The 140,612-nt window shown below is 45.1% G+C and overlaps 14 protein-coding genes and 1 long non-coding RNA gene across 33 annotated transcripts in view; 7 read left to right on the forward strand and 8 right to left on the reverse strand.

Moving 5' to 3' along the window:
• The first annotated feature begins 11,793 nt into the window (after positions 1–11,793).
• Positions 11,794–25,842, forward strand: LOC6523949 (double-stranded RNA-specific editase Adar). 5 transcript variants are annotated; one of them, XM_015189905.3, is made up of 12 exons: positions 11,794–11,932; positions 13,450–13,489; positions 16,450–16,537; positions 16,645–16,790; positions 16,855–17,128; positions 17,902–18,084; positions 18,154–18,434; positions 18,498–18,648; positions 19,545–19,710; positions 20,713–20,812; positions 20,888–21,367; positions 21,435–25,842. In XM_015189905.3, the coding sequence occupies exons 2-12, from the start codon at positions 13,454–13,456 to the stop codon at positions 21,531–21,533; spliced, it is 2,004 nt and encodes a 667-aa protein (XP_015045391.1). In that variant the 5' UTR covers positions 11,794–11,932; positions 13,450–13,453; the 3' UTR covers positions 21,534–25,842. The 5 variants fall into 5 exon arrangements, with proteins under 5 accessions (XP_015045391.1, XP_002099821.1, XP_015045393.1 ...); XM_002099785.4 differs by having other exon boundaries at positions 16,855–17,023; XM_015189907.3 differs by lacking the exons at positions 11,794–11,932; positions 13,450–13,489 and adding an exon at positions 13,562–15,900 and having other exon boundaries at positions 16,855–17,023.
• Positions 11,794–91,656, forward strand: LOC6523955. 8 transcript variants are annotated; one of them, XM_039377635.1, is made up of 4 exons: positions 11,794–11,932; positions 26,356–26,457; positions 81,746–82,141; positions 88,573–91,656. In XM_039377635.1, exons 3-4 carry the CDS (start codon positions 81,754–81,756, stop codon positions 90,420–90,422), a joined length of 2,238 nt encoding a protein of 745 aa, XP_039233569.1. In that variant the 5' UTR covers positions 11,794–11,932; positions 26,356–26,457; positions 81,746–81,753; the 3' UTR covers positions 90,423–91,656. The 8 variants fall into 8 exon arrangements, with proteins under 8 accessions (XP_039233569.1, XP_015045399.1, XP_039233568.1 ...); XM_015189913.2 differs by lacking the exon at positions 11,794–11,932 and adding an exon at positions 13,404–13,489; XM_015189909.2 differs by lacking the exons at positions 11,794–11,932; positions 26,356–26,457 and adding exons at positions 80,660–80,887; positions 81,575–81,630.
• LOC6523950 lies at positions 27,259–28,225 on the forward strand. Its single transcript, XM_015189915.3, has 2 exons — positions 27,259–27,390; positions 27,448–28,225. Exons 1-2 carry the CDS (start codon positions 27,377–27,379, stop codon positions 28,172–28,174), a joined length of 741 nt encoding a protein of 246 aa, XP_015045401.1. The 5' UTR covers positions 27,259–27,376; the 3' UTR covers positions 28,175–28,225.
• On the reverse strand, positions 59,185–60,309 carry LOC6523952. Its single transcript, XM_002099788.4, has 2 exons — positions 60,053–60,309; positions 59,185–59,980 (listed from the first exon to the last, which is right to left on the reverse strand). The coding sequence occupies exons 1-2, from the start codon at positions 60,092–60,094 to the stop codon at positions 59,297–59,299; spliced, it is 726 nt and encodes a 241-aa protein (XP_002099824.1). The 5' UTR covers positions 60,095–60,309; the 3' UTR covers positions 59,185–59,296.
• A 2,821-nt stretch (positions 91,657–94,477) lies between the features above and the next one.
• Positions 94,478–96,078, forward strand: LOC120320461. Its single transcript, XR_005559967.2, has 2 exons — positions 94,478–95,667; positions 95,728–96,078. It is a non-coding gene; the product is annotated as an uncharacterized LOC120320461 (long non-coding RNA).
• On the reverse strand, positions 96,047–97,189 carry LOC6523956. The gene is made up of 4 exons (XM_002099792.4): positions 97,033–97,189; positions 96,902–96,963; positions 96,722–96,839; positions 96,047–96,499 (listed from the first exon to the last, which is right to left on the reverse strand). The coding sequence occupies exons 1-4, from the start codon at positions 97,065–97,067 to the stop codon at positions 96,412–96,414; spliced, it is 303 nt and encodes a 100-aa protein (XP_002099828.1). The 5' UTR covers positions 97,068–97,189; the 3' UTR covers positions 96,047–96,411.
• Positions 97,190–97,318: 129 nt separating this feature from the next.
• Positions 97,319–99,955, reverse strand: LOC6523957 (coatomer subunit delta). Of its 2 annotated transcripts, none has more exons than XM_002099793.4 (8): positions 99,784–99,955; positions 99,608–99,647; positions 99,322–99,545; positions 98,852–99,264; positions 98,593–98,790; positions 98,223–98,536; positions 98,043–98,154; positions 97,319–97,985 (listed from the first exon to the last, which is right to left on the reverse strand). In XM_002099793.4, the coding sequence occupies exons 1-8, from the start codon at positions 99,784–99,786 to the stop codon at positions 97,691–97,693; spliced, it is 1,599 nt and encodes a 532-aa protein (XP_002099829.1). In that variant the 5' UTR covers positions 99,787–99,955; the 3' UTR covers positions 97,319–97,690. The 2 variants fall into 2 exon arrangements, with proteins under 2 accessions (XP_002099829.1, XP_015045402.1); XM_015189916.3 differs by having other exon boundaries at positions 98,593–98,787; positions 99,784–99,954.
• Positions 99,956–100,405: 450 nt separating this feature from the next.
• LOC6523958 lies at positions 100,406–103,961 on the reverse strand. The gene is made up of 5 exons (XM_002099794.4): positions 102,376–103,961; positions 101,979–102,317; positions 101,243–101,912; positions 100,919–101,176; positions 100,406–100,859 (listed from the first exon to the last, which is right to left on the reverse strand). Exons 1-5 carry the CDS (start codon positions 103,931–103,933, stop codon positions 100,544–100,546), a joined length of 3,141 nt encoding a protein of 1,046 aa, XP_002099830.2. The 5' UTR covers positions 103,934–103,961; the 3' UTR covers positions 100,406–100,543.
• Positions 103,962–104,083: 122 nt separating this feature from the next.
• On the forward strand, positions 104,084–105,042 carry LOC6523959 (mediator of RNA polymerase II transcription subunit 18). Its single transcript, XM_002099795.3, has 3 exons — positions 104,084–104,359; positions 104,424–104,710; positions 104,773–105,042. The coding sequence occupies exons 1-3, from the start codon at positions 104,235–104,237 to the stop codon at positions 105,012–105,014; spliced, it is 654 nt and encodes a 217-aa protein (XP_002099831.1). The 5' UTR covers positions 104,084–104,234; the 3' UTR covers positions 105,015–105,042.
• Positions 105,033–107,084, reverse strand: LOC6523960 (peroxisomal targeting signal 1 receptor). The gene is given in 3 exon segments (XM_002099796.4): positions 105,033–106,872; positions 106,945–107,013; positions 107,016–107,084. Coding segments are annotated over 3 exon segments (1,839 nt in total). The 3' UTR covers positions 105,033–105,171.
• On the forward strand, positions 107,083–110,710 carry LOC6523961 (protein MMS22-like). Its single transcript, XM_002099797.4, has 2 exons — positions 107,083–107,411; positions 107,467–110,710. The coding sequence occupies exons 1-2, from the start codon at positions 107,083–107,085 to the stop codon at positions 110,453–110,455; spliced, it is 3,318 nt and encodes a 1,105-aa protein (XP_002099833.1). The 3' UTR covers positions 110,456–110,710.
• On the reverse strand, positions 110,503–111,711 carry LOC6523962 (serine/threonine-protein phosphatase Pgam5, mitochondrial). 2 transcript variants are annotated; one of them, XM_015189917.3, is made up of 2 exons: positions 111,084–111,711; positions 110,503–111,014 (listed from the first exon to the last, which is right to left on the reverse strand). In XM_015189917.3, exons 1-2 carry the CDS (start codon positions 111,639–111,641, stop codon positions 110,706–110,708), a joined length of 867 nt encoding a protein of 288 aa, XP_015045403.1. In that variant the 5' UTR covers positions 111,642–111,711; the 3' UTR covers positions 110,503–110,705. The 2 variants fall into 2 exon arrangements, with proteins under 2 accessions (XP_015045403.1, XP_002099834.1); XM_002099798.4 differs by having other exon boundaries at positions 110,503–111,017; positions 111,084–111,709.
• A 280-nt stretch (positions 111,712–111,991) lies between these two features.
• Positions 111,992–114,603, forward strand: LOC6523963 (vacuolar protein sorting-associated protein 26). The gene is made up of 2 exons (XM_002099799.3): positions 111,992–112,396; positions 112,477–114,603. Exons 1-2 carry the CDS (start codon positions 112,253–112,255, stop codon positions 113,767–113,769), a joined length of 1,437 nt encoding a protein of 478 aa, XP_002099835.1. The 5' UTR covers positions 111,992–112,252; the 3' UTR covers positions 113,770–114,603.
• A 150-nt stretch (positions 114,604–114,753) lies between these two features.
• LOC6523964 (ribosomal protein 63, mitochondrial) lies at positions 114,754–115,316 on the reverse strand. Its single transcript, XM_002099800.4, has 2 exons — positions 115,032–115,316; positions 114,754–114,968 (listed from the first exon to the last, which is right to left on the reverse strand). The coding sequence occupies exons 1-2, from the start codon at positions 115,200–115,202 to the stop codon at positions 114,819–114,821; spliced, it is 321 nt and encodes a 106-aa protein (XP_002099836.1). The 5' UTR covers positions 115,203–115,316; the 3' UTR covers positions 114,754–114,818.
• Positions 115,317–132,048: 16,732 nt separating this feature from the next.
• LOC6523966 (teneurin-a) overlaps positions 132,049–140,612 on the reverse strand; it is a 139,370-nt gene continuing 130,806 nt past the window's right edge. For all 6 annotated transcript variants that reach the window (XM_015189921.3, XM_015189919.3, XM_039376911.2 and 3 more), the window contains one exon: positions 132,049–140,038. In XM_015189921.3, the coding sequence (XP_015045407.1) occupies positions 136,146–140,038 (3,893 nt within the window). In that variant the 3' untranslated portion in view covers positions 132,049–136,145. The remainder of the gene's footprint in view (positions 140,039–140,612) is intronic.

Consider the following 140,612-nt stretch of genomic DNA (forward strand, 5'->3'; position numbering starts at 1 on the left):
TATTTATATCTTGGTAATCTTTGTAAACAACTTAGATATTAAGTAAAAATCGTTTAAAGTATTTCAGATTAGATTACGTTGTCCCATAATAGTACGCTAATCCAAATAAACAATTTCGTCCGTTGGAAAAAAAAAAATTTAATGATTAAAATAAAAATAAAGCGAAAATCGATTTTCTGTTTTTTTTGCGTAAGTAAATATCAGTTTTTTCATCACAGCATTCGAAATAGTGGTCCAAATATGGAATGTCATATCTCGTTGAGTTTGTAATTAAATCTCCAATCAAACTGTGCTTTCAAAAAAAAATTCTATCATTTTCACATTTTTTGAAATTTTTGATGATGTTACCCCTTACAAAAAATTCGAAAATTTGGCGAAAAATTATTTTAACGAAGTCGGTCCAAAAGTGATTTGGTTGGTTAGTATTGGTAATTAGAAGTACAAAAATGTAATTCTTTTAACTTTCTGACCATTTTTAGCCAAGTTATGCCGAAAATACCTATCGTAAATATTGAAATTTTGCCAAAAATCGTTTTTCTGTTTTTTTTGCGAATATTAATATCAATTTTTTGTTCACAGCATTCAAAATATTGATCTGAATATGGAATGTCATATATCGTTGAACTCGTATTAAAATTTCGCATCGGATGGCGTTCACAGATTGAAATGTTAAATTTTGGCCATTTTTCAAAAAAAAAAAAAGGAGATGGTACCCCTTACAAAAAAAGCGAATTTTTAAATTCTTAAGAATATTTCTCCACCCTGTGATGATAAGATAAAATATTATTATGTATTATGTATTATTCTTCACTTAATAAATATTAATAAAGTAACATTTTCCCAATACTTGTCACATTATTCCAAAGGACACTGGTCCTTGAAATGAGCATGGCGATATCTGTGGTATATAGAAATTAAATTAGATCCCCCCTCACTCCTCCCTCGCCATGCCGACGGCAACGAAAAGCCGTGTGGCGACACTGCTAATTGCGCGATTTAAAGAAGACTCCTGCTCCTGGTGGAGGCGCTGATTCCAGTGGAGCCACTGGCGCTGCTGGCTGTGAGTTGTTGGTGTTTGTGTGGCAAACAGCGGAGCGTTGAAATAGAACTTCCGGCGGCAACGGAAAAAACTCTAACGAAAATCCCATCGTAATGCAATATTCATTTTTCTGGTCACGTACGTAAAGTAAATCAATTAAGTTGTCATAAATTGTAGCACTGCAGCCGACGACCCCCCGACTCTGGCCTCTACCCAGTTCCCAGTAACCAGTGCTCAGTCCTCCATCTCCATCCTCCGACTCCTGTCTCCTCCGTCCAACGTCTCGACGTCGGGCACTCGATGTACGTATAGGGAGCCATACCCTTTGCGCCGGAGTCGCCTGCGTGGCTGCTTTTTGTTGACAGGCTCTTATTTGATTTGCGTTCTATTTGTGCAGCAAATTGAGCGGCATTTCCTTTTTTGCGTCTCCCCCCGCCCCTTCGCCCCTCCACGACGCAAAGTGTCTCATTTAATCCTCGAAAATGCTCACAGAGCGTGCATATATACATTTTACAATGCGCGACGAGCCAGAAACCGCCGGATTGCAAGCGAATTTTCCCAGCTATTAAGCCATTTTGAACAACTCGGGTAACTAGGATGGATGCAGGAAGCAGGAAGCAGGAGGGGCTGTCTAGGATTCCTGGCCGCTGACACAGTGTTACTTCGGCGGGCAGTTACGCGCCAGCTCCTTGACCACAGCAACTAAATGGTTTAGATGGGCCACTTAACGCTAACGAAAAGCTTCTGGGCAGGGCAAATGTTTATTCTATCAAAATGGCGCACTTCGAGGCACTTTGTTCTTGAATATACAAATATTTCGAATTTTTTTCGGAACAGGATTCATTTTAATCCGAGGTTACGTAGCAGGAGAAGGAGCCAGGAAGCAGAAGCAAAAGCAAAAGGAGCAGGACATTCCACGCTAGACAAGAAATATTTTCAGCTGCTCAATATACAATAGCCAGTTTAATATGAAGGTATAAATTTGAAAGACCCCATTCCCAGACAAACAATTTACGATGACACATTGTCGTCGTATTTTTCCCAGGCAGGACCACTTCTTCTCCGAAGCCAAAGCCCAAGCTGGAGATGGAGCTGGAACAGAGCTGATGCTGGGGCCATATCCAAAGCATTCCGAGTAACCAATTCGCCGTTGTCTGAACCGCACGCAACCCCACGGAGCCATCCATGTGCCACCCATCTAGTGGCACCCATAACCACCCAGAGTCTTGGCCGCAGACTTGCCGCACTTTAGTTAAGCTCAAAATGATTGCGTATAATTTGGCAGCATTTAGTGGCTGGCGGGTGGCGGGGGGGCGGATGACAGCGACCGAGTCCCGAAACGGGATTCCTCTTTTATTTCAACAAGGATTATTTACTTCGCCAAAGATTCAATAACCATTTTGAAATGAGCGCAATTTCGAGGGGCTTTCGTTGCGTCGTCGCGGCATAAGCTCTGAAATAATGTGGCATAAGTACCCATTCCACTTCACTCCACTTTACTTCACTCCACTTCTTCTCCACTCCACTTCACCCAGATTCGGGGGAGTCCAGGAAAATGGGCCAACTAAATTAGACGTTTTAGCAACACTCGCACCATGCCCCATGCTCAATACCCCGCTGGAGCGGAAGTCCCTCGGCGACAGGAGCCCAGTTACAGGCAGCTGGTGACTCATCCCGCGACTCATCCCAGTCCAGGCAACCACACAGCACCACACACCACCACACCATCGCACCACACACTTATCAATTAAAAGCTTTGCACAGAAGCCGCCGATAAAACCGCTGTCAGTTGAGCTCGGCAGCGAGTTAATGGCGTTTTATCAAGTCGTTTTCGGGTTTTGTGTGCAATTTTAATTAAAGTTGATTAAATGCCCGTGCGGGGCCACATGCATTATGACCAGCTGTCAGGCAATGTCGCCGTGCTTTCCAGTTCCCAGTTCCCAGCTCCCAGTTCGCTGTCACAAGCAGGATGCTTGATTCCAATCCCAATCGCTATAGCAATAGCAACTCCTAGTAGGCACCCAATAGATGCAGTCAATCACTGTCTCGTTTTGGGCTTAGCCGAATCGAGGAAATTAGACTTCATCATTTTAAATGTCCATCAGGACACAGGGCTGCATACATAGCTGGCTGATGAAGCGTCACAGATTGGAGCCCCCAACCCACCAGCACCACCGATGGAATCTGACCTGGTCAGAAATCGTGTAATTGTTGAGACTATTAAGGAAATTAGATTTCCCCCAGCGGCACTGCCTTTCCATTCTATTCTATTCTATTCCGTTCTCTTCTGTTCTGTGGAGTTCTGTTGAGTTCCCCCCAGGATAGCACACACTTTTTTCCAGCTCCAGCAGGGCAACGTGGCCATCACGTTCTGCACTCCGGCACTCCAACACTCCAGCTCCAAATCGCAGCCCCCTTTGTTGCCGCCTCCACGTTTGCGAAATTCGAGTGCAGTATGCATGTGCAAATCTAATAATTCTTTGCCAACTGTCACTCCATTAGCGGCAAATCCAGCGGAATGAAGCACTCACGGTCGGCGTGCGGGTGGACAATGGCCAGGCGCAGCCACTTCCTGCTCCTCCGACGCCTTTTTTTTTTATATATGCAGGAGCGCCCAAGTTCCAAGTTCCGAAGTCGGAAATCGGAAGTCGGAAGTCTAAAGTGTGAAGACTGAAGAGCGAAGAGCGAAGACCGAGGAGGTCAGATTTGGGGCATTATGTGTAACCATGCGTCTGCTGCTCCAAGTGCTCCAAGTATGCCAATTGGCCCTTGAGCGCTGTTTGTGCGCGTGCATCGATCTTTCGGTGTCCCTGCTCCTCCGACTCCGTCTCCATCTTCGTCTCCGTCCGCAGGATGATGATGGGCAGTGGTGTAAGGACATTAGTTTACTCCTCTCCTCCTTTCCCTGTCTCTCTTTCTCTCTCTCTCTCTCTCTCTGTGTGTTTGGATACTATTTCGAGGTTTGGCGATTTATTTTGCACAAGTTTTAATTTCCGGCAAATTTCCTAGTACAATTTCCCCTCTCAGAGCTGCCGTTGCGCTTTTCCCCACTGCACTCAAAAGTGGCGCACTTTGTCCTGCCCCCGACAGACACCACCCACAACCCATCGCCCACTTCCCGCTTGTATAAATTACCCTAAGATGGCGACATGGCTCTATTTGGCCCATTGCGTACTGTGTGTGTATGTCTGTTTGTGTGGGTTCAGAAGTTCGGGTCAAAGTACTCATACATTGTAGATTTGTGCAATTTTATGTAAATTAGGCAAGCGCGATTCCTGCCACACTCCTTGCCAGCGCCAGTAAGCGGTATCCATTCGAGGCATTCGTTGCAAGTGGCACTGCCACTGCTGCTCGTCATTCGGCTGCTTGGCAAGGTCTTATTTTTGGCCACGTGCCACTTGCCACTGCGCGCAGATAATCGCTTGATGGCAGATTGATGGGCTGCGCTCGCTGACGCACTGCATCTGGCCGCTGGACGTGATGTGAACTCAGCCAAAAGCAGATACAAAGCAAAAAAACCGAATGCCAATCATAGACAATAAAGATTGCGAATTTTGAAGGGGGGCCAGAACACGACTTTCTACTTTCTCCACCGGTTTTATTGCACCATGCCCCATGCCACGTGCTTCATATGCCATGCCCCTTGCCCCGTGCTCCATGCCCCATATACCTTCCACTCCACCACTCCACGAGTGGACCATTCGGTTCGGCGGTTTCCCGGCCTCCTGGCAGCAGACATGCTGTCCCAGGACGCCCGCCGTTAAATGAAAATGCCGATGCCCATGCTGATGCTGATGCGGATGTGGATGTTGATGCTGATGCTGATGCTGATGCCGGTTCAGGAGCAGAAGCAGATGCCGCCAAGCCGATGCCAAAACGGCAACTTGATCTGGCCAAAAAGCGTTTGATTTGGCTCGCACAGCAGGCCACACAGTGGCACACAGAGGGCTAAACAAAACGTGGTGGAAAAATCTATCAAAAGAAAAAGCAGCGAAAGAAAAACAATTGGCATTCAATTGACGGCAATCATCGGCTGTCTGAACCGTGATTTCAATTCGACTCTAACTGCAGTTACACACAGCGTCCATGTGTCCTGCAAACAGGAGCCACCCTTCCACCACGCCATTCATTCAGCAAGGATCGCCGAAATGAAATCCTATTAGGGGTCACTTTTTATCTCTTTGACTAATCGCCGGGAAGCCAGTGGCCCGGCCTCCTGGGGCCTCCATCAACTGGCCACGGGACTTGAATTTAATTCCACATGTTGATGCTGCCAACATCCTGAGGACAACTCAATGCCGACGACAGCATACCCTTGCTGCAAACTCTAGGGCACGGCTGCTAGTCGAGCATATCGACTGTAGCAAACTGGAATATGCAAATTATTCGCTCCTCCTTATCATCCAAAGGAACCCGGAGCAGTGGAGGCGAAACGCGGTACCGCGCCCAGAAGTCAACCAAGCCAAAAGGCAAAGTTTCATTTCCGTTTCGTACAATTAAACTTGTTAAGTTGCCCTTTATTTGCAGCCTTTGGCCTTCGGCCTTTCGCTGCCAGCACACGCTGCTGGCCAGGCAACTTTTTATTTACTAGACTTCCGATGAAGCCCGACCAGCAGTTGTAGTTGGAGTTGTAGGTGGAGATGGATTTGGAGTTGGAGTTGGAGCTGGAGTGCAAGTGGCAGAGGCAGTGGAACTAGAGGAACTGGAGGAACTGGAGGCGGAGCGTTTGAAGCGGTTTGGGCTGCGACGGCGAGTAAGTATATCTTATTATCAGTAGTTGCCACGCGGAGCAGAAAAACATTGCCGAGCAAGAAGCGCCTACCACCAAAGACCACCAAAGAGAGGGAGACCCCCGGCCAGCAGCCAATAACTTTGGCCATAATTCATCAGTTCTGCGCGCTGCAAAGTCCTTTCAACTGCTGCTCAGTTGCCAAATATGCTTTTTCTGCTTGCCTCTGCAACTATATATTTTTCGTGGGGCTGTAGCTCCACCAGCTCCAGTTCGGGCCTGGTCTTTATAAGTTTATATATCTGTCTTTCGGCGTGTCTAAATGTGATACATGCCCACGCCACAAGTTGCCAGTTTTGCAGTACAATAGAGGCAATGCACCGATCCAATCCTCTCCCCAAATGCTGCACATCCCCATGCCGCCCAAGGATGACAGCACCGCCCTTCGTACCGCCCCCCGGTTTTCCGATTTTCCCGTTCCAGCTGACTGCCGCTGTTCAGCTTGTTTCAATTTTTCTGGCCAAGTTGATGCCGGGAAACAGATTGTTTGCTGCAAACACAACAGGGCCGACAACAAGGGCAAAGTCGGGCAAAGTCGGCAAAGGCAAAAAGTGTCGGCGCTGCAAATTTTCCTTAGCAGTTTGAAGTTCTTGCCACCCCGGCGGTGCATCCACATCCACATCCGCCAGGCCGAACTGAGCCGCACTGGGCCCCGCCTGGTGGCCATGCACTCTTATCTGCTGATGGTGTAAATTTCTTAAAGTTACCAACTTGTCCGTTGTTCCTGGAGCTGCTGCTCCTGCTGCTTCTGCTGCTCCTGCCAAGCTCGCTCCTCCTTCCGATTTCGTGGGGGGCGTCTTTTGGCAAGTGGCAAATGGTAGTGGCAGGTGGAGTGTGGAGTGTGGCAAGAGTGGAGAGTGGATACTGGATAGTGGTCGGTGGCTTTTGTGTCTGGGCTTTGCCTATTATTTTGCTGCTTTTCCGCCTGCGTGGGCGCTAAAAATAATACAGCAGCTAATTTAGTTAATAAATCATGGAAAAACGCTTCGAAGGCGTCGACTGCGGCTCCGCTTGCCAGCCACATCCGCTCAGCCGACGGACGGTACCTCACATTATCGGTGGACAGGACAGGCTGCTTGGTTGCACCATTGGCTGCCCATACATCACCATCACCATCACCATCACCATCGCCATCACCATCGCCTCACAAGGTCGCGTAATTATCAGCTCGATTGAACATTCAGCGCGACTGCCTGCGACTGCGATTGAAACATTGTGGAACAGGTGCGCCATAGCAGCCACTGCAGTCATAGCATCCATGTGGTCGCAGCTCCCAGTGGCACCATCCTCCTGCTCCGCCTCCTGCTCCTCCCGCGATCTCCTGGACCAAAAAAGCACTTTGTAAATGGAACCGACTGGCGATTGGTGGTGCGTGCATATTTGCCGATTTACATTGCGAATTTTTGTTTAAACACGCGCATGCAGATCAATCAGAGAGTCAGTCTTGGCCGGCCAAAGCCTTTTGGCCCATCGTTCCGCCCACTTTCCCCCACCGCATTGCTGGCAGTGTGTTAACACACACGCAATCGGCTGTTTGCGCACATTGGCACGCTTTTGGGGGTTTTGCTGCTCTCGTTCCTTTGCTGCCGCTGCTGTTGCTATTATAGTATTTAAATTTAAATTTAAATCTGCATTTACACTTTTTCGAGCGCATTTGTGCAAAAAAATATTCCGCATTCAAACGAGTCGAACGCACAAACACAAACATTTGCTTACTTTCCCTTTGCAGTATTTAATTGCAGCGCAACTTAAATTTGTTGCCACCGCGTTTATCGCACTCCGTTTATACAAATCACATGTTATATACAATCTAGTTACATATACGAGTAAAAGGGAAGTTATGGGGCAAGTGCTTTCCTTGCAGATTAAAACTAAGCGAAATAATCAAATGATGTGCGGCTTGCCACGCTCAAAGCAAACTCAAGCAAACATTAAACAAACCCCGCAAAACGCAGAAGATTCAATTCGAACGCCTAAAAGGGCGGCTCACTTTGTGTGGGGATGGATGCGAAGGAATTTTTAATATTTTCGGATGAAGCGGTTGCCCGGGTGGGCGGATAAGGCGGAGATTGAAGGACAATCCCACCCTCAGCCATCCTCAGTCTCGTAAGTGGCCAGGAGCAGAAGCAGTGGGTAGGAGCATTAGGAGCACTCAGTGGAGCCTGGAAAGAACGTACACACACACACGCACACACACATACACACACAGGGCCACATTATTTTGCAATAAATTTTGTGACATATTTCCATGAATGTGAGAAACGCTTTGGGGCAGCCGAGGCGTTTTTTGGGGCAGACAGGTAACATCTGGGGGGTGGTCGTCGGCGGTTCGAGGCACGGAGCTCCGCCAGACACACATTACATTAAATGCACATCAGGCCGCCCAATCGCAGCTTAAATTGTCTAAGAAAGTGTCACCGCTAGCGACTCCTGACTCCTAAATTCTGACTTCTGACACCTCCTCCTTGTCATCCTTCTCCTGGGCGAAACAAGCGCGGTGGAATCCGCGCCGCTGGAACGGAAAGCGCGAACCAGAACTATGCAGGACTCCCCAGGACCTTCCCAATCCATGTCGCACTTCCAAGAATCCAGGGGAGCAGCGCGGCGATTTCGCAATCTGTGACTGTGACTTTATGACAGTTTGATTTATACATTATTGAAAAAGTTTTGTCGCAGGCGCAAAAATCAGTCGCCAGCGCCGACAATCACGTAGCCAATGCGACATTAGCACTGACAGCGATACCTCAGCTCAGTCCGCCTGCACTGAGAGAAATGTGGCGACTGGCCAGCAGAAGCTAAGATCTCAGCTAGTTGCTCCTGGCTCTTGGATACTTGGATACTTGGATACTTGGCGAATTTTCTTGTCGTGCACAACTGCTTTCGGTGCATGGAGTGGGCGCCAAGTCACGTTACGCACAGTAAGCTCATAAATAATTTTGACGCCAAAAATGTTGTCTTTCCGCCAGCAGCGCAGCAGCCACGCCCACTGCCAAGCGGCGCCAATGATGGGAAATCCATTTTTAATGCGCTCTGGCTGGTATCAATAGCGCGCTATCAACTCCGGGATGTATAGAACCTATGGGTCTCGCCAATCCCAGCACATCCTGGCATATCCTGGCACATCCTAGCCCATCGATGGCATGCGTAAGTTTGGCTCAATGCGCCGCGCATCGCATCGATGTCTTGGCTGCCAGTTACTTTTTGGCATGGAAATTAATTAAAAAAGTTTCCAATCAGCCCTCCATGTGTCAGTGTCGTGGGCCAAAGGGCAATGGGTACTGGGTACTTCTTCTGTGCGCTGAGCCCCCAAAGTCGGGTAATCAGAAGGTTCTGCCTGCGGAATGCGGACGTTCTCCGCGGAGGAGCTGCCTCCTCCTTGCACAAACAGTGCAGGCGAAAACAAAGAAATTCGCGTATGGGTCACACACTCCTAGCCGTCGTCTATCCACCTCCTCCTAGGCAGCGGAGGATATCCACCTGGCGATGGCTTTTCATAAAAATACGGCGGATGGAGCACGAGGATGGGAGACACGGAGATGCGGAGCTGGGGGCGCCTCGTACGTACATTAAAAAAAGTTTTAATTTATGTCAAAAGCTTTCAGCAAGAATTTTAATATGCGCACAATTTTTGAGAACTTGTCCCCGCCGCCTACGCCGTGTGCCTGCTTCTTAGGAGTTAGGAGGAGTGGAGCACCCACTCCACCCACTTCGCCCACTTCTGCAGCGCCCTTATTTCCCAACTTATCGAATCCTGGCGAGCTGCGACCAGGACAACATTCTGCGCAGAATGCCAAAATAGAAACTATTTTTGAATAGAGCTCCATCCTGGAAAGGCACCTTGTGCGCCCGGCGGGATGTGCAGATTGGGACCACAATGCTTTGTTCTGCAACTCCACATATATAATTCTCAGTGTCTCGGATGTTGGATGTCGGGTGGCAAGTGTTGGGTGGCGGATGTCGGGTGTCGGGATGCAATTGCCATCGACATCAGCTCAGCCTTGTTTGCCATGCTCTCCTGCCGCAAGAGCAACACACTTGGTCGGCCACAGGCGCAGGGACCACCCAATCCTTGCCAGCTTCATTGCAACTCGTGCTGGAGTCCAATGTCTGGCGTTTCCTTTGAGGCGCTGACACTTTGCACTGGCAATTTCCCTGATTCGGTTTGCATCTTGATGTTGTACCCACTCTACCAAAGTAACGACTCCAGCAAAGTAACTCGGCCAACTTGGCCCACTCAACTCTATGGAACATCTCTGTTGGGCGGAATCTTCGCTTTCTCCGTTCCCGGAAATCTAATCTAAATATCTAAAGCTATCCACCCGTAGAACTTCGAGCATCATCAGTATCTGAGTGGCTGTGTTATAAAGGTTTTTATATATATTGTATAATCCAGAACCTCGCACCCTGCAACTCCCACAGAATTCGATAAAAATTAAATTACATTGGATGATTAACTGCTTAAAAATGTGGCGATTTTTTAATGTTTAGTCATAGCTACGAATCCGCAGGACATGCCAATAATTCATAACTCATCAAAATCAAAATCATAAAATCCCTTTACTGTGAAATACTAGATGGCGCTAAGCTACAGAAAATGTAATGAAAGCCACTGCTGCGAAGTGCGCCGCACAGTCAACAGATAGCGCTGCATATGTATCACTACGAAACTTTTACGGTGCGTGTACTTGCTAAGTTGGGTAGATGCCCTCGCTAAGGGCCACTTACTATTCGGTGTGACCAGAGCCGCCACACTAAAATATACCAAAGGGTGCGACTGAGCCAACAAACACGCAAAAACGCATAAATATCGCAATGGCAATATCGCTGTTAGAATATATTTAATCTATTAGCAATTTAACTAACAAGTTTAGCTGGTTGTGCTAACTAAATGCTAAAAAGTAAGAGAAAAAAGTTACCTGATTTAAATCAATCATTCATATGACAAAAAATTTGTATATTGTTACATGAATTTTAGTCTTCAAAGCCTTCTAGTTTCCTTACAAAATTGCCCTGGGTCAACTTACCAAAAACTTGTAACCAAAAAAAAAAGCATTTGATTAAATAAAACCAATTTAAAATGGAAACTTTAAAGCACTATAGTCTTTTAAATGCTTTTTAATCATTTTTTCTATTCATTTTGATATATGGAAAATATTAAGTTTAGTACCCAAACTATATTTTGCAGCATAATCGTTAAAAATGAAATCATTGCCGCAAATTTGGTTATAGGTTTAAGTGCATTAAGATCATTTAGTTTATTTTTAATAAAATTGTGACTTGTTTGAGAAGTAACTGCCAAAACAGTCAGATGTTTACTAGAGTTCTTCTGATGTTTTCCAAGCTGTCACCATGCAGCGGCAAAAAAAAATTGTTGTAGTAAAGGGTAACGAAAGTTAATATTTATATGAAAGAAGGCAAATTTGATGGAAACCAGCTTATTAGATAAAGGTGCTTAACAAAGTGTACAATATATACTACTTTTTATACGGCGCAAAATTCCATCAATTTTGTTAACAGCAACTGTTAGCAGATATCCAAAATATCGATATGCAGACATTCCGCAAGCAGTAACATTACGATGTAAGTATCGATATTGGATATTGTGATAAATTGCGCGCATCCCTAGATTCCGAGCAACAAAAAAGCGACGAAGGGTCATTGTTATTTTTCTAATGCAATGTAATGAAGTGAATTTGCACGTTTGAACAAGTGAATCGCGATTGTTGTTTTATCCGCAACGGGGAACCAAATCGAATCGAATCGAATTCGCGGCCAGAGAAAAGAGGCAGCACCGCACCGAGGATAAAACAAACAAGAATTGATTTGTTTGTCCGGCCATGTCAGTGTATGTGTGACAAGGGCTCGCCAGTGTGTGCGTGTGCGTGTCCCCGTGCGTGTGTGTGCGTGCTTTTTTTTCTCCCGAGTGCCGCCAAGTGAAATATGTAATTGCACGCCACTGCAGTCGCAGCCACACAAATCCAATCCTGATCTACGAAACAGCGAAGTGAGGCTACAAACGGCTGCCGAACGAAGAAAGCAGAACCGTTAAACAAATGACACTCTGCCGATACAGCGAAGTAAAAATCAATAATTAGAGCAAAAAGGTATGCAGTAGCCAGAAAAGAACGGAACCCAACGGTACATATACGCGCTCATGCACACATCTGCAGCCGTGTGTGTGTGTGTGTATGTGTTGTATATCGCGTATCGCATTCATGCAAATAAAAAGGCAAACGACGAAAGTCAATAGATTTTATAGGTATTGTGTCCCGAAATAGGAGCAATTCCCCCGATAAGTGCCGCAAAACGGCATAATAGGTGGAGCAAAGTGGATAGTGGGTAGTGGATAAGGGGTGTTACGTAGCTACATGGCAAAAACAAAAAAAAACCAAAACACAAACACAGGGACACACATGCAAAAGCACATGCGACGTAACATTCCGATTCCGACCAACATCAAAGCGGAAGAGAACGAAGGAGGAACGAGAACAGCGGAGCGGAGCGGCGAAAAGAGGGCTTGCGACTGGGAAGGAGAGGCGAGAAACGTAAAGAAAAGAAGAAGGGAAAGGCTTCACTGCTGCATTGCAGTGAATTGCGTTCATCTGCCCCTTCGCCCCTCGCGCCACTACCCCGTTCAATTTGCATTTCCCTTTCTTGGGCGAAACAAACAAGCCAACAAGCTAATAGGCCAATAAGTTCGCATCCATTCTTGCGGCGAGTCGCAAAAGTGGCTCACTGATTCAGATTAGGATTTAGGTTCAGATTCAAATTCACAATCATATTCATTCAGACTGCGTGACTTGTAGAGGAGGAACGAGAGATACGATGCGTTGCGATGCCTTCATCTGACCATGTGCAATTACCTAATGTGGCACAGAGTTTAGTGCATAGAGCAGATAGTAAGGTGCCTGCATAAGCTGTACACTGTGTGTAGTGCACTTTTGGCCAGCCAGCCGATGCGAGCGATGGCTTTGGGCCCGATTGGTCAATTCACGAGAGCGTGGGTGTACGAAAATCAATAGAATCGTGTAACTTAGGCATACAAGTACGTATGTTAAATGTTGCATGCATGTGGAATGTACGTACGCATGCCAATAATCATGCATATAAGCAGTTTTCTAGTTTCAAGAGTCGAGATTGTATGCGATGTCTTTATTTCTTGCAGTCCCGACCACCACCAACTATTTGCCTTGAGTTCTGAGTTTCGAGTACATGATCTAATTTGATTTTTGCATACCGTAAACTGATAGATACTTAGTATATACTACATTGTATGCCTAAGCCCTAGGAACTGTATTTTTCAGGGACACGAAAAATGAAAAAAAAAAATCCAATTGGAAAGATGAGAGAAATTCTGGTAAACTTACATATTCTCAAGTGGGACTAGATTCGTAGCCTTGATTTGATTAATAGATTAATTATTAGCATTGATATGATTTTATGTTGTTAACCAAGAGCTTCTGCTTCAGTTCATATCGGTTTGATGTTACTTTTCTGAATATTGGTAGTTCATCATCATACTCCTATAAATCATAAACATAAAACATAAACCATAAATCACCATTACAATAGCACAACAGATTTCACCAAGATATATAAAGTACGTGAAATTCGATTCCAGAGTCATGTTAAACAGCGCAAATAACAATTCTCCCCAGCACGTAAGTAGACGAAAATCTTCATTAAAAATTAGATTTCTTTATAACTTGCTTATGTGATATTTATGTGTATGTATTCTTGTTACTTGTACGAATTCTCCAACACATCTTGCATGTTAAGTTTACGCAAACTTGCATATTGTACATTTAGTTTGACTCGGTTGATTTTATGACTTTATTCTTAAGAACTCTACTATAGTCAGACATTTTAAGGCAGTGTAACAAAGTAAGGAAATTGCCTACAATATACTCATGGATATGCCTACTATTTAAAATTGATAAAACCGAGATCGTGGGCAACTGGGTTATTCTGTTCCATGGTAATACGACTGCATATTGGTCAAAAAGTGATAATGTTCATTTTGATCTTGCTGAAGATCCCATGCTTAGATGTAAATGTATTATTGCACAATATAGCATGAAATTAGACGTAGTTATGTGCGAATATTATACTATATAAGGCATGAGTCGCAGTTTTGGGACAAGTACATTATATTCTGCTGCATTTCCTGGTTCTGTTTTCCAGTTTTGTAACACCTTTTTAAATAGCAAGTATATTATGATTCAATGGTAGGTAATTTTATACCTCTTTTTCCTATAGATCCTTCTAAGTTTCTACACTTTTTTTTTGTTATGAATCACAACACCACATGGATAACTATATCCAAATTCTTAAAGGAATTTGTTATTATTCCTTTTTAGCGTGATTGTTTAAAGTAAAAGAACTGATCATAATTTAACATCGAAATTATGCTTGATGTTGTACTTGATGTTCATTAGTACTTGAAGCTGGCCGATCCTATTATACTAGACATTTACAATTTTCGCCATCACTTGTCCGACAAATGACACTCAACACACAGGTGCGGTGTTATATAAATATGTTGCAATGAATTCGAAATGGTCAGAACAACGAGAACATAAGAGGATATTTCTCGAGCCTTACCACTTTCCCATTGTTTCACTTGTTTATTTCGGGCTTTGTTCGCAACAAACTTTGGGCATTTCGCATTTGGCGTTTATTGTTTCCTACTTTGGGCGGACTACGAGTATACGAGTATATCTGCTATTTTACACATTTAGTTTTCAGTTCTGGTTAGGAAAAACTTTGTTGATTAGACGCCTGCGCCGTGGTTAATTTCAGTTAGTGAAATTCTATTTTTTAAACCTTTTTTCTGAGAGAGGTATTTTCTGTATTTGTCAAATGTAGGAACTGTCCTTTTAGCCACCTTTGCGCACATAAATAACCTACGAGACTGCGGGTGCCAATTGCTCCAAACTTTGACCATAAATATAATTTCTTCGAACTGAGTGATTCTGCAAATGTGTATCGTATGTCCCGGAGTCTTAGTATATGTACACGCACACATTTTCGCAATATATTTATTTTAAAATGTTGCTGTTGATTACTGCAGATTTTGATACGCCAATGCAACTCATGCATCTCTGAGTTTGTGCTGCAGCTGCTGCAGCAATAACCGCTCCACCGGCATCCAAATTTTAATGTAATTTCGTTCATGCCGTGGGGTTGGTAATGCCTTTCTGACATTTTGACTTCATTAATTCGACAAAATCTGCTTTCTGTCCGTCTGCGAAAGTTTTATCAGCACCAAAGCATCTCAATTTTCGTCATGCACCGTGCTTTTTGTTGAATTTCAAAACAAGTGACACATGCCACCAAAGCAAGGTTGATGTCCTTCGATTAGAACAGGAGGCCCCCTTTCAAAATTAATTCAATTCTCGACTTATAAATTTGCCTACCACTACATATTAGGTATTTTTTTCAAGGCAGTTCGGGTAAAGGTAAACGAGCAAATCAAACGAATTCCCCAGTATCTGGAGCCCTTTCCAACCCAGCTCTTTGAAGTGTCCCCGAATGCGGATGCCTTGCAGTGAAACGGACTGCCACATGTGCCTTCCCTTTAAAAGGGTATATAAATATCGAGCTCCTCAAAATCGCTGCTAGTCGCGCAAATTATCTGCACACTTACAAACATGTGTTTTTACACATGTATGTACATTTTTTAAATTTTTTTTTCATAATTGCAGTTCCTTCTACAAAATTAGCTGCAGTTGGCTTTTGTCGTTGTCAGATAAATGTCAGTGCTTAGCCGGGAAACTCGAAATTTATCAGTCGCTGGGTTGTAGACGGTCTTGAATGTCATATCGTTGCTCGTTGCTGGCTGCTCCGTTTTATTGCATTGAAAATAGCAGTGAAAGGTGGACCAATAATGTATCCAGTGTCCTATAAACCAGGGCGTGCGTGCTACAAATCATGCCACCATGCAATGCGAGTGGCTAGATCCTCATTTTGTTACCAACGTCAACAGTTTAATGCCGCTTCTAGTTATGCTGGCAAAAGGTCTCGATTATTTGTTAGGCGGCGCTTTACGTTCCCATCATTGCCTTACAATGTAAGTTGATTTAGTCCAACCAACAGAACTGGCCTACTCGCACTGTAGTAAAGATACAATGTGTAGTGTATTTGTATGCCTTTTAGCCGTAAGCCCACAAAAATACACCAACATACGTATTAACCGAGCAAAATGTGTGAGAATATTGTTCTAACTAAACATATTGTTGTGCTATTGTATTACAAACGTCTTGCTATAACTGTCTATATGGTATCGATGTTGTTGTGCGTAATATTAAACAACCAATGCGTTGTGTGTATGTATGTACCATGATTGGTCTTTAAGTCATGTTGGTGCTTTCTAGAAGTGAATAATTCGGCAATATGTAATATGTAAACCAGAAGAAAAAAAACGAACCCTGTGCCTGTGAATGGTACTTGCATTAATGTCATAAAAAGCAAGTCCTCTAGAAAACGCGAATTACTACATGCCTACACACAAAACGGGTCCTTGAAATGAAGTTTGAATGCTTTTCGTTGTACTGTACAGTGTTAAAAAGTAAATGCCTAAATACTCTTGATTTCACTATTAATGCATACGTATCCATAGCCGGTGAGTGCACCATCTGATATCAACATGAATGGCTATAACCGAAAGTCGCCACAAAAAAGGCGCTATGAGATGCCAAAATACGCTGGTAAGTCCCTCTCGTAGCACTAGGATGTGCCCATTGGGCCGGGCACATTCCATTGCTAGTTCGAATGCGAATGAAGTCCACTGATCCACGCAATTTCGTTACAGCAGCTCCAAAAAAGAAAATCTGCAAGGAGCGCATTCCGCAGCCGAAGAACACGGTGGCAATGCTGAATGAGCTTAGACATGGACTGATTTACAAATTGGAGTCACAGACTGGTCCGGTACACGCACCTCTATTTACGATATCCGTGGAGGTAAGATATTTATATTATTGTCGAAGAAGAAAGGCGATCCTGAATTCTCGAATTTAATTTACAGGTCGATGGACAGAAATACTTGGGCCAGGGCCGCAGTAAAAAAGTTGCACGCATCGAAGCAGCAGCAACTGCACTGCGCAGCTTTATACAGTTCAAGGATGGAGCAGTTTTGTCGCCTCTGAAGCCGGCGGGCAACTTGGACTTTACCAGCGATGAACATCTTGAAAATGGTATTGAAAATTTGTCCAATCAAAAATTGGTCGAGATCATTACCTCCAACCTTACCTCGCTTGAACAACCCACGTTGCGTCTTCAAATGTTTTGCATGAGTCAGAGCAAGTATTAGTGTTTTTTTTCCTCTTTTGTTGAATATTTTAATTTATTATTTAATATAATTTATTCTGGAACCTTATGTGTTTTGTGGCCCTATGCACTTTAACTTAAAGTAAATAATGTGTACTATGTGTATTATGAGCGTATTTTCACACAAATTCATGCCTACAGTCAAAGATGTCCCCATTCATCTAATAGCAAAGTTTTGCCGAATATCCAATTATAAAGAAGGCCATGTCTACAAGGAGTGCGCAGTCCTTAGAGCAGAGCACAAAGTCAATTGTTATCAATGATATGGCAATTATGTATGTTTATAGTGCCATAAGGTTCGCAATGTTGATTTCGGTATCGTTTGTATTATTTGTATTAAAACGCACCCTGCTCATTTGAACTAAAGTTTTTATCGGCCAAAGCAAATGCTTTATGCTGAACCTAATTTCAGTAAATAGCCAAACATTCGGCTACTTAAAGGCCTCAGTGTAATTGAGCTGTAAGCGACCTTTATTAATGCCTTTATTAATGTGCCTTGTTTAGCATTACTTCCTCAACTCCTAAAATGCGCACAATGTTTAATAGAGCAAACAATTTTGTGTTCTAGTGTTTGATCTCTACTTTTTCATAAGTTATTTGTGTTTCTTGTTTATGCTTTCCCTTGTTTTTGCCCGATATGGCTGGAGAACACTATTGCGTCTGAAATAAGTTTAGAAAACTAAGACATAGCTTCAGGATGACAAGCAGTCAACTATCCCCTGCTAATTTTGTTTTATATTGCTAGATGTCAGCAAAAGTGCTATTACTGTTGACGGTCAAAAGAAGGTTCCAGATAAGGGTCCTGTCATGCTCCTCTACGAATTATTCAATGACGTTAATTTTGAATGCATTAATATTGACGGCGCTCAGAACAATTGTCGCTTCAAAATGACTGTCACAATCAACGAAAAGAAGTTCGACGGAACAGGTATGTAGTTGATTTACCTCGTAAGCACTAAAGCCGCATATACTAATGTGTAACTCCATTTTTCCCAAGGTCCTTCCAAAAAGACGGCGAAGAATGCGGCAGCTAAAGCGGCACTGGCTTCTTTATGCAATATTTCCTACAGTCCGATGGTGGTGCCACAAAAGAACGTGCCCCTTCCAATCGACGACAAGTCGTCATCGATGGAGTTGCCTCAGATACACGCGGATACCATTGGTCGGCTGGTTTTGGAAAAGTTCATGGAAGTGATTAAGGGTCAGGAGGCATATTCGCGTCGAAAGGTATTAGCGGGCATTGTAATGACTGAAAACATGAATTTTTGTGAAGCCAAAGTAAGTCCGTAGTTAGCCAAGCATTGCGAACCCAATTATAATGCCAAACCTATCCTTCATCAGGTTATTTCAGTTTCGACGGGCACAAAGTGTGTCAGCGGTGAGCATATGAGTGTGAACGGAGCTGTCCTAAACGATTCCCATGCTGAAATAGTCTCCAGGCGTTGTCTTCTCAAATACTTATATGCACAGCTGGACCTTCAGTGCAATCAGGGTATAGTTGTTTGATGCATATGCTAAGTTCAGTTTACGTATACTAATATTACAATAGAAGTTACATCTAAGCGTAATGCATAATTTAGTTGTTAAATGTTAATATTTAAAATGTACGGTTTGTCAGGAAGAATTAGCTGTACGTAAGAGCTAAAGTTCCTTTTTTGTGCTCATTTACCATATACGCACAAAGATTTTTATTCTTTTTTTTTTTACACATTAAGCTAACTTATGTTTTCCCTGTCAGATCGTCGTAGAAGGTGTTTATACAAAATTACATTTTAAGGGCAAACCATCATCAAAATAAATAATTTGTAAACATTATTTATAAAATCTAAGCACAATCATTAAGAGTATCGCATTTATTTTATTTTAAACGGCATTTTCCTTGTTTATTTAGTTACTAACATTTGAGTTGAACTATTTTATTACATTCTGTATCCAAAATGCAATCCAATTATTTAGTACCGAAGGGAAAGCTCCTAAAGTAAGAAAGTTTCTTTTCATTTCAATACCTGTGGGATGATTTGGGCCCAGTGAACTTCCCAGACTCATTTATAAAGAACCAAAAGTTGTGATAACGTGCTTTAGTTTTCTTAAGTCAAAACTCACCTATCGGAAACACATGTAATGATAGTTCTTTTGACTTGGAAATAAGAGTGGGCATTATAAGAAATCAAAACAAAAAAGGGTATTAGTTGCGTAGTATTTTGCGATTGGCTTTTTGCTTTCCCAGCTTCACTTGCATACTAAAACATGTTTCGCATTGTTTTGTTGGACTTCTTTTCATGTATACCTCTGCGTATTGGTGAAAAGAATGAGATTTAAACATAAAACTACTTCGTTTTACTTTAATTTATATTTGATTACTCTTATTCAATTTTCTCCTAAATTTAGCCACAGCATATCAGTCGATTTTCGTGAGGAATACTGATGGGCAATACCCTTATAAACTAAAATCCGGGGTACATTTCCATTTGTATATAAATACAGCACCTTGTGGGGATGCACGGATATTTAGTCCTCACGAAAACGACACTGGTGTTGATAAACATCCAAATAGGTTGGTACAAAATACATTCTATTAATACTCGATAATTTTATATAAATAATACTTTCTCTACTTATTTACACATTTAAATTGTATTATTCAAGTAGAATTATAATGAATTATATATGTACGCAATAAGAAACAACATTTCTATGCGGGAAACACATTGTGATCGCAAAAAATATGTATTTGCATAAAAAGAAATATATCTTAATATGTACAATTGCGCCACAAGTGCCACAAGTTACATTTATTGAAATAGCGATGTTTTTGTCACATTTTGAAATTTAAGCATAATCCAAAAGAAGTAAAAACTTGTTGAGGCGCTTTTTTTATGTACATTTGTGGCATATATTAAACGAAATTGTGTATATTAGATATCAGAACTATTAATTTGAACATATGCATGAATGCATACAAAAAATCAGGTATTTTAAAGCTTTTACTCTTTGTGTTGAGTATGGTTAAAAAATGTATTCGCCATATGTTGTCTGTACGTCTGTAATGACTCAGTCAAGTGTCAGGTCTTTAAGATCCGCTTAAAAAAGGGCAAGGACATACAAAACTTGTGCTTTCTCCAAATTTTGCTGAATATGTATTTGTATGCCCTTGCAAAAGTTTTAAAACGCCGAAAAGAAGACATCTCCTCCGCTATCTATATGGATATGTCTGTCTGCAAACTTCGGCGCTCCGAAGATTCCCTTCTTGTTTTCCAAAATCGTTTTGAATGGCAGGTCGAAATAGGTTAAGCATACAAATCCTGGACCATTTGAATTAGATTCTATAGGTGCAGGTCTGAGGAATTACCTTTGAAGTATATTTGATGGAAATGTATCATAATGATAAGACTTGCCACTCCCTACCACATAATAAAGTAATTCATACCATGTTTTGTTTCCAGTATTACTTGGCATGTTTTGAAGTAGATTTTGAACAAGCTAATAATTATATTTTCATATTCATATTTTATAATGCCGACAACGAATCATACATGAAATAATCATCAATCAACAGAAAAGCTCGTGGCCAGCTGCGCACCAAAATCGAGTCCGGTGAGGGGACAATTCCAGTGAAAAGCAGTGATGGAATACAAACGTGGGATGGCGTATTGCAGGTAACTAAATTGGGTGGATTCTATTAAATTGTTGCACAACCATCATATACAACATTTCTGGCTTTTGTGTTGTAGGGCCAACGCCTGCTGACAATGTCGTGCTCGGATAAAATTGCACGTTGGAACATCGTGGGTATACAAGGCTCCTTATTGTCTTCCATAATTGAACCAGTGTACCTGCATTCGATTGTGCTGGGCAGCCTGCTGCACCCGGAGCACATGTACCGCGCAGTGTGCGGCCGAATCGAGAAGTCCATTCAAGGCCTGCCCCCGCCGTACCATCTGAACAAGCCGCGCCTAGCACTAGTCACCTCGGCAGAGCCGCGAAATCAGGCCAAGGCTCCCAACTTCGGGATCAATTGGACCATTGGGGACACCGAGTTGGAGGTGGTGAACTCGCTAACTGGCCGAACCATTGGCGGCCAGGTTTCTCGCATCACCAAGCAGGCGTTTTTTGTTAAGTATGGATTTTTAATGGCTAACTTACCCGGTATTTTAGTCCGCAAAGTAACTACAGACTATGGGCAAACCAAAGCTAACGTTAAGGACTATCAGGTGAGTGTTGTGCTCAATATTTTTTTAATGGGAAATGCATCAAATTGTTTGCCATCGTTTCTTGTAGATCGCAAAGCTAGAATTGTTTTCTGCATTCAAGCGAGAAGACCTTGGCAGCTGGCTGAAGAAACCCATTGAACAAGATGAGTTCGGTCTTGCCGAATGACTGCACTCAGCACTATTATATAATTTAAAAAAAGACAACAGTAACGGCAAGCAATTAATAGAGTTAGACGACATAGATTTTATGACAAATTCTTACATAGAATGCAAATTCAATTGGGTGCAAAAACATCGCTATGATATACTACTTCATATGATTGAGAACCTGCCAACCTTGCGTACCCATTGCAACAGCAAGCACAAAGATGCTTATGCTCGAAATATAAAGAACAGCTCTAGAATATTTATAGAATAGAATGTAGTTTTTATGCTGGAACTGAGTAAAGGAGTATTATGGCGTTTTTTTTTGAATCAATTCTTTTTCAAATTGGCTAAAGCAATTTCTTTCTCATCTATTTTTGTGACTTGTTTTGTTATTTAACTGAATGTATTGCGACGTCGTCGCAACTACACTGTCGAAACTTTCAAGTGAGTTGTGTCTTTCGTTTTCCGTATTTTAGAAAAATATGGTAATAAATAATGTTACGAAACAGTTGAAAGATATATATATATATAAAACCAACAAGTAAACTCAATAAATAACAATAATCCAAACAGAAATCTAGAATTCGTTCTCTTATCGATTAAGCAATGTATTTTGTTAAGTAATGTTATTTGCAACGACATAATAATTATAATAAAGTCACGCTTAATATAAGCATAAGAACATTTTAGGTGAATCTGCGTTAATTTCACGTACTTTTCTTCAGATCAGATATAAACCTAAGCTTTAATTGATTTTCAATAAATAAAACTGTGTTCTTGGTTGAAAAACTTTATATATAACAACATTTTATCAAATAAATTATGTAGATTTCTTTGAATATTAGTTGATACAAATGACATGCAAGCGAATGCAGATAAGAATATATTAGTTACCAACTTTGTAGCATGATAAAGGCATTTAAACTTCCTAAGTCCTATCATGAAGCTTGTATCGCCAATTTATATAATGTAGAAAGACATACTATTAGTTGTGGTTACTTGTACATCATAATATTTTCTATTAAACTAACTTCCGCCTGAGTTCTTCCGGTTGGCTATCTTCTGGTTGTTCGTTCAATTTGAAATGGCAATTGTAAATGGTCAAATCAATAATAACTCTTCCAACATTTGACGTATTCCAATTCAAAACAAGGCGATTTGGTTTCTCCTTTAATGTGTACTTGATAATGCTATGATGAATAATCTAGTCAAATGTGGTATTCCAAAAAAAGTCATAGTCTCTAACCATTCAGATATGTGAAGTAAATATTACGTCGAAGTTGCATAGAACACGAAAATGAAAAAGACTGCAAGACATTAGAGCAGCACAGCTTATTTCGTTGCAGTTGCAGTTTGTCCGAATCGTCTTAACTACGAAAATACTTACGACCTCGAAAGTGTGTACCGATTTGTTTAGATATAATTTTTCATTTAAAGCCATAAATTTTTATTAAGGTCTAAAAAAAACAACCGCTTATTTCGTCCGTTACCGTTTATTATTTACGAATCTGCTTCGGAGTTTTGATTAATTTTTTTTCTACAATCCAACTTGTATTCTTCACTATCGAGTACCTTAATTGTGCCGATTATGTTTTAAATATAACGAAGAATTTATTTTTACCTTTTTTATATCGGCACGTAGTAGGCATTTTAATTTTACCAGCTTACCTTATGAGAAATTTGCTGATACTCTGAATACAAATAAAATACAAAAACCATCAGGGCTTTTTAAATGTGAAATTAAATCTAAGTGGAGAGGACATTATTTTTAATTTTTAATAGTGGTATAAACCAAAATTAAATTATAGATTTCCTTTGAGTTCAAAGTGATACAAGTACACTATTTTTTTTTCTTGCGCATGCTAAAAATATATTGGCATAAAAAACTTGCGGTTTTTTTTCATTACTTCATTAAATAATAATATGACGATATAATTGACTTAAGTAATATTTGCAAAGATACCGCGTATGATGGATAAACCAAAGTTGATCTTATATAAAATACTGTGATACTAAATTTTACTAGTACTTCCAGCATAGCTGCATTTTATCCATTCTTAAATATTCTATGATAAGCAGCAGCAGATAATAATCAATGACTATATAGGAAAACAAAAATTTTTAAATGGCATGCACCATGCTTGTCTACATTAGATTTTCAAATAAGAAATTTTACAAAGTAGATTAATACGTATGGAAAGGTGGGTTAACATTGGGACTCCTCGAATATCATTTATAATTGCTAAACAAAACAATAGGCTCTCGATGCAGCATACATATTTAAACTTGAGTCAACTAATTTCTATTGCAAAAAAGCGTAAAAGATAAAAGATACATTTAACTCTATAACACGTAGGCTAGTCGTCGGTATATTCAAGAACCAGCTAATAAACGTTCAACACGTATTAAAATACCTATCTAAGAACACACAAATATAACTATGAGAATTTTTTTAATTATACTAAATTATACTTAGTTGGGATAAAAATCAGATATATACAATAGTGTGCTAGTCGAGTGCTCTACTCTTGTTATGGAACGGCTTTAACTATTCACCTACTAAGTTGGTTTGCCTATCGGTTCGCATACACATTATTTCATAATATATTTGAAACCTGTTTGGGAATAAATAGAAATAGAAAAAGAAAAAAAGTAAATATCACAGTTTGAAATGGATATTGTACTTGCAAGTTTGAATTACATGAATAAGTATACAAAACAAAAGGTTGCTCAAATTGCAAAACACTTGGAAAGTATTTACACATCTTCCAAACAAAAAGCAGTCCTGCAAACACACTTAGATGCTTATAGAGAACATGCCGGGTTTTATTATATCCCGCTAAACCAGTGATAAGAAGTCGCATCGAGCCCCTACTACTATGATGTTCTAGACCAAAACCGTATACCATATACCATATATCATATAGCATGAAGACACTAATCCAGCGGTACTGCAATCGCAGCCGCATATTTACGAGCTAAAGGCAGCAATCCAAGACAGATTATAATACCATTTGCAATTGTATGAAAAGTTAGGGCCACTGACGACAGACTTGGTTAGCATATTATTAAAGCATATGCTTTACAATCCGTTCGGGGGCAACTATCTTTTAAAGTTTTCGAAGTTGAAGGAGTGTAACCAATAAATTAGCTGAGACACAACATTCTAAATTAATATTGCAGATCAAGTACTCATGAAATCAAAAAACATTTAATCATTCAACCATTTATTTATTATTGAGTTTCTGGCTAAAAAGGTTATAAAGAGACCACAAACTTTACTTTTGGGCTTACCCATATCCATTAGGCATTGCTTACGCATATTTCACAAAGTTCACGAAACGAATATCAAACTACCAAAAAAATAAACAGTATAATCATGCTGAATGGATTTCTATTTTCGAGCCAAAAACACATTTTTGTTAACATCAAATACTTTTTTGATTCCACCGAAACTTGCAATTTTGATGGATTAGTGGGTTTAGGAAATTAGCAATGCAGACATCCAAATATAGATGGATTTTCTTTAGTTTATAAACAAGCCCGTTTGTACCAGGAAATCAATATATGCATAACTTAATATATAGAAATACACACTTATACGTAAATCTTTGTTCTTGAAAAAGATTAGTGCATATATCCAAAAGATTTAAGCAAATAATAAACACTTAATATCTAAATACACAGAACAAACTTTAATAAAAACTAGGTTTACACTTCCTACACTGGAACTTCGCTTGTCCATGTTTCAAGAAATTCGCTTGGATAACGCGAATCAATAAAATTTCAAAATAGTAACAGTCTAGTCGGAAAAATACAAATTCTATTTGCAGCTTAAGAAATTTTCTTTTAAACACTGAATTGAATACTTGCAAGAACGTCAAAATCAAATGCAGGCATCCAAAATTGCTCGTTTAGTTTTTAAAGAATGAAATCCGTATGTACCAGGAAATCAGTATATGCGTAGCTTAATACATATAAATACACAATTATACGTAAATCTTTGTTCAAAACTTGATCAAAATTTAGTGCAAATAGCCAGACGCTTCAAATAGATTAAAAGCGAGCAAAAGCATTGTTAACAGCTACCTTAAACATTTAAGTCGGCAACAAAAAGAAGAAGGAATGTATCAATAATTCAAACTTTTAAAATAGATTTTACGATGGCCTTTTTGTTTTATAATCGACTGTCAGCCAATAAAATGATCCCCACGTCATTGAAGACGAAACTTAAACCCTATAAGCCTATGAATATTTACACAATCGTTCGGTCTCCAACTAATGTAAATGAAATTTAATAAATTACCAATAATATATAGAGAACAAAACAGGATGCGACTATTTATTTACAAATCGCGAACCTAAGGATTTAGTAGCTATGTACCAAGGGATTAATGGGGAATAAAGTCAGGTGAGTAGATTCCGATTGTTGGGATTACAATCATATGGTTGCCATAGGTCGTCACTTGTAAGGCATTGGAATATATTTCGATATAGGTAGGTAGCATACGTAGCGGACTTGGGGGAAAAATCTGGCAGCTGTTGGTCTCTGCTGCAGTCCCCACACTTCTTTTTCAGTAAATGTAAGTATTTTTACATGCCTTACATACATCGATAGAATATTTTGTACTATTATTTTTACTTATACTTTGACTTACCTGTTGAAAGCAAAAATAAATAAAATGTGTTTAATCTGCAACGATTTTTTGTTTTATATATTGCCCACTTTAAGCTGGTTGGGATTTACAAGCATATTTTATACATTTTTTGTTTAGTTACCTAGTATAGCAGGCTCTAATGTTATCAACAAATTATTCACAGAACGCCCCATTTCATTTCAGATGGCGCTCTTGGTTGCACGTAAGAATCCCTTGGAGCCGAGCTGAAATGTATTCCGAGGATTCAAGGCAACTTGAATCGAAGCGATGCAGCTAACTTGCCCGGTAAGTCCTCAATTTCATAATCCCTTCAAAGTGAACCAAAAACAATTGGGTTGTACAAGCGTAGATCCGAGGGCGGCCTTGAGCGTTGATTTTCCACACAGCATGCAGGTTTCGTCGACAACGAACTTGTTGAATTTTTTAAAACAGCCCGCTGCTAACGAAACCCGACTTCAGTGAGGATGCTTTGCACTTGGTCTCTCTCTTAAGTTGCAAGGAGCATTTTGTTATTTCACACTATCGGCGGCAACTGCCGCATAAATGGATTTCCTGCTAAAAAATAGAGAAAATTTTATGAATACCTTGATGATATCTCCGAACTGTTCGGATATCGCAGTTTATGCTAAGACCATTTGGGAAATCTGGGAATGTGCTGGAAGTATGTGCAGGTGCTGCCTGGTTGGTTGCCGGTTGTAAAGCAGCGACAAGCAAGAAAGTAAATAATTCACTTAAAAGCAAATAAAATGTAATTTACTTTTAACGGAAATGTGCTCAGTGGCAGGGAGGCGGCGGTGGCACTTAATCCGACAGCGTGGCAGTCAGTGGCAGTCATGCCTGTGTGCCGTATTGCTTATAAAATGCAGACAGTTCGCTTCATGCCGCCATCCTCCGGGCCAAAAAGCAGCAGCAGAAGGCTACGGCTACACAAATTGCACTGAAAAGAAATAGGGACAGGGGCTCAGTTTGGAAGTTGGGTTCAAGCTGAATTAAGTGGAAAATTAAAAGGGGTTTAAACGAATCTTTGGGCTTGGAAACTATACCTAAGAATATACCTCAGAGCTAGTCATAAGTTTATTGAGCTTAGTTAGCCCAGAGATAAAAGTCAAAGGGGACAAAAGTTTCTCAATTGCCACGGGCCAAAACACTGAATACACTCACTAAATTTCTGTCATAAGAGCGTTTCCCTGGGAAATACAATACAATGTGGATGCAACTGTAAGTCCAAAATAATCATAAGTAACCTTTTAAAAAGACATATCACAAATCGGTTAGAGGCTGTCGTGCGTTTGTAAAAGGCGCCAAGAAAAGAACACCCAGGCGCAAGGATGGTGACGCCGACAGTGAGCCAACGCTTATTATGGCCATGGCCAATGCAGACAGTTACGAAAGAGGCAACAGCAACACATATTTGGCTCATGATAACGTTCAATTACCAGCGGGCACAGATAGCGTCTATCTCTCCAACCCCTCGATGAACGAACTAATGCGAACCATTCACACTGCTTCCTCAATGGATTCATTTAAACGCGTCATTGTATCGGGACGAAGTACTGCAATGAGTTTTCCATTTCCCAGTACGACCACGACCCATCTGCTGGCACCAACTAGATGTCGCATGGGACAAAGTGGTTTAAGTTGCAATCAAAGTGCCAGGCTTGCCCCAAATGTAATGCACCGAAGACGGTCTTTTGATCATCGGTTGCATCAGCAGCGACGAGTGAATACGTCAGCTCAACGGCTGTGGAAAGTGCACTCAGAGGGTAATTTCTTGGGGCCAAGGAAGCCGTGCTCCTCCGGGCAGTATTTGAATCATGAATGTGAATGCACTGCAGGCTCCGGGAATTGCGCAGTGATGATCTCTAGAGATGGTCTGCAAGTGCCCGTTGTTGTTCCTTTGGAAATCCCCACGGGTGGCCAGAAACTTTCGAGGAACTTGTGCTATTGGATTAGTTTGGCACACCTGCTAATGGTGATTTCCTGCCTGCGCGGACTTTTATGAACCAAAATGAAAATAGAGCAATGTGATTAAAGAATCAAGTTTTTACTCGTCTTACTGCGTCCTTTAAATATGCCGAACACCAATCCCAATTAATCCAGATCCCAAGCCAGACTGGCACAGCACAGCCAGCATTAAACAGGGAGCTAAGCTAAGCACTAAGCACCCCAAATTGCCCAGGCTTTGCAACGCCAGAAACGAAGTTGGTTCACTGGCCGAACGACCAGAACAAGACATTTGCTTTCGGGGTATTTGCCTTGTCGTTTTCCTGATGACAGTTCTGTGGCGCAAAAGGCACATAAACACATTTGCCCGCCAGCTGGCGAGAGTGGCTTGTTTTCTTGGATATCGCCTACCAGCAAGTTGGGAAAAGGTATGTGGCCTGGGCGTATGTGGTGCTCGGATCTGCCGGTCATACATACGTATCTGTGTCTGGCGTCAGATCCATGTCAGAACGTGGTAATAACCAATTTTGCAAAGCGGCGACATCTTCATTCCAGTTCTGAGTTCAACTCTGCAGGGGGAATGCAAGTGCGACCTAATAGGACTTGCTATGGTAATGGGAGCTAAGCTGAATGAGGACAAATGTTGCAGTACCTTGCCAGCATTCGAACATTCAAACATTCGAGCATTCGCAAGGTACGAGTACGAGTATATCTGTCCCAAGGATATGCAGGTTGGTTTACTGCTTTAATGCTAGACAGCACAAGGTATTCATACGCTTATTCGGCAGTGACTCACAATTGACTCACATCAACTGGTGTCGTGGTGTCGTCTGTTGTGTTTATGGTGCGAATAGTGGGGTGTTTAGTTTTGATGGCTTTTGAAGTGAGCGAATAAGTAGAACAAAAAACGCAGGTTATGATGCTTCACACCAATGTACCTAGCTGATTCGTGAATAGGAATGTAATACCCCATTTGTATCCGCATCTGCATTTATTCTATTTGATGGGGTAGCTGGGTGCATGGGTGTATTGGTACTCGGATACAATAATAAAGTTTGCAACCAGCCACTTTGGATCTAATGCACTCAAAGTGCCATTAAAGGCTGGCCCAGGTCCCTCTATTGATCGGGGTTGTTCTCTCGGTAAAAAGTGACTAAATCGAATTATTGGACACAAAGTCAGCTAGAACGGCGATGTTGCACTCGGCAAGCCACACGAGTATTTTTGTTTCGATACAATAATAGCATAATAGAATTTTCAGTGCCTAATTATATTAAAACCTAGACAACCGCAACGAAGTTGGTTAAAGCCCACTACCAACTGTTTAAAGCAACAAGTTGGTCCTACCTTTGGTGTTGATCATAAATATGTTCTCCTTTCTTTTTTTGTTTGTTGGTTGGCAGGGTAAATGTGCTCTTCTATGGAACAGGGAAATATTGGAATATGTTTAGTCGTTGGTGATCGGTTTTCGCATTAGCATATGCAAATGTGATTTTCACATAAAATGCCATTTACGTCGATGCACGTACATGCAAAATTAAGATATTTCATGGAGATTTGTGTGGGACGAGTACATTCTGCTGCTCAAGTAACCCTGATGAATGAGGAAAGTGGCAGTGGCAGTGGGTGTGTGGCAGGAAGACAGGCATACAGGAATACAGGAATACAATGCATCATTCGACGCACAGGTACTCAAAGTTGCACATGAAACATGCGGAACAAGAATGAAACTACATAAAGTTTATTGTACCTAATTTCATTTTATAATTTTTTGTTTTTGTTGCCATACAGCGTGCAGCAGCAGCAGCAGCAACGGCGGCGGTAGTGGTGGCAACGGATGTGAGTGCGGATGTTGTGAAACCTCTTTGTTGTGGCAAACACTTACGCACACCACCCAATGGAGCGGAAGTCGACAAATGTATCGTGTACTGTACTGTACTGTCACAGTCGCAGGAACAGTGTATATTTGTTGAGTCTGTTGAGTGTGTGCTGAGTGTGTGTGGAGTGTGTGTTGAGTGTGGTATTGTAACACGCACATTTCCGGTGCTACCGTCTACTGTCGCCGTCATCTGTTTGAGAATTTATCACTCGCTTTTGTTTCGACAGCCAAGTTAGCTTTTGCCTTGACAGTCGAAAGTGTCCTAAAATGGTTGCTCTTCTGTCCTGTTCATGACTCCACCCGCCTACGGCTAGAAAACCCTTATCTCTTCGAACTCTGGGCGAATCTCAAGTGAAGGGACTCTGCGATCCTTTCTATCTATCTAAATGCTTTTGCATTTGTGGAACATTGACTCTCTGCGGAGAGTATCCATGTATCCAAGCTGTGCGTGAAAAACAAACCATGTGAGGTGATCCCACAGATTGGACCCACGGAAAGGGGATTGCCTTGGTATGATGTACACCCAAATAAGCTACTCTCTACCCACTCGACCCGGAACTGCCTCATCGTAGTGGCAAAATGTAGCCAGTCGGCAGTAGACAGTAGACAGTATAGAGTAGAGAGTAGACAGAGTTATTGGAGGGTAGAAATCGCAGTAAAGTTTAGCCTATCCCTCCGATCGCACACAATAACGTTCTGTATTCGACTCAAATGTGGTCCAATGGTCCAAGAGCGGAGCACTGCCAAGGCAATAGACCATGACCGTGGACAAAGATATAGTTCGATGGCCGGATGGCCGTTTGTTTGACTGACTGATTGGTTGGTTGGTTTGTTGCTCGTCGGTTGTTCGTTGTTCGTTGGATGGCTGACTAACTAACTAACTAACTGGCTGACTGACTGACTGCGCTGTAATTGTGCTCCCATAGCAAGAAAGAGCCCATGACATCCAGGAGTGGAAACATGGTCAGTGGCTGCTCAATTGTGCTCAGTCCACAAAGCAACGCTTGGCCAAGAAAGTGATCATACTCTACTCTGCGAAGGTTACCCCAGTAATTTGATTTTGGAGCAACAAAATGTGGCATGAGTTATGAGTGCTGGAAACTCAAGCTATCTACATTTTGACAACTAAATATCACCAATAATATACACCTATTTTGGTTGCATCTTACTAACTTGGTAAAACTTTTGGTAAATCTTTACGAAACTTGTCGTCAAGTTTTTCACGAGAATGTATGCTCAATTAGACCGAAACTGCTTGTTCCACCTGTTACACCCTTTGGACCCTTCTAATAGCCTGGCTCGAAAAGAACTTGTGATAAAACATTCGAAGGTGTGACCTATGTTACGGACACCTGTTACCATTTACCACATGAACTGCATCTTGAGCTGTAGCAGCCGCTTCATTTGAAATTTATAGTGCTGCACTTACTTGCGATTTGCATTCAGAACTAACTCTGTGCACATTTTCCATCACTTTTCGAACATCTTAAGTAGGTTTTTCTTACCGGCTGCCATTACTAGTTGGATGGCGAAGTCATCCGGGAAAGCACTGAGAAACTTGTTGACTTCCGTCTCTGCTTTGCGAACAGCTGGCAGTGCGAATGTTCCTAATATTATTTGCTTAAATAACTTACATAAAAGCACACGGAGGATTTCCTATGCGTAGGAAAAGAATATATCACCTTTGAGGCATTTGGTGAGGTTCACAACAAAAAAAAATGTTCCGAAATAAACACAACATTTTTTGTAAAGTAACTGGAAAAAAACTCGGTACGGCTCACGCGAACTCGAAGCGTAATAAATACTTTTGTAGGCCAAGCGCGTTGGCATATACTCGTACTTCCGCCTCGAACGTCCCGAATCGAATGAACCCACAACTGATTCTCGTTCAAAATGAAAACTTTTTGCAGGGCAAGAGAAAGGCCAGTGCGATGCTATGCTTTTCAACCCCCGATTTCAGTGGGCGAAACAAGGGCTTGTTGTATACACACAAGCACGTATACGTATACGTATACGTCGTGTGTGAGCGCACATGCATTGAATAGGTGTGCTGTGTGTGTGTGTGTGTGTGTGTGTGCATGAGTGAGTGAGTGTATGTGTTTGCGGGTGGATTGAGCCAAGCTGGGCTGGGCTGGGGTGGGTGGAATGTCTGCCCCTTCCGCAGAGAGGCGACGCAACGTATCCACAACACAATGGCATTGCACTGCTGCTCCGCGACCCAGCAGCATCACTCTTCGTCGGCCCCATCCTGACTCTCTAGCCACTCCGCCCATGTCGCCCATTGCCACCCAGTGGCACCCACACCCAGCTCCATGGAAGGCTTCGTCGTGGTCGTCGTCGTCGGCGGCGAAATCAGTGACACGAGCCGCTCGTCGTGCTGGCGGGGATTTGGCAGCGCTGGGCCATGACGATGCTCGTCGACGATGTCGTGAGAGCGCACCTTTGAACTGTTGCTGCTGTTGTTGCTGCTGCTGCTGTTGCTAGTGCTGTCAGAGCCATCGGATGGCTGGATGGTCAGAACGGAAGGCAGCCGGATCGGGATCGGCGAGGGTGTGCCGGAGCACCAGGCATTTGAAACGGGCACGTATAGTATAGGTGTAGGAGGTGTAGTTATAAATGTAGGTATAGTAGGTATTCGTATAGGTTAGGTATAGTATGGTATGGAAATTCATCATTTTCTTCCTTTTTTGCGTATTTTCAATGCACCAGCAGGAGCAGCAGCAACAGCAGCAGCAGCAGACAAAACTAAATCCAATGGTTGGAGAAACGGGTAACGAACATAGCGTAGACGGCATAAATCTTCCCCAGCACTTGCTGCTGGCGACTCAATCGATGCGGATCTCGGTTTTTGGTCAGATGGCCAGGTGGGATGAGCCCTTATTCCAGGTCCATCACCGCATTACTCTAAATGTAGCAAATTTTGCCATCGCAAAAGTAATGCAAACAACGTTTAAAATCAATGATAGTAAGTCAACTGGGAGGCGAAACGATTGCAGCAGTAACAGTTTAGGGAGACTTTCAGTTAAGCCCCATAGCGGTTTCTACATCCGAAATTAGCTTATTTGGCCACCGTGCACCGGGCAGAACAACAATGCCTATAGCCTATACCTATACCTACATATACCCGGCTGCAGTATGAAGCCAAAAAATCGAGGCCCAGCCCCAGGTCCCAAGCACCACGTACGATACTACTCCCCCGGCGTAATCCGCAATCATCCTCAATCGGTTGGCTGACTCGCCTACAAAAAGCAGCGAAATTGAGGCATTTTTACCTTTTTATTAGTACATAATCATGGCAGGGGACGTGGCCGTGGTCGTGGCCGTGCGATGGAATCAATGGACCCAGAGCCAGAGTCAGAGCCAGCACATGACAATAAAAATTGGACGTAGTGTAAGTGCTTTCTGCTCGCGGTAGTGGTAGTGCGACAGTCTGTCCGTCTGTCTGTCTATCTGTCTGCGCTCTGTTTACCCCCTCGATGTGCGTTTCTGGCCATCCGGACAACGAAATTTAAAAGCGCGAACGGCACGGAACGGTCACTGAAATCGAAACACAAGAGCAACAGTAACAAAAACAAAAACAAAAAACAGAAACATAAGCACATTAAGCCACGGCTATAACTATAAAACGGAAACAGCTTTGCATACATTCGCTGGCAAACGCTTCATTTACCATTTACTGCAGTGCAGGAATATCGGGCTGCGATACCGAATTTATTATCTTGCAATGTGTCGGCCAATAGTCTAGTCTAAGCCGGCCAGTTGGCCTCTTTTGCTGCTCACTCTGGCCAAATGTAAGTCACTTGTGGATGGATGCAATACTCCCACTACCCCTCTTGGCTGCTCAAACGGTTGCGTTAGTTGGGCAAAACTGCGAGTGAAACATGGACATCTATAAATCCAGTTTACTGCTGCTTTCAACCAGCGAGATTGCTTATTTATACCCGAAATACGTCGGCGTTTGTTTGTCTGTTGGTGTTTTGCAGATTCTAGATCTAAATCCTTCTGCTCCTTCTGCACGTCTCCAAGCGGAAATGGCAATTGAATGGGTGGGCGATCCAATGAATTGAATGCCTTCTTATGGCCACGATAAGAAGTTGTGCACTGCGCAACTATGGATATGGAGGGCAGAACTAATTATGATTTGACTGACTCGTGGTCGCAGCAGACTAACAAATGGCTGCGCCGCCAGGTCGCCCAGCAGGTTGCGACCCTGGATCTGGACATGGACCTGGACCTGGACCTGGACCTGGACCTGGACCCAGACATATTGTTGGCACATTGGACGTGGTTTTTAATTTTCTTTATCTGTGCTTCTTGGCTCTTCTTGGTTTTCCTTGGCGGTGGGCGCACTTAATTTATACCCTACGCAGGGCGCGTTTATACCCGCGGCACTAAGTCAGGAAAATTATTTTCGTCAGCTTAATTGGAGTTCCGCTAACAAAGCGCTATTGAAAAAAAAGCAAGTCTCTCTCTCTCTCTCTGACTTCTGACTTATATAAAACCTATATATAATATCTGAACTCTCCTTCGATACGCACACGTTGTGGGGGCCGTGAGTGTTTGGTAATTTTGTTGCATGCCCCATAAGTATGTACCTTAAAGCGAATACATCCTGCCTGTGTATTTAGTGCCCCACGGATGCCATCGGTGGTGGTCGGCAGTGCTTGACGCCCTTTGCGTGTTGCGACAAAGGTGTTAACGCCAACAAGTTGCCTCACTGTGATGACAATAGAACAATTGGCCATGGCCATGGCCATGGGTAGTATTGCCGTGCCGTGTCGGAGATTTTTCGCATATTTATACAGGTGCTCAGGTGGGCACAAGATAACCGGGCAGAGTCGAAGCCCAACTTGAAGCGGTGGCAGAAGGCTGGAGGCAGCCGAGGCACTGAAGGCAATCAGTCTGTGTCAAAGCTGCAGGGAGTGCATGAGGAGCCTTTGATATTGTTGACACAAGCACGCCAGGCTGGTCAGGATGGGCACGCTGGGCAGGATGGGCTGGATGGTCTGGTGGGGCAACTGCGATGCGCTGCGATGTCACAGCGATTTTCCAAAGGATTAAAGTTGTCGTTTGTCGTCCAGATGCATGATTGGGTGTACATTTAACAACATCGCAGGGCAATAAAACCCCAACAATTTGTAGTCCTTGTTAATGGCACAAAATCGTTTTATTTTTGCACGGCTGTCACGGAAATCAGCTATTCGTTGCATACTTTTCAACTGTTTTCGCCATGAGTTTCGATGTCAAGGCGATGATCACGGCGTTGTGGAAGAGGAAAGTCAAGTATCCCAGTTTCGGAGACGTAATTATAATACTTTTTGCACTGTGTGCCGCCGAGTGTGTGTGTGTGTCTTAGATTGCAAAATTTATTGGGACTGCTCTCCGGTTTTAGCCCGTTTTCAGCGCGGTCTTATCTGCCACGCATATTATTAATGCCTTGTCATTAGGCGACTACTGTATACCATTATAATACAGGTGCAGGCGCCGAAAGGAGAACAACAGCAACTGCAAAGGACATCCGGGAGCAGTTGACGTTACAACTCGGCAAAAAGCAGGGGCAAACATGCTGAAGGAGTTGGCTCGGTTTCGGCTTTGGCGTCGTCGGCAAACAGCCAGGTGGAGATGTAGATGGAGATGGAGCTGGAGATGGTATAGATGACGGAGATGGTGGTGGAGCTCACCAAGCCAAAAAGTACACAATGCGAACGCTGAGCAGATTCCATTTTAACATCTCATTAACTTGAGCGGCAGACGTGTTGTTTGGCTGCACGTTGGGTGTTGCACATGCGGTGCAGGGAGGGAAGTGGCAGTGGCGGCAGCAGTGGCGACGTGGCCTTCCCGCGGCATTAAGTTGCAATAATTTAACAATTCCGCCCTCTTAATTGCCTGCCAGATTTCATTTTAGCCCCAGCCCAAGCCCGAGAACGAGCGCGGCCCTTCTACTCTATGCTATGTGTGTGTATCCATGAGTGCGTATCTCAGCCTAAGCCGATGCCAGAGCTCTTTAAGCCGCCTTTAAGATGCCAGATAGACAGGCATTCGCATATTAATTTCCCAAAGAATGCAGCACCAGCTACCAAGATACCAAGGTACCAGATGCGGCCCGCTAAGGGGGGATCGTAATCAACCATCATGTAAAAATGGGCGGGGCTCGATTGGACGCAGCACGCAGTTACCTTGATTGTGCCCCTAAAAGCACACTCAACTATATGGAGGAAGCGCCCTGCATATTCGACTGCCGTTTCGCCCAATAGTGTTAGCATTTGAGTGGGTACGTGCCAATGTGCGGAAGTAATTGGTGTTTTCATTAGGCGGGCGACATTCCATACATCACAGTTGTTTTTCGTGTGCTGTTTAGCAACAATATTTGCAGCAAATGCCGCCTGCTGCATACTGCATGCCAAGGATATCTGCTGCATGCTGCGTCTGTGTGTTTGCATTCATACTCGTATATTCATATGTGCATGTGCCTGGGAATGGCAACAGCTTACGTTAAGTGTCTGGCTGCTCTTCCCGGGCGTAATGTGTGGATGTGAATGCGGCACATTAATGTAAATATGAGGCAAATGAAATCGGCGGTGCCACGGCAGCCAATTTCACACTCGTGGCTGGGCTACGGGGCAACGGACATCATTTGAATCGGTCCAGGTCATCTGACCTCAAGTACACATACACATATGTACATGCTTTTTTTGGCTCGCCGAAGGCCTCGAACATTCCACATTGCTGTGGAATCGACAGTCTGGTGGCGTGCCTCATTTCCCTCGAAACAATCTGGGCGCCCAGACACGACAACTGTCCTACGACAACTGTGCTGAATCCTAAAACCCAAGCGGATATGAATTGTGAACGCGGAAAATGAACTGAAATTAAGTGACTTCCGTGGCAGTGTCTCGCCGTCTGGCCACGCGAAAATGTTATTTTAAATGATTTTGGCAGCGCGGGAGGAAAGCAAAAGGGCAATTTCGGGGCCGTGTGCTAGGCATCAATCAGCAAAGCGAATAAATGTGCAATTTGCCAATTATTTTTCGGCCCGTTAACATGTGTTGCCCCCAGTTGTCCCCAGAATTACTTCCTCTTCAAAATACCCTGCGCACCGAGATACAAATACTTAAATACTTACTCAATACTTGTATTGAAATTGTCTGTGTATTCTGCTTCTATCCTGCTTATGACAAATTGAAACTGCAAAGACATCACAAGTTTAAAATCATCACTGTCTAGTGAGTAAGTGGAAGGAAAATGGATCTCTGAATGTATATATGTATATGCTTGTCTGGGAAGATTGTGGGGCTCGGAAAAATACAAATAATGCTGGAAAAATAAGCATACAGATGAATATAAATTGAATCTACTTGCTGAGCAAGAAGTAAATCGCATTTATATCTATTTGACAATGAACGAGTTCGCAGCTAGACGAAAAGCATCAAATTTAAAGCATATATTACACTATGCTAATGTGCTCGAAAAAAGTTTTTTAAGTTTTACGCCACGTCTGAGATCTTTTTTGAGAACAAATGGACACTAAGGCCGTTCTCATGGTGTGTTTAATTAACCACAAGACTCGCTGAAGGCGACTGCTGCTGTCCCGCTGGTTGTTTCATTTATTTACCTCTGGATGGCAGCCTTCGATTTTCCGATACATCGCAGATTGAAAGGAAAAGTTGAAAAATGTTGGTCCATTTCCTTGCGTTCTAGCCTTTATACGGTTTTGTTTCATAAGGTGTGTGTGCGGTGTGTTGTGTGTACGGCGGGGAAGATTTTCGTTGGCATGCTTTTATCTGTTTAGCGTGTTTATTTGCACAGGAAACTCATTACGCAAATCTACCCCAAAGCTATACGTAAATCCTTTTTGGGTCTCCAATACTCCAATAACGCTGTGTGGCCCTTGGCCCCAGCTTGTTTATGTGCTCAAGGATTGGGGGACTTGTGACTGACTGCCCGCATTTTGCATGCTGTATGGTTTTTGTGCGCCTGCAGTGCGATTTTATGGTTTTCGCTTGAGGTTGAGTCCTCCGTTTTCCATTTCCATTTGACTCTGGCGAGCAATCTCTAAGTTTTTGTTTGATCCCCATGCACTTATATGTGCGATGAGCGATTGTCCGACATTTTTGATTGCCATCTACAAATGCAGGAAGGGCCCACAGCCACTATCGTTAGCATTTGCGGGCCAATTAAACAATGCGACAGCTTATTTATTCTGCGGAGCAAATAAAGAAGAATTTTCAATTTCATTTGCCACCTGCGTTACGCTTGCGACTACTCACTCTTTTTTACGACCAAACTTTGTGAAACAAAAAGTGATAAGCGTACGATTTCGCAAGTGACAGTTGCGATACTCTCAAACTCGCGAACCGAATGTCCTTTCGAATGAGATTTCATACTCAAATCCCCTAAGCTGTAACCCACGGGTATTAGAAGTTAAGTGAGCCTAAATGTTTTCGATCAGAATTCGAAAATTCCCCACTAGTCGTTTGAACTCCAGGTGGGATAGTGTATTCTGTACGAAAAACGAACGCATCCACAATGGCAAGTGCAATTGTTGTCTTTCTGTATTCTGTATTCTGTAACTTTCGTTTCAAGTGCAAGTCTGAGATACTGAAATGGCAACAACAATGGCCAACTTTGTACAATAAGCCGGTGAAAATTGGCGGGCCTGGCAAAGAAGAAAAAAAAGCATACCCGACACTTTGAGCAGCTTAATCAAAAGCAACCTATTTATTTCTTCAACTGGCAGCTTTCCTTTTTACTGGCTAGACGCCACCAGCAAACTCTAAGGCATTTATAAAGAACTCCATCCTTGCCGCAACTCAAACATTTGCATTAACTGAGGCGAATCCTGAGCAGTGGGTATCTGGTAGTCGGTTCGATCTAAGTCGCGAGGCAGTCGGGCTCAGCTTTGAACACCACTGGTGGTGCTGCTACCGCTGCTGCTGCTGGGTGTCGGTGTAAACAGTAAATAATAAACAAAATGCAATGGAGCTCGAGCTCGAGCCTGGGTTTCTGGTCGGGTTTCTGCTCCGACTCGGGCTTTTTTCCAGGCAGCTATGATGCCCCTTCCGGGATCTCGGGCAGGTGCCGCTATCGAAAACAAAACGCAACAAGACGAGGCAAAAAATGTCTCACAACTTTTAATTAGTTTTTGCTTAAAAGTGAGGCACGCAGCACGCCCGCGTTTATGAAGGAGCAGGGATGGATCTGGCAGGGAGGGGCAGCAAATCCAGGACTGGATTTGGATTGGATCGCAGGCGGGCGGCTTGTAGGCTGTGGCATTACCTCGTTGCGAAATCGGATCCGCAGGCTTTAGGCTTTAGCAGTTGGGCATTGGTTGTTGGGGTGCAAGGCGCAGATACTCGCATATTGCGAGCGGAACTATGTGAACTATGAGATGAGAAGGGCCAACTGATGTCGGAAATCGGATAATGACCTTACATTCGGTAACTCGTCCTCCGCCAGTTGAGGGAGGACAAAATTAATTGCATTTCGTGTCGGACACCTTAGGGCAACAACAGAGCAACACAAAAGTCTTGGACTTTCTACCGCTGACTTCAACTGAATGCCGAGCTAGCTGGGAGGACGTGGGGGGGCGTTGAAGTGGGGAAATGTTAATTACTTTTAATGCTATGACGGAATGTCAACAGGGGTGCTGACCTCCATTGGAGGTGCACAGGAGGGCGGGCGAAGGAGCTGGCCAAAGTTACACAAAATTGCTCAGCATTAGCTGGTTGGATATATACCATATTGTATACGCTGTTTTGAACCACAGTGCACGCATTAAAGTTGCAGACGTACCTCCTCTATACTCCTGCACAGTGCACAGTGCGTATAGAGACACCTTGCGTCGGTGTCAACTACCTGGCGTTGGCAACTCTGATATCATCTCGTCTCAAGTGGGCGGCGGGGAAGCCGAGAGTTAATTCAAATTGTGAAATTTTGAAATTGTGAAATCTGCCATCCTTGTTGATGATGCCTTGCCTGCTGCTGTTGTTGTTTGATGCCTGTTTTCCCATCACCATAGTGGCCTTCACGGTGCGGTGCAGTGAAAGTTGTGTTAACGGTTGGTTAATTTTATTGCTCGGCGTGCGAGAAGGCGCTTAAAGTTGTTCCCTGCTGCCGCATCTGCAATTTCATCCAATAAGTGAGGTCCATACTTCACTCCAGTAGCAATTTGGCAAAATACCGAAACTCTATGGTCACTTATCAAATGGTTTAGGCGCACATTTGGGACTTTGTTTGCCACTGAGTGCCCAAATTGAGATGGAAAAACCACAGCAAAGCCCCGGAGAAACTTCTGCCACCTTATCTGCCCATGGGTGGCTATGCAGCTGTGGCTTTGGCCAAAATCAAAAGGGTGCTTTGTTTTGAAAGGCTACTTTACTTACTTTGTCACTTCTTAGCAGTCTTAGGCGCCTTAATGTTAAGCGGTTTTCGCATCGCATCAACTTGCCAAGGTGCAGGGAAAACACAAGCTCCTCGAAAAGTGAAATCACCAAATCACCAAGCCAAATATTCGACTCAACAACAGACGTACACATGTCGGTCCTGTTTTCACCCAGATTCAACTTGCCAAACCAACTGCAAACAAGTGGAAACTTTTCACTTTCACTCCTTGTAGGTTTTGATTGAGTACATTGTTGTTTAATCACACCTATGTGTGTGCTATGTGCTAATCACCAATTAAATCCGCACCACAAATGTTACTTTCAACCGAACTATGAAATGTTACCCGAAAACACCCCAAACCCCGAGTCAATTTGAATCGCATTTGAACATAATGATGTTCGTTCTAACGATGATAGCGGATTCCGATGGCCGCAGGGCGAGAGCAGCTGAAAAACGATTCCTGCGACTCCGCTTAACCATTTCCCCCCACTTGTCGCCCAAGGCGACTATGTGGGCATGGGATTGGGTTGTGCGGCAGTGTGATGTAAATGAACTGCTGTCACTGCCCCCAAAGTTTATGACAGGTGAGCGCTGGGAACGCGCGATTATGGCAGCAACCAAATAAATCGCGGGTGTGTGCAGCTCCACTGAGACAACGGAAGAGCAACAGGCCTGCGAGTCAATCAGGCTGTCGAATGTCGGCTGTCGGTTGTCGAAGGCCTTCGCATTATTAAGATTGTTAAAAGCCAAGATATTGATTTATGCAGATAAGCGCTATTATGCCGAAGTGCCAGTGAGCTAACCATCCACCATCTGCCGTCTACCGCCCGCGTCCGGATTTCGTATTCCGTATTCTGGGTTCTGAATTCTGGATGCCGGATTCCCCTTCGCCACCCCCAAAAAGCAGGCAAGAACACCGAAGAAGACCACCCAGTTATCCACCATCTTCGACCCTGACTCACTGCCTAATGGTGCCTGTTGGGCTTGTTTGTCTTGCGCCCTCCCAATATTTCTGGCTTACATCCATGCCAGCAGCCAGGCGGCGGGGATTGGGCATGGCATTCCTGTAACGCAACTGGCAACTGCAAACATTCCACAAACAAGTAGGTCTGCGGAGTAGGAATATCAGTATACCAGTATACCAGTGTGTTATGTGGGCTGGCCGACTTCCGCCGCGAGCGGCCTAAAGCATTTAAATTTAAATGATTTCCTCTGTGACAACTATAAGCCTAATTCACTGCGCCACCTTGCGCCACAGACACATACAGATACTCGTACACTCCTACACTCGTACAGTTGAAAAGGAATGTCGGACGGGATACGCGGATATGCGAAAGCAGTCATGTTTGTTCTATCCATTGGCAAACAAATCCCTCTCGTGAACCTCGACTTTGCGCAGCAAACAAATATATCGCAGACTTGTATGCATTATTACAAAATTTACAACCCATCCTGATGGGCTGGCTGACTTCCCTGACTTTAAGTATCAACTGCACACGCTGCAGCTTTGTATCTGGTGCCTACAACCTGGTTAGGTGTGACTGTCTATTTTTCGAGCATTCTTGTTTCACTTTCACCCAGTTCCCACTGATCACTGCAGTTACCTTCTTATGCGGATGCTTCTATGTCTTCACTTGATTCCCGAAGAAGAAAGGAAAAAAAGAACCCATCGCTGTCGCGTCCAAACCCCTGGCTTGGATTCCGTCCGGGCACCCAAATGGCAAATGAATAAATCCATTTAAATTGCAACATCCATGACTTGCGGGCTTGCGGGGCTATTCATTCGGAGTGCGATGCGACTACGACGGTTACGCCGTCGGTCGGAGGCTCTGATGAAGATGGAGGCAAAGGTTAGGGCCATGGCGGAGATGGAGATGGAGGCGAAGGCGACGACCAAGGCGAAGGCGATGGCGAAGACGAAGACGGCGCGAACTTCCAGCCTGGGAGAGGTCGGGTTCGGGCTGGGCCAGTGGAAAACGCAATGAAAACGAATTTCGTATACATTTTCTTCAATTTTTTTTCCACGAAGTGGATACCGGGATGCTGGGATGCCGGTCTGCAGCCACAGCCAGAGTCATGCCCCCATTCCCTTCGCATCCCCTTACCACGCATCTCCAATCTCATCTCCTTCTTTAGGGCGACGCAACAGCTAACAAGCGCAAAGTTAAAAGGACAGTCTAACACAGTACATGTTTGTATATATACGAGCAGTGGGTATATATGTATGTAGGTATGCAGCTTACATATAAATGTAGGTACATATAATACGTATTTATCCTTGTGCCGCGGCCGAGAAGCCAGGGGACCAGAAAGCGAGTCGGAAAAAATCAGCCATGGCCAAAAAGAATGCTAAATCATGGATGAAGTGGATTCCGGGCACAGCTTGCCAGCCCGCGCCGCTGTATAATTGCATCGGAAGGAATGGGGATGGCTAACAGCATGGGGTCAGCGTCTGGACAGGTCCAGGTCCAGGCCCAGGAGCAGGAGCAGCACCAGGACGAGGGCCATGGGCAGGACCAGGCACCAAGACCCCAGTCAAGTCCAGCTCCAGCTCCGGTTTCGGCTCCTCGTCCAGGTCAGGTACAAGTACTAGAAGCGGGCCAAAAGCACAGCGTCACATGGTGCGAATGATCGTTGCCATATTGTGCAAATGGCTGCCTGGCTGGAATGGCTGCCTGTCCAGGACCGTTGTCGTCGTACCCCCCGTGGGTGTGTGTTTGTGTGTGTGTGGGCGTTGGAGTCAGAGTGGGCGGGTGCAGTGGGCCTGTCGGTGTGTTGGTATGTATCTGTGTGCCGCGGCGCTAAAAGGAAATTGTGATTGCTGCACAAAATGCTTTTAGAATGGTTGCCAATCGATTTTGGCACGGATTGGCAACAGCAGCCGGACCTAGAGTAGAGCCAGAAACAGCAGCAGAGTCGGCAGCAGGAACAGAATCAGGAGCAGGAGCGGGAGCACTAGCTGGAGCAGCAACAGTAGCAACAGCAGGAACTGAAGGCCTGCCACAGGATGGAGTCCATGGGGTCCATGGAGTCCATGGGGTCAGGCGTACGTACGATAAGCGGCTGACGTCGCATTCATGGAATGTGCGATTTAAAATTGATTGTGAAACATTTGCACAGAATTGTGCTCTGCTCTTTGTCTGACTTCGACGGCAATGCAAAACAAGAGGAGTGCTACGAGCCAGTGCCAGGGTATAAAGCCAACACCAACACCAATACCAAAACCAATGCCAACAGGAGCGGTGCAAAGGCAACAAAAATGAAACCCAAATTGTGCGGCTTTCCCGACACACAAAATGCTATTACACGAAGAGCTGGGCAGGATGGGCATGGGCATGGGCAATCGCCAGATGACGGAGTCACAAGGCAACAACATGTTGTCGTTGGCATGAATTGGCCCAACAAATTATGTGCAACATTTGGAGCTTGTGCCACTTCGCGGTCGTGTGGCCAGCGGAAAATGGCTTTCCATTGCAACTACTCGCACACTGATCGTCTGCCGGTGTGATGGCCCAAATGACCACGTCCCCCCAGCAGATTCAGCTGGGTAGCTGGATGGGGATGGTGCAGTGCGTCCCAGTCACAGTCCAGATTGCAGTCGGCTGCAAATGGCCGGTGTGCTCATAAGTGCTCCGATTTAATAGCTCGGCGGGATCTGTCCGCTTTACAATTGTGGCACTTCCCACACGCGCGCCCCTTCTCACAAAAGCACAGGAGGGGCGAAGGCTGTTATTCTTTCCCAAAGGTTTTCAAATTATTATTGCAATTTATGAGCTCAGCTGTGGACAGGACACCCAGCAGCTCCTTTGCCCCACATCACATCGTGTGGAGTGATGGAGTGGAGCTGAAGGCCTTTAACGGCCAATCGGGCCACTGAATTAAGTCACGTGCTGACATTTAAGTCCGAACGTGCAAAACGAAACGTTTTCATTTTTTACACGACCGACCGCCACCGATTAAGAGCTGTCTCACTTGTGCAGCCAATCTGTGGACACCCGGACCCCTCGTCCGTCTTTGGGTATACCTACGGATTCGAGTGGATGTGTCGCGGCAACTTAAGTGTATCATTTGCTTGGCCAGCAGCAAGCGGCAATTGATGGGGTTTTATTGAAGCCGCGAAAGTGGTGCGAAATGAAGTTACTCGGCTCCTAGGCTCCACTTACTGTACTCAAGTTGTGCGAGGAGGATCGAGATCTGTATCTGAAACTGTATCTCTATCTGAATCTGAATATGCAGCTGTATCTGTATCTGTATCTGCGGAAGTAGAACTAGCAGGATACAACAATATATGGCACCGAAGTTGAAGAGCTTAAATTGGCGACGAAAGGGCAGACAAAGCGGAAAAGGATCCCGAGTAAGGACGACTGTGTTTTGGCTCGGCCCGGCTCGGGTCCGACCAGACCACGGTCCATAAAGTTATTGAAAGCTCGGCGCTTCCTCCGCCGGGTGGCTGGCTGCATCTACATATACAAATGGCGTGGCATAACTAGCGGGGCTGCAGATAAAAATAACAATTGAAATAAATGAGCAGGGTCGGGCGGGTTGGTATGGGACGAGATTCGGATGAGATTCGGATGGGATTGGGACGGGATTTAATGCGCGCCCTAGGAAAAAAGCAGCCAAACAAACGGCAAGTGCGAATGACGGACGGGGATGGTCTGGCCTTCATTTTATTTGCATACTTTTAGGAGTCCTGCCTTCGGATTAAAGACAATTTGTGGCCAAATTGTGTTTGACTTTTCTTGGCTTTCAGGACTTTTCCGGCGGGGAGAAGTGGGGAGGAGAATAGTTGGGTTCGCTTTCTCACTGCTGATTACGGGGCTCTGCAGTGCCGCTGGTCTCTCATGTCTTTCATCTGCGGCACATACTGGAGTATACTGAAGCCTCTACCAATTCCTCAAATCGTTCAGATTTCACAGTGGATTTGTGGGGTATATACATATGTATGTATGTATGCCACTGAAAGGGCTGACGCAGATTGGCGAAGGCTGGCGAAGGCACAACTGACGAGTTCATTGTATCGCCTTACCAGCCTGAGCATTTCTTTAAAAACATCTCTCATATTTTCCCTAATTAATCTTCTTTTCCTTTTGCAGCCGGTGATGGCTGGAGTGGTTTTTCCGCGGAGGTTTCGTGAAAACTTTCGCCAAAGTGCCGAAGCAAACGCGTTGAAGTTGAAACAGGGTAATGAGCGACGGGGCGAGATGCGAAGTAAATTAGCTAAAATTTTTACTTAGTCGGCAAGAAGCGGCGCGCTGATAAAGAGATGGATGTCTGGATTTGCGACGTGCATAAGGCGGATAAGCGTGGCGCTAAAAAGGGCAGCAAAAGTGAAGGCTCGTCCGTCCGTCCGTCCTCAGACGTCCATCGTCCGGATGGGCAATCTGCCTGGACTGGACTGGACTTGACTGAACTGAACTAAACGGAACTGGACTGTTCGTGAGAGGATGGAGGGTGTAGGAGTCAAACCTACAGACCCTATCCCAATCCGGTATTTACGAACGCGGGCGCGTCATCAGGTGAAGTGCTAAAGTTTCTGGCGGACGTTTGGCGAGGATTCCCAAAGTGGATATGGAGTAGGCGGGAATTCCAGAGCGAAACGGGCTGTAGTAATGAAGATAACATTTCCTGTTGTCAGCATTTGCAAAGTTGGACAAAGCCAGCTCGCAGCCCCCCACATCCACATCCACATCCGCATCCTCGCATCCTCGCACCCTCGCACTTCTCGCTTCAAAGTTTATGAAGCTGGGAAGTGGCAAAATGAAACGGACGGACTGTTACAGTTTTTCGATTGCTGAAAAAGGAGCGAAAGTTCCACGCACTAAATTAGCTTCATTTTTGGGGGAGCTCTACTGCACTCATAAACACCTAATAAGTGCTAAAAGCTTGTGTGTTTTCTACAAAGCTGACTTTCAACGGCTTATATATCATCATTAAGCCCAGGTTCGCACAATTAACTACCAACTATTTCAGCTCTGATTGGCCGTGGTGCAATTGGGCGCTTTTGTGGGGAAGTCGCGAGGTCGCAAAGTCAGTCGCAAAGTTGGGCCAAAACAATTTGCAGCCGTAAATTGTTAACGCCAACTCAACGTGCATATCTGTGTGGCAAGCGGGTGCCGAGTAAATTATTTATCACGATGGACAGTCGGCACAAATGCTCTTGGGGTTGGTCTTCGTCCTGGTCCGAGTCCGGCTCCTGCTCCTGGACCACTCCACTCTCGAGCTGGTCGGACGCTTGTCTCTTGTCTTTGTTCTGACTTTATGTAGTTTTGCCGCAGTTTTGTCCGTGGTTCCCTGGAATTGGCTTTTCATTTGCGCCCCAGCCAGTGCGACTTCGTTGGCCGTGGCCAGTGGCCTGTTGCTTGCTAGGTTCTTCAGCTTTGGGTGGCTCCTTCGCAGGAGTATGGAATGCCGTGGCTGCTTAAAGCCAAGTCATTTACACTGCAATTAATCATGATTACGCGAGTGTGCGCTCACTCGACCCACGGACGACCACTTCCACTCCCATCTCCCACTTCCGCCCAGCGCGCAGTTAACGGGATGCCAAGTTCTCAGATGAGCATACACCAGCTCAAATACACAATCCATAGTCCAGTCCTGCGTTTCGTTTGGTTTTCCTTCTCCACTGCTCCAGGACTTGTGCATCAGCTTTTTTGCCGCTTTAGTCGCGGACTTTTTCAGGACTCTTTTATTCACTTAGCCGCTCTTCCATTTCACTGTTTTAATAGCGTTGGCTGCGCTTTCGCTATAAGTGATGTCAGTGGGCGCTGGTTATTTACCTAAATGTAATTCTACAACACAACGTTCAGCTTTAGTTAAGCTTTCAGGATAATAGCATTTCATCTTGGAATTACATACTACATAGTAATAGTGTAATAGTTCATTTTCCAAAAGTGATTAGGCTGCTAGAAAGGCGACCCAATACGTCACCGAGATCGTTTTCGGTACGTCGTTCGAAGGACTCCTGTCTGGGTGACGGACTCCATAGACCTGTCGGCGAGGCCCAAGGAATCAGGCACGTGAGAACATGGCACATAGCCTGGCTATGTGCCTGCCATATGACACTTGAAGCCTTGGAGCTCCTGCTCCTGTTCCCTCGCATGTGCGTGTTGTCCCAGAAGAGGACCTAATTAGATTACATGCAAATTAAATGCAGCACGTATGTGTGCGTGCCACTACTGTACATGCTCGATTGGTGCTGACGAGCGAGCGTTGAGCTTATGTACATGGTAATGGCCGATTTTTGGCCATGTTAAGTGTTTATTTACCTGCCCATCCGATGGAACTTTGATGGCTGCAACGCAGCGGCGTTGAGAATCGAACACACTGCACACAAAAAAGCACAACAACAAAATTTGAACAAAACAATTTCCAATACTGCTGCCTGGCTGCTGGACTGTTGTGTAAGCCCATGGTGCGCCTACAACTTGTTGTACGTTATGTGTGGCACGGTGTGCGCCATGTGATGTGTGCCCGGTTCCGTGCAAGCACACTAAACTGCCTTGGGACGCGGCAGTTGCACGACTGAACCTGAACCTTGGCACATTGCAACGTAGACACGTAGACACGCAGACTCGTCGCCCGAGTCGCGCGATTGCGATTCTCGTTGCCCATTTCGGATGCTATATATTGGCGGACGAGCATCTCTGTCCGCACCGCCCAGCCTCTCCTCGTCTGTGGCTCCTCCTGCTCCTGCTTCTGCTCCTGGTCGTGGTGCTGGTCGTGGTCCTGGCCATTCGATGGGTCTGCAAGTCGCGCAACAGGCAGCAGCATTGCCACCCGCACCAACGATGGCTGCTTGGGTGGGATGCTATGATTCGCATGCATGTGGGGTGTACTGGTGAGCTGGTGTCTGTGCTGCAGAACACACTTGTGTGAATAAAAACAAAAGCTTGAATGAAAAGTTGCGGAAAAATACGAAGACAGCTACAGTAAACACGAAACGACACACCCAAGGAGCGCCAGACCGGGAGAGAAGGATATGAAGGATACGAAAGTCCGTAGACAGTGCCAGTGCCCGTGCCCGTGCTGCGAATGTGTATTATCCAAGCAGTCGAGCAATTAACGCACGGAGTACGCAGCTCCGCTTCTCCGCTGCTAGGCATAAATCAGAGCTGGCGCGGCTTAAAGCGTTCCTGGTTCAGGTGCACGATGGTGGCATGGATCACCTCGCAGCTCCCACCACCCATCACCCACCATCGGCCATGATGTAACAGGCAGAAGGCACCAGGCACCATCAGCATCCATGACTGCAGTGTACAGCTTGCAGTCTGCGGTGGCGCACACCTACCGCAGGATGCAGGTGGTGTGGTCAGTGTCAGCCTGTTGCTGCGCGTTATCAAATGCAGCAGTTGTATGCAACAGGCAGGAGGCCCACCGACCACCAATACACACGCATGTGTCATGCTCTGCCACTGCAAGCCGCACCCACACAGCGACCCTGACTTCGGCGTCCTGCTGCTGCATACAGACACGCAGGACGCAGGACTCGACGCTGCCGCAACAGGCAGGATTTCGCAGGGCTTGGCGACAGAATCAGAACTATGCTGAAGGTACAGCGCACTAATCCAAATTAACAGACGGATGCATCTGCAAGTGCACACATATCCGCGAAGGAGGCGAGGCGAGGATTCTTCATGTGCCCTGCTTGGATAAGCTGCACCTGCTCCCCCCCTACACCAGCAGCCACAGGGATAATCCCTGCCTGCGTTTGTACTTTGCAGGGTCGAGGGTCTAGATTTCTCGGCCACCTCGCTCCGGACACCTTCTTGCATCCTGGGGAGCCTGGGGAGCTTGGCCTGCGCTCGCCACACTCAGATATACTCGGAAGATTGCCGCCTCCGGGCGCTCCATCCGCAACCGAAGGGAGTCAGCATCGGAATCGGAGACGGAGCCGGAGTCTGGCAGAGCTTACACAACTTTAACCAGCGGAGCATAGCACTGTGACAAACTGATTATTGCGTCCAAGCCCGTTGGCAGTTATGCAGCCAGGCAGCCAAACAGCCGGGCGGAGTTGCCTGTTGCAGCCTGTTGCTGCAGCCCCTGTTGCTATCCGGCTCACAACTACCAGTGCATCTGCTCACCTCCACACTCGCAGGTCCACGCACACTTGCATTCTTCTAAGCTCTCAACTGTTGCTCGCTCTCTAGCAACAGGTACTCCACTCGGCACTCGGCACCTACGGCATCTCTACACGGGAATCGTTACGGTCATGCGCAGAGAGTCCACCGAGGCGGCTTCTCCTCCGGATACTCGGGGCATGGGTGTCCACGAAGTGTCCTCTTCTCCTCGCACCTATCAGGATCCTCCTGTAATCCGGGGGTGGGTGTGGGCTCCAAGCAGGCCGGGCGTTGCGCCACTATCCTGGACCAGCTTCAGCTCCTGCTCCAGCTTCTGCTCCTCGTTCATTTCACTCATGAAGGCACTTGACGCGGGCGATGAGACTACTATTACCGTAGTTTTATGATGTGCGGCCGTGCAAATGAATGCCGTCCCCTGTCTGCGCACATTCAAGCCACCAAGGATGACAGATTTAAATGCCGAGATTGTCGTCGACCAAAGTCATTATTAGACCAAACATAACCCGCTTAATTTTATCGCCTGCATTTAGGTAACCCCTGCATTTTATCACAATAATCCTGGTGATCCTTATTTAAAATAAGAAACTGTTAAAACGTCAGTTTGTAGTATTCTTGTGGGCAAATTATGAGGAAAACTTCCATGTTTTTGCATGGTCGTAAAATCTGCCCAAAATAGTCAATTTTTTAGTCACAACCTATGAAGTTGTAGTCTAAATATGGAATATCATATATCGTTGAACTCGTAATAAAATTTCCCGTCGGATGGCGTTCACAGTTTAAAATGTAAAATTTTAGCCATTTTGCACAAAAAATGCGAAAATTTGGCCAAAAATTATTTTAACAGAGTCCGTCCAAAAGTGATTTGGTTGGTTAGTATTGGTAATAAGGAGTAAAAAAATGTAATTCTTTTAACTTTCTGACCATTTTTAGCCAAGTAATACCGAAAATACCAATTGTAAATATTGAAATTTTGTCGAAAATCGTTTTTTTTTTGTGTTTTGCGAATATTATAATCAGTTTTTTGTTTACAGCATTCACAATATTGATCTGAATATGGAATGACATATATTGTTGAACTCGTAATAAAATTTCCCATCGGATGGCGTTCACAGTTTATAATGTAAAATGGTAGCCATTTTTCGCAAAAAATGATGATACCCCTTACAAAATATGCAAAATTGTGAAAAATTTTTTGTTGTTCCAAATCAGTTCAAATATAAAAGGGATCATTACTTGGGATCATTCGCGGTAGAAAGCAGTAATTTTGGTGGCTGTGTGACCTTTTTTGGAGAAGTTATGATAAAGTTGCTCTTTTTTGGTCGAGTTACAATGAAGATCTTTCAAAATATGGGCACTTTCACCAGGTATCTCTTGGGTTGGGAATCATAAGAGGATTAAGGTATAAAAACAATCTTTAGGGGTGGCAGAGATCCGTAAAATAGAAGGGGTAGTAAGTAGGGTGGCTTTCTCTGGCTTTGGCTGTGTGCTACTTATTTGCGAGGAGGACTCGGCGCACAGTGAAACTTTATTGAATTGCTGGCATTACTGTTCTTATTGTTCTTGTTGATGTTGATGCTGATGTTTCTGCTGTTGTCACCGAGCGGAAGTGCATCCGGTTACATGCAAACAAAATGAAACCAACACCTACGCACAATCCCCACCAACAATGGGCAAACCCGCCTGAGCCAATCAGTTGCTTGGGCTTGGGCTTGAGCTTGGCACCCAGCAACCAGTAACCAGCACCCAACTCCTGGCTCCTTGTTTTTCGAAACGAAACCGGCAGAAACCGCAGCCCCAACCATCCCACCATCCTGGCCCCACTTTGGATCCTGTCGGAGCGCCAAAGCTGTCGCCTGGCGGCTGTTGCAACTGGAACACTCCAACAAGTGAGCGGGCACAGACAAACTCGATGCGTTTGACAAAAGTTGCATAAATTAACGTTAAAAGCAAACGTTGTCCTGTTGAAGTTTCTGCCTCTTTTACTTTGTTAGCAGGCTCGGCCAGTTGCCGCCCCTCCTGTCCAGCAACATGCAATAAAGTCATCAAATGTTGCCACTGATGTAGCCAGTCAGCCGTCCCGCCTGTCCTCCCTGTACTCCCAGACTCAGAGTGCCTCCTGTCCTGTCCCGCGGATCCCTGTATGAGATCCTCACTGGGAGAATGCCTTTGGCACATCATTGCGTTAGCATACACATTTTTTTTTTTTGACATTACACGTTTTCCCTATTGTGATGATGCTGAAAAATGAATTTACAACATAATTTGATTTGGAATGGACATGCGGCATTTAAATTGCGGTTGCATTCGAGGCTCTGCAGCAGAGGCATCGGCAACGGCCTATAAATTCGCGATTTGGAACGCCCCTAGGATGGTGTCTAAATGGCAATCATTCAGAAAGAACATGCATTGCATTATAGACACCAAAACAAAACAAAGGTTTACTTTCGTGTTGTTCGAGCAGAGAAAGAAATGCAGTTATAAAGTCCAAAAGCAATCGAGGAGCATTCGAAATGGCCCATCCTGGCCTTAAAGCACAATAGGTTTTGGGCAAACACAACAAACCCGTTATAGATAACTAAAGAGCTCACGTGCGAGCACCGCTCCATACTCGTATCCGTATAGGTATCCTGCTGAGTCCGTCCGTCCGTTGGAGGAAACAGGGCGGGTTTGGGGATGGTCGTGGCCAACGGATAAAGGGTTGGGTTCAGTAAGCTCTGGCAAAAAACGAGGCGCTCAAATCTAAATACAGAAATTAATGAATTATGAGTAAAGGGATTTGTTTCACTCCTGTGAATCTGAGCGACACCGACACCTTACGGACGGACACAAACCCATGCCATCGGCAACCCAACGACAACGAGAACAGGACGAGCAGGACGAACAGGACCATTCTGATGTGTCCGTGTGCCCACTTAAGTGGAAGACGACATAAATAGTAAGCATACCTGAGCGTGTGGAGATTTTAATCGCTTTGATCTTTATATTCCCATTCGGTAATTAATTAAACGAAAGGTTCCCGTATCCATGCACTAATATGCACTTAAATTTCGTACACACTCTGCCCGCCGCCCATCCGAAAAGGGTTCCCAGTCCTCGCAACTGGAGGCGGTCAGCTATTTTCCGATTAATTAGTTTCGACCGCGCCGCAAAAGGGTCGGACTCCCCGAAAGTGCTCTCTATGCAAATGCAAATAGTGTCCACTGCCCTGAAACCGGATGTGAGCCATAGGGATCGACCGTTACGGACTGCAGGCAGCTTTAAAACCACCGCTGAAGACACCCCGCCGATAGCCATTAACCGATTTTGTAGTCTAATGACTATATATTGAATACAGCTTGTGGCGGCAATGGCGATGGCAGTGGCGGTGGCACATGCCACTGCACGTGTCCTGTCCACTTAGCAGGCATGTGTGTATGAGCCGCTCGAGAGCTGGACTTGCAGATCGGGCCCTATATCGAGGTTCTGTGGGCCGACACTGCTAATTTATTATTGGCACCATTATCGTTTGCGGCGCTGGCTGATTGAAAGGCTACGTCAGCGCCAGCGGACAAGGACAATGGGCAACGGCCAATGGGCAACGAACGACACGTATGCTATCATCGCATCTGGTGTGTTGTTTAATTAAATTTCTGAAATTAAAATGTTTTGTTTATATAAATTGAAAAATTCAGACGCCCACACATGCCGCACAAGAATGACCAAAGGCACAACAAAAAAATAAGAGCCAGGACTCGCACGCCCCATCGCTACATCGATGCCTGGATACTCTGCATCCTGCGCATCCCCAGCGGCTTGCAATGCCTACTCATGTATGCAGCGCGTTAGATGTTGTTCGCCAGGCGGCAGAATGGCCGAATGACCAAAGAGCCGTGCTGGTCACCCTTGCAGGACTAACTGGAATAAATAGCAAATGCGGGGAAGCCACAGGAACCGCAACGGTTGTAGGACCATTGAGACGATGTTTGAGCTTATGCTGCCGCATGTTCTTGAGTCCAAGATGCCCCACAGGAGATGCCATTCAGAGCACAGCCTTGCAAGTGCTTCGATGACATCCAAGTGCGGCGCATCGTTGGAAGAGTATTTCCCGCCGAATGCCAGTTAAATGTTCGAAGGGATGTGCCTGCGAATGGATATGGGGATGGACAGGTGGCCGCCATTGACACTATTGTTCGGCGCTCAAATCGCTGCTGATGGGACACATTCGACATTCAACCTAAAGCCCCAAACCCACCACATCTCACACCACACACCGTTCGTGCCATGAGCGTTTTTTCAATTGGGCCGCATACAAGTCAGTCATCCAGCGTTTTGAGCCGCATTTATTCATATACTCGAACTCGTACTCGTATTCGTGCGAGCCGCCACGGATACACTCACAGCCTTCACAAATTCCGCACCGTGCTGTGCTGGTGTCTTAATGCGTTCGCCGTATCTGGTGTGGCCGTGTGTTTGCACAAGCACTGTCGTTGGCTTTTCAATTTGATTCATTTCATTTCAATTCTGTTTTCCCTGCATTGTTCGAATCCGAATCGAGGCACCTCGATCCAGCTGAACTCGCCGGCGCCGAGTCCTTTTCCCACCGCTTAGTGGGGTAAGCCTGAAGCCGAGAGCTAGCAAATGCAAAATCGAGAGTTTGGTCTTGGTCTTGGAAAGCCAGCTGGACTGCATTTGAATACCCATAATTTAAGCAGACAATTCCGCTTTCTATGCTTGTAGAAGTCATTGCTGAATGCCTGATTTGCACTAATTAGAATTTCTGCGCAAAGAAACTAACTTGCAGTAGACTTAATGTAGGGCATTTCTGAAGGGCTGGCTGGCTTTCGATCTGATTACCACGCCGAAACACAGAAATGGCTGGCAGGCTGGCAGCGACTGACCCTGTGTGACCATAAAGCGGATTTATGGCACTGTAAATCAAGAGCTATATTGTCATATTCTAGTACGAGTATTTGCTAGCCGCCACTGGCTGCGTGCCGCTTTTTGCAGACCGCAGAGGTCGACTTGAAGAAGTGCAGAACCCTTGCCAAAATTCCAGACAATGTCTGGTCTGGTTCGGACCTTAAATCATTGGGTCACATCTTCCTGTGTGCACCTTCGACTGAAGTGCAGGACCCTGCAGGACTTGAAAGGTCTGAAAAGCGGAGAAGCGGAGAAGTGGAGCAGCTTGGGAGGAGCTGGCTCAGGTATTTGGTTGCATATGGGTGCTTGCATGCTATGGTTGGGTTCGGTGACGTGTGCTAATGCAAAGGGCAATTGATGGTGGTGGGGGTGTGGGTGAAACCGTTTTTCATAATTGACACGTCTCAAAGGATTTTGACAAAGAGCAGTGGGGAGACGGAAGCCACAGCTCCTGCTCGGTTATCGGCTATCTGGCTATCTGTGTGGCTCATTTGACACTCGAATGAGTCAATGTGTATAATCGTGGCATGGCGAGTGGGTCCAATGGGTGAGCAAGTTCTCATGCATAAAACGGGGTAACAACAACCGCAGAAGCATGAACAAATTAATTTTCGATACCTGATTAAGCACAACTCATTTGTTCATTTGATCGGTGGGTCCTTCCTTCTGCCCTCAGATCCTGGTCGATTTGGGGCCGCCAGCACAGGCTTCAAATGCTTGAAAATGAAGCGAATCGAGAGCGGCAGGCAAATAAACGGAACCATTCTTTTATTAGCAACTTGGCTAAGCCAAAACGCAAACTGTTTGATGACAGACGGAGCGACAGTTGCCAAACAACTGAGGGTCTCGAGCAAAAACTAAACAAATAGCTAACCCCAGAAAGGATTCTGCAGAAAAACGAGGCCGATTGTCAGTTAATCCACGCTAATCAACCCTTGTCAGTCAATCATAGTGAATTTAACCACTTTCGAGGAGCATCTTGTCCCATTTCACGACCAAGAAAGTACAACCGGAATTAATTAATTCCGCGAATAGCTGTCAAAGCTCCATTGGTACGACACTAGGCACTAGGCACAACAAGGTCTTGAAGTCCGCAAAGAAATCACAAAAAAGAAAAAGGGGCTAGCTGGTCTTGGCCATCGAAAGTCAATAGCGATACGAATGTACAGCCAATGGCTATGACGATGATGCGGTATGGTGAGCTGCCGAACTGATGACGTCTGTGATGAGGATGAAACCGTGTTCAATTGCCGGGAAACTCTTTGGTTTCCGACTCACTGCTGTCCAAGCATGCGAGCGGATGAGGAGCACATATGTGGCTCGATTGGGTGATTGCGTGTGTAACCAGAGTGATGTGATGGTGGACAAACTCGTAGACGTCAGGCCGTGCCAATGTTTAGCAACTAATGCTAAGCAACTGTCTTAATGCGTTCGCCGTATCTGGTGTGGCCGTGTGTTTGCACAAGCACTGTCGTTGGCTTTTCAATTTGATTCATTTCATTTCAATTCTGTTTTCCCTGCATTGTTCGAATCCGAATCGAGGCACCTCGATCCAGCTGAACTCGCCGGCGCCGAGTCCTTTTCCCACCGCTTAGTGGGGTAAGCCTGAAGCCGAGAGCTAGCAAATGCAAAATCGAGAGTTTGGTCTTGGTCTTGGAAAGCCAGCTGGACTGCATTTGAATACCCATAATTTAAGCAGACAATTCCGCTTTCTATGCTTGTAGAAGTCATTGCTGAATGCCTGATTTGCACTAATTAGAATTTCTGCGCAAAGAAACTAACTTGCAGTAGACTTAATGTAGGGCATTTCTGAAGGGCTGGCTGGCTTTCGATCTGATTACCACGCCGAAACACAGAAATGGCTGGCAGGCTGGCAGCGACTGACCCTGTGTGACCATAAAGCGGATTTATGGCACTGTAAATCAAGAGCTATATTGTCATATTCTAGTACGAGTATTTGCTAGCCGCCACTGGCTGCGTGCCGCTTTTTGCAGACCGCAGAGGTCGACTTGAAGAAGTGCAGAACCCTTGCCAAAATTCCAGACAATGTCTGGTCTGGTTCGGACCTTAAATCATTGGGTCACATCTTCCTGTGTGCACCTTCGACTGAAGTGCAGGACCCTGCAGGACTTGAAAGGTCTGAAAAGCGGAGAAGCGGAGAAGTGGAGCAGCTTGGGAGGAGCTGGCTCAGGTATTTGGTTGCATATGGGTGCTTGCATGCTATGGTTGGGTTCGGTGACGTGTGCTAATGCAAAGGGCAATTGATGGTGGTGGGGGTGTGGGTGAAACCGTTTTTCATAATTGACACGTCTCAAAGGATTTTGACAAAGAGCAGTGGGGAGACGGAAGCCACAGCTCCTGCTCGGTTATCGGCTATCTGGCTATCTGTGTGGCTCATTTGACACTCGAATGAGTCAATGTGTATAATCGTGGCATGGCGAGTGGGTCCAATGGGTGAGCAAGTTCTCATGCATAAAACGGGGTAACAACAACCGCAGAAGCATGAACAAATTAATTTTCGATACCTGATTAAGCACAACTCATTTGTTCATTTGATCGGTGGGTCCTTCCTTCTGCCCTCAGATCCTGGTCGATTTGGGGCCGCCAGCACAGGCTTCAAATGCTTGAAAATGAAGCGAATCGAGAGCGGCAGGCAAATAAACGGAACCATTCTTTTATTAGCAACTTGGCTAAGCCAAAACGCAAACTGTTTGATGACAGACGGAGCGACAGTTGCCAAACAACTGAGGGTCTCGAGCAAAAACTAAACAAATAGCTAACCCCAGAAAGGATTCTGCAGAAAAACGAGGCCGATTGTCAGTTAATCCACGCTAATCAACCCTTGTCAGTCAATCATAGTGAATTTAACCACTTTCGAGGAGCATCTTGTCCCATTTCACGACCAAGAAAGTACAACCGGAATTAATTAATTCCGCGAATAGCTGTCAAAGCTCCATTGGTACGACACTAGGCACTAGGCACAACAAGGTCTTGAAGTCCGCAAAGAAATCACAAAAAAGAAAAAGGGGCTAGCTGGTCTTGGCCATCGAAAGTCAATAGCGATACGAATGTACAGCCAATGGCTATGACGATGATGCGGTATGGTGAGCTGCCGAACTGATGACGTCTGTGATGAGGATGAAACCGTGTTCAATTGCCGGGAAACTCTTTGGTTTCCGACTCACTGCTGTCCAAGCATGCGAGCGGATGAGGAGCACATATGTGGCTCGATTGGGTGATTGCGTGTGTAACCAGAGTGATGTGATGGTGGACAAACTCGTAGACGTCAGGCCGTGCCAATGTTTAGCAACTAAAATCGCTTTTGAATCGGCAACGAGAGCAGCACGTTGGGAGACCTATACACTTCCTATGCCAATCAAGAAGACCGCTGGACGAAGGTTACACTGGCTCCAATGGGCCAAGGGACCACTGAACAACTGGACAGCCGCAAAGCGCCTTCGCCTGTCGGACATCGTACATTGCCTCAAATTTCCGTTCTTTTAAATTCATTTCGATGGATATAGGTCCTCCACGTCCACCATGTCCACACGCACATGGATACCCCCAGCCAGCCGTCCATCCACGGGTGGCTGTGATTCAGAGCCCTTTCATTCGAATTCTGCATGCAGATAAGCTCTTCGCACACACCCGTTAATTCCGTTAAACAAATGTCACTCGCCAAACAAGTCCGGCTGCCATCAAACGCCCGTCAATCACCGCAGACAATGCAATTCCGTCCAAGCAACCAACCGTCCAGGACATGAGGACGTGGCCCAATGGGCGAGGCTTTCTTAAAACTCAATTATTGGCCACAAAAAGAACGCTCCAAGGCGGAATGCGATATGACTGCGATCGACTGGCTGAAATGAAATGTCTGTATACATAATATTCGGCTTTATTGTTAACTAACTTTGGCAAGGCAGTGGCACTAGTTTTCCGATTTAAATCAATTTGAAACGAACTCTGCCACTTTGTCCTTAAAACTACTGTCATATGTGTATGACTAATCTACATACAGATATTTGTATTAAACCGCATCAATAACTTTTGTCGCTGCGTACATATTCTCTTGTTTCAAATCAAAATAAAAACATGTTTCCAGTCACAATCAGACTCTTGCTATTAACATGTATATCTGGGGGCCTAATGTGAATTGGCGTTTTTAAGGATCTTGGCGGAATGTCTACGGACTAATGTCGGAAGGTACATAATCATGGGGGAGGTACCTTTTTGAATCTATATAACCTATATCTCATCATAAATATCTATGTTTGCCATAGGATAAGAGAGTTATTCTTAGCGCCGGCAATCTTAGCAGGCATCCTAGCAGGCCATTTGTTTTATACATAAACTTTCTTCTCACAAATAAATAAACTATGCTAAGCACAGGAAGCCAGTTTAAACAACGTGTGCTTTGAAGGCCCGTCGACGACTAAGCAAGGACTCAACCCCGGTGCAGAACCCCGCTGAAAGCTGCACCACATTTTCGTGCCACATTGTGAAGCGCTAAAATTGTGTTGATTTGAAATTTCTGTAATCGAAGCAAGCTAGCGGCGAAAACCTTATTGAACATGAGAAGACAATTCTACAGAAAATATAGCCAGTAGATAGACCAATGGCAAACAGCCATCCATATGGATAATTGCGTCATGTTCGGGGTTCGTGCTATATGGCCATATTTTCCGATATTGGCTGAACGTGAAAAGAAGCACCTCTACGTGGTCATGTGCCAAACGAGCTGTGCCGATCCAAGCCGCAGATAACCGTATAAACAATTGCATAAGTTCCCAGTTCCCAGTGAGTCAGGGAATGAATCCTTTAGCCCGATTTCAATCGAACGTGGCAGGACTAAGTTAAGACCACTAGCTATAATAGGGATATATACATATATATGATAGAGAACGATAGATAACCGCTGGCTCTCATCCCGCTAGATTTATTAGTCCTTCCATTTCTTGTAGGACAAGGCGTACTTCTTGGGCTGCTTCGGGATGGCGCCTTTCGAGATCGAAGTAGCTGGCTTGTTAGAGGAGCCGCCCTTCTCCTTTAGATCCTGCACTGGCTGCTCCTGCTGCATCTGGACCTCCGGATAGGCTTGACCTGGCAAATGGTTATTGACCGTAAAGACAAAACTGGGCATTGGCTTGCCAGTGCGGGCGCCATTGCGGCGGTTCACCGAGTAGCGGCGGTTCGGAACTGGCTTCGGTGGCTCATCCGGGACCTCATGGGCAAAAGAATAATCACGACGCGGACGCGCCGACGGTGGGATGGGGCCACGAAGTTGCGAGTAATTACCTTCTAGCCAGAGCGCCTTGATTTCGGCATAGGTCTGGTAGTGGCCCACCCAAGTGGGCTGCGGCAGGTGGGGATAGTACTTCAGGTTGCTGGCGAAGAACGGCTCATTCGCGCTGGAAGCCACAGCGTCGTTTGACTTCACGGCCAAGCTGGCAAATTGACGGGCCGGATCCTCGGCGGCTCGGTCGGAGCGACTGAAACGCGAATAGGTCGCAGCCCTTTTCCCCTTCCGGTTGGCCTTCGCAGAACCCATGGCATGGTAGTCAACCGAACCAGATGGCACCGGCTTGGGAGAGCTCAGCAACGACGATTCGAAACTCTTGTTAATCTTCAAGGGAATACAATTTTAGCAATAGGCAAGATTTTATGCAAAAGCGAAATTTTACACTCTTGAACCTACCCAAATGCTGGTCTGCAGATTCATTTCCGTTTTTGGCCTCATTATGACTTGACTTAAGAAACTCTGGATTATTTAAGTTAGGAAACAATTGACCGATTAAAGAGCGCTTCACAATTCCACTGGGCGTCGTTCTCAATCGAAATGACTCGTCCTTTTAGCTCAGCAAATTAGTGCACTTTGACGTTGACGTTTCTGGCGCAGTGTTCTTAGCAGGATTGCCTTTTCAGTGCCCAGCACTACTGGGTTCTGTACTATCAATAGGGTGGCAACATTACCTGATAGATAATAATATAGAGGCCTTCTTCATCAACCATTGATTATACATAAAGCCTTCATTGATCCGCATTCCAAAGCTTTATGCGTCTGTATTGTAATTAATCAGTGATTTACAAACAGTTGAGTTCTTGAGAACCTAGTTCTGGGATTGGATTGAGTTCCGCGGGATTAGCAATCCCAAAAAGTTGGTCAGTGAGTTTGTGTGCAGGATTTGCGGCACGGAGCAAAAACAAGTTTTGCAATCTCGCATTGGCTAACCTAAAAAAATGTGTCACAGTGAAACCAATTCCCTTGTTTACACACACTGTTTGCATCTCTTGAGTCATTTTGGTTTTTAATATTATTGGAGCAATTATTTACATTTGTGATCTTATTTCATGTCTGGTATGAAAAATAGGTTACATTACTATGATATGTATATATACATTCACATCGCTCATCCGCCCCATGGGCTCCCTAAGAACATGCAGGCCCATTTATAGCCAACAATTGTGCGATCCACTCTTGCCGAGCGCCAAACAGTCAGGTTCGCAACTGAAAAAGCTACTACCAAAGCTCAGTAGCCAAGTTATACGCCCAGTGGCCAGTCATTAAACAGTATTGGCTGAACAGTGTCCTTAAACACTGGTTAATAGGTAAGATAGGTAAGATCCATCTGCGCTGTTGAACCATAAAACTTGCTGCAGCAAGGATAAAACTATATTAACCAGCTTTAAACCATGTTGACAAAACTCTGGCCTACCTATAGAAAACTAAAGGTTTATACCCTGGCAAATTTCCCAACACACATTTTGGATCTGCCCGCCCATTTTTAGGCCGACTCGTACAGTGGGTCGGGAGCAAATAACACGCCAATAAAACCGAAGATGAGGGCAGGTAAAACCCCGCGGAGGACTTCTTCCAGACACGCGTCAGCTTGTCCTGGAAAATCGCTTGGATTGTCCTTAAGTCAGGTCGCCTTCGGGTCGTGCCTAACTACCTGATAACTACCGTCCGACCCGTTATCGGTCACAATGTGTTTTTAATCTCTTTTCGAAGGTCCTGCCGGACCTGTGTCCTTATAAAGGCCCTAGTGTGCGGGAGTCGAGGATCAGTTGACTTCTTGAACTGGTGTGAAAAGGACCCTTCAGCAGTGCAAAGAAATACCACAAGTACAGCGAACGAGTTTCATTTTAAACTATCAAAGATACACAAAATTGGGTAAGACTTTGTAATATTATGTATATGCATGTTATTGAGCAATGATTTTCGAGGTGTAAACCACTGTGCAGCAAACAGCTGTTTGGGGTCTACGCGAACCGCCGATTGAAAGCTTCACAGCTCAGTGTCGCGCTGATAGCCGCCGAAAGAGATGGCACTAGGTGGGGTGATAAGGACAGCAGCATCAACAACGAACGGGCTCCGGGCTCCGTGACCAGATGATGACACTCGAATTGGGTTAGGCGCAATTTGCGAACCTTATTCCGAATTCGAGGCATGCGTCAGCGCGCGCGCTTTTCTTTGTTCTGCGAATGCGACGTCGACTGGGGCAGCGAAAGCACTGATATGGTTGGTAATACCTCGTATCTCGCTGGCCAGCTGGGCGTATTGGGTCCACGAACAGACAACAGCATGTCCCAAATAAAGTGAAATGATACGCAGGCATGCGTAGGTTATCGGTGGTGGTCAGTACCTGCAGCTCCTGACGACAAATGATTTGGCCATTATCTCCGTGAAGTTCCGCTTATAGCCCAGTGTGACGAGGTAACCGATAGTCGAGACCTGCGTGGCGCTGCGTGCTCACGGTTCTCTCCTGCGCATTTGAACTCTTTGGCGGTGATATATTCTTGGAATTATGCACAAAGACTATAGACTATATGGCACTTGCATACAGCGACTGACTGGCTGGCTGCGGGTTCATTCCGTTCGGAAATCAAAAGAGAGAGCGCTGCCTTCTGGCGGCTGCGACGTCGGCAGAGCCCAAAGCGGCAGCCACATTTGCTGCCAGTCCATTTTTGAGCTTCAATCATACGCGGGCACTTTGTTGTTGTTGGTCCATGCAGTTGGGCGGTGCTCTAGCCAAACCGTTCTATACTTGATAATAATAAGAGTAATTCTTGCAAGTGGCGATTGCAGTGTGTGCTGTGCTAGCGAGAATCGGGAGTAGATTCAGTGTGCAGATGACTGGCAAAATAGCGAGTTCCCGTTCCCAATTTGGTGGCAATTTCTCAATTTTCTTGGCCCGGGATTTACTTTCGAGTGCGCTGCGTAGATCGGTGTTTTTTCCTTTTGCTTCACACGGCCAAGTGACGTCGAACGGAAAATATACGACACGACTCTTTTGTTTTTCCGCGTGGTTAATGTGCCTATTTTTTATTTGAGTGCGACAGGCAGTGACCAGAAAATAACTCTAAACTATGCGTCTATTGCTGATGCAACCAGAAGAAATAGTGATGCAAACAGAACCGAAAGTGGCAGCCAAACACGAAACTCTCCTACGAGTAACAAGGATTTCACAGCCTCACATGTGGCAGCTAAAAAAGCAACATCAGTGTAACTAGCAGCAAAACAAACAGTAAGCAGCAGCAACAAACAAACACGGCAGCCGCAACATCAGCATTTGGAGCAACAAACACCCACACAAAGCTGCAACAGGCAGTGCAACATGCTGCTGGCGGCAATCGGAAACCAGGAAAACATGCTACCGCCCTCCGGAGCAGCAATCAAGCGAAAGACCGATCCAGAGCAACAGCAGCAACGCAAGCAGCACAGGAGCAACATCCTCAGATGCAACAACAGCAACAACAGCAGCAACAACAACATTAGCAGCAGCTGCAGCATTAACAACAGCGACAATCGACAACTTCAGCGGCAGCAGGGCAAAATGTATTACAACTCCAACTCGCGACCCTTTTGGAGGAAATGCAGATCGGCTGCCCCAACGAATCCAATGGCCAGAATCCCCACTAACTACGACCTGTGCAACGCAGCAGCAGCAGCAACATGTGAGTTTGTGATTCTTTGTCTCTTTGCTTTGCGCTGTTTTGCCTGTTTATTCAGCGTTCGCTTTTTGTTATGATGCGACTTAATCGCACGCCACACGTTTCGGGTGTACGTTCAAAAACAGCTGTGCACACTTGCAGCAGTCAGCTGATTGCCAGCCCCAAACGCACAGTGGTGCAAAGCAGCCACATATCGCTACACACATGCACACACACACTGCAATTCCATCGGCGCTGAGAGTTTCATATTTGAAATATTCCGAACGGCCATTATAGTCACTTGCTATAGTCACTTTGCTTTTTCTACGACTGAATTCCTGCGCCAAATGTATGCAAAACGCTTTGTGCCCATGCATTGATGACTTTGCCATTTGACAAACTTATTTGAATAAAATGTGTTCTTATCGAAGGCAATTAGTTGGCTTATCGCCGACACCTGAGGAATGCTACAGTTCCACACACAAAGCGATATGAACTAAGGAGTCTTCGTACTCAGAGACTTATTGTTCAATTTCCAAACCTGTGCATCTCGATGAAAGTCGTCGGAAAGTGGTACCACTGTATCGACGACCAGGGTTTTCAGGGCAAATGCAAAGTGCTTAACTTGACCGGTCAAGGATGCTGCGAGGGTAAACAAAACATCACCATCATCATCATCGCGGCCTTTGTTGTTGTCGCTGTGAACGTCATGATGATCACATGCAGTAAATGCGCCGGCAACAACAATGCAATCAACAACAATCACAAAGGAGCGAGGGAGAGGCAACGCACTCGCGAGGTCAAAGTACGTCAATGAACTTCGCCGCCGAAAGAAAAGTTTGTTTTCGAGGTTGAATTTAATGGCAGGAGAAATGACGAGTTTTGTTCGGCTACTGTTATTGGGTTTTGGTTTTGTTTTTGCTTCTGGTTTTTTTTCGCTTATTTTTTATTTTTTGGCAATGGCATTGGCACAAACATCAGCAGTTTCTACTTAGCGTCCCATATCGAAAGCTCGCGAAATTAAATAAACAAAAGGTTCAATGCACCTAAGACGCAGTAGAATTCAGTTTGAGAAAGCTCCCTTGATATCTGCGAAAGCTGCTCACTGCTCACTCGTTTGACCTTCGGAACTCGGAAACGCATATCGCATATCGCATGCAATGCACAAGCACCCGTGCTTACTAACCTTTTATTGCTTTATGAGATTCACTCAAAAGACGGCTAGTTTTTGTATCCTGGAAAAAAAACGCATTAAGTATACCACATGTGTGACATCAGATTAAGTATACCACACGTGTGACATCATATTAAGTATACCACACGTGTGCAAGTCTCCCTCGCACTCCCACTAGCTGACTAACAGGTTTCTGATTCTCTTAAAGTAATGCGTATAAATATTCTTGCACCCAGAGGATTAACAAACGAAAAACAGACTTAAAACAAAAGTCAATAAAGACAACTTCCGGACGAGAGCTGTCAAATTGTTTCGATTTCCGCATTAATACGCCGCTGCATGCTGCACTTAATCTCAGTGTCATTTGTGGCTTTTATATGAATGTTTTCGGGATCTCTGTGGGTTTTGGGTACCTGGTAGACAAGTGGCTCTCGAGATAAGCGGGGACTCCGATACCCGCCTCCCTTTCGCAAACGTGTTTGTAAACGGATCGTACACAAAAGTAGGGGCCGTATGCCAAGTGTATATATATATATAAATATATCAGGGATTACTTCCTGTGGCAGATGAACAAAGACGCTGCGAAAAGAGGCGCGGGGCATGAAAAGTGCACGAAAAGTGCGACAGACAGGAAGCGACTGCACGAAAACAATTCGCAGTTGTTCTTAATAATTATTTTTATGGCCCGTGATCATGAGCCACATTGCGTGCTGGTGGTAATTCGCAATTTATTGATCATTTGGGGGCCAAGTCGCTTGTAACAGAGAAAGGGCTCCATCTCATTCAGATGAACAGCTCAGGTGAACGTCGCTGCAATGAAGTTTGATTTTACGCGAAAATAACTATCTAATGGATGGCTCCGGCCCAGCGACTCGATGCCTACCCCAACAATTTCCGCCGCAGGGTGATGGGTGGTTGGAGGTGTTTGGAGGAGTGTGTTCCGTGAGAAGAAAGCTGCGGTTCAATCACCCACAAACAGCTGATTCTACAAACCCACGCGCGCCAATGGATGTTGTTGGTTATCTGCGGCCAGCGGAAAGTTCATGCACCTGTGACAGCTGCCGCCTTTGCCCGCCTGCCCCCCGCAACGGCCTTGAGTGTGCCTCGTTGCAACAGAGGTTGTGCTGTTGTCACTTTCGCTGAGCGGCATGTGCTATATATACCACACGGACGTCGCTCTTGCCGCAAATCGCATACACTCTCTGTCGCTGTGACCGATTAAAGTGCACACGCTCTGCTGTTTGCGAGCAATAATATACTCGTACTCGTACACAATAGCAAGTGTATAAACAATGGCTAGAGCAACAATATCGGTTCGTTACACCGATAAGAGCTTTATGGGCATTTTTTCGCTTTTTGAAAGTTCAAAGTTTCCTTTGGCGGCGGGCTAAACGAGAGAGCTAAACGTGTTACACTTTCGTCTCATATCGCATGACTTGGTTAAATAATAATAGTTAGAGTTAATCAGGCATTATCTCCATAAGATGATGATTATCAGATGATTGACTTGTAAACCATTTGTTAAGCACTTCACTTACGAAACCTTACTCATATTGCAAAAATTTGTTTATTTTCAGGTGAGTAAAACCTCCTTATAACGACGAAACATAAGCATAAGTCATCACTATAACAAGTATCTACGAGTAAGTGCCACCATCCTTAAAGATATTGCCCACACAAGGTTTGCGACTTGAAATACTGGCCATAATATATATCTTAGGCAGAAGAGTAGAAAAAGGCCAAAACCACTCCGAGATTCATTTCGAAATTGCGCATTTGTGGCGAGTCTGGAATTCGAAACGAGCGCCATACATTTGCTTATATTCATAACAATATTAATATACAACTTGTTGCGTTTCGAAAACAATTAGCTCAAACTGCCATTTCGTATAAATTTGGGTCTGGCGCATAAATTAAATTGGTTTTATCCGAAAAAAAAAGTTTATTTATCATTTACTTAGGAGTTTGACATTACCAAGAAATTTGCTATCAAACCGGAGGTCTTATGAATAAGAACATTTGTTCCGATGGAATTGATATCTTATTATAGAAAACCAAGTACTTTGTGTTGATTTGTTCCTGGAACTTGTTTGATTTTGCTTTGCTGATTATTAAAGCGTTTCTTGACGAAGAATGGATGAATGAAAGTTTTGTAAGCCAAACAAAACTTCGATGTATTAATTCAGATTTTGGGGTTTTGCCCAAATGTTATTTTTCTCGGTGTATCAGAGAGGTCGTCAACACATCCGCCGGTGAGTTGGCAAGTGGAGGACCCTCAGAAAAAACATAAGGGGTGTCTCTAGTGAGCGGGGAACCAGGTTCAATGGCCAAACCCCAAAACACACAAACCAGAAGGCAGGAGGCAGAAAGCAATAAGCCAAAACTCACTTTAGCAGATGGGTGGCAAATGGAATCGAGACGACAGACAGACGACAACAGCCCCAAGTTCAATGTTGTATGCTATACGGCTGTACGGCGTCTATATAGTATATAGATCCGTGTGCATACCACATATATTAGGGGTTGTGCAAGGCCAGGCGGCACCCCGGAGTCATTAACATTGGCCGAGGTTCGGACAACAAATGATTCGTTGAACCCAAGGAACGGATAGAAAGTGCGAGAGGGAAGGGGTGGGGAGGTCCCCAGACGGAGTTGGCCAAGACAATTGGCTTTTTTCTGGAGTGATAAAACAACCCCTGGAAATTGCACCTCTGGATTGCACATAGTAATTTGCCAAGGACACGTGTTTTGTTTCTCAAACAAAGAGCCTGATATTTTATTCAGATAGGAATTATCGCAGTGGGTGTGGAAATTAAAGAAATGCGCTTTATAAATACCCTTGCGCAAACGAAAAAAATCAGTTTCCTTATTTAAGCTGGCTCAGTTAATGGCAATATATAACCAAGACTTCCTTTCAAGCTCCCTTAGACGTACATACAAACGTAAACTAACTAGTTTCCATTAGATTTAATGACTTCTAATGTGGTATAGCCGCTGTCACTCACCGCGCACACTTATCCATCAATAATTGAAGCGATTCCCGACGATGACATTGACAAACTTTTCTGGCTGACGTGGCCCAAAGCTTAGAGTTATTACATTAAGGGGTTGCTACGTATATTTGATAGGATCACCCAAAACCAAAACACAGCGGATCGAGCGCTTTTCCTAACCACGTCAATGGCAGTTTGCTGACGCAATTTGTGGAAAGTTCGTACTTACATATGTACATATGTATGTATGTGTCTGGAAGTAATAGTTTGGGTCGACATGGGGCAAACTGGTGGGTCGTGGAGATTCAATGAGTGGGTAAGGTTAGGTGCAGAAAACAAGTAAGGTACGTGCAGTAAGTGCAGTAGAATCGCAGTTTACTCGTACGTGTTTATTCGGGGCATTTGACCACCGATTCCCAACCCCCTTGCATTTGGCATACACAATTTCAATTTTATACACTTTTTGAACGGTGCAACAGCAAGGTATGCTTAGTCTTAAATTGCAATTGGTTCATCAATATGTTTGCTAAAAAATAGTCATTATAGTGAGGTTTGTTCTAAAAATATATTCATTTAATGCGGCAACTCAAACTAAAAATGCTGCAGGAGATTTAGCATCGTGCACAGCCGAACAGAAGTGGCTCACGTGCTTTTTCAGTCGCACAATGGAATAAGTCCCCAAAAATCGAAACTTTTATTAAAGCTAAAAGCTCTCCTTACCAAAAGCCTGGGCTTAAATATCTTTGTTGAAAAGCAATTTATATGGAGAAGTTAAAAATTTATAGTTATAGGACTTCCTATATAAATTGTAGAGGAAATATATTGGTTAAGTTCCCCTGCATTTTGCCCACTGTGCGATCGCGACCGCGTGCTTTTTTGTGAGAGAGAATGGGAGACAGCTCCACTTTCTACACTGGACGAAACGGCATGTGCATTGTCATAATTTATATTGGGTCATATTTGGAAATCAAGTTTGTAACCAACAGTGCGCATGATTAATATTTTTCAACATTTTCGGAAAACATGTTTAATTTTAAATGTTAATAAAAGTCGAAAATATGTTACGATGCTCTCAATTTCGAGTTAACATTAATTGCCACACGACTGCGAGTAGTGAGTGATTCATGTAATGAAGTGCAGTAGAGAGAGTGAGAGTGAGTAGAGAGAATTTCGCAATCGTGTTGAGCGAAATCCGAATCGCATGCCAAAAGACCCGTTTCTTGAGGTGTAAGACTTTTGGCGCTCTCTTCTCGTCGCTCTCATTTTTTTTTGGCGCCGACGTCGACGTCGTTCACTCGAATTTCGTTTCATTCATTTTCATTCGACGATTCACCGTCGCCGCACACGCAGAGCATTCGCTGCGCGCTCCGCCGACACAAATAAAAATAAATCAAACAAAGTGTTTTTCCCACGACGCGAGTTTTCCGCGGCGGTTTTTGGCCGATTTGACTTTTTGGATATTCACCCGTTTTACTGAGCTTTTCCGTTCGAGAGTTCAAGGCGTTCTTGCGTTCCTGGCCACCGATGCAAATCAATTACGCCAGATTTGCAGTGCAAAACAATGGCGTTATTTGTGCAACAACAATTACTAACACAACGGCAGCGGCAACAACAGCAAAATCAGCAAGAGCGAAAAAAACAACAACAAAGGCAAAGGAGCAGACAGCGCAGGACATTCAGTTAGTTCCCCGAAAGGATACGGCTCAACTGCTTGTGTGCAAAAAAAGCAAAAAAATTATACCCCTAAAAATTACAAACAAAAACTGAAAAAGTGCCCAAAATCTGATATAAATGAAGATACCACAGCGCATCTTGAACCGAATTAAGAAATCGCTACAGTTGCACCTGCGCAAAAGAATTGTCATCAAATCGCGATACCCGAACGCTATTCTATTTTCTAAGCTTTTTGTTTGAGTGAATTTCGAAAGTGTTAAAAGTTAAATATTCAAAAATATACAAATTGCAATTGCATACTTGAATAATTGATTAATTAAAACCATTGAACCCAAAAATGGAGCAAATAACGAACTACTTCGAGCACATGGATTACGTGTCCTTCGGCGTGGTGGCTCTGCCCTGCGTCGTCATCGCCGTCTACGGATTCCTGCAGGTGGCCAGCGGCCTGGCCAAGTGCAAAAGTAAGTCCCGAATGCCAGGTGTGGCTAACCTACACCACCTGACTCATAATCAAAAAGCGGCTCGCTGACTAAGCCAGCTGCCGCTGCCAGTGAGCCGTCGAGATGTGGCACGCAAATAACTCTTGGGTTGCGGAAAGGGATACTTTAGGTACTTAAGTCATCACGTTGAATTGTGAACCGAATTTAAGAGGATAATTTTGGGATTCTTGATACCCACACTGGGCATACGGAAGTATTTTATTGTTTCACAATTTGGCGACTGATTGATCGCTTAAGGGCATTGTTCATCGCAAGTGATACCAAATTAATTTCGCTATCTTTACGGTTTGTGGCTCGCTGTCATTGATCAAATTGCCGTGGACATTAAATGGCATTTAAACGATTTATCTAGATGTGACTGAGAAACAACGGGGTATTGTAAGTCACATCAATTGTGTCCAAGCGACCGCAAAGATTTTCCCACTTCACGGATCAATTAGCCGCAAAGTGTTGTAGAAGTACACTTCTCGAAACTGGAATCTAGATCTAGAATCTAGAACTCAACCTAATCCACTTTCGGCTGAGAAATGGAGCAGCATTGGCATTTCCAAAATATTCTCGCCTCTCGCATAATGCTTAATCATATTTGCCTTAAAGTATTTGAGCTAGAAACAGCTGCCGGGTCTTTCCCACACTCCGCAACTGACGTATGTACATATGTACTATACATCCAAAAAGCCGCAATCCAAAGCTTAAGCCGCTCGATGTGGGTTTATTAATAGCACCCGCTTTAAGTTGGGGCCGTTTGGGAATTCGGAATCGGGAAGCGGGAAACGGAAAGCGGGAAGTGGAAACCTATGGTGCTGCCTGACCTACCCCTCGCAGCTGAATGAGTGCCTGGAATGGTGGCGATAAGAACTTCACTTGCAATTAATCAGAGAGTTCCTGGGTGGGAAGTGACGGCGCAGTGGGAACTCGAAAGATATCGCCGCTCTGGACTTGGACAAGGAAGCGCAATCGAAATCAAGTTTTTGTGTCAATCTTGATATGATTTGGCTGGGTTTCTGGTTTCTTCGTTGCGAAAAGAGTCAGTGTTGTGTTTATAAACCCGATGTTTACATAATAATCGCCCGGTCCCAAACGCCCGCGAGCAACTTTCATTCGCCAAAACTAATTTGCATGGAGCTTGGTACGAAAATGACTTTAGGTTGCCTACTTTCTTTTCGGTTGAGAAAGGTCCGCCCTCGGCCATCTGCAATCGGAGATGTATATATATATATATATATATATATATATATATATGTAGCACATTTATACAATATATATACTATATACATATATTTAGTAAACATTTTCCTCTTACTCTGCTGCCGCTGCCTTCTTTCAATTTTATTTGACTTTTTCCCCAGCTATTTTCGGGGTTTCTTGCGAGTGTTTATTTCGCCTTGCTTTTGTTATTGCCGCCGCCCGCCTCCTCTGCAAATTGAGTTCATTTATTTTTACGTGTAGGCAGTAAACGAATTTCAATAAATTAGCAGAGATACGAACTGCAACGAGCCAAATTAATCAGTGGCCGAAAGGTGGCTGAAATCTTTTGAATCATCGCACTTTGGACGGATACTGGCACGGGATTTCTTATAATATATTATACATATGTACTTTAGAATGAATACTTCTGGAACGTTAATTTGAATATTTCGGTTTGAAGTGCAATCTTAAATATCTTTAATTCAATATAAGCTAAGCCACTTCAGCTAGTATCCAAGTTCAAGTGCAATGTCTTTTATCTTTATGAAGAACTTAAGTTATAGTAAATTTCGTCAAGAGACAACTGTTATTTCTTTTTATTTAATAGCTTGCTCGGATTTCTGGCGCATCAGACCAAATTTCTCGCGGAATTTGTTCTTATCAGCGGGGGACGTAATAATTTGTTAAGCTTTATGGGTGTTTTTTTTTCACCGCGGTAGTTGTTTAATATGTTTTTCAATTATTTTCTTTTGGGATGGGATAGGGAACCATGACATTCCATTCACATTTCCATTTGGTATGCATTATACAGCACCGTGCCCAATCACGTTGTGTGCTATATTTTTCGCGACTTGAGAATTTGAGAATTGGTTGCAGATTTGTGATTTCTGGACGAGACTCGAAAATCACGAAATCCCGCCGAGGCGTCATTTATAATTGTTTATTGTTTATACTATACATTTTGAATGCCAGATGTGGCGATTGAGAGCACGCCGCAATTTCAAATCAATCATTAGGCGATTAAAGACCACGATAAGGCTAGTTTTAGTGGCTGACAGATGTGTCTTCCTAGCAATTCGGCACTCAAGGAATCAGCTAAGATGTAGTTGAAATTAAATACCCGCTCAAGTCGCTACAAAAGCGTTAACTCTTTCTTAACAAGTGCATTTATCACAGTCCAGAGTCGTCATAGATCCAAAGTGAACCAATACAAATATCCCTTTAGGCTTTTATCTGCTTTCGAAAGCTTGCGAGCGAACCGAGCTTGCGTGGATTTCCCATAAGCGTGACAGCAGTTAATCTGCCCGAATTTGTTATACAACAATTTATGTTTATTAATCTATTAAATTGTGTCAGATGGTGTGCCGCCGCCTTTATATTTAACACACACTTTTACCACACCATTTGCGCGACAGAATTTCGGTATATTCGGAATATTCGGAATTTCGCATTTGGGCAGAGTGTCATCTGTCATCATATGATTTTGATTACGATTACGATTATGGTTCTGTGTGTGTATGCGTTTTCCCTTTACGCTCTTTACATAATGTTTTTGAACTCTTGTGCTAATTTGTGTTTTGAATCGAGATCACGAATGCGGCACGCCGTCTACGTGTGAAATGATTGAAGTATACGAGTTCGAGTTCAAGGGTCGTGACATAATAGGGTCCACACACAGCCGCAGCTAATTTGCATGCGGTCAAAAGTGAAAAGTCAAAGAAATTTGCTTTTGCTTTCTGTTTTTGTTTCTGCCATTCGAAGACCCAAGAAGACCAAGACGTGACATAAGAAAGGTCGTCGCAAAGACCGAGACCCCTGGAGTCGCTCTTCCATTTGCATTTCCATTTCCAGTTTCTTTTTTCTGGTGTCTGGTGATGGCCAAGTCCAAAGCCAAAGTTGGCCAAAGTGAAAGTTTTCGCCTCGCAGGTTTTTTGTTTTTGTATTTCATTTTTTCGGTCGAACTTCTTATTTAACAGCTTCGTTTTCACTTTGGCTTGTTGTGCTTAGCTGTTTATTTTTCTTGCCGGTTTCTTTTTCATCGGTTTTTGCTGTTTTCGATACGTGCGACAATCCAAAAATGAGTCGAAATGTTTTTGAAACTGATTTTGAAACCGCTGACTCACCCAGATACCGACTAAAATTTATGAAATCCCCATCCATCATAATTCCTTTGATTAATGCTTATACTAGCTGTCGTCGAGATTCCATATCTCTATTTTCAGGCGCTTTAATTAGGAGTGAACATTTATTTATCGTGATATTTATATTTTTCCAAATATCTGCGGACACGAATGTCGTACAATTCTGCCTCAATTCTTCCGCAATTTGGCTTTCATCGGCGAACTCAGAAGCTTTTGTTGGGAACAGCCGGCTGCAGAATCGTTGGCTGCTTGATACAGCCATTATGCAAGCCAGATTTCCTAATTAACTGTGACCGATCCGCCCAAGAAAACGCCAACAACTCGGCTCGAGCCTCCTCGGGTGATGCAAGCCAAATGGGATTTGGACACAGACATTTGTCAAGGGGCCCGTCAGTGGGCACAATCAATACAAAGTGTCATCCCCACGAAGAAGCAACTCAAATTGCCCGCTGCATTCCGGGTGCAAAGTGTTAACACTTTGCACATCGCAACGAAGTTAATTGACAGAGGCAACAATTGGTTGGTTGTCCAAATAGTAGGAAAAGCCCTCACTTCTCCCCCTTACTTACTAATTTGTATAAACACGACAGGGATAATTGTTTATTGATCCGATCAGTGATTCAATCAAAAGTAACTCAAATGCCCAAATTCCGTAAATTTTGTTTTCAAACATAAACAAAATGAAAAACACGTTGCTCTCTATCCCCCTGGGACTACGCACCTGATTTACATATAAACACATTTTATTTATGTATATAAATGAATTTATTTGGTGCGCGGTGAGAGGCGAACAGCGATCTCAGCATTTTATAAAGAAATCGTATTTCAAAGATATCGCACACAGAACTGGGCCTCTATAGTCTTACTTTTAAGGGGTGATTTACGCAGGAAGTGTTGGGCTTTTAGAATATATATGAGGTTATATCCAAATGGAACTGAACATGAGGTTATATCCAAATGGAACTGAACATAATGGAAATATTATGTCAATTATGTGATTATTGCATTATCGGATCAGCAGTCTTGGCGGTAGGGTTTCGCAGTATCAAAACAGATTTCTATGGGAATATACTAAATAAATAAATAATAATAATAAATACACACCCAGGCCTGTTGGTTTATCTAGCACAATTTATAGATAAAATCTATTCAATTGTTGATCTTAATTTAGAACAACGAGTGGGTTGTGTGATGCTGTGATTTCCTCTCTATAAACTTAGTGTTGGACCCATCACCGCCCCATCTATTTTCCCCGACTTCTGATCGCATTCCGCTCCAGTTTTCTTACCAAATTTGCACACAAATTTCCCACTTTCTCACCTTTAAACAATATTCATTTACTTTTATACATACTCGTACATATTGTACATACGTTTATTTAAAGCCTCGAATGACAAGCGTGACGAAACCTAAGAATAAAGCACGAAAACTGCAAAATGCAAAATGAATTAGTCAATTTGGACAGGGTGTGAGTTGTCATTAATGTTATGCAAACACTCGCACAACTATCTTATTAAATATATTATTTATTAGTCATAGTACATATCTCTTTTCGTAGTCAACTCTTTATTTATCCAAAACACTTGCGATACATTTATACAATACAATGCCTCAGAAGCCAAAGTAAACTATAGAAACGCAACTATAACTACAGTGATTTACCACAATTACTACCCACTTACTCGCTTTTCCATCGTGCCATTTAACTCTGCCCTCCAACTTTTTTCCTCGATTTTCCGTCTCTTTGGGCATTTGATTTGTGGGCCGTGGTGGTTTCACTGCCACAGAGTCTACAAAAGTCGGTGGTTCGGCCCTATGTGTCTGTATTTACCTGACTTCTCTTTTTTTATGTGCTCGTCGGCGCTATTTACTTATGTTTTTTACAAGTGCAATTGAGGTTACTTTCTATTTAAAATGAAATAAATAAGTACATGCATGCAAATGGAGGTTTGGGGCCAGCCAGGCGATCATTTTGGTTTCCTTCGTTTCTCCATTTCGTCGACAAGAAGTCTTGACCACAATATCTTTTGGCCACTTGCACGTCTTTTGGGTCACTGGAGGCATTTTGATTGTTCCCTGGAGATCGATTCTATTGCGTGTTGTTTGCCTTTTAATTGTATTAAATATTGTATTTATTTCTATGCATTGGAGGGGAAGCAATTTGCGTAATAGATACCTTTTGCGAATAGGAATTGCTATTGATTTTCTTAATTTGCGACAATGAGCTGTGCGAAAAATACTTTATAGACACGTAATGTAAAGCCACGAGCCACAAGCCACTTTTCCGTGGGAAACTCGACTTTCCACCGAGTCTCACACTCCGATGTGTTTGCAATGCCGCTTACTTAACATTTTGCCAATGTTTGGTCTATTTTCCACCAGTTTTGTGTTGGCTGCCTGCACAGCTGGCGACGTGCATCAAAATCAAAATTTGCCATCATTTCTCTAGCTGTCGTGCCCTTGTTCACTCAAGACATAGTATTAGTTAGTATTTTGGTTTTTTATTTATTTATTTATTTGCCCCCCTTTTTCAAAAGAAGGATGGTGCTGCTTACTGTTTGTGTTTTCGCTCTATCTCGTCTCGATTGGCTTGCTTTGCCTCTGTGTTTTGTATTTTCAATTTTGTATTTTGTATTTTCAATTTTGTATTTGTATGAATTGGGCACTGTGCGCGCCCATTTGTATTACTTTGATTACTTGGCTGGCTGGCTTTGAGTGAAATAATTCATCGAGTGGTGTGGTGGCTGTGCATTTGATGTGCGTGCTTAAAATAGTAATATTCCCCCAAAGAGCAATCGCAGCGATAACCATAACACCCACACCGTACGTCAGCAAAATCTTTATTATAAGAATAATAATAATAATAATAATAATAATAATAATAATAATAATAATGATTACCATAAATATCTGACTCTTTTCGTCGCGCTTTCTTTGTATGAATGAAGGTGAGAATCCGTCGCGTTTTCGCCCCCAAAAGAAAAATGCAAAACATAGCAAAACAAAATGCGAAAACATTTTGTCAAAAGTAATTTTTCAACGAGCGGCCAAACAAAATGCTCTGCACTGAGAACAATAATTTGCCATTCGTAATTCGCTATGATAAATTGGCTTTTATCAACGAATTTAGAATATCATAGCTGCACAGACAACAAATTCTGTTTGATAGTGGATTGCTTCGAGCACAACTATTTCGTTTTTATAGAAATACAAACTTTTCTCTCCGTGTAAGCATCGCCATCTCCTTCTCGCATGTTTGTGTGGGCCGTGAAACCACGAACAAGAGGAAGAGAGAGCCGTGGACGTCGAAAACAATTGCAAATTGTGATAAACTAGAGAAATAGGAAAATATGGGTCATCCTCAATAGATAGAAATCTGGTGAGCCACTTGTTCTTCGGTCTATTACTGCAATATTATACAGTAGGCTAAATAGCGTTTTGAGGCGTGGAAACTGGGAAAATGACCGGGGAAAACAATTACCAACTTACGCCAGGCGTAACGCCAAAAAAACGCGACCGACATACTGAATTCAGCACAGGAAAACTTGAAGATTAGAAATGCAAGTTCTTTTTATGAATAATCGTGTAAATCAAAAACCAATTTCTAGAACATGGAAAATGCGCTAATTTAATTGCATTCATCTTTCAAGTGTGCGCATTCATTCACGTTCGCATCTTTTCACAATTTTTGCAGCCGCAAATATAATTTTAATAAAGACAGCGCTTAATGAAGATGATTTGTTTTGACAAGTGTCAGGATTTTTTGGTTCACAATATTATTACGATACTTGGATTGTAGTTGCCTACGAGTTCTTGTTTTTTTTGTTATTATTGTTGTTCAGTTCAGCTCATTTCGAGTTGTCAAAAAAGTGTCAGAATCGCAGAATTGTGACAGCAAGCACGCGGACTCTCATCTTAAATGAACTCATCCCTCCAATTTTAATTTCGGGAAGCCAAGCACCAGCAAATAAATAAATAAATACGAGTCTGAGAAAATAAGTCGGAGAAAAAAAGCACATTTGGTTCAGCGAAATTAGTTGATTTGTTTGCGGCGTTCATGTATTTGAGTAAACAGCAAATTCCATAATGTTTTCAATTAATAATTCTATTTAAGATATGGCCACGCATTTATGTTATATTATTAAATATAAATAAGATACTTAACCCTAATAGCAGTGTTGAAGGGACTTTTTCGTTGATAAGCCAGCCTATCAGTTCCACTTTAGATTGTAAATAGACTGTAAATAGAGCAGTCATCATATTTTGAAGAAAGGAATCAAGGTGAATCAAGGTCTAAATATAAAAACAAAACATTACTTAAAGGAGGAAATGGGCAATGACGTGTCCCAGTTGTCTGAAATAAACTAAAGCCTTATTATTTTATATTGAAATACATTTGCTTCTGTTATTCTTTTGCTGCCCAAAAAGCGGAAACTGTTCTTTCCGCGAACTTTCTTCCGCTGCGGAAAGAGCATGAGCAATTACGGTGGCAACTGGTATCATGAGAATATAAAAAAAGCGAAAAGTCCATGAAATTTGTCAAGTTGATGCCACATTGCGCATACGCCATGTGCTCAATGTCGTCATCGAAAGCGATTTGTTTATCGATTTTCGAGCCAGCCCCCACACCCCATTACCAATCGTATTTATTGTGCGCCACACAGAACACTTAAATTCCTCGGAGGGGCGGCGGCGGTGGAAACTTATAATTATTTATTTTTGTTTATCGTAAACAAATTATTAATTGGAGCTTCAATAGGAAACGTATCAGCACAGCAGATGATGTGGAATAAAAGGAGCTGGCTTATCAGCAGTCAGCCATTTAAAAAACCGCATTGAACGCCAGCCATTGAACATCACGCTCCATCGCCACGATCTCTTCCTTCTTTTTGATGAGGCCAATCCCCAAAATAAAAACCAAGCAGCGGCACGTCCCCAGGTTGATAAGTTTTCCTGTTTTTTTTTGTTGGCACTGCCTTACATCAATCTAATTTACGCTTATGCGGCCACAATACGGAATGGCAAAAAGTTCTAGATGTGCGCGCTGGGGGCACGTAATTGAATGCGAATCACTTAATTTTCTATGGACTTCCATTCATTTTTATGGCCTGAGCGCAATTATACAATACATTAAGGCCGCATTTACATTTCCGGTCCCCCCGAAACGAAACATTGGTTATTACAAGAAGACACACACGACACGTGTGTCTTTTCAAACGCCGACTTCAAACCCCACAACTCATAACCCACAGCCCAAAACCCAAAATCCAAAAACCCTGAGCCCCAAACCCCATACCCCAAACTCCAAACCTAAACTGAAAGCCCGAAGGCCCCCGAGAAAAGTTCGTTAGCACCACCACCCCGCACGTAACCCCCAGTGGAGCAATTAAACCCATTAGGGAAACTCGTTTTCTGATTTTGCACTCGATTTTTCGGCTACTTTTCGTTTTCTCGTGGAGTTTGGAAAACTTTCATGCGAAGCTTCCTGAGTTGAGTACCCATGTGACGGACGGTATCTTTTTGTATCTTTATATATACAATGTATCTGTATCTGTATTTGTATTTGTATTGGCGCAGCACACACGCATGCGCAGAAGCGGCGTCGTCAACGGCTTAAGTTTGGGCTTTCAGCTGTTGCCATGGGCCCAGAAACAGACGCTTCCTTGCTGAAGAGCACATTCCTCGGAATACCCTTCGTTGGGCGAAGGGATTGCATGGCAATCGTGACCCAAAAATATCTAGTGTTTAGTGTCTAGAGTGCCTGAGGGAATTTTGAAATGACAAAATGTCTGTAAGACGCCATGTGAGATCTCTGCCTTTAAGTGGACAGAAGGGTATTTCGCGTTCGCCTTTCGCCGCGCCATGTTTCTTTTGAAGTTTCTCCCATTGTTCGGTTCGCTGTTATAGTCTTTCCTTAATGATCCGCTTTAGTTGGATCCCCTATGTACTATATTCGCTCCTATTGTCTCGTTTCCTTGCTCTTTTGCTTTCGCTGATATCTTTAATCGCTGTACATATGTATACCATGTGTGAAGATACATATGTATCTGCAAACTGTGTGCACATTCCGCGTTGGAATTCATTCAGCTTTGGCGCGCTACATTTTCCGAGTTTATATTAACTTGAATGAATATGAATGAATCGTATTTGTCGCCCTTCGATCATTATCACAGTGGCAGTGATGATGATGATGATCATGCTGATGATACAGATGATGCAGACGGTGAGTTCGGTGGCTACTAAAATAGAATGCATTTCCGTTTTGGCAAGGCGTCGATGAAAACAGAGAAAGAGTGGCGGCGGTACAGTGGGGCCTGGGGTGATTGCACACACGTGCCCACAACGATCTCAACGAACTTGTCGCATTTGTGCTTACAAAGCCTAAGCCTTTTTCAAAACTGGTTCTACGCAACAACATATCATCGTATCATCATTCCGATTTCAATTCTCATGCCGATTCATCGCAATTCAGTGCGCGGCGGCGACGACGGCTCCACACATAAATCACACGCCCTAATTGCCGACGAGCGAGGGGCGTGGCCGCAGGCGAATTTCACGATTTTGCATTCGGCAAATGAATATTACCAAGAACAACGCCAAATTACCCGCGTATTTCGGGCAGTTCACCCGCACTGCGCCGCCAGTGCGGCCAGTGCACTGGGAGAAATCGGAGGGGCCAACGGGAAGAGCAGCCTTGCAGCAGCAACTGATACCGATGGCAAGCCATGTCTTTTCTCGCAGTGTGGTGTGGGGTGGGTGGCGCTGGAAAGGCGGCAGGGCAGGCGGTACGCACATGGAGCGGCGCTAGGCACGAACTGGTACCTGTTTCGCAGAGTCGTCATTTTGACTGGCTTTTGCTCGTCTTGGGCTTTCAGATTTCGGTTTTCAGACTTCAGACTTTCTGACGGGCGGACTTTTTTGTTTTATTCGTCCATGTATAATTTTTACATTTTTCGGTTGTTGTTGGCGGTGGCTCGCAGCTGTGCGATTTGTGCGATCTGTGCAGTTGTTGGTTTTGGCAGTGCGGTTCATATTCGCCATAAGCGAATAATTGTCGAAATTCCAAGACTCATTTATGGTGGCCCAGTGAAAGCGAACCAGATGATGAACCTATCGTTGTGTGCTCGCCGGCTAAAAATACCGGCAAAAGTTCTTATTGAGTGTTAAAATTCACACGCAAACATGAAAGACTTCACGAACATAATGAAACTAATTTTGTTTTTGGGCAGAGCAGAAGAAAATTGCGAAATACGTGGAAAAACACAATTTCCCTTAACATATGTACATACATATCTAAAGGGGAATAAATTGCAAAATGCTTACAACAAACTATGATCCAAAGGAGTTGTGTGCCACTCGCACAGGAAAGATATTAGCCGGCTGCCTGAAGCTTTTTATTGTACATAAATCTTCAAACTGGATTCAAGCCGTCAACCGTGCGCACATCGATGAAATAGTTTTTATATGAAACTATGCGAATGTGTGGTGTGGATAGCTTGATTGGCCTACCCTATGTGTATACTGGTTCCGAAACTGAAAATGAAACCGAAACCAAACCCAAAACCGTCGAATTATGTGGAAAAGAGGTTTATTGGAAGTTCGGGGAAAAACTTTGGATCACATGGCCCGGTAGATTTCCGTTTTCTGAGCACCGGGCTCCTTGCCAGTTGACGTAGTGCTGTGGAATATTATTATCAACATGTTATCGGAACAGTTTAAGACACTTTCAAAACAAACTAAACATTTGCACAAAACAATCAAAATTTTTGCCGTTTGTTTCGCTTCGTTTTGTCTTTAGTGAAGCACACAACACCACCAAAACCAATTCGAATCGAGCTAAATTTTTCGAAAGCTTGGACAAGCGGAAAAGCGCAAAAACTGCATACTTTACCGAAACGGTTTTAACTCCAAGTTCGAGGGTCAAAGGTTGGCAGATAACAGATAACAGATAACATGGCGCCCCCACAACATAGCCAGTTGCGATTATTAATCAGCAGAATGTACATATGTAGATAAAAGTGGTCTAAGTTCTATAAAATACTATAAATTCCCTACACTTTGCCGTAGAACACAAGCCCTGTGTGGCAAAATCCCCAACCAATGGCATAGCTCATACGACCCCTTGGTACGCTTTATCTAAGTAGGAAGCGTGGGGGGCACGTGGTCGAAACCTGGTCGAAAGCTGGTCGAAACCTGGTCGAAAAGCCCCATAAAACATTTTTCGTCGTCACCGCCGCTGCCGCCGCCAGCGAAAGAGGCGGCAACAGAGATATAGAAAGAGACAGGGCGATAGAGGGGCCACAGAGCGATGAATGCGCTGTATTCCCGCTTTATCAGCGGATGATTCATTGTGTCGTCATCGAATTGTGAATTGCACGACTCTGTCTCTGGGGTTTTTCGCTGTGTTTTCTTGGCGCCCAGCTTTTGTTTATATCGCGAGCGTTCGCTAATCGCGCCATTTAGTTGGCTTTCAGCTGCAAGTGCAGGCGGTTAGCTAAGGTTCCCTACCAAGTTCAAATATTCCCACACACCTAAACATCGATCGCCGTTCACTGATTACCAATCACTGATTATCCAAACCCGAAACTAATTTAAACGCGTTTATGTCTGCAGCGGTGCGATGCATTTCTTTCTCGAAGATTTCCTGCAAGTACATCTACTTAAGATTTGTAAGTTTGGGTTACGTCATGTGAGATTTCTGACATTATGTACGGGATTTGAAACCTTTGCTCACCCCATTCATCACTACCACTTACTAATGCCTGTGCTTTCTTTTTTTTCCAGATGACAAAATGCAGCGTTGCAACCAGAACAGCAGCAGCAGCACCAGCAACATTACAACGACCAGCAACATCGGGGGTGGCAGCAACAAACGCTGCCCTCAGAAGTACACCGGCAACAATAACCTAGCCGCCGCCAGCGGCATGTTGGCTTATCAGCAGCACGCCACTGCCTCCTCGGCAGCAACGTTGCAGCACGGCAGCAGCGCCGGTGGCAAGAACTCCTCTCGCAAGAGTCGCTACAATAGCAACAAGCAGAATCAGCAGCAACAGCAGCAGCAGTTTGAGCACATCCAGAAGCGGAATGGAGCCGCTGGAGGAAGCGCAGAAGCGCCACCCACATCCACCTGGCTCGAACGGGGCTACGGACGCCGGTTGACCCATTCTTCATGCATCGAAGGTGAGTGCCTGCTCCTAGTTACTTTATATTCTTAGTGGTTCTTGGTGGTGGGTGGGTAACCACATGGGAAGCCATTACATGGGTAGTCAATTAGTTCGGAGATTATTCTGAGTCACTGGCCAACGCTGACCTCTTACTGCGAATTTCGATGGTTCTGCGGCGCTTTAGTCAATCAGTCCAGTCGTTCGCCCACATAGCATACGTATGTGTGTGTTCGTATCTCGGCTCATGGGTATGAAAATAAAGACGACGCTGAATCATGATTTCGCATTGTTTTTAATAAAATTCCAAGCAAATCGGCCGGCATCTGAAGTGAATCACAGACGGCCACGAATTTGGCGTCATCGCCGCTAACGGCAATGGAAACGGGAACGGGTACTTCAATTTGGATGGTATCGGGTTTTGCGGAACGGGAACGGTTATTTCGAAGAGCGTCATTGCCGCAAACAGAGGAGTTTCTGGGACAGTGGCTTGGGGAGGATACGAGGTTTCTTATTACAATGCCACTCTGTGTAGAGTAGCCACAATAATGAGCACTCAATGAGCACAACTAAAAGTTTTAAGAAAGCCTACTGATTACTTCTTTGTGTACCGAATTCTGCTTCTGACTGACTGATGACTGCACACAGTTTTCCTAATATTAGACCAGGCTTGTAAGTGCTCATGTGCTTTCCCACCCCAAATTTTCCATATTGCGCTGCGGGTAAACCCATATAAGTCCACTCGAACTGAAGCGGTATCTATTTACGGAATGTTGTTATCAAACTGGCTCTATCTCTAAGTAGGCATTTGATGGGGGGTAAGCCCTAGGTTACCAATATTTCAATTGAAACGCTCTAGCACCGCACCACTGGAAATCGGCCTTGTTCGCAATTAGGAAAATATAAAAAAAATATCAGGATATTTAGGGACATGGAAAGACAGCCACTTTATTTCGGGTTTTTGCCTGTGGATTTCGCTTTCGTTCGCATTAAAAATTCAATTAAAAACGCGGCGAATCGACATAAACAAATAGAAATTAAATAAACAAACAAAGCCATCTTCTCCGTGGCAGTCATAAAAACATGAAGAAACCAAGCAAAACATTTACATTTCTCGCCACTTTTATAATGTATGCGCATTGGGAACAGATCGGCAATTATGATTGAAAACACATAAATCACTTCCATTCATTAATTCTCTTGTTGCAAACGTATGTAATGTATTTACCACCAAATATTTAAAAATATTTCCACATTTGTTGGGGCTGAAAATTGGATTGCTACTCACAAACAAACCCGATACCGAATTTATTATTACTGATTCTTGTGTAATTTTGCGATTTCGAATTTTCCACTATTTATTTTTGGCATTAATCGGCAAAACTTTCCAGAATCGGGTCTAAATAATTCTTGTTATCATCAAACTTGGACTAGAACGTGTATTTGTGGGGAAAGCTAAGACGCAATACAGAGCAGCTGATTAGAACTCAGATTTTTGAGTTCCTAGTCAGCTGGCGCCTCTTGACCATTTGTGCTTGTTATTTGCTATTTGCTCTTGCTATTCGCTACATTGCTATTTGCTACAAGCTATTTGCTAAATGCTTTTTGCTATTTACTTTTTGATTTCTGCCGTATCAAGTATTATTGGGCGTAGTATCAGTCGATCGATTTGGTCAAACGATGAACTGATAATCGACGTGGACCGAACCAAGCGTACATACATGTGCTTTGCTCACTTTGCTCACTCGTTACGCAAGCGATCGTTTTGTCATTCATTAGCACTTGGCTGGAAAACGATGGCCTAGAGCCCATTTCCTAGATCGCCGCATGGCTCAAGCGAGATTTGCACCGCGACGTTAAGTGCCCAAAATAATATTGAGCCAAAGCAGCAGCATAACACTAGTTCTATGTTCCTGTCTTAAACGCTTTCCACCCAATAGAATGCAATTGCTCAGATAAGGCATATAGCCAATCATCTGATTAGTAACTTTGTAGCATTTGAAGAGCCCCTAGAACGAACTATTTGAATGCCCCATTTTCCAGGCTAGAAACCTTGGTCTTGCACTCAATTGAGATTATATCTAGATGATATATGGCAAGAGGAATGTTTTCCACGGCGGCCGACATTCGCAGAATGCGTTTTTTACGCCCCACAAGTTCAATTTAGGGCTAAATATGGTAGTGGTATATGCATGTTGTACCTTCACGGGACTCGTTTTAGGATTGCCATTTTTGGGTGGCGACAACCAGAAAAAACCCAGCCAACTGCACAGTCACGTCACAGGCACCTCGATGTTACGTCTATTGGTGAACATTTATGCACATTTATTTTTAGTTTTGTCGATCTATTTTCATTACTCCGCTACCGTCCGAAATCAAATCCGTAGTCGCACTACGCAACCGTAGAAGTGCTCGCAATTCCGTTTATTGCTGTTCATCGTGATGAGCAGCCCCATCACCATCACCATTCGCATTTCTCTGCCAATCCGTGGAATAGCTCGCAACGCCCCTCCACTTAACCCCTTGTCGCCCCACCCCAGTCATTCAGCCTCCCAGTGCCTCTCAGTCTCCGGCGTCTGTGATTCCCCCCGCCGCCGGCAATAGTCAAGGTCAACGTGTTCGCCGTTTAGCCACCGGCCATTTAGCCATTGTCTGAGTCCGTGTCTCCAATACGACACCATCACATTCCAAACGATCCGATCTGAGCCAGGCCTGGGGGCCAAAGATCAGTGGGATCAGTGAGATCCGCGAGGCTAGAGGAGAAAGTTCAATGGGCAACGGATTCTCGCTTATTATGTCACAGCTACAAAGATAGAATTGTAGTTTCCCCATGGATTACATCTGCGTTCCTGACTACTCGTATATTCCCAGCTATCTTTATTACCCCTTACTCGCAACAAGCCCTTTTAAGTAGAAGGATTAATATTCTACGAATATGCTCTGAAACATTTTACAAGCGTATTTGGCGCTCATAAAGCGTAATACACCCAACCTTTGGGATGCTATTAGGCTATTCGTAGAACATTTAGCGGAAAGTAAATATTTTCGAGCACACCCAATTAGCACATCAAGATTGTTATTCATCGCCTTCTCATTCTGGAGCAACAGACCAGTGGGCAATGGTATTATCTAATGATTTGGAGGTGTCTATGTGCAACTCACGCATACCTATAGTATGTGTGATTATTAAACCCGTGTATATATAGTATATATGGTATATGGCTTACACCAGAGGCGACTATTGGACTGTGCCAAACTTAGGACTGACGACGACGGGATGTGGTGACATACGTGTCCACCATTAACTAGTATCATAGTTATATGTTATTCGCTCAGCTGCTCGGTTCAAAGCCAAGTTTTCGGGCTCATTAAAAATGCACAAACCAATTGCGAGACGAGTAATTTTGTTCGTTGTCTTGGCACAGGAAGCGACGCATAAAGTCGAAGGTCATTTTTAAGTCGCACAACATTATACACCGGCCACTGGACTGGGTACTCCGAGCACCACCTGGGATGCTGTGTAATACTGGGCATTCAAATGGGTTTGTTTGCCTGCCCCACGATGAGGTGATGATGATACCTGCGAGTTATGGCAAACGTTGCGTCACTGGTGTGGTGCGAATATCAGTTCATCGTCACCGTCGCCAGGCAAGTGCTATCTCCAGTCAACAACCAACAGGCAACAGCTGTGAAATTCATATTTCCTACCCGCGAAATTGGTTGGCGTGATTTGATATTTCGGGATTGCCGCATCAGAAGAGGACTGATTAGAATGACGACTTTCGGCGCTCGACCACACTAGCCTCACAATCAGGAACGCAGTCGAAGTCGAAATCATAATCAGAATCAAAATTACAATCACAATCACAGGTGCGGCGGAGACAATCGCGGCACTCGAGGGAACTTTTGGACGCTGTTGCCGTAGGTAACTGCAAATTGGTCAGTCGGGAGTTTGGGCGAACACTGTGGGCCCCTGGACACGCACATCTTATCACCGCCCGGTAACCAAATGTGGGTAGCCTTCAGTCTAGACACAGGAACTCAATTCTAGCACATGGCAAGCAAGCGCTTCAGCTCTCGATGCCCACAATATATGAATATGAATACTGGGGCTGGGAACAGGAGTTAGGCAACCTCCTCCCAAGTTCTGCCAATTATCCATTTATATTTAATTTCTACGCCAGTCTAGTGCTCCTACCATATGTTCTCTACACACTGCGTGTACCCGTGGATTAACATTAGTCTCACTTATTTAACTAAACTATCTAATCGCGGGCTCTCGAGTGTTTTTTGTTACCCCTCCTAAGGTTAAGGTCTGCCTTACGGCGAGAGATTGAATGCCCTTGAAGCTGGCCATTATCACTTGGCCATAAAGACGATCTTATAAATAGCCGCTTCGTCTTGGGCACGACGCAATAGGTTAAGTTAAGTTAAGCATGTGGGTTCGGCTCCCACTACCACAGTTCCATTTACCCGATGCAGAGTAATACCGCCTTCTTGCGCCCCAAAACCCTCGATCATAAATTTCGCTATGTTTACCTTTCAGTTGGCCGTACAAATATTATAAGTTCTTCTATGCTTTCTGCTGCTTTCAAGGCTGTTTGCAAAGTTCGGCGCGTGCTTCGGTCGCCGATAGTGCTCCATTATAGGGCCTGTCATAAAAAGCGTTTGGAAAGCACTATTTGCTGATTTTCGGTGGGCTTCCGAGAGTTGGACAGATGGCCGGCCAGAAGCCGAAACACGCCCAAAACCGGCCACGCCTTATCTAATCGCTGACCACGCACTCGACGCCCCATGTACTCTGCCAGCATACGTGATGGACATACCCACACACCCATGTGCGAGTACATATGGACATACAAATGTAAACCATAACCCCCCGATCCAGCCAATATCATTTCCCACCGCCCTGGTGATCCCATCGGCTCTTTGGGCTTCCAGCTCACGTCTGGGTGCTTAGTGGCCCGGCGTCCTTCGGCGTCCGGGCGAAGTCAACAAACCCACCTGCCATATGATTTATCTATGCGCGCATTGAAATTCAATTTCAGCGACTGGCCCGAGTGGCTGCCGCTTTCTGGGCCCCCAAGAGGGGGTGTACTCCATAGTACTATAGTACTCTATATCCGATATCCGTTGACGTAGCTCTGGGGGAGCACGTGGGTGTTAAGGAAGTGCTCGAGCGCTTTTAACCCAAGTAAGCTGGTAGCTGCTGGGAAGCGGAAGTCGGCATGCAAAGGGGCAGATAAGAAAGTCGGGTGGCGGAACAGGAAGACGCACCACATGACCGAGTTTAAAACTCTTTCTTGGAGCTTGGCAACAAACCTGGTCCGCAAACCTGGAACGTGGAACCTGGAAGCCAATGGATCCGAATTATTCGTTCAGAACGAGAAGTGAGCAGCGATGAGCTAAATGCGGAAGCAGCAACGGGCACATAAAAGTCATAATAAACATCTATAATTGTAATGCGTCAACGCGAGCCACCTGGCCCCCCTAACCCCCCCTAGGCCCCCTGGCTGCCCCGCCGAGCGAGCCCCACCCCCTGGGTGGCAACCAAATAAGCTGAATTGGCGAAAAGTCGGGAAGGAAACCCGCACATGCGTCAATTTCCAGTCATGCGTAACCTTCCCTAAATCAAATTACACACTTGAAACTTAAATACGTACACTTACACGGAGAGAAATAAGTTCACTTTGTCACTTGGAACACTTGAAGACCATTCATACATATATACATACCTGGTTCGAATGCACTTGTTTCAGTTGGCAATAATGTCTACCATTCAAAAATCGACCTGTGGACTTGTATTTATTAGAAACTCAAAACTGCGATAGATCACACTCTGCATTTTATAAGATTAGTATTTCATTTGCTGGATGTTTGAAATATACATTCATATAGTCATACAGCCCAAAAGTTCTCAGTGTAATGAATAGTAAAACAGAGAGGTGGGAAAAGAGCGAAACTCTAAAGCACGTGGTTCTGTTGATAAGCGTGTGTGTCGAGCATTAGCTGACTGCGCCTGTGTGTGTGCGAGTACACGAGGGTGTTATCAGAAATCTGAATTTCCAAACGAACATTTTATTTTAAGGTAATAGGATCGTGAGATTTGCCTAATGAATTAAATGCAGAGTTTAATAAATACAAGTCCATGGCGTTGGGTTATTTGAATATATTCGAATTTGAATAGGTGGCAGTTTAATATTAATAACCAATAAAGAAGTTGTCTTACGAAATACTAAAATCATGATTTCCAGTTTATTAAAAATTAATCAAAGCTACTTGTAATACTGTTAAAATCGCTTCAGTTATAAACTAAACTCATAAACTAAACTCTTAAACCCATTAAATGTAACTGCTTGCGATCGGTTTGGATCTGCTTTGGATCACAATGCTGTGAAAATGGTGTACCTATTTAAATTAATTCCCCACTCCCTTCCCCTTCTCTTGCAGACAAATTCCTAGGCCAGCACAATCCGGGCCATCGCAATAGCACCAGCAGCGAGGCGACCAGCGAGGACATAGACTCCACTAGCGAGCTCCTAAACAAACCAAAGGGCAACTCAAGCGCCGGCAGCAACACTTTCAACAACCATGTGGCAGGCAGCAGCAAGAGTCGCTCGAAGCGCCAGCAAAAGCCGTCCGTTGGCCAGCAGACTCGCAATCCTGACCAGAATGGCCAGAGGACCGGAGCAACTGGCCCCATGGCGGGCCAGAAGGTCAAGCAGGCGAATGCCAAGTGGCGCCAGCAGCAGCCCAATCCCAGCAGCAACAACCAGCAGCAGCAGCAGCAACAACAGCAGCAGCAGCAACAGCAGAAGCGCGGCAGGAACAAGAAGTCCGCAAAGTGCAGCAGCAGCATCAGCAATTCCGACAGCAACATGGTCAAGCATGGTGGCAATGGTCAGCGGAAGACCTGCGACAGCAGCTCCTCCTCTGCGCTGAGCTCGCCCACCAGTTCACCAACCAGTTCCCCCCACGCCAACGGCAATCGGAAGCGGATCGAACGCTCCTTGATGCCGGGCGCCGCTCTGGAATGGCGGCGGGAGCGGGAGCGTGGTCGCCAGAACGCCAACTTCCTGGTGCCTCCCCTCCGCCAGTACGAGCAACTGGATCTAGACGACACAGCCGTGGTGCAGCAACTGCGTCGGCACATCATAGATCACCATCTGCTGAGGGTCTACGGCTTTCCCGTGGAGTCGGTGGTCCATGAAGGCGCCATCGAAATCTTCAAGTGCCTGCCGCACATGAGCTTCGCAGCTGCGCTGGCGGAAACCGCACCGGCAGTCACGGTGATCAACTACCACGACGGACTGACCAACCGCGTTGAGGAGGAGGTGGCCACCTCGACCGACTCCGGCAACAGTTCGCCCCGCTCCTTGGACTCCGAATCGGGCGGCGAGTGGAGCGGCAGCGAGTGCGAGTCCTCGAACTCATCCTCCTCCTCCGCCGGCGACGCCGAGTTGAGTCTCGAGCTCAAGTACTGCCAGTATGTGCAGGTGGAAAGGAGTCTGGCCAAGCCGTGTGCACGCTGCAAGCGCCACTTTCTGGTGGACGAGCTGACGGGCCAATACCTGACCCACGAGGAGTGCCACTACCACTCCGGGAAGTACCAGCGTTACTACGATGGCGTCTGCCACGGACGTTGGACGTGCTGCAACGAGGGCGAGGAATCCTCGCCGGGATGCTGCCTGGGCGACCGGCATGTGTGGACGGGATCGGTGGTGGGGGTCAATGGGCCCTACTACGACTTCGTTAGGACCGAGCAGCGAGGATCCGGCGAGGACGAGCCCGCCGTGTACGCCCTGGACTGCGAGATGAGCTATACGGGTCGTGGTCTGGACGTGACCAAGGTCTCCCTGGTGGCACTCAATGGCCAATTGGTGTATGAGCACTTTGTTCGGCCCGAGTGCGACATAATTGACTACAACACCCAGTATTCGGGCATTACGGAAAGGGATCTGCGTTTCGGAGCCAAGAGTCTGGCCGAGGTGCAGCGGGATCTGCTCGAGCTGATCACGGCGGACACCATCCTCATCGGACACGGGCTGGACAACGATCTGCGGGCACTGCGCTTGGTGCACAACACCCTGATCGACACCTCCATCAGCTTCCCGCACTGCAGTGGGTTTCCCTACCGCCGGGCCCTGCGTCACCTGACCAAGGTGCACCTGAAGCGGGAGATCCAGAGCGGTGATGGCACCACGGGACACAGCTGCTTCGAGGACTCGCGGGCCTGCATGGAGCTGATGCTGTGGAGGGTCAACCGCGAGCTGGATCCCACTTGGAGCTGGGACGATTGAGGGGGGGCTCGATCGGGGGGTGCAGATCGGTAACATTGGGGGGCCAGCAAGTACTTTTAGTTGTTAAGCCAGTAGGTACTAGTTCGGCTAGTTTGTACTAGTACTGTATTCAAACACAAACAAAACACAATCGTAAAATCTCAGCTGGGTTGCTCACCTGGCAATCGGTTTCTATAGCACCGACTAACTGACTTATCTCGGTTATGCTCGTACATAATGTATATAGGGCCCCATTGCCAGGAGTTCGCTCGGCGTATATATAAAGTAAATCGCAAAATTGAAATGACAAAAAATGGCAAGAGAGGAGCAAGCGAGGAATGAGGAAGGAGGAGGATAAGCACATAATTATATGCGGTACATAAGGTACATTTTGTAAGCGTATATTTATAGAGAAATAGTACTTTAATCTACATATGTATATACACATATTGTTTTTTTTTTTCTTGATTAATTTCGAACCACGAGAAAATGTACTGAAGTTTTAACTGTGATGTTTTTTCACTTTCTCACATATTTACACGACAAACGGAAATGAAAAGTAAAAGCTTACAAAAAGAGTAGAAAAATACAAAAATATATACATACCCGCACACACATTATTTTGTTAAGAAACGCAAAAGAAAGGCAATCCAAATAAGTTTAATTTTCGACCAAAACTTTCAACTAAAATCACTCCATTTATCTTCATTTACCATTAGTTTTCGTTTTGTATCGTTTCGTTTAGTTTCGTTTTTTTTTTACCGCCAATCATTTCTTTTATTTTTATTTTTTTACGAATAAAGCATCTCATATACAAAAGGAAACGAATGAAAGTAAAGTTTAACTTGAACTACTTTATACACTATGCATAATCGTAAGTTAGGTTAACCTTATGTTTTCTGCAAACGTTTTGATTATTTATTTAACGAATCACGCGACAAGTTCATTGAAAATTTCTTCAAGTGTACAATTTTCCACATTGAACTCCATCCTAGGCTAAGAAATACTTTTCATTTTCTCTCCAGAAACTGTCGACGTTTAACTATTGTTCCTCGATTCTGTTCCATTTGCGAAATGAGCCGAGGAATACTTTATTCGAAAATCGATGTTCCTAGCAGAATAAGTTTCAGCACAAATATGTACACTGCACCAAGCAGATGTCTTTATATTGAACGGAAAGAATGAGAAGAGTAATGCAAATGCACAACGAAAATTTCAAGAGAATAAAAGCAACAAAGATTTGTCTAAACCTAAACTAACTTACAGCAGTGGTTCTTATTTCTGGCATGGAAACCAGGGAAACACAGTCAGTCTACCCATTAGCTGGGGTATCAATCGGGAGTATTAAGCGTGACCGCCGCTGACGTCATTGCAGCAGAATTTCTTCCACATGTGGCATGTGGTAATGATTAATGGAAAAAAACAATGTTATCAAGAATACCATACCTGCGCATGCCTCTTAATTTAGATGTACCTATTTACCTTGGCCAAACAAACGGGCTTCAACTTACGGGCTTCGTACTTACAAACCGCGTTACCTTAGCGCGGCGATCAAGATCAAACCGCATGTGTTTCAGCCGACTTGGCGAGGTCAGTGGATGGATAAGGGAGACGTCGTTAGGCATAGTTAGCTATGTATCTGCTGGGTAGCTACCCTTCGGATATCGGCGGTAGGTGGCAATCAACCTGTAACCCGCAACTGATAACCATAACCCTTGGACACATTACACATTATACCCACACCTGCGGCCATAAGCCATAAAGCCGTTGAGCCAACTTTGCGGAAGCGCTGATCTGTGTGATCAGCTGAGGTGCTCTTGAGTACATATACAAATAGTGTTTGCCCAACTAAGTAATTAGCAATCAACGGGCGCTCGAGATCAGGTATTTCAGGCATCTGCGCCGCAGACTCCGCCCCAAGGTACACATGGTCCATTTGATGTTACATTAGAGGTATTCCATGCAATCCTGGTCATCGGGAGCCAGTGGATCAGCCCAGTGGAGGTCACCGTCACCAACCATCGCTGACGTCAATTCCCATCATGTTAGCGCCCAAGTGCGAAGTGAACTCCAGCAGCGGTGTGCAGCAGTGAAAGTAGAAAGTGACTCCAGTGACTCCAGCGACTCCAGTGATTCCAGACCAAAGAGGCGGGCATGAGAGTGCGTATCTGACGACAAAAGTTGGCTCAACACTTATGTCTTTGGTGTAACGAGAGATTGTCAATACACAATGCAGTTGCTCCAGGCGCAAACAAAACGCCAGATCAGCGATCACTGATCGATTTTGAATCGATTTAGTGTCTTGCCAGTGGCTCATGCCGAAAAGGGGGGCAGGTGGGTTGCAAGAGGGCGCGGGGGGGGCCATTGACGATCATTTGACGGATGAAGGCGATCGACTAAATATAAATTGAACGTTCGTGTTTGGCACTTTTGTGCGAGAAATCGCATCAATTGTTTTAATTGTCTGGTATATAGGCAAAGTTGGGATGGGATGTGTTCGGATGTGTTGGCTTTTGGTATATATGGCATCGCGATCTTTAGGTAATGGCCCGTGCACGAAACCGAAATCTCTAGCACAACACACTTGCCGAAACGAAATTATGCAATCGCTGGCCGAGAATCCGAGTCGGGAGACTCAATATGGGAAGGGCGATAGATAGATAGATAGCATCGCGCCTTTGTGCGATCTTTCAATATTCCATTTTCCCATTTAAGGCTTTCGGCCAGACAGTCGACGACTCCCATGGGTGGCATGCAAATCTTGCAGTGAAGCAATTAGATATGACCACATAACCAATTGCAGTGCAAGTGCAGTTTGATTGATTCTATTTGGCAGTCGCCTTGAAGTTCGTGACATTACATTCTGGATGGTATATGGTAACTGATAGTAACTGGGGACTAACTGACCAGATGCCAAGCAATGGCATTCGGCCAAATGGCCAATGATTCACGAAGATTGTGCAATATTCCAATTTCGAATCAGCTTTAGAAGCGACCAAATAAGGCGAAAGCCCGAAATCGAGTTCCCCAATCCGATGATTCATGAGCGTCAGCTGGTTTTTATACCCGTTACTCGTTGAGTAACAGGGTATACTAAATTCATTGAAAAGTATGTAACAGGCAGAAGAAAGCGTTTTCGAAATGGGACATTATTTTTTTGAAATTTTTTGTTGTCAATTTCTATGAGTAGGCCAAAAAGAATGTTGAATGTGAGCTGAGTAACGGGTATCCAATAGTCGAGGAACTCTACTGTAGCGTTCTCTCTGGTTTAAAAAGAAGTCGTCGTCACTGTGGCATATTTTTATATTTTGAGTGATTTTGCGTCACCTGTTGATCAGCCTACCTCTTTGCGGCTTTGCTATAAAAAGCAAGAAATTGCTGCCCATCGATTTTCGATAATCCCCAATGAAGTTCTGATCGCATATCCCATGTTATAGAATGTGCACGATGACGTGATAGTTGGCGTCGACCGAGGGAATTCGGAGACCGCGATTGACCGCACTCTGTCCATGACATAATCATCCAAGATCAAGATGAGATGTTAAACCCAAAAATCAAGAAAGGCTAGAGTGTCATCAAGCTATGGCTATCGTCATTATTTTGACGATTTTCTTTATAACTTGGCAACAAAACGGCGCACATCCGTAAAAATGTATGTTTTGCACAGCCAATTATCATAGCTATCGACCCCTACCATTTTTTGTGGGGATTTCTAATAAAAATTTTTTTTCAAAATTTTGCATTTTTTGTAAGGGTATCATCATCATCATCATTTATTGCGAAAAATAGCTAAAATTTAACATTTTAATCTATGAACGCTATCCGATAGAAAATTTTATTACGAGTTCAACGATATATGACATTCCATATTCAGATCAATATTTTGAATGCTGTGAACAAAAAACTGATAATAATATTCGCAAAAAAACAGAAAAACGATTTTTGGCAAAATTTCAATATTTACGATAGGTATTTTCGGCATAATTTGGTTAAAAATGGTCAGAAAGTTAAAAGAATTACATTTTTGTACTTCTAATTACCAATACTAACCAACCAAATCACTTTTGGACCGACTTCGTTAAAATAATTTTTCGCCAAATTTTCGCATTTGTTGTTTTTGCGAAATATGGCTAAAATTTAACATTTTAATCTTCGAACGCCACTCAATAGGAAATTTTATTACGAGTTCAACGATATATGACATTCCATATTTAGACCATTCCTTTTATGGAATCGTATTATTTTGGAAGACTGTTTATCCTGCACCTTGTTTCTACTTTATTATTGTCGCTTCTTATTACGACTTGTGGTGATGTTCTTTGTTTAATGCATTGTTTCTCGTATCGTTAGTAGTCGGTAATGAATCAGATAGTGTTTTCTTATTTGTGGATCAGATCAGATTTCGCTATGTATGTGAAAAATGCAGCACCGTACTTCAAAATTTCTCTTCGACTGCAACGTGAATCATTTCGCTGTGGAACTTTCGTTGGGAAAGGTAACCAGTTTTCCGCGTCGTGCTTTTAGTTCTATGAAAACGAAAGTGAAGCTCACAAATGTGGGTTAATGCTCGCTGCGTTCGGCACTCTGTATATTCACGTCAATTTCTAGAAGTAGGATTGAAATGGTGTAATTTCAAAAATTGGAATACTTCTATAATGCCTTGAGTTTTTGGGGCCGACGCTGCGTATGGGTAATAAAAGATCCAAAGCAGGAGAATTGTAAGTGGGGTTCTCCATGTGTGACGGACGCGAACAAACACGGAGATAGGTCATCAGTGGTCACATGGGGATCCATCCGAGTGAACGCTTAATTCAAGTTGAAGGCTTTATTGAGGCGGCTAAACAAACGCACCTTGGTGCCAATTTCGGTGCTCATTTGTTGTTTTTGTCATGTTTTATCAACTTTGTTGTCTCTGTGGTGTTTACCTTGCACAGCCGCCGCTTTTCGACACCCACGGATATGGAAAAAAAAAGACATAAAAGAGGCAACGACGGAGGCCTAGACGCCACACGTGGGTCGTGAAAGTTCAAGGCTGCAACAGGTAGACACAACGCACAAACAGAGTGGGTTTACCTGGCAGATGTGCCCGAATATCCGAGGCGCAAAACCAACCAAACGAGCTCCTCCTCGCGGCGGTGGCACAAGGAACATGGAACCAGGGATTGGAGATCTCTTGTGTACGGCTACTTTCCAATTACAGCAAACGCCGCCTAATGCGAACGAAGGCATGGAAAGTTAATGCCAATCAACAAGGACTTCTACGCAAGTAAATGTACTAACATTGCGATTAGTTATTGAAGTCTGAAACAATCTCTCTTCAATTAAGCAAGCCCGCGCTATTGAGGTTCGACTGTACTGTGGATACCAAGGCCCGTGAGTTGCGGAATGCGCTGCAATTTGTCTGCTGGCACTACTGATACCGCTGCATTGTTACCGCCTTGTTGCATGCAGCATGCCACGTCCACGCTCACGTATGTGTGCAACTTCTTACATGACGTGGGCGCTGGCATTTCCTCGATGCGGTGCACCCAACCCGAAATGCAAACCCGGAAAATGTGCAAGAGACTGCAGCACGAAGCGCACCACGCCGTTATGATTGAGTAATTACGTTTGAAAATCGAGTAAATGGCCAAGTTCAAAAGCTCTTAGCTGGCTTGCTTCATCGCTATAAATTTAATTGGTGTATATGGTGTGTTCACTTTCTGGGGCTTAATCGTACAAAGTCATTATGTATGTACATGTTGATGGCGCTAGACTGGTTAAGACAAATAAGATCAAGTAACAGCAGTGCTTAATGCGTAATTCGTAATGCTTAATGCTATGCGAGTCGTACAAAACAATGCTTATGGTTATCGGTTAGAATGAGAGACAAATGTAACAGGCGCTGCCATCGGGCGAATCGAGCGAAGCGGGCGCGACTTGGAAGATATATGTATCTGTATCTAGCTTTGTATCCGTATCTTGACTTGCGTATGTGGCCTGAGAGTTGCGATTGAGGCCCCAACTTTTGTTAGTTGCTGGTGGCGGTCGCCGATGTACCCGTCTGCTGCTTGAAGATAACGCCCGTGATCTCGCCATCCTTCTGGATGACACAGCGTCTGTAGGGAAAAAATCGGGTGTCTATTAATACACAGCAGAGCAATAATTCGTTGGCTTTGAAAGATGACTGCTTCAGCAGACTATACTCTTAATCACGGCCAACACAACGAACATAGGGGCAAAATAAGAGTAAAATGAGAGTACTCGATTGCAAAAGGAGCCTGGAATGCCTAGCACCCCTCCCCCGAGATACGCCTCCTTAGGTCCTTCTTTCCACTTACTTGTTCCCGCTGTAAAGGCAAATCGTGGCCGGAACCGTGGCATTCGGCTCCAGCTTGGCCACCTGCTCGGAAATGGCCATTCCGATGCCGGACACGTTCGGATCAATGTCTCCCTTGGCTGCAAAGATGCATCGGCATTAGGCTATGGCCACTGATTAACCGGCAACGATCGATACTCACTGCCCAAACATAATCCCTGGCGATTGGCCAGCAGAGCTCCCACAGTGTCCTGCCGTGCGGCGCTGCAAAAATGTTATGCACAGTATGTTATTCACAGTACTCTCTGGTAACGACGCATCAAGGATCCTTACATTTCCGCCAAGACCTTCTCCAGTTGCTGCTCCATGGGCGATGTCTTTATTTCGCGACGTAGAACACCTCGAGCAGTGAAAAAACAAAGCAAGAACAGAATCAAAACAATGGCCAGTGTGACCGCTCGCCGAGAAGACTGCAATACCAACAAGCCGGACGTTAAGAATCCATGCACAGTGGGCACCACTTCAAAAACGTGGCTCAAATTTATTATGCGGTTTTCAGTTAAAAAAAAGATGTAAAGTTTGCTTATAGTAAACAATCCAGAAACAATGCACTTTGGTGTATATTGTATATGGTTTATTCATAGCATTTTACATACAAAATACTCCAGTTGAGGGGGTGCGTCGAAGCACACGAAACAAAACACTGCAATCGCCAACTACAACTAATTGCAATTAATTTATTTGATACCGTTATACGCAGCGCTTGGAGTGCACAAAATTAGTTTAATTAATTGGTTTTGATGGTTTTTCTTTTTTTGGAATCAATTACTCGCCTTGGGAAGCTGTCTGTGCCATAAATATTTAAAGTTCAAACATGGAAAAATAATTTTCAACATGCAGCAGCAGTTGAATTAATTGCATCGCATCGGATGACCCCGGAAAATTATGTATATCTATGTACTACTTAGGTGGGCGTGGCCAGCGGCGCGGCCTACACGATCTCGTACTTCTCCACAAACAGAATCGATTCGCTAGAATACTTGACCGCCGCCTCGCTGTCCACCTGCACCACATCCTGGGCCACCACGCCCGCGTACGGCGTTTTCGAGACGAAGGACACCTGCAAGGGGAAGAAGTCGCCTGGAATGGAGGCATTGCAGCTAAACTCCATGGAACCGGACTTGTTGGCGGCGTCGATTATGGGAATGTGCCACTGGAGCACATGCTTGCGTGAATCGTAGTTGTAGGTGCCGTCGTACTCTGCCACCGAAGGCTGCACATTCATTCTGAGTGTGGAATTGAATGAGTAATCTTGTTCACATCTATACAAACACTGCACTTACGGCAAGGGAATGACAATGGCCACATCCTGCAGCTCCAGCTGCTGCGCCTCCAGTTCATACTCGATGTTCACATCGCATCCACCTTCTCCATTATCCGATGGCCAGCAGTTAACTGGAAAAAAGCGAGAAGCACAACCACGTGAATGAGCGAGACGCAAGTAGTGGTTGTAGTGAACTTACTGGTCAGTGGGATGGCCGACTCGTCCTGCGAGACGAAGCGCCACTTGAGCACACCCACGTCGGTGTTGAGGGGAAACGGTTTGCCCAAGTTCTTTAGTCCAATGGTCGTGCGCGATTTAAACAGCTCCTTGTCCACGTTGGGATGGGTCTGCAACTGCAGGCCCTGTGTGTGATTGGGAGACAGCTTTAGCAATATGCGGCCGTATGCCTCGTCCGTAATGCGCAACGTGAGAAGGCCCGAGTTCTCAAACTGCTGCACGCCACCATCGCGTCCCAGACGCACTACCAGCTTGTCCTCAATCTTTAGATGTACACTGAAAGCAGGTGTTAAGCATTTAATAATGAACTAAACAATCATGCTGAAACCCACCTCTCTTTGTGAATGTCCGACGCAATGGCTGCCTTGGCTGCTGCACTGGCGCTGGCTGCAGCACTGGAACTTCCAGCGGGCGGCGCTGGTGCCAGATTGGCTATCTTCTCCCCCTCGTTCTTCAGCTGATCCACAAAACTATCGACGTCCTTGGACTTGCCACCCAATTTGAGGGCATTGCGGGAAGCTGGTTTACTGCTGATGAAATCGGAGCAATAAGTCCAGACTCAAGATGAATTAGAGGAGAGAAAAGACTTACGCAGCCGCCTTGGATTTGGCGTCCACATCGATAGAGGTGATGCCGATGTTTGCGCTAGAGGCACCGGAGCTGCTGCTCACACCGCTACTGCCAAATCCGTCGGCGCTAAAGCCGCCGCTGCGGCCGCCCATGCCGCTCAGGGAGGGACCACCCCGTTTGCTGGCTTCCATGCGCTGACGCTGCAGTTCCTTGGCCTTCTCGCGCATCTTCTGGCGCGCTTCACGCTCCTGGGTCTGTCGCACTGCCTGGTAGACCTTCTCCTCGTGTGAGTCCATCTCTACGAAGGTCTTGATCTGGGCCAAGTTGACGCTCTCCCTGTAGCCCAGTGCCACGATCTCGTCGAAGGCAAAGATCAAATTGAAGGCGTTCTCCACTATCTCCTTCTCGTCCAGTGAGTGGCTATACTCGGGAATCTGCAAAGGTTGGGGCTGATCAAAACTGAGGCTTCAGTACTTCCGTATGAAACTGACCACTTTCGAGAAGAGGCGCAGTGTCTCCAGATCCTCCAGAATGTTGCTGGCCTTGGTGGTAATGAGCAGCATGTAAAGTTTCTCCATCGGCTGGTAGACGTAGCGCACGGAGTCCGTCTCCACGTAGGTATGCTGCTTGCCAGCGGTCATCAGCTTGGGGAAGGCAGCCAGCAGACCCTCGATGCGTGCCTTCGTCATCTCGACGAACTGACGTGACAGAATCACTGCGTGTACATTGCGGGTTAACTAAAGGGCTCGTTTCTTAAAACGCATGCAAGCCACTCACCTTTGCCATTCTTCGTGCAGACAGCCGCAGCAATGAGTACCTGCAAGTCGGATAGGTTTAGTGATAATACCGAAATACAATAACCCCCGCCCCGATAAGCCCAAAAATCGCCGACGTGTAGGTGTGTGTGCCTGTGTGTGTGTGTGTGTTTGTGTGCGTAGGTCGGGGGCTCTCACCATTTTGCTGCTGTGTTTCACGTTTTAGCCCTGGAAAATACTTCGCGGATCGGATGCGGACGGCGCAGGATGGACTGCTGCTACGGATCAGATTTGCGGGGCGAAAGAAACGTTGTTTTACAAACAATCCGCGTAGCTGACGTGTTCGGTTCTGCGCCAAATGTTTACGGTGGCTTTGTGTGAGTGCGGGTAGTGTGACCAAAGCCACTCCGGAAACGCAGCGTTAATGCGCCTCTGACCAAAAAGATTAGGCCGTGGGATACCCTGGCATTATATTTATTACTGTGTCTGAAAAATTACTGTGTGCCTAGCCCTTTGAAAACTATTACACTATTCACTTGTCATCTGTGTAAATCCTGTAGGATAGATGATTTCAAGATTGCGCCAAACATTTATCTCGCAAGTTGTACTAGGCATATGTTAACTCTTAAACAAACATACTCTTTTAATGAAACAAGTAGTGAGTTCAAGCTTTACATTTACCAACACCGCCAGCCGGCACCGGCTATCCAAAAACGAGCTACGCAGCACTGGCGTTTAAATGTTCGTTAAATTTTAATGGAAACCATACTTCTTGGTTAATAAACAATATAATACATTAAACAAAATATACAAATATGGATTTCGCATAAACTGAGATCTCACTAAAGTTTTTCAAATTGTCAATGATATAAAAAAAATGATTTATGGCTTACAACGCCATTAACAGGAGAAAGCAAAAACTGAAATGAGCACCCAGCCAATTGTCGCTAGTTTCCAGCTAGTTAAACTCCTCGTCCAGTGTCAGTGTTTCTACTCGGCTGGCGATCGATGCCGCTGTCTCTTCCGCCGGCTGACCCTTCTGCTTGGCATACTCCACGCTTAGGATGCGCATCACCTGAGTGGCGGTCATGTTATCACGCTTGTGCTTCTGGAAGTTGTCCTTTACGAACTTAGCAAATCCCTTTGCCTCGCCGGCCGGCGTGGATACGGTGTTTCCCTGCTTGTCCTTTTTGTTCAGGAACAGTGTGATGGGTCCCCGACAGATCCTGCAGCGCAAATCCTCCACCTTGCGGGATCGGGAATGAGCATGTGAACTGTGATGCGAAAAAACTGCATTACAATAACATTCTTTGTATCTTTTAGGAAAACTTACGCTTTGTCGCAGCTTAGGCACTTGTAGGTATACTTGAAGTCAATGCTATAGTTGTGACAGACCTTAATCTGCGGTAGATCGGGAAACTTGTCGTTGGCTCTTTGGGCCCACATCTTCCACACACGTCCGTGTCCACCCTCGCCATTGAACACCCAGGCCGCAGCATGGCAGAGTTCGTGTATCAAGGTGCAACGCAGGCGGTCCGCGGTAGTCAGCACTTTGACGCTAAGTTCCACCACGCTGCTACGCTGGTTAAGTCTGTAAACGAAATGAATCAGTGGAGGTTAAAGAGGATATCTGATTATCTCTTTGAGAACCACTCACTTGCGCTTGTTCATGCACCGCCCGGCAGTGTTGCGCAGCAATTTGGACCAGGTGATGGGCACATCCAGCTCGTTGTTGAACACCTGAGCATTAAACATCTTGTACAGGTGATGGGCCAGCTGCTCTTTATTCCTTGCGAAGTTTTCCCGATAAAAGAAGGCCTCGTTGTCCGCCCTATCGCGGGCCACATGTCCCTCCAGGGATTTCAGGAAGCCGAATTTGCCGCCGGTTCTAATGGGTGAGAGTTCTTTCTGCTTCCTTGGTTTGCGGGCAGTGGATTTTGGCGTGGCAGTTGGTTTTGGCGGGGAGGTTGTTTTTGGAGCAGTGCCCTTGGGCGGAGCCGTTTTTGGCTTAAGCAACTTGAGAATCGGGCTCTGCTGGGGCTTTGGCTGATCTTGCTGCCCAATGCCAAGCTGCTTTTTTACTTCCTGCAATCGCCTGTGGACTGGAGTGCCGGGAAGGTAGTCGTTCTCCAGTTCATCGAGCATGTCCAAGTCCAACGCCCTGTCAACTATTTCTTTAGCTTGATTATCGTTCTCAAATCCAGCGTTAGGGGTAAAAAGTTGGCGACGAATGTTTGTCTGAGGCGCAGGCGTGGCAGGAAGTTTCGCTTTAACGCTGGCGCGACAGGAGCGTAGTATATCGTCCAGGCGGCGGTGACATTTTGGCGCTGGAAAGAATTACACAATCCCTTAGATGTACCAAGAAATAATTAAAATATAAGTTGAACTCTTACATGGCGAGTCCTGGTCAGGATTGCTGATCACCTCCACCTCGTCTTTGGTCAAGTCTAGATAGGTAAGGTCGCCGCGCTTTTGCTTGTTCTCCTTGCCTGAAGCAATGTCGCTATCACTACCGCTTTCACTGAAAGTGGCATCTGCATCCTCATCGTCGGAGGCGTCTGTTCCGCTGTCAGAATCTATGAGCTTTCGCCAGCGATCCTCGTCCACATGATTGGTGCGCGGTCGTGTGAATGGCTTTTGAGGCCGCGGCCGCCTTTCCGTTTGGACAGCGCGCACGGCAGGCAGGCGAGTCGAGTTTAAAGGTGTCTGATTTGTGCGCAGGGCTCTGGTAACTGCAGATAAAAGTGCGTGTTACTCGAAGGTTGGAGGATATTTAAAGTAAGTTCTTACATATGCTGAAGTCGCCGAGAACACTTTCGTCTGGCCTAGGCTTCTTCTTTTTGGCGGTGGTTACCGCTGTTGCTTGAATATTCCTGGGTCTCAGGGGAGCCTTCTTCCCACCACTTCCACTGGAACGCTTAAGAGTGCGGATCACATCTGGTGTTTGCCAAGACTTGCCGTACAATTGATTGAGCAGTTTTTCTGCGTGGGTGAGAAACTGCTCATCCTCGGAAGCATCATCCACAGACAGAATGGATTTTTGGTGGACTGCCTTCTGGGGCTCCTGCTGATGGTGGTCGTGGTGCTGCACCTCCTCCAAGCTGGGCAGGGACTTCGTGGCCTTGGGCGAAGAGTAATGCTCATCCTCGTCCTCCGCCGAACTAGACTCCACAGTGGGAATGCTGATTTTAATGTTGATCTTCGCTGAAATATTAATACTGCTGACTTGAATTGAACCGTGTTCATCCCCTCCCGATGTAGAGGAACCAGAGCTAGCCCTTTGCGGCGTGTGTTCGCCCTCGCTGCTAGTTTCCGGTATTTCAATGGATTCATTTGGAACGGGGTCATCGTCATTGTCGTGAATAGTGGAGTCATGAGTCCCAGAGCTATCAGAACACAAGGTGTTCAGTTCGGTGTCATTGTCTGCTAAACGCTTGCTGCTGTCTGTGGGCTCAAGATCCTCCGATCCGAGAGTATTCGCCTCCGTTTCGTTGTCTGCCAGCCGCTTGCTGCTATCAAATCGAAAGGAATCTGCTGAGCAGATGGTATTCGCCTGCGTATCGTTGTTCGCCAGTTGTGTGCTGTTGTAAATCGGCCTGGTAACGGGTGGCTGCCAAGCCTCGTCGGTGGGCGACATGGATTCGGTTTCCGCCTCAGCTAGACGCGATTGCCGCTTGCTAGATGAGAGGGGGGATGGCGTCAATGGGCCATTCCACTCCATCTCGCGTCGCTCGATCGACACATCGCGCAGAAAAGCCTCGATGCGCTGCACTTTTTCGGTTGTGAGCATGGGCGGTGGTATGTCTTCCCGTTCGGGATTAGGCACACTTTCCCGTTCGCTCACTGCCATGCTATCGGGCGGCAAGGGTTCTTCCTCATCCTCGCTAGAATCGGATATGGTGATGCAGGAGGCGGCGTCGTCGTCGTCGCCGGATATGTTCTCCTCCGTGGTGGAGGAAATGCAAATGGAGATCTCCGGCTTGGTCGAGTGCTCTTCATTCAAGGGCTGCACATTCAAGTTGCTGATGCCGGCGGACAGAAGCTCTACGTCGCCTACATCGGCCACATCCTGGCTGCAGCTCAGCTGCAAGGCTTCCATGTAATCGGAGTTGTCGTCCATTGTATCTGCCCCGCAGGTCGGAGCACCCACATTTTCGCGCATGGGATCTGCTTGCAGTTTTCTTATTTCCCGGGAATTCCTCTTTTCTGGCTGAACCTTCGGTACATGGGACACCTGCTGTCGTTTTTTTTGGGAGGATAGCGTCAAATTGGCGAACTTTTGATTGAAGGGAACTTTTACTGTGCTCGGATCGACCGCATTGAAGAGCCTATACTTATGATCCGCCATTTTGGGGGCGTCGTTGGGGGATTAACGGTAAAACAATCTTTAAGAATATGCTTTAAATAAATTCGTATTTGACAATATTTTGTGCGCGTCGATTTGCATTTATCGTTATCGATGGACCATTCGATTTTCTGCCATCTAGCTGGAGATGTCAAAAAATGCCTAATACGGCATCACTTGTGAAACGAATTACCCCGAGAAAAAAGAACGATAAACATAAACATAATAAAGCCGGCTTAAAAATCAAACTGTGCTCAGTTAATTTAATATCATCTCCTAACAAACGGACAAGTGAACTAAAACAATGGCGATCGTTTCATCGGCCCGCGAGTCCCTCTCCCACGCGATGAACAACCGCTTCCTGCCCAACCTGGAGTACTTGCTGCAGGGATCCATCCTGGACTCTGCCGTGGAACACTTGATGCACAGGTGGGAGACCCAGCGTCAGATTTGAATCGTTTGCACACCTACCTAACCGCCTCACCACCATCAGACTAAAGGGACTCTGCGACAATGTGGACACCTCGCCGGAGCCGTTTCACGACCTGGAAGTATGCATGAGCCTGCGCCAGCCCAATGCCAACCAGCCACTGCTGCTTCGCGTGCGCCGAGCGCTTGGTCGCGATGCTCCCTTTCAGATGCGCTACCTAGGTAACCCCGAGGTGGATCAACGGCGGCCCACATTGGTACGCAGCTGCATGGACTGCGCCTGCACCAATGGCATCTTGGAATTCCTCACGGAAATGGGCTTTCGCCTAGAGTTCGAGTACATAGCCAAGGGTTGGGATCATCTATTGCGCTTGAGTTGCCAAAATGCATAATGACAAACGGATTTATTTCAGGCTACATGTTTCGCAAGGGTCGCATGAAGATTACCGTCTCGAAGCTCATCAAAATTGTGCCCGGCAAGCAGCAGGACATGGCCAACGAACCAATCTCACAAAGCTACATAGTAGAACTCTCTGTGGTGGCGCCCACGGGGCAGGAGAATGTCGGCGAGGAAATGCGGGTATTTGCCGAGCAGCTAAAGCCTCTCGTGCAGCTTGAGAAGATCGACTACAAGCGACTGGGCGGCATGCCGTAGTTTATAATAAAGGTGCACTCCGTATTTATCCAACAGTTATTTAATTGCTTAAATTTAAGAAAATATACAAATGTATACAAAAAATAAGAACCGAGAGGGAATGATTACACTACCAGAGTGAAATTTAGACACCACAAGAGCATGACAGGCGGACTGGTTAATCCTTGAAGGCCTCGTTAAGAGCAGCCAGATTGCGATCGCTCACATGACTCTGGAGATCGCTGCGACCCATCAGTGAAATGACCATCTTCAGGGTACTCCAGATGGACTCCGACATCTGGTTCTGCCCTCTAAAGGTGGCCGCCATCGCCTCATTGGGCAGCTCACGGGCGGCGTTAGTGTGCGCCTGCATGGTAAGCGCTGTCAGTAGGTGCTCCACCGCTTCCTTGTAGGCCTTAAGGTTCATGCAACATACGCCCACGTTGTAGCGCACGCGGATGAAGCCCGGTTGGAGCTGCAGCGCCTGCTGATAAGCCTCCACCGCCTCAACGGAGCGCGAACCGTTGGCCAAACTGGCGCCCAAGCGGTTCCATGTCTTGGCATTTTGGGGATCCACCTGCAGTGCGGACTGGTAACAGTCGACCGCCTTGTCGAACTCCCCGGAGAGATTGTAAAGCACACCGAGGGCATCCTGGACGTTGGCATCCACCTCCGCCGGGTGCTGTCGAACTGCCTCCAAGTAGATCTGTTGCAGATCGCGCAGCTTACTCGGACCAATCAGCGAGGAGGCCAACGATGTGCCCTCGGCCTGAAGCTCCGGATGGGCTGCAACCAAGTGCTGATACTTCGGATGCACCGCCAGCCAGCTGCACAGCATACGCACAGCGTTGTTCTGTAGACCCTCATTGGTGTAACACGCGGCCAGGGCCATCAGGACCTGTTGATTGTCCGGTTGCAAATCATAGGCCCGCTTCAGTGCCGCAATGGCCTGCGGATCCATTTCGTTCTCTGTTTGCGAAGTGCCCAGCAGCTGCCAGACCTCAGCGCGCTCCGGTTGCTTTTTGGCCGCCACCTCGAAACAAAGAACTGCGCTAGGTATATCCCCCTTTGCCAGGTACTCCTTGCCCTTTTCAAACGGGTTCTCCACTTCGGACATGGGGTTGCCCTCGGCGAACTCATACTCCTTGTAAGCGTCCATATTGTCGTTGTACTCCGACAGCCACGGATGCTCGTTCTCGTCGGACAGCTTCTGCCACTCGTCCTGTAGACGCTCCCAGAACTTTTCATTGAAGTTGGAGGCGGTTTGCTCTTTTTGTTCGGTGCTGCGCTGGTAGTCGCTGATCCAGTCGTCCAGCGATTCACCCTGTGGCGCCTGTGGCAGATGATCTGTGATGATAGTCTCAATGGCGGAGTCAAAGAATGGGTCCTGTTGCTGTCCCGCCGTAATGGACATCAAAGGTTGGCGCTGCAGAGGCCGAAAGTTCTGGCTACTAATCAGGGGTTCGTCGAAAAACTCCTGGGCATGCTGCAGGTCCTGCTGCTGCGCCTGCATGTGGATCATCTTGTTGGGCAGGGCGGGTGCCAGTCCGCGGGCAAAGTCCTGTCCCCACTGCTCCGCCTGTTGGGAGTGCATCTGCTGCTGCGGGTTCCCGTGAATGTTTATATCCCGCATCTCCTGGAGCAGAGTGTCCATCTGAAATGACTGCGGCGGGGCGGCGACCTGTCCCAGGAACTCGTTGATCAACTGGTCCTCGGGACGGGGAGCTCGCTCGAAGTGCCGCTGCACATAACCCTCATCCTTGTGGGCAACATCGCGGGTGAACTGTCCGCCCAGTTGCATGAGAGGATTAACTCCGCCGCAGTCGCCCTCGACCAACGGGCGGAACGACATGGTGCTCGAAGTGGAGATGCTACGTAACTGGGGCAACCAACGATAAGAGAAGGGGCCAAGTCAGGTCCAAAACAAAGGTCCAAATGTCACAAAGATTACCTTTTTATCGGCCGTTATCGAAGCTATCGGCTTTCCGACAGTGTTGCAAAGCGCTTTAATGCTATTGAAGAATATATCGCCGCGCGAAATCCAATCCTCAAGAGAATTGGTTTCGAAAACCAAATCCCCGCCTGCACCATGGACTACGACCTCTTCCAATCAGATGACGACGAGGAGATCCTGGCCGCCTTCACCCAGGCTACACTGAAGCAGGAAACGCAGAGCGCACAAGTGGATGTGGACGAAAGCGAGGAGGAGAACCTAAACGACGGTCTAGACTTCCTGCCTGAGTTCAACTGCAGCGGCCGGGACACTGTGAAGAGCCAACTTTTTGAGGGAGGCTTTCTGGGGAATGGCTACGCCGAATTGAACCCGCCCCGCTGTCGACTGGAGAATCTCTGTTTTGACTTTGTCGAGGGCCAGTTGGCGGTTGGCGCAGTGCGGAACTATCTGTACGGGGAGGCCTGGTGAGTTAAGAGCTCCACTGGCAACTGGCAACAAGTACAACTGTCCCGTTCTTAGCAAGAATGTGCAAAAGCTGTTCACTGTGGTGACGGGTCAGCAACAACTGCAGGCCACGGCCACCTCCATGAACTCCGGGTGGTATAGAGTGCGAAAACAGGTTACCCACTTCTACCATCTGCTGCTGCGCCTGCGAGACAACGAACTGCTACCATCACATTTTCTTGATGGGTTTCGTCAGTTGCTTAACGATCAGCTGGATGCGGATGCCTGGAAGATTTTGTATTTTGCGGAGCACAGCAAGGGAAACGACTGCCAGGCGCCGGCATATCACCTGTATCATGGCGTGCTGGAGTGGCGCTTTCTGGATCTGCATATATTGCACGCCTCTGGGAAGGATCAGGCATTCCTGGGACAACTGGAGCGCACTCTCGACGATCTGATCGTATGTGCCGGACATCACTATCGCAGTAAACACCGCCCAGAGCTCATCCATTTCTCGCCATTCATGTGTCGCTGCAACAAGGAGCTATGGCTGCTGCTGAAACGCCTTGTTCCCAAGTGGCTGGGAGAGCGGGAGCTTGACTTTTGGATACTTTTCCACAAGGCCATCCAGAGGCATAGGACAAACCACTTGCAGGGTGAGAGCAATGCAATTTCTCTGGCATACCACGAACTCTATTCCTGGCTGCGGCTTGGTCTGGCCCGCCTCGACGAATACAACAGTGAAGGTCGCTACCAGCCGGATCACTTACCCACTGCGCCGCCACCAGACAGCTTTCAAACCGCCCATCTGCTTAAGCAATTCCTGGCGAGCCAGCCGGACGAACAGCAGCGGCGTGTCTATCTAATTCTACTCTCTCCTCTTCAACTGCAGCTCGGCCAGCCGGATACTGATGTACTGTGCCAGCTGTGGGAGTACTTTCACCGATCCCTAAACTGCAATTTCAGTGTGGGTCCTGAGCTAGATCAGCTGCCGCTTACTTGCCCCAATGGAGCGGCCTACGTCGATCGCTACAGCAAACTGCTGTCGAAATCCCATATAGATGATTTGAACCTGAGCAGTTTCACCATGTACGCGTGGATGTTAGGCAAAACCTTGAAGCTGTTGCCATCGCAGGGCAGAAGCAACCAACGCCAGAAGCTACTCGGCCGCATATTCAGCAAATTCAGTGCCGCAAAACTTTTGGCTCTGAATGAGGCTGGTATTCACCATGTAATCGAGCTGTTTCTGTGTCTGCTGCTCTGCCATGAAGATCTCGGCGAGTTGGCGCCCAAGCTGCGCGAAATGCTGCTCTGCCTGGCACTGGAAAAACTTCCTCCGGTGCGGCGGATTCTCGTAGCCAAGGGCCATATGGCCCTGCTGCTTCTGCATGCCCAGCATCGCCTGTCCATGGATGATTATGTGGGCAAGCTGGTCAACCAGTTGTCCACCATACGGAATGATACAGAGGTGGGCGCCATCTACGTTAGCAGCCTTCAAGCCACCTTCAATCTTGCGGATGACTTTAACCGCGGCGAGCAGCAGCTTCTTGGGCCCTGGTTGGCACATTACGTAGAAAAGTGTGGTCAGGCATCGCAGGATCGCGTATGGCAGACGCTTCACTGTTTAATCCAGCGTCTTAGCGAGCCGAGAGCTGTGACAGGCAATGCAAGTGGCATCAAGGAGGCACTCCAACAGCACATAATGCCATTGCTAAGGACCCAATACGTTAGCAGCCATAGCACATGGCTTCCAAAGCTAGCGGCCAACTTCATCGCCATGGAAAAAGATAGCGACAAACTGCTATTGGGCTTCCTGCAGGGACCAGAACCTATTAATATGGCTGCTTCTGCTCAGTTGATGCTCCAGGTGTTGGAAGACGGTGGACGGCCTGCAAGCTCCACTATTCTTCTGGTCTGGGTGAAGTCTTTGGTCCTCCTTAACGCACAACACGAGTCTGTATTGGCTTTAATGCCCCATGTTACACAGCTAGAGGAGTTCCGGCACCTAGCCATTGATCCCGCCTCCTTGGAGGGCGGGCGTGAGCCGCTCTGCGCCTTTTTTGGAGCTTTGGGAAGGCGGGCCCAGCAAGAGGAGGCTGCTGCCCACGTCCGCATGCAGTTGAGCCACAAACTGCATGCCTATGTAAATCATTTTGAGCAGTGGCTACCGCCGGACCGAAGTCGATCCGAACTGGGATCCCGGTTCTACAGCTTCTTAGCCATTGTCATCTATAATTGCCCCACTCTAGCGTACGTGCGATCCAAGCCGAGTTGTTTCTTCCACCTGGCTATGGTTCGGTTCTTGCTTACCACGCAGTTGCAGGCAGGAGTACCGCCCGAAGGTCGCCTACCGCAATTGGTGCATAAGATTTTCCCGGTGTTGCTACAAGGGATTGGTCGGCTGCCTTACCGCACGGATACATACGTAGCCAAGACCCTGGAGCAGCTAGTTCAGCACTGGACGCCGCACTTTAGCTTCTCATCCAACGCCAAGCTGGTGGCCCGTCCATATGCCACCCTCCTCCAGGCGGATGCAGAAGGAGAGCTGGCGCAGTTTGTGCTTCAGCTTCTGGTGACCCAGTTTTTGGTGGTCCAGCGGCGGAGGGCAGGACAGCATGCGGGCTTGGTGATCACCATCATGCAACAACTGATTGAGAGCACGGGCAAGGAGCAGGAAGAACAGATGTTAACCCTTCTGCGCGCCGTGCACATCCCGCTGCTGGAGCACGTAATGTTTGTAGACGAAGTGGACCTCAGTCGCAACCAAGTGTTTGGACTGTATAGAGTGCTTGTTTCGCACGATGCGTACAAGCGATCGCAGGCGGTCAGGGATTTGTGCTCCAATCACTTGCGATCCCTCGCCGAAAAGCACCTGGCCCACTGCACCTACTTTTACTTCCAGATGCTCATTAACCTGGCAGAGCTCGCGCCGGATCTAGTGGCTCCACTCCTAACTTATGTAAGGAAGCAGGCAGAGCAGGTGGAGCTAAAACGCGGCGCTGGAGAGGACGTTGGCATACGCAAGTGTTTGCAGCGACTCCAAAAGGTCTTGAGCAGGGTTTAGGTCTACCTAAAATAAGATCAAGACTGTTTTTGTAACGCTTCTCAATGTAAAGTTAGGCATTCTATAAAAACTTTATTATTTCAGTCGGAAGATTCAATGATTCCTTCTTTAGAGATTTACTTTACGGTGCGGCAATAATGTACATGATAGTTACACTATTACGCGATCTGAGCTCAACGGATTTACGTTAGGGATTGAAAATAAATACACTAAGATTGCTTCTCCTTCGGGCAGTTCTATAAACAGACGGCTAAACAACGTTTTTGACGTCACGCGGTATGCGATTAGTAAGCAGCTCGGGAGGCATAAAGCCGGAGTCGCCCAGGTACTTAATGGACACGTTGCCCGACGGACTAATGGTCAGCCAGGTGATGGAAGCGTGGTTAATGCTGATCCGCAGCCAACCCTCGGCGGGGAACTGCAGGGCTCGGCAGACGAAGTACCGGATCACGTTGCCGTGTCCCACAATCAGGGTATAGCTCTCCTTCTCTTGGTCGGGATAGGCGCGGTGGAAGTATCGGCGAAAGGCGGCCTCTATGCGCGATCCGTCGCGAAGGAACTGCTGCAGTAAAATGAAAGCCGAAAATCATGTGGAATACGCACTGGGTTGACCATTGACTTGACTTACAGATGCCTCCGGCTTCCAGTGGCCCACTGGCGGCTGAGGAGGAATAGGCGCTCCTTCACGCAGGAAGGCGCAGTTCACCACTTTCTCTTTTTCAAATTCAATCTGCTTGAGTATAATATCGGATGTCTCCTGGGCACGCACCATTGTAGATGCTACTATCTTGTCCCACTTGATGCCCAGCTCGCTGAGCCGTTTTCCAGTAAACTCTGCCTGCTTGCGGCCGCGGTCCGTGAGATGGTGAGTGTCATCCGAATCGCCCACGTCCAGATACTCGCCGTGCCGCACCAGGATAATGTGGCGCGCCTTCTTGGCTTTCGCCTTCTCCAGCTCCGCGTTGTAGCGGTTCTCCTCCTCCGGCTGGCTGTTTCGCAGTGGACGCACTAGCGCGCGTGGCTCCCGGCAATCCCAGTTGGTGTCCCAAAGGGCCCAAGGATCCACCGGCTTATCACTGTTCGTCCATGAATTGTGCACGGCCGCCTGTGGGTCCCGCAGACGCTGTAGGTAGTAAGCCGCAAATCCGGCTCCAGTGCCGCACACGAAGCTGGTTAACTTTCGCATCGTTACGGTTTTAAGTTATTTTCTTTAATTTTAGTTTTATTCCGCTCAATGGGTGCAGTATTTAAATACTGCGCAGTTGGTATTCGGGTGATCCGGTTAATTGGTATATAAATACCACGCATCACTATTTAGACTTTAATTAATGAAAAGTAACCAAGGTTTATAAAAAATACAAATATATATTTATTATTATAATATAATAATATAAATATTATTATTTTTATTCAAATAATTGTTTATTGCGTGGCCAAACTAAATGGTTCTTTAAAAAATACCTTGCAGATACTGAATACTGAAAAGTACTAACGTTGGCACTCCTTAATAACAATCGGAATGACGCGATACGGCAACGCTGTAGTGTGAAAAATTGCAATTTTTTTCATTTCACACACACACACGCGACACATACGCCAGCATCGGAACGAAGGACGAAAAAAGGCCGCAGAAAAACGCCCATTACAGCTGAGGGTTATTTAAAGGGTTATCTAAAAGATATCTCCAGGAAAAACCGCTGACAGGAGTCACAGCGTCGACATTCCATCGGAGCAGAAAGAAGAAGAGGCGGGGGAAAGACGAAGAGGAAGAAGAAGCCGATTCGACGTTTATCAATTATGAATTTCCTGGGATTCGGCCAGTCAGCGGACATTGAGATAGTCTTTGATGGAGCTGAGCACAAGACGGCGGAGGTTAAAGGGGAGGACGGCAAAGTGGAGAAGATGCTGCTCTTCTACGACGGGGAGACGGTATCCGGCAAGGTGCGTCGTGGTCAGCATCCGGGGGAGTTCCCCCAAGCATTACCAGAGATAAACCCCTTATCCACCCCTTTTTCATCCAGGTGAACGTGACTCTCAAGAAGCCGGGCAACAAGCTGGAGCACCAGGGCATTAAGATCGAATTCATTGGCCAGATCGAGCTGTACTACGACCGGGGTAACCACCACGAATTCAAGTGTTTAGCGAAGGCGCTGGCCCGTCCGGGCGATCTCATCCAGAACAATAGTTATCCGTTCGATTTCCCCAACGTGGAGAAGCAGTTTGAGGTGTACGCCGGCTCGAACGTGCGACTGCGTTACTTCCTGCGCGCAACCATCGTCAGGCGACTCAGCGACATAACCAAGGAGGTTGACATCGCCGTACACACACTATGTAGCTACCCGGAGATGAACAACCCCATCAAGATGGAGGTTGGCATTGAAGACTGCCTGCACATCGAGTTTGAGTACAACAAAAGCAAGTACCACCTGCGGGACACGATTATCGGCAAGATCTACTTCCTGTTGGTGCGCATCAAGATCAAGCACATGGAGATCGCGATCATCAAGAAAGAGAGCACGGGCACGGGTCCCACCATGTTTAACGAGAACGAAACGATTGCCAAGTACGAAATCATGGACGGAGCGCCCGTTAAAGGCGAAAGCATACCCATCCGGGTCTTTCTTGCTGGCTACAATCTCACGCCGACCATGCGGGACATAAACAAGAAGTTCTCGGTCAAGTATTTCCTCAACCTAGTGCTGATGGACACCGAGGACCGACGCTACTTCAAGCAACAGGAGATCACGCTGTGGCGCAAGGCAGACATACCGCGCTACCATGGAGCTCAGCAGCACCAGCAACAGCAGCACCAACACGTCCCACTGCACGCTCCGCCGCACCTGGTCAGCGGTCCTGCTGCGCCTACAGTGGCCCACTCGCTGATCAGCTCGAGCACAGACAGCGGGGAGGCGGGAGGAGCCCCGACAGCGCCGGGCACTGCGGGATCTGAGTCCAAGATGGGCCTGTTTACCAGGGAGAGCCCCAACCAGGAGTTCAGCCAACAGCAACTGGATTCTCCGCCGCTGACGCCCACGGCGTCGACCGCGTCCGTTGCAGTTCCAGTCCCCACAGAGGCGTCATCTGTTTCAGAACCAGCTCCCGAGCGGGGCATAGGCGATGGAGCCGCAGCGGCCACCACAAGTGCCTCGCCCGTTGCTATGCTCTCCAGTTCGCCACCGCCATTGCTGCCAGTATCGCCGCTTTCCCGATCCGATGCCGAAGCGTCGGAGCATGTGCAGCCGGAGGATGAGGGCACCGATGCCATTGCGCCCTCTACGAAAAAGGCCGGTGCCACGCCGCTGGCCACCGATTGAGTGGGAAGCTGGAGAGGATTTCCATCTTCAGGGGGATAATTAGTAAGAGCCCAGAGCTAGGGCAACAACAGAAGGCGGAACTATTACGCATATATTCGTATACAGCAGCAGGAGGGCAGTGGAGAAGCAGCAGCAGCAGCAACAAATATGCATATATCTATTTTTTTAAAGTTAATTTAAAATTGTTACAAATGTTTTATTGAGGTTATGCGCATCATTAACCAAAAGCAGGCAAATCGCAAATGATAGTAACGAAAAAACAAAACGAAACTTAGGACAAATGAGAAGAGGCAACCTCGTAGCTATAACCAATCACTAGGCGTTTCCATTGGTATTATTGCTATAACAAATCGAGATGCTGATGGCGACGGACTCGGACCTCGGACACGAAAGCGAACCCAAATCTCCAACCCCTCAAAACTAGTTAAACCCCCTAGTATTCCGAAGACCATTCCCTATCCTTGTGGCGTTTGGAAAATATGATTTTTCAATTTGAAAAATGTTGAAATTGCTTTTTAAAAGTGAGAACCCCTGAAATTGAAATTAAACGTGTGCATTAAACTAAACCAACTCCAATACAAATGAAGCAGCAAGACAAAACATCCATTTAATAATACATTTTTAGTCTATAGCCTTCTAACGAATTGATGCTGGGAGCGTTCTGATTATGGCGATCGGATTTGTTTTGAAGTGGAAGCGACGAACCATGTTACATGCCTTGCATATGTACATAACAGTTCATATACATAACATACAAAAATTATTGATATATACACTTAGACACGCAATTTAACAAATAACAAATAAAAGCGATATGAGCGCCAAACACGAAAAGAGCGTTGAGTGATATAAGTGGAAACTTGATCAGGCGCACTGCCTTTCACATGTGCATGCGGGTCGATTGGTGTCCAAAAGCAAGTAAGCAGTGACTCCACATGGAATGTAACCAAGCCGAATATGGATGCTTATCCAGCAGGCATTATATAATTTCCATAACATCTAGATTTATTTAACAAGTAACGTCGGCTTATATATAGATATTATGATAGTTAGTCCCAGGCCTCCTTGATCTTCAGCTGGTTCAGCCGCTCCTCAATGGTAACGTGTGGCTTCATCTTGCGCAGTGTCTGCTCGTCCGTCCACTTGGCCACCAGCTTATCGCGTTTTTGTAGCTCCTTGGCGTGACCGGAAGATTGCTCCTGAGTGGAGTGGACAGTGTAGTATTAGGCCGTGTGGTTACGCGTATAGCGAGCAAGACTTACCAGGGTAAGGTACGGGTGCCGAAGGAGCAGCATGATCTGCTCCTGGCGCTCGTACTCGCGGGTCAGGGTGTCCATTGCTCGCTGGCTGACCGGCTTCACCAGGCGCCGCTTGCCCCGGAATATGTGACCAGGCACAGTCTTCTTAAACAAATTGATTAGCGTCAGGTGCATTTTGTTAGCTCAAGTCCAAGTAAAAACTAAACTGTTTATTTTATAACCAATTATTATTTTAATTTGGCCAGAATTTAGGTGTGACCAGGTTTCCTAAGAGGAGAACCCGAACTGATTACCGTAATATCGATAGGAAACTACCGCTTAAATTGAACTACCGATTGAATTTATAAATAATAGTAATGCAATATCAACATTTTCACGAACCCTAACACCAGCTCGCACTTCGACCCGATTACATGGGAGACACTGTGGTTTTTTTTTATAACAAATTATCAGTTTTTTCGATAGCAGTGAAAATAGTTGTACAAAAGTGGAATGCCATGCCTCAATCAAGTAATTCAATACGAGAAATACGAAAACCAAAATAAAAAATGTAATTGAAAATATCACAACCGAAACTTCGTACTGTGTTTGGGATTCAGCGTGGGTATATTGGGTAGTTCCAAGCCGCTTGGCTTATTGTATTGCCATCTCGCTTTCTTTCGTGCTCAATACCAATGCCAATTTTAATAATTATTATTATTAAAAATTATTATAGTTAGCTATATTTATAAGCAGCACAAAACAGTCTTTACTTTAGCTGTGCGGCCAAGTTATGGCGAAAACGCCGATTGAAAATATCCGATATTTTACAACAATTTTTTTTTCGATTTTTTTAATAAAAAAATAATCTATTTTTTTTTCGATAGCAGTAAAAATCCAAAAGTAAACCGACCGATTTAGCAGCGAAAATAATATTCGGGCGGCTGAAATTTTCAAGAAATCGAAGGGATTCCCGATTTTAAGTACTAGGCAAACAAAAATCCTAGTAGGTAGCCAACGATCCCTTTTTTGTCTAAAATAGAGATGGCCGCGTGTAACATATTTTTTGTCGCGCTCCCAACAACCACATGGGGTTCTTTAATTATGTCGTGATTGTCGTGCAAATCTCGTGAGAAACTCGTGAAGCACCAAGTGCGCAATGTGACTGAGCACCTCTGATCTGCGTTCCGTTACAAAGTAAGGGCTTTGCTCCTGAAAGTATGCAAAGGACGGCAACCATGGAAATATCAGATAGTTGTCTCGTTCTATGATAATTGCTGGCATCTGCCGCCACCTGCTGAGATTTCTGTTCGCCTGGCGTGCGGAACGAAAAACTGGCCGATTTAGCAGCGAAAATAATATTCGGGCGGCTGAAATTTTAGAGCAATTTAAGAGATTCCCGGTTTTTTAGTACTAGGCGAACATAAATCCCAGTAGGCAGCCAACGATCCTTTTTTTTTGCCTAAAATAGAGAGGCTCGCGTGTAACTGATTTTTTGTCACGCTCCCAACAACCACATGGGGTTCTTTAATTATGTCGTGATTGTCGTGCAAATCTCGTGAGAAACTCGTGAAGCACCAAGTGCGCAATGTGACTGAGCACCTCTGATCTGCGTTCCGTTACAAAGTAAGGGCTTTGCTCCTGAAAGCATGCAAAGGACGGCAATCATGGAAATATCAGATAGTTGTCTCGTTCTATACCTGCAGGCTTCTGCCGCCACCTGCTGAGATTTCTGTTCGCTTGGTGTGCGAAACGAAAAACTGCCCGATTTAGCAGCGAAAATAATATTCGGGTCGGCTGAAATTTTAGAGAAATTTACGAGATTTCCGATTTTAAACACTAGGCGAACATAAAACCCAGTAGGCAGCCAACGATCCGTTTTTTCCTTAAAATAGAGAGGCTTGCGTGTAACTGATTTTTTGTCACGCTCCCAACAACCACATGGGATATTTTAATTATATCGTGATTGCCGTGCAAATCTCGTGATAAACGAGTGAAGCACCAAGTGCACAATGTGACTGCGCATCTCTGATCTGAGTTCCGTTGCAAGTAACGGCATTTCTCTTTAGAGCCTGAAAGCATGCAAGGGACGGCAAGCATGGAAATATCAGATAGTTGTCTCGTTCTATTGCTGGCATCTGCTGCCACCTGCTGAGATTTCTGTTCGCCTGGTATTCAGCATCGGTAAAACTGACAATTTTGGCCGAAGAAATTGGTTGAGGCGCTCCGAGATGAGGCAAATTGGTGATTTTTCGATTTGAAGTACCAGGCGAACAGAATCGAATAGCAAGTGGAAACGAACAGCTGATCGCTTAAACTAAACCTTACTTAGGGATGGGGGATTCAAATGAACTGGGAGTCTATCGGATCAAAGCTCGTGACACGTCCACAAGAACAAACGATTCATTTGAATCGCCTATCCCTAAGTAAGCTTTACTTTCAGCGATCAGCTGTTCGTTTCCACCTGCTATTCGATTCTGTTCGCCTGGTATTCAGCATCGGTAAAACTGCCATTTTTGGCCGAAGAAATTGGTTGAGGCGCTCCGAGATGAGGCAAATTGGTGATTTTTCGATTTGAAGTACCAGGCGAACAGAATCGAATAGCAAGTGGAAACGAACAGCTGATCGCTTAAACTAAACCTTACTTAGGGATGGGCGATTCAAATTAACTGGGAGCTTTCGTGTCTATCGGATCAAAGCTCGTGACACGTGCACAAGAACGAACGATTCATTTAAATCGCCCATCCCTAAGTAAGCTTTACTTTCAGCGATCAGATGTTCGTTTCCACCTGCTATTCGATTCTGTTCGCCTGGTATTCAGCATCGGTAAAACTGTCATTTTTGGCCGAAGAAATTGGTTGAGGCGCTCCAAGATGAGGCAAATTGGTGATTTTTCGATTTGAAGTACCGGGCGAACAGAATCGAATAGCAAGTGGAAACGAACAGCTGATCGCTTAAACTAAACCTTACTTAGGGATGGGCGATTCAAATTAACTGGGAGCTTTCGTGTCTATCGGATCAAAGCTCGTGACACGTGCACAAGAACGAACGATTCATTTAAATCGCCCATCCCTAAGTAAGCTTTACTTTCAGCGATCAGCTGTTCGTTTACCACCTGCTATCTGTTTCTGTTCGCCTGGTATTCAGCATCGGTAAAACTGACAATTTTGGCCGAAGAAATTGGTTGAGGCGCTCCGAGATGAGGCAAATTGGTGATTTTTCGATTTGAAGTACCAGGCGAACAGAATCGAATAGCAAGTGGAAACGAACAGCTGATCGCTTAAACTAAACCTTACTTAGGGATGGGCGATTCAAATTAACTGGGAGCTTTCGTGTCTATCGGATCAAAGCTCGTGACACGTGCACAAGAACGAACGATTCATTTAAATCGCCCATCCCTAAGTAAGCTTTACTTTCAGCGATCAGCTGTTCGTTTACCACCTGCTATCTGTTTCTGTTCGCCTGGTATTCAGCATCGGTAAAACTGACAATTTTGGCCGAAGAAATTGGTTGTGCTGCTCGGAGATGAAGCAAATTGGTGATTTTTCGATTTGAAGTACCAGGCGAACAGAAATGTCAGTAGGTGACCGGCGATCAGTTCGATGGTGACGACCATAAATGTCGCAGCCCAAAAGTATGCAATACACTTTAACGCTTGCTATCAGCAGCCTGAAAATATGCAACGGATACTGTCTACGCTTTGTGTATAGCTTAAAATGTGTAGGAAAAACGCTGCATACTCTCAGGCAAAGACAAAGCCCCCAAGAAAAAACGTTTTTTGTTCAATAAAATATTTTATTGCATGCATTGTTTACAGGTAAGTATTAAATCTGTATGGTAAGTACGGATCAATTTTCGCGCAGCCAACGACCAATTCATCCAGTCATGGTTTCAGCACCTGAAAAGAAAAGAAGATATTAGAAAATTCAAATGCAAACTATAAAATACTTAAGCTAGGTTTAGAATTCAATTAAAAGTATTATACAATATTAATCAAAGATTCCTGCGATTCCACCAAAACTCGGCTTAAAAGTCCGGTTTTTGGCACATTTTATTACTTTATGCACCAGGCAATCATAATTAGCAGTAGGTGTCTACTTAAATCGAAATGATCGTTGGCCACTTCCTGACATTTCTGTTCGTCTGGTATCTGAAATCCAAAATCTCTCAATTTTTCGGATATCGAAATTGAAAATATCAAATTTTTTACAAACAATTGATTTAAAGAATTGTTTTGATAAAAAAATAATCTGTTCTTTTTCGATAGCAGTGAAAGTAGTTGTAAAAAAGTGGAAAGTCATACCATACCATACCGTTGAATTCGTAACAAAATTCCCACTCCACCCAATACCACATTGCCAACTGCAAAGAGCTACAAGTTTCTAAAGATTTGTGTCTCAAACTTGTTATGGCAATTAATTAAATTAATTTATATAATTAACAATTATAAAATACATTTAATATAACAGGTGCTCAGTTCTTTGAAATGCAGTTTCTACATTTCTACATTTCCTCAATCGAAATTTAGCCAGGTTTTAAACCGCGACAGCGGCATTTATAGCAACTTCAAGCGAGAGTTAAAACAGCTCAAGAGAGAAGCTGCAGAAGGGGAAAGCAGAGAAAGTGGAAAGAAGAGAGAAAGAGAGTGTACTATGAGTATGGTCAAAATGAAGCAGACTGTGGGGATACGGTACTTGTTGAAAAAAGTTGTAGGTTTAAATTTTGGGAATATGTAAAAAGTTTTTTTTTCTTTAAAGTTATGTATGATTTAACTAGATGCGCAAATACCATATGTTTAATACTTCATTGCCGTTGGTTTCCACTTATTCATAGGCTAAAGCAAATCAAATCAAATGAATGCAATACAATGGCTGGACGTGAGAAGAAATTTGCATCCGGTCCGAATTATAATCGTTCACACATGGGAGATGATTTTGAGGGGTAATGCCAGGTAAACAGACGAAAACTGCCAGCTGCAAGGAGCTGCAATTGTAATCATGTCCAAGTGGATAATACAATTCCGTATGAATTCATATGGAACAGGACGAGGAATGAAAACAGGTCAAATTGCGGAAATGTATATAAACGGTCCAAAATGTAACCCAATTTAATTAGCTAATGTAATGTAATATGTATTTAAGAATTTATGTTCAACTTTTTTTTCCATGAAGTACATATGTGGTCAGAAGTATGCGGCGGCAACTGAATGAATACTTATGCAATTGCCATTAATGCTGACCGGTTGTATTCCGGTTGTACTCGGATTTTTCGCTTAACCCTTAGTTGGCCAGCCACAAATAAAGCCGGTAGCTCACCTGACTTTGAAGGCTTTTTTCCGATTGGGGTGCATGCACCCTTACACCCAACATCCCTTCAGTCAAGCAGCTTCACATAATTTGTTTGCATATGCATTGACGTATTTGCAGAGGCCAGCGAAGCGTGTGATTAAATTTAAAATATTTAAGCATATTTTACGCGTTGGCCAAAAAAAAGAAGAAGAACAACAAAAACGTAGAGGAGGCAGGAAAAAAGAATGGAAATCACACAAAAAGCGAACCATTGACCAGTTGCATGAAAACTGGGGGAAAACCAGCAACAATGAGCGCGAAAATAATAACAATAAAAAAATTAACTGCAAGTGCAAAAAATGGCGCGCAAATTAAAAAGAATAAAAATCCAATGGAAATTGCTCTCTATAAAAATGTAAAAATGAGCCAAGCATGAAAAAATATAAACAAAAAAAAAAAATCAATCAAAAAAAAACGCGAAACATACAACAAAAATGGAAACAAGAAGATACAAATAAAACAACAACAAAAAGCGCAGTACAGTAAAACAAAATAAAAGGAAACTGTAAGCAAACGCCGCTGAAAATGCGCAATTGTTTATGGCATGGTCGTGGTAAAATGAAGGGGGAGGGGACACTGTCGCCCGCCGGCGCCTCTGGCCTGGTGTGCGTTTGCGGGGTTGGGGGTGGGGGTGGAAAGGGGGCTGAGCGGATAGGTTCGGGCGTGGTAATGGCTGCAGGGGCGCAGCGAAAAGGGTGCCGTCGGTAGGGGGGGTGGCCGCCCTTGTTGTCTGCTAGGCATGTGGAAAATCAGCGCCAGCCAAGCGGAGAGCGCAGAGGGGGGCGCTCCTAAAAGGGGCGCAGGGGGTGTGCCAAGCAGTGGTGGAGCCAATGTGAAAAAAATGGGGAGAAAAAAGGAAAACCAAACGAGAACGAGATACCAAAGCCAGCACACACACAATATGTTTCCAATGTAGCACATTTAATATTAACTTTTCGAATTTATTTTTATTTCCGCTCGGCGCAAAATACATTTGTGTGCGTGCGAGTGTGCAAGCGTGTGTGTGTTCGGCTGCGTATCTGTGTGTGCCACATTCATTTCGCTTCATTTCTTGCTTTCTTGCAGGAAATTACAGCATGTAATTTGCATTCAGTTGTAAAGTAAAATGGAATAATTTCACGAAGCTGACGTCGTTGATGGTTTCTTCTGCATGCCCGTCTGCGTATCCGTGTGTGTGTGCCATATACGCGAATGTGTATTAATTTCTCAATCATTCAATCATGCATTCTCGCAGGCATTTCCCACACCCACCCAACCAGCCAACCAGCCAACCAGCCAACCAGCCAACCGCCCATCGCATCGATTCCCATCTCTCTCGATGTGCAAAAATTTGACATGCTTTTAGCCAAGTCTTACTCTTTATGAGTGTGCGTGTATACATATGTGTGCTAGTGTGCGTTTGCGGAAGTTGACACTTTCGCGACTAATGGCGGCGGAAGGAAGAGGAAGGAAGAGGAAAAAGGAGGAAGGGCCAAGAGCGAGGCCAACCCAGCAAACCGAAATCCCTACTGAAGCTCAAGCTGAAGTGTTGGATTTCGTAGCCTACTTTTCAGGCCTCCGTATTCTTATCTTCGCTTTATGTGATTTGGGGAACAAAATATTGCACTTAATTTATATTAATATATTTATGAAAGGATAAAGAAGAAATTTCCTAAATTAAATATTTAGTTATATCACGTAAATGTATACATTATATTAAAGTAACTAAATAGAGAAGCAGCCGAATTTTACGAAAATGGGAATTCGAAGGAAACGTTATATAATTAAATGACACGATTTTCTGCCAGAAATTGATGGGACACTATTGCAGGGACTGAAGAAGACTTTACACCCCTTGACACCCCGTCTTGTAACCCAATTTCCAGTCGAATCGAAGTCTTATTCAAAAATATTAACTTACTGCCAAAAGCAAAGGGTCAGGAATAAAAAGTGGGACAGTAACCCAATTTGCACTCCCAGTTGGCTTAAATGCTTTGAAAATTTGCAAACTTGCGCCTTTAACAGAAAGTTTTTCCCTCCCCCTACCCCTCTCCCATTATCGAGCACTCTTTTCAACTTTCCTTTCTCTCCCCATCTTTCTGTAGCTCAGTGGTCAGGATATGTATATGTATATTTACATAAAAGAAAGCCATTTTGCGAATGAAATCAAATTAAGTACTCGGGGCATCCATTTGTAGCATACGCTATATCAAATTATGGCCACATATAAACCTATGTACATATGTGGATACATTTATAGTAAACGTATAAGTAAATCAAAAGGGAGCGTGTGATAGGACGACCAAGAAACGCATATTCTGCCAACCGTTAAACGGTCAACAGTCGCGGCCGTGCCAGCGAATGTTCATTCGCCGTTTAAATTTTTAATTGAAATTACAAATTGATGTCAGCAATCCATTCTCCCCTTTTCACCTTTCAGCTGTCAAAAGGACATGCCCGCCAAAAGGACACTGGGCAAGGGATGGAGAGGTGGACGGAGCGGGACACACATGGGCACGCTTTTTGCTTTTGTGTCGCTGGCCACTTGAAAAGGTAAACGGAACAAGATCAGCCGCCATTGCCATTGCCAGCTCGCCAGCTCGCCGGATCCGGAATGCGGAATCCGAAATCCGAGATACGCAGTCCGGCAATACAGCGATGTTACACAGAGAAAAATTGCACACTTATGTCACACACTGCTCAAAGCTTCACTGCAAAGAAATACATTTTCATCAGCTACACACTTCACACTTTAAAATGTATCTTACTACTTCATTAATGGCGAATTAAAGCAGTGTGCCAAAACATCAATTCTATCCAATTGTATAATAGCAACTAATTATTCTTTTCAGTGTCGCCACAGCTGCAGCTACAGCAACAAAGGGAAGAAACCGCTGTTATTTTTTGTTGCTGAGGTCAGAGCCGCGTTTAATACCAACACGCCTCGTTCATTATTAACAGCTGACGGCGACGCTGCCCACTGTGCGAAGGATTGAGAGGGATTGAGAAGCATACAGGACGATTGCAGGAGGCGGCCAGGAGGAAAGAGTGGATGGGACCAGGAAAACAGGACAATAGTGGCTGGACACGTCATGGCATTGACATTTATTAAAGCGACTGAACGAGTAAATTAGAGTGCTGCTTATGGGGGAAAATGCAAACTTTCAGATTCGAGTGTCACTTTAACCATGAGCCAATAAAGAATTTTAAGTAAAACCTATTGATGTGTTTTATTCCTAGTTTGTAAGACAAAATAGGGCATTTTTGTGTAGAAAATAGTGGAAGAATTACTTAGCTTTGTGGTGCAAAGTACAATCATCATTTTATAGCTGACCTTCGCAGTGTGAGTGTGTGAGGTGGCACTTGTTGCCCCAGGGGAAATCCGTTTTTCAATTACGCCTCGCCTACTCAGATGCATCTTTTTATTTCACACACACTTTCTATCGGCCAGGGGAAGTCGGCTGTTTCGGGCATGAATGTTTTGTTTAACACCTTCACGTGATTCCGGCATTTATTAAATTGCTTTGTACTTTGTTGCCATTTCCGTTTCGCTGCACGACAGAAGCCAAACATGCGACGTGACGAATGCGAATGCTAATGCCGGGCTCCTTTTTCCAGGGGCGGGGATGAATTCGTTCTTTATTTTTTAGAGGGGTGGAGGAAGAGGTCCTCCCTTCCCGGAGAGGCGGTTTCCAGGTGAGTGGGGCCACCGCAACGAGCGGCCCAATAACAATAATGAGGCGTACTTACAAATGCATCTCTGTCGCCGAGCTCGAGTGTCCCATTCCATTGATTGCGATGATACACTGGGGAAGTTAGCCTTTTAATTGTATAATTGCTGAAGTAGTAGAAAAGCTAGTGTAGGTGTAATATTTATATATCCATGGGGAATATAGGAATTGTATCTTACATTTACTTTAGTGGTTGTCCCTTTGTGAAGAATATGAATAGTATGATTTTTGCATTTTGCGATGCCACTACTATATACACAGATTTTTTTTTAGGTGCACAGGCACCTCTTCGGTACCTTTTTCATCGCCATACCCATCTTGCCATCTTCATCAGAGTCCCGGGCGACGCAAATTTGTCTTTTAAATTATGCGCATCTCTGGGAATATGGCATGGGTGTACTATCCTGGGTGGGTACTACATCCATGGACCAAAAGGTAACAGGGGAGAGAGAAGGGGGAGGTGGCTTACCACGTCCTGGGACACCGGCGCGTTTTAAAATGCGACGCATGACTTTCATTTCACGTTGTTTACTTCGCATGCGGTCGCGTGATTTTCATACGGCGGCGTCTCAGATCGTTTCAAGGGGGTGGGGAGGGGGTAGCTTTTAAGAGGGGTTCAAGCTAGGGGAGTGAGGGGTAGAGGAGGTGGCGCAGGGTGGCGTTAAGGCCGCGGCACGACGCGGTACGTGTCAACAGTTGGAAATGGGTTTTTAAGGCGCCGCAACGTATGCTACAGTTTCTTTGGCTACAACTTTTGTTTCAATTACGATTACCTGTTACCGCCCCCGGCCCCTTGAGCCTTAACCCCCTGAACCAGCCTTAACCCCTCAGCAGCTCGCACTGCATTTGCATGGATTGTCACGCCCCAAAAGCCCACAACCCCCCGCCCACCACTACCCACTCCACAATAAGTTTGTTGATGTATTTTGATGATTATCTGTGCTGCTAATACGTGGCCAGTGTTGGTAAGCAACTGCGACGCAGGTGGGAGGGGAGGGGGGGGGGGGGGTGGTAGGATCCTGTGGAGTCCTTAAACTTGATTAATATATAATAGAGACCGTTGTGGGTGGGGCTGTTAGACTTGGGGGATTAATCTTTTGATTCTTTTTACTGGCTTTCAAGTTTTCGATACCCTGCAAATCTCATTACGCCTAATTTGTAAAACACTGAGTTTAGTGATGTTTAGTTAAATGCCAAACAAATTGATCGTATGGCAGATTTCTCGCCAAGCCAAACAAATATGAAGAACAGTAAGAAATTTCTAAACTACTGATAGCAACTTTGTTGTTGTTGTGGAAACCACAGGCATTTGTGAGTTTGTGAGGCATAAATCACCTTGGCTTTGCATTCTTTCAGCACTTCCTTTCGCATCGACAAGGATAACACTGTAGACTCCGTTTAATGGGCGTGGCAACTCTGAAATTGGACACTATTTCAGTTTGGCTGGCAAAATCTGTGCAGCCTTCGTTTATGATGTCACCAATCGCCACCAAAAATGCCGGAGCACCGAAATAATTCTTTGTCATATTTTTCGAAATCCCCCTCCAGTTAGCAACTCTACATGTGAGTGTGTCTGTGATTGTGCTTGTGATTGTCAGTGTGTTGGTGTGGCAGTGCACGTGGCATATTATACACCTAAATGCCGGCAGAGCCATTTGACTCCGATTTCGGTCTGTGGCCAAGTGAAATTTATATGGCCAGACATAATGAACTTGAGGCACCGGCACGTACACCCCTTCCCCCGTCTTTGCACCCCTTTCCACGCCCATGTGCTCCTGCAAGTTTGGTAACATTTCACTTCAGCCCAAAGTGCAGCTTGGCTGCTTGACTGCCTGGATTGTTTGGTCCCTTTGGTCCTTTAGGCATTTCGTCCTGTCTGGGGAAAAATGGAGGTCTTCGCAGCGCTCGTAACCGTACAGAGAACGATACCAAAATCGGTTTTGTAATAAATTCAAGCTGATTCATATATGGAAATGTACATATATAATGAAAATCACATCTATACAAAACACATCTAGAACATTAATTAGAAGAGATGTTATACAGATTGTGATTATTATAATTATTTCGTGGTTTTCGGTGACTTTACTAGGTCGCCATTTATCCAGTGCCCAATTATCCAATTATCCATTCCATTTATAAACATATTTTGCCAGTGCATTCATTCCTGTTTGTGTGGTGCGGCAGCTCGAACGGCAGTTGCCAATGCATTTGGTACATAAACTAAACTGCGCTGTGAGGATTCCCTATCATGCTGCTGTCCTGCTCCTTTCCCGCTCACTCTCTCTCTCTCTTCCTCTCTTTCTCTCTCTCCCAACAGTACTTCCATTTCTTTGGCTGTTCCCAGGGAAAACAGCATGAAAATCATATTATAAATAAATTATGCAATTATAATTACACAAGAAAACTACTTGGGGCAAAACACGTTACGAAGAGGGACCGAATGAGACTGAGGCATTTTGCAGGAAAGAGACAGGTAGCGCTGGGCAGAAAGAGAAAGAGAGAGTTGAAGACTGGAACACACACACACACACATGGACATTAAACGCCAGAAGCCATATGTGTTCGTGTGAGAGTCCTGGCTTGGGCTAAAAATCCTCAATGTTGTCATGCCAGGCGGGTGAAGCTTTCCCACTTCCCAAACTTATTCAACTTTCCAACCCCACCCCCTTTCTCTTTGCACGTCCCAAAGCATGTGTGTGTGTGTGTGCGAGTGCCGGGCACAAATAGCACAAGTACAGGAAAATAATTACATTTTACGTGTTCCTATTAATCTTGCTGAGTTTTTAGTTTCAGTTTTAGTTTTGCCCACTAATTCACTTGCCTTCCATCCCTTTTACTCCTCTTTCAGGACCTTTCTTCACCCTTTCTCGAATTCAATTTTCTTGGTTGAGTTTGCTTTTTACTTTAGTTCGCTTTTCCCCCTATTTTCTCTGAAATTCTTTGGCAGTCCAGTGACAAACCGCTCGATGTGAGTCATTTTCAAGGGGAGTTTTCCGATTGGAAGGTCATTCGGTGGTTTACGAAAGAACCATATCGAACACACACACTCACAAAACGGAGGTAATCTCCAAATCAAATTAATTTGTACCTGCTAAGTTGTTAACAAAATCAATTAGCGATATGACGAATATCTATATAATAATTAGGAGCGCAAGGCGATCATTAAATCTTAATATATACATAAGTATAATTTCTTTCTCTCTTTGCAATAATTTTTTATTTTAAATATGACTTCCAATCAGCACAAATGCGTTCTTCAATACAGAGAAAAAAGAAGCGAAATGAGGCGGAAAAGCTGCACAGAACCATTTTCAGCTTTTGGCTTTAATGGGTTTCCGGAAAAGTCCTTTTCCCTTTGATAAGGGGAGGGCGGCGGCGAGAAATGGGGGCGTGGCATGGCGTGTTGTGTGTGTGTGAGTGTGTATGTCAGTAGCCATGATGTTGCATGCAACTAATTATGCTTTTTACCATTCGGTGGTTTGCTCTTTTGCCACTTAGCAACAACATAAGCCGCTTAACCCACTAAAGCCGCAGAATACACGAACACACACGCATACACACACTTATGCACTCACACACAGTGAGAGGGAAACACACACACGCAAATCTCATTAAAGTTGCGAACATGTTTCAAAATTAATTTCAGTAATTCTCCACTTGACTGCGGCTCTCGGCGAATGTGTTCACCGCTGTTCATCGCATTTGATGTATCCCATCGCCCATCGCCCATCGCCCATTGGCGCCTCTTTTTCGGCTGTCCAGGAAGCCGATCCTTCTGCTTCTGCTCCTGCTCCGCCATTGGGGGCGGACATGCTCCAGGACATGAGCCGGACCCAGGGCAACCGCAGTTCGAATGCAGCACTCGCAGGATAATCGCATCACTCGAAAGTTTCACCAGTTTCACCAAAACGGCAGCAAACGAAATTGGATTGCAATTTCTGGATGCTGAGGGAGGGTTGGTGCGGGGGTAGGTGTGGTGGATACAAATGCCCGCATGCACATATCTGCAATCTGCAATCCGGATGAGTATCCGAAATCTTTTTGAGCGCCAATTAATAAGTGATCCTTCAACTGAAAACTTTGGTTAATAATATTAATTAATCAAGTGCTTACTAATCAATACTATTCTGTCATCGAATGCATGCATAGTTGTGTTAGCACCAAGGCATTCATTTATTGAAATTTATTGAAAGCTCCGAGGAATAGTTCAAAATAATAGCAAATTTTCCTGTTCGAGCATCAATTGGGATGCAGGCTTAGCCGCCGACTGAGTGGTCACCCCGATGCCCGCAAAATGGCTGCTCCGTGTGGAAAGTGCCCTTTTAGATCCCATTACCACTGCAGGCATCCAGAAACGGGTGGCCATGGTCGGAGAACACACATAGACTGACATGTGGTGGCTGCGGAGTGGATGCGGTGACCTCCAAGGTGGACCGAAAGCTAGGAGACTGCATCCAGCATTCAGCATCCACCAGCATGGATTCAGGAGCCAGTTGCCAGTTGCCAGTTGCCAGCAGGGCGAACTTCACTTAATGTCAACTTAATTGCATTGTTTCAGCCACAAATTACAAAACGAGTTTTGCACAAGGCTGCAAACATGTCGTCACTGGCTCCAGTTTCCAGCTCCACCCGCTCCACCGCTCCACATCCTGCTCCTCCCCAGGATTTTCCACACTATTCTCTCTGTTACCTAGTCCTGCACTGAGAGAAATGTAATATCGCACGGCGGGTAGTGAATTTAAATAAATACCAACAAGGAGAATGCATGTTCTCGCCGTGCAGCTGCAACAATGGCATCCAGTGTGTGTCTGTCTGTGGGAGGGGAGGTGGCCCGGTTGCCAGCACCTGTAAAAAGAATCAATTGTGTGTGACCAAATTAAGTTCACTGACTCGCGGGAGGAGCCAGGAAGAAAAGGGGCACGCTGCCATTGTCAAGTGGAAGCCAAATGGGGATTCATTTGAATAGAGTGGCGGCCAATGCGGGATGTGCACGGGAATGGGTATAGGTATGGGATGCAGAAATGACTGCAGGTCGTCCTGTCGGGCTCTGCGAAGCTCCACACTCCGAAAAGCGGCGACTGCCGTGTAAATGGAGAATGTAACCAAATTGAAAACAGAACAGAGCATCACTTTGAATGCACTCCCACGAGAGGCAGGAAAAAAAGTGCGAGGAGGGAGGAGAGAGGGGCTGCAGCTCAGGACTCGAAAGAGTGGAGGTCCTGGCTCATCCATTATCAGACCAGGATCAGAAGCGTCCGACAGGCAAATGCTAATTGAGGCTGCACTTTAAACGGCTTTCGATCTCAACGGCTTTCAATGCAACCTGCTGATCGGCCTGAAGGCAAAGAAAAACCATCAATTATTACTCACATATCTTTTCAACAATTATGTTAACCTTGTATTTAATTTCTGTTGTTTTTGCTTGGAATTCAAATGGGTTTCCTTGGACGAGGACAACTCTTTGACCAGATTTGGAGTCCACATTCTCGGGAGCCTTGGATTCTTGGGCTCGAAAGGATTCCTGGTGGTGGTGGGCTAAGGTGGAAGGGGGTTGGGGATGCTCGCATTTCTCAGCCTGAAAAGGTGAGGATGGTAGGTGTGGTGTGGTGTGTGTGTGGCGGCAGGTCGCTTGTTGGGTGGCTGCAAAGCTGTGGGGATGTGGGGCTGTGGGGCAGCACTCTGGCATCTGGGCCTTGGAAAAGTTGAGGTCGTGTGCATATGACAAAAGCATCTGCCTTTTGTTTGGTTGGTGCGCCCTTGGCTTTTTCCTTCCCTCTCCCCCCCACTTCCGTCCGTTTCAACCCCACCCCACTTCACCCCCTCCGTCTGTGTGTGTGCGAGTGTGTGTGAGCTGAAGCATTCAAATAATTAAACTCATCAAGCCGGCTTCTTCTTGGCCTCCGCTCCGTTTAGTCTAATCTTCTTTGTTTTCTTTTTATTACAGGCCCGAGTCCTAGGAGCGCTTTTCCTTCTCTTTCACCGCATCCGGAAAATACACACTAGCACACTCACACACCGACACACCCACACACCCACACACGCTTACATGCCCATGGACTGAGCACGCATAATCCTTGATCTTTTGTTAGTTGTTTGCTCAACTTCTGGGTTCTCCCCCGTCTCCCCTTGTTTGTATGAGCACTTCCAACCACCCACCCAGCGTGCTCCTGCTCTAAATTATTAATTAAAGTATTTAACAAATATGCTAAAGTTTGCCATGGCTCGTGAGTCTGTCGCATGGTTTCCCGGCCTCATCCTATTCCTGGACACGCCCAGGAGTTCATTTCTTCCGAGTTAATAATGTGACCAGTGCGTGTGTGTGTGTGTTGACATTGCATCTTTTTGATGTCCCGCTGCCGCATCAAAGGCGAAGACCAAAATAGTTGACATTTTGTGTCTTTTGTTCCAGATCGCCTGCGAATTCCATGGCTTTGAAATGAGTTTTTCCATTTGTCAGCTTATTCCAAAAAGTCCTTTGATAGCAACATAAATATTTAGTATTATTATTTATATGTATAAGAAACATTTATTTCCTTTTTTGGTTTGACTAGGAAAATAAAAAGAAAACATTTAAAATACTTTTTATTTGCATTGCACATTGACTTACCTTTGCCTGAGCTATTTGGTGTAGCAAACGCTTGGCAACAATAGCTTTACAATACAATACTCGAAGTCTATTCAATTATAAAAGCCTTTCCAGTTCAGATGATATATATTTATATATATAGTATATTTCAGAAATATTTGGACTTTTTGTCTGCTTTTGAATCTTTGATTTGGAATACGCTTTCGATATATTGACATTCTGGATCGAAATAGTTTTGCGCCGTTGACTATGCCATTTTATTGGCGCCGGTTCGGTGCCAATTATATATTTTTTTCGTGTCTATTTTTGTTTTTTGGCTTCGCTTATGTGTTTGGCTGGGTGTCAGGTCTAGGCTAGAAAACAGCTCTTCAGGCAAAGCTGCATACTGATGATGCAGATGATGCAGATGATGGCGATGGAAATGGGGTTGATGGAGGTTGCCAGCAAGTCTGTAATTGAAATGCAGAAAATGGAGAGCAGCCTCGACCTGGGAAAGGTGAGTACCGAGTACCGCCTCCCCTTTCTGTCGGGAATAAATAATGCAGCAGGTCTGCAGAATTTTGTGGTGCAGGAAGTGGATGGTGGATGCTGGATGCTTTCTTCATCTGTCTCGGCCTGAGCCGCTGTTGACACATAGTTTGTAGTTGGTAAACAGGCAACACACAACTGCTCAACGAGCACCTGAAGATGCTTTGTATAAATTTGAATATTTAACTGCAGCTGCAGCTGCAGATGGAGATGGAGATTGCGACGGCGGTGATGGTGGCGAAGGTGGCGATGCACTTGCTTTGGCTTTGGCAGTCGTAGCAGTTACAGTTACCCGAAACCCACCATCCAGAAGTAGCAACATTTCACTCAAATCTAGTACAGCTGCTGGCTTCGCTCCGGCATCGTGGCCTGGCCAAATCTTTTGGCAAAAGCCGGAGACGGAGCAGGAGCGACCCTCAGCCTCCTTAGTCCCCACAAAACGCATTCGGCATGCATGTGTGTCAACGCTCTGGCCAAGACAGCTGCAACGTCGCAGCAGCAACACCAACTGAGTTGATTATTATGTATGCATTTTGGGGCTTAACTTCCTTGGGGGGGTGTGGGATGAATGATTCGACTGACATTTACCCACCGCTCCAATGATCACGTTTCCAGGGTATTTAAGCATCGCTATTTATGAAAGTAGTCGCAATATGTACACATGTTTGTCTTTGCACAGCTGCACGATCAAATGGGATGTAATTTTCCAACCAACGCATCATTAATTTACAAAAAATTATATTTAAGGCAAAAATAAGTCTTAGTGTACTCAGAAATTCTTATTTGCCAGAATAAAAGCTGATAGCTGCTTGAACAATTTAAATTTATGAAGTCCGCATAGTTCAATAAAAACACAGGGGTATAGCTTCACATTTAGTTTTCATATTCATTTATTTATTTTTAATTAATTCATTAGTTTTATTTATTCTTAGACCCTTGATATCCTCAGAAGTTGTGTTGTGTGGTTTTTTCTTTTTTTTGTTTTGGTTTATCTTTACCGCTTGTCACTTGTTTTTTTCGTTTTTTTGTTTTTTTTTCCATATATATATTTTCATATATAATATAGTTCAACTTAATGCGCTTAAAATATTTCTCGTTTTGCGTTGAAATCATTACATATATGGTATATCATTATCATTATTGCAATAATTATCGTAGTTACTTTTATTTTATGTCATTTTAGTTTACTGTTCTGCTGTGGTAATATAATGCCATATATAATTGTTCATTTACCGATAGATACATATATGCATATGCCTAGGGGGTTCTAGGTGATGAATGGGGGTTATCGTTTATCGTTTGCATTGACAATGCGGCGGGGGATGGTAGAGGGGGTTTTTCACTCCCATCCCCCCGCCGACCCTTGAATTCTCCACTAAGCTTACTCAGACAAAAAAAAGTTGGGGTGTTTTCTGTTCGTTTCTCAATTAATTTGAATTTGCCCTACAATATTCCTTAGGTTTGCTTGGTTTGCCTCGGTTTATTTACTATTTGTGAATTACATAGTTCGATATACTACAGATTCATCTTCTCTGCTATTTTGTCTAATAAATATAATTTGTTCTTCTTGTTTTTTTGTTTTTTAATTGTTCTCCTCTGCCTTTATTTGTTTTTAATAAGTATTTCAACTTTTCTTGTTGCGTCGCTGCCTTTTGGTTGGTTTGTTTATATTATTTTGTTTATATGTTTATTAATCTCATAAATTCTTGTTGTTGCTAAATTTTGTTCTTTGCTTTGCTGTCAAGTGTATATGTACTTGCATCTGTATTTATGTCGGTGTATGTGGGAGGGTGTTTATCTGTATCTGTATGTGTGTGTGTTTGTATCTGTGTGAGCTGTGTTCTAGTTGTTGTTTAGCTTGTTTATTTTGTTTGTGGTGTGCAAAACGTTTAAATGTTAATTTATCTCAATTGTTTCCCTGTTTCTTTATTTGCTAAGTATTTCTCCTCTTTTTTCGCCCCTCAACTTCAACTTTAGCATTAGTTTAGTTTTAAGTTTAGGTTTAGTTGTATGTTACTCCTTCGGTTTAAGTTAAAGTTTGTGTAGCTCTAACATAAATATCCTAAAATACTTGGGTTTTTCAGTTATGTACACATAAATATTTCTTGCTGCGTCTGCTGTTCTTGTATTATATTTTACTTTTACTTTATTTTATTTCGGTTTCTCCGTTCTCAAGCCATTTCATAGTTTGCTCTAATCAATAATATTTATTTTAGTGTGCCATTTGTTTATCTTTTTTTGTTTGCTTTTGAAGCAATTTCATTTCGTTTTTTTTTGTTTGTTTTCATTTTGTTGCTTGTTTGCTTTTTATGCTTGCCAAATTCTAATAGGTAACTGACTCCTGCTCTTTTTCGAATTGTTTTGGTTTGCCAATCAACGAAACGGAAATGGAAACGAATCAAAAACCAGATGGGAGAAATTCGAGCGGAAAGTACAGTGGTACCCCGCACACGTACAACTAACATGTAGACTCCTATACATATTACATATATTTATTTATATTTATATATGCCATTTATCCGATAGTTTGTCTCATTTATTTTACATCTAGTTAGGCGCGACAACGATGGAGAAAAAAAAGCAAAAAAAAATTGCACACTTTCTGTGTGAGCTTGTATATTTTTTATATATATATTTATATATATGCTATATATATATATAAATATATATATAACTAGAGATTACGATGCACGGTGCCATATACGATATAACACTAGTTTACCTTGATTAGCCTTAGTATATATACACAGATACTCCGGAAAATATCGAGAGACTCCGAATTTCCATTCTTATGTTTTGATATAACGCTATCGCACGCACGCGACTCTCTCTCTTTCTCATGTACGGACAATAATTATTTATTGAGCGGTCACTCTTCTATTTACGGACATTTAGCAGTACAGCTTCACCGATACTAATCGCTCTTGGGCGGACAACACTCGCTCCCTTGAACGGACACTCATTCTGCACTAAGCTGCTTTCTACTTGGCCGGCTCCTCATGCTCCCTTTTTAAGCTTCTTAACCAATTGATCGATCGTTTTGGCCTCGTTTTGTGGTCTGTTTTATCGAGTTGTTAATTTTTATAAAATTTCGTTTTCTTGCTTGCTCGCAACTAATTCAGCAATCTTTTGTTTTCCTTTTCTACGTTTTTTTTTTGTTATTAGCAGTTATTTGCTTATTTTCTAGGAGGAAAGGAAACGATCAACACACACACACGCAATAATTCAACTATACCTATACATATAGTTGTGGCAATAAATTCGATAAGCACCAATTCATGGAAAACAAGTGAAATTCGAGCTGCAAAAAGTGGGGTTTTCATAAGCGAAGCAAAATTGGTCAACTAATTCGGTCAAATTCTACTTTAATTGGCATCTAATATCTTTCTGGATCCCTGGCAATCTCAATCAAATTGGACGGAAAGCTCAACGATCTCGATCTGGGTGTTCCAAAGCTGAAATCATATATCTATTTTGTGTTTGTGTTTGTTTTAATACTGTTTTTAAGCTTTATTTATTTCGATTCGTTTTATGGTTTTGAGTTTATTTGGGCCGCATTGAGCTGAGTTCGAGAAAAGCAGACTTACAAATAATAACAAAACATTTCATATTCCACATAATAATAGCATTAATATGTATAATTAAAATTACTTTGATATATAATTTTTAATATTTTTTTTTTCTCTTTTTGGATTGTGGATGTGTTTGCCCTTGCCTCGGCCGTATATGTATGTATGTATGAACAATAAAATTGAATAAATTAATTAATTAAGTAGGACAAAACTTAAACTTATTTATCAGGACATTACAGCTATAGGTTTCTTGCTATAAATATGTGTGTGTGTTCCCTATATTTAATATATATATTTTCATATTTTATTAAAAAAAAACATTTTTCCTAACAGCTACATTTTGTTTCTCGATCTCTATAATTAAGTTTCTTATTTTTCGCTTCTTTTCCATTTAATTTTCAAGCTGACACTGCGCAAAGCAAACGAGAGACAGCTTTCGCAAAGCAAAAATCTCCCACAACCCCAAAAACCGGTTGTCTAGTGTAGTGAGTCCGTCGGCGTGTCTATGTGTACATGTGTGTGTGTGTGTGCGAGTTTTGGTCTGGGCCTGTCCTTCAAAATGTCCACTTCCGTTTCCGTTTCCGTTCCCGCCACCACTCTCTCCATTTCCGCTTATGTACATTGGATGGTTGGTATCAAATGCAAGATCCAAGGGATCAGCTCCTGAAGGTCCGTCGGTCAGTCCCCGCGTTCAATTGGATTTGTTTAAAACTATGCCAGTCTCAAAAAGCTCGAGTACCACGAAAAAAAATTAGATACGCCCGTTCCCATGAATTTCCCGCCCCGCTAATTTTCTTCCTCCTCCTGCGCCCCTTATTGTGGTGAGTATGCATGTACATATGTTCTGTATGTATGGTACGCATTATGCTCGTATGACTACTACACTATGCTATCCATTATCGTTATATATATATATATATGTATACTATATATGATGTACATATATATATATATCTGTATATCTATAACTCGTCTATATTCGTGGCTGTATCTGTAATTCGTAATCTGTATCTGTACTGTAAATGTATCTGCGGCTTAGCTGACGTCACACACACACACATATATAAACGTACATGCAGCTACATGGGATTATGTTGGCATGTCGCTTTCTTAGTTTCCATACATTTTATTTCTTTACTTTTCATTACTTTTCTCTAGTGGCTAACAATAAAAAAAAATATTTTATGTATACGTGTATATATATATATATAATGTTCCTTGACATCAAAAAACTGGTTCGATAACATAGATTTATGTACTACATACATACATATATATATATGTTTATATATATATATATGTATAAATATAAATAATTGTGTCTCCTGTTCGTCGGTTTTCACTGCGCTCCTCGCGTTTTAGTGGCTGGGTTTCAGGGGTTTCCTCTGGAGCTAACAGTCGGCTTCGCGATGGAGCTCCTCCTCGTTCTCCTGGATAAGATCGGTGGATCTGCGGCGTCGACGTCGCGAATTAGGCACCCCCGCCGCACCGCCGGTGGCGCCCTTCTTCTTCACGAACTTGATGTTGTACGGATCCTCCGCCAGTTCCGGATATAAACTAACATCGTGGATGTACTCACCCTCGTAGTTGTTGGCGTAGCTCTGCTTTAGGATCTCATCGGTCTCCTGCTGGCTCCACTCGAGGGCGGTGGTCAGTCCGCTGCGGAGTGCCTCCTTTTCGCGGTGCCACGCCTTCCGCACCGCCGTCAGCTTGGCGTGGTGCATCAGTCGCTGCTGCTCCTTGGCCACGGTGGTGCCGTAGCGTAGATTGATGATGGCGTGTGCCCCGTGTATCTTAACGTCCAGATAGTTGCCCGTATTCGAGGACGAGCCACCACTGGCTGATGACGAGGAGGATGATGAGGAGCCGGCGCCGCCACTGGCAGCTCCCGCTGGCCCACTGCCCACAGTCGCCTCTCTTGTGATCTCATGGAACGTGGTGTTCACCTGACCCTGCAGACGCTTCAGCTGCTGGCGATCCTCGGTGGCCCGCCAGGCGTCCTCCTTCACGAAGAAGAACGAGTCCTGCTGGGCATTGTGAACCACAAAGGTGAAAGGCAACAGTTTGGAGCGATTGAATACGCTGGTGTAGACGTCCCGGTAGATGGCATTCGCCGCCGGTACACTGGACACAATGGCCTGGCCATCGGCGGTACGGGAGACGACAATGCCCTTGCCAAACGGTGGCTCCGTATCGGATCCGATCGTCTTGGGCGATGGGTCCATCACATCGCACTTGAGGGCGGAACGCGGTGGTGCCGACAGCTGCTCAAAGTCCGACATTCGGCGCACGTTTAGGTGTGCGAGGAATCCGCTCTCCACCGCCATGGTGGGAATGTTATCGAAGGGCCGTCGCAGATTTAGGGCCACCGGATTGGCCGGTGGTCTGCCCCAAAGTGCTGGCGGCTGCCACAGATCGCGGGCCAATTGCGGCACCAGATTGCCCACATTGTAGCCCAGGGTGCGCATCCAGGCGGCAAAGTCCTCCGGATAGTGACGTTCGTGACCCACATTGATGGGATCGTTGCCATTAAATCGGTACAGATGCAGGCGCGTTGGGGAGATGATCCTTTCGGCAACACGCTGCCAGTCCGGCGACATCCACTGGCCAATCAATGGATCATACACTCGACCATCGCCCATGTGCACCAGCGTGGTCACCTGGTCCAGAATGCCGCCACAGAAATCGATGGGCAGATACAGATACGGATTCGAGTCGTACACAATGTGACCGAATGGTGAACGCATAATTTCCCGAATGCCCTCGCCGTACTGGTTGAAGAGCATTAGTGGTGTGCCACTCTGATCTGTGGCCACATAGTACTTGTGCCGGTACACCTGTGCGTAGATCAGATGACCAACATCGTCGTAGGTCAGTGACATTAGCTTGCCATCCCGCGGCGAGTATATCTGGCTGACCTCGTACGGTCGCTGCTGGTTGGTGTAGAAGAACTGTGTGACATTGCCAAAGTTATCCTTTCGGGTCGTCAGCCGCTTCAGATGATCGTAGTAGTAGCGCACATCGAAGCGACCCCGCTTGGAGGCCCGGACGAGCAGGCCCTGGGTATTGTAGTGGAAGCGCTCTTCTCTGGCATTTTGGGCCACCAGACCTCTCGCATCGTACTTATACTGCCCCTCGCCGAACTTTACAATCCTGTCCTGCGCATTGTACTCCATCGGTATCGTGTTGCCTCTGTAGGTGAGCGACAGCAGGTTGCCATTGTCGTCGTAACGGAAGCCCCACGGCTCCTGGGCCTCCACGCCCACCAACTGCCCATCGCAGTCCCATGTGTAGTTCTTCACATTCGTATAGCTATTGACCGCCATGTTTCGCGTGTAGGTGCGCGTCTGCGAGATCCGGCCGTGCACTCCATACGAGAACTCCATGCGGAACACTTCCAGCCGATGGATGGCTAGGGCCATTCGCTGCGTCTGGAAGCGTCCGTCCACCGTCCGTGTGAAGCTAGCGGTACCGTCATGCAATTGGGTTTGATTCTGTGCCGGCTGCGAGAATCGGAACTGGCCAATGAGGCTGGGTCTGCCGGTGCGCGGATCGTAGGCAAACGCCTGCGTCGGCAGACTCTGACCACCGATCCTGCCCTGCAGTGCCACCACTCGCAGCTGGGAATCGTACTCGTAGCTAAACTTGGCATTGCTGAGACCCGTTTTGGCCACATAATCGATCCGCTCCTCGGCCAGCAAACCGGCGGCATACTCGAAGTCCCATCGGTACTCCAGTTCCCGTTCCGTGTGCGAAACGGTGCTCGGCATTCCGGTGGCCTCGTTGTACTGGAACTCACTCCTGCCATCGCCATGGACCACCTCCGTCAACTGGCCAGCGGCATTGTAGCGATAGACGATGCGGGCTCCATCGCCCGGTAGGATTGTCTGGAGCAGCGCTCCCGCATGGCTGTAGTGCTGCAGATAGGCCCTTGTGCTGCCCGGCGGCGTGTAGGTGCAGCGGATGAATCCAATCGAGGTCTGCATGCTGAAGCTGTGACGAGTACCGGAGGGCAGGACCACATGCCTCAAGCCGCCAGCATCGTCGTACTGCAGCACAAACTTTCGCTGGCTGGCCAAGCCGATCTCGGAGACCAGGTTCCAGTCGTTGTACACGAAGGACACGATGCCATCCTGCTGCGAGGTGATCTCCGAGAGCAAACCATGTCGGTCGTAGCTATACTTGAGCTCCGCCGGACCCCAGGCCCAGCCCTCGACGCGATTGAATCGATCGTAGGTGATGTTCACCGGATAGCCATTGGTGGGGTAATAGGATTTGGGCAGGCCAGACTGGTCGTAGGCCACTATCAGGATTGGGGTGCGTCGGGAATCGTAGAAGGTCTCGCGATTGGTGAACTGATCGAACTCCACGCCAATCACACGCGACTGGTTGACCCAGATCTCACGGTTGAGCGTCTGCTGTGGATTCCTGACATCCCCCACCAAACTATAGACGGAGTACATGGAGTTGGTCAGTCCCTCGCCCATGGTGACACTTTGGTGCGACCACATGGCCAGCATTTCCGCCTCCACGGGCAGCGCTGCCTCCAGAAGGGGGTGTCTGGCCACGGCAGAGGCCTCCACCACCACGCCATTGTCGCCATGGATCACCAGGGTGTTGTTCGCCTTCAATTCCGCATCCGCGTGGGCTTGTCCGCGCTTCAGGAAAGTGGATCGCACTCCGCCCAGAACCAGCAGCTCGTTGGCCTCGCCGGCGATCCGTTCCCTCGAGAAGAGGGACTCCACGGAGGCATGGACGTAGACAGTGAGACCCTGGCTATCGGCAAGCTGGGAGGTGATCCTCACGATCTCACCGCTGGGCAGTATCATTCCGGTCACCCGACCAAACTCGTCGTACTGATAGATGTACGTCTCACCGCCAGAGGAGCGGGAATTCAGCAGACCCGTGTTACTATCGTAGTCCAGTTCGATCTCCTGGCGACCCTTCTCGCTCAGCTTGGTCATGATGCCAATGCCATTGATCTGGATCTCCGATTTGTGATCCTGCGTGTTCTCAATCGAACTTACCACATTGCTGTAGTCGCGCAGGAACTGAATCTTATTGCCGGAAGCATCGGTCACCGTTGACAGGCGGCCGAAACTGGTGTTCTTCGAGTACAGGAAGCTGTAGCGCGTCTTTCCGGAGGTCAGATCTTTGGTGGCCACGTGCTGGCCATAGCGATTGAACACATAGATCTCACTGGACGGCGGGAAGGGAATGTGGAACTCGCCGTTCTCATCGTGCGACGGCAAATAGTGCTCCAAAGCCAAAACGTGCAGGGATCCTGAAAGGATAGGGGAAACACAAAATATATATATAATATACATTCACCATAATAATCGTATTGATAAAGTAGTTTAATTGGCAACTTTAAAACCTTTTCATATATTACGAATCAATTAGGAAGAACGAGTTCATTTTATTATGCGCGCCGAGTTAAAAGCACTTTCTGGAAGTTAAAGGCAGCTTTTTTTTTTACAAGCGTAGCTTATCAACTTTATTTACTACCTAATGGGTGGCTGGAAAAGCTCGAAAAACATCTGCTCAGCATTTGATTACCTTTTCGCTCGAATGCTGGGAAAAGTCGTAAAAAAAAAGTCGCACACTCGTTGTCCTTGCCAGATAATTGACTCATTTATTCATTCCCAGTTCCTTGGACAATTCCTTTTAACTGGTCATCAAATTTATTCGCACTTCCTTAACGGTCCATTCCCATTCCAATTCCCATTCCCATTCCAAACACGAGTTTCCTTGGTTTGTTGATCATTTGCTTAAGCTAAACGCCAAGTTCCTGCAGCTGTTTGTTTTAACTACTCTGCATTTTCCCTTCCTTAGTTTTTCCTGCATTTTACCACTCA

The sequence above is a fragment of the Drosophila yakuba genome, chromosome X, assembly GCF_016746365.2.
Source record: "Drosophila yakuba strain Tai18E2 chromosome X, Prin_Dyak_Tai18E2_2.1, whole genome shotgun sequence".
NCBI classification, from domain to species: domain Eukaryota; kingdom Metazoa; phylum Arthropoda; class Insecta; order Diptera; family Drosophilidae; genus Drosophila; species Drosophila yakuba.

Excerpts from the sequence above, each read along its gene's own strand:
- LOC6523956 (XM_002099792.4), bottom strand. The coding sequence starts at position 97,067 with ATGGAGCAGCAACTGGAGAAGGTCTTGGCGGAAAT. Across the intron at positions 96,840-96,901 it reads CCAGGGATTATGTTTGGGCA|CCAAGGGAGACATTGATCCG; the intron begins GTGAGTATCGAT and ends GCATCTTTGCAG. Across the intron at positions 96,500-96,721 it reads TGCCTTTACAGCGGGAACAA|ACGCTGTGTCATCCAGAAGG; the intron begins GTAAGTGGAAAG and ends TTTTCCCTACAG.
- LOC6523963 (XM_002099799.3), top strand. The coding sequence starts at position 112,253 with ATGAATTTCCTGGGATTCGGCCAGTCAGCGGACATTGAGATAGTCTTT. Across the intron at positions 112,397-112,476 it reads GGGAGACGGTATCCGGCAAG|GTGAACGTGACTCTCAAGAA; the intron begins GTGCGTCGTGGT and ends TTTTTCATCCAG.
- LOC6523961 (XM_002099797.4), top strand. The coding sequence starts at position 107,083 with ATGGACTACGACCTCTTCCAATCAGATGACGACGAGGAGATCCTGGCC. Across the intron at positions 107,412-107,466 it reads TATCTGTACGGGGAGGCCTG|CAAGAATGTGCAAAAGCTGT; the intron begins GTGAGTTAAGAG and ends TCCCGTTCTTAG.
- LOC6523955 (XM_015189910.2), top strand. The coding sequence starts at position 62,973 with ATGCTGCTGGCGGCAATCGGAAACCAGGAAAACATGCTACCGCCCTCC. Across the intron at positions 63,313-81,745 it reads CGCAGCAGCAGCAGCAACAT|ATGACAAAATGCAGCGTTGC; the intron begins GTGAGTTTGTGA and ends TTTTTTTTCCAG. Across the intron at positions 82,142-88,572 it reads CCATTCTTCATGCATCGAAG|ACAAATTCCTAGGCCAGCAC; the intron begins GTGAGTGCCTGC and ends CTTCTCTTGCAG.
- LOC6523959 (XM_002099795.3), top strand. The coding sequence starts at position 104,235 with ATGGCGATCGTTTCATCGGCCCGCGAGTCCCTCTCCCACGCGATGAAC. Across the intron at positions 104,360-104,423 it reads GTGGAACACTTGATGCACAG|ACTAAAGGGACTCTGCGACA; the intron begins GTGGGAGACCCA and ends CACCACCATCAG. Across the intron at positions 104,711-104,772 it reads GTTCGAGTACATAGCCAAGG|GCTACATGTTTCGCAAGGGT; the intron begins GTTGGGATCATC and ends GATTTATTTCAG.
- LOC6523952 (XM_002099788.4), bottom strand. The coding sequence starts at position 60,094 with ATGAGGCCAAAAACGGAAATGAATCTGCAGACCAGCATTTGG. Across the intron at positions 59,981-60,052 it reads ATCTGCAGACCAGCATTTGG|ATTAACAAGAGTTTCGAATC; the intron begins GTAGGTTCAAGA and ends ATTCCCTTGAAG.
- LOC6523949 (XM_015189903.3), top strand. The coding sequence starts at position 15,718 with ATGTATCCAGTGTCCTATAAACCAGGGCGTGCGTGCTACAAATCATGC. Across the intron at positions 17,129-17,901 it reads AATGTTTTGCATGAGTCAGA|ATGTCAGCAAAAGTGCTATT; the intron begins GCAAGTATTAGT and ends TTATATTGCTAG. Across the intron at positions 20,813-20,887 it reads CGTGGGATGGCGTATTGCAG|GGCCAACGCCTGCTGACAAT; the intron begins GTAACTAAATTG and ends TTTGTGTTGTAG.
- LOC6523957 (XM_002099793.4), bottom strand. Across the intron at positions 98,791-98,851 it reads GCCAAATCCAAGGCGGCTGC|CAGTAAACCAGCTTCCCGCA; the intron begins GTAAGTCTTTTC and ends CGATTTCATCAG. Across the intron at positions 98,155-98,222 it reads GTCGGCCATCCCACTGACCA|TTAACTGCTGGCCATCGGAT; the intron begins GTAAGTTCACTA and ends GCTTTTTTCCAG.
- LOC6523962 (XM_002099798.4), bottom strand. The coding sequence starts at position 111,641 with ATGCGAAAGTTAACCAGCTTCGTGTGCGGCACTGGAGCCGGATTTGCG. Across the intron at positions 111,018-111,083 it reads ACTGGAAGCCGGAGGCATCT|CAGTTCCTTCGCGACGGATC; the intron begins GTAAGTCAAGTC and ends ATTTTACTGCAG.
- LOC6523958 (XM_002099794.4), bottom strand. The coding sequence starts at position 103,933 with ATGGCGGATCATAAGTATAGGCTCTTCAATGCGGTCGATCCGAGCACA. Across the intron at positions 102,318-102,375 it reads TCTCGGCGACTTCAGCATAT|TTACCAGAGCCCTGCGCACA; the intron begins GTAAGAACTTAC and ends TTTTATCTGCAG. Across the intron at positions 101,177-101,242 it reads CGGTGCATGAACAAGCGCAA|ACTTAACCAGCGTAGCAGCG; the intron begins GTGAGTGGTTCT and ends TTTCGTTTACAG.
- LOC6523964 (XM_002099800.4), bottom strand. The coding sequence starts at position 115,202 with ATGCACCTGACGCTAATCAATTTGTTTAAGAAGACTGTGCCTGGTCAC. Across the intron at positions 114,969-115,031 it reads GGCACCCGTACCTTACCCTG|GAGCAATCTTCCGGTCACGC; the intron begins GTAAGTCTTGCT and ends CACTCCACTCAG.